This window comes from Vulpes lagopus, chromosome 12 (assembly GCF_018345385.1).
Source record: "Vulpes lagopus strain Blue_001 chromosome 12, ASM1834538v1, whole genome shotgun sequence".
In the NCBI taxonomy this organism is placed as follows: Eukaryota; Metazoa; Chordata; class Mammalia; order Carnivora; family Canidae; genus Vulpes; species Vulpes lagopus.
In genome coordinates this window covers 70,172,706-70,316,884 of record NC_054835.1, presented here as the reverse complement: position 1 = coordinate 70,316,884, position 144,179 = coordinate 70,172,706, and the positions used below count along the sequence as shown (strand labels likewise).

At 36.9% G+C, this 144,179-nt stretch overlaps 2 protein-coding genes and 1 pseudogene across 11 annotated transcripts in view; all 3 read right to left on the bottom strand.

The window, feature by feature from the left end:
• CEP135 (centrosomal protein 135) overlaps positions 1–50,792 on the bottom strand; it is a 76,236-nt gene extending 25,444 nt beyond the window's left edge. The window contains exons 1-15 of one of the 3 annotated variants that reach the window (XR_005983276.1): positions 50,226–50,576; positions 46,908–47,065; positions 45,237–45,427; positions 43,732–43,899; positions 42,401–42,542; positions 40,019–40,103; positions 36,783–36,911; positions 35,000–35,215; positions 33,067–33,132; positions 29,662–29,800; positions 24,742–24,965; positions 19,600–19,752; positions 18,523–18,675; positions 14,606–14,683; positions 6,165–6,316 (exon numbers count right to left, since the gene is read on the bottom strand). Coding sequence is in view for 2 of the 3 variants with exons in the window: in XM_041726999.1 (XP_041582933.1) it covers positions 6,165–6,316; positions 14,606–14,683; positions 18,523–18,675; positions 19,600–19,752; positions 24,742–24,965; positions 29,662–29,800; positions 33,067–33,132; positions 35,000–35,215; positions 36,783–36,911; positions 40,019–40,103; positions 42,401–42,542; positions 43,732–43,899; positions 45,237–45,427; positions 46,908–47,020 (2,009 nt within the window). In the remaining variant the exon portion in view is untranslated. Of the gene's footprint in view, positions 1–6,164; positions 6,317–14,605; positions 14,684–18,522; positions 18,676–19,599; positions 19,753–24,741; positions 24,966–29,661; positions 29,801–33,066; positions 33,133–34,999; positions 35,216–36,782; positions 36,912–40,018; positions 40,104–42,400; positions 42,543–43,731; positions 43,900–45,236; positions 45,428–46,907; positions 47,066–50,225; positions 50,577–50,608 lie in introns of those variants that run through there. The other 2 variants (XM_041726999.1, XM_041726998.1) reach the window with 2 other exon arrangements.
• Positions 50,793–77,206: 26,414 nt separating this feature from the next.
• EXOC1 (exocyst complex component 1) lies at positions 77,207–137,512 on the bottom strand. Of its 8 annotated transcripts, none has more exons than XM_041725773.1 (21): positions 137,387–137,512; positions 132,273–132,406; positions 126,360–126,490; positions 123,404–123,563; positions 120,118–120,138; positions 118,460–118,647; positions 116,391–116,618; positions 116,056–116,188; positions 115,296–115,405; positions 114,492–114,545; positions 108,379–108,528; positions 102,649–102,754; positions 101,713–101,736; positions 96,253–96,416; positions 95,564–95,671; positions 94,051–94,127; positions 93,310–93,538; positions 86,227–86,410; positions 83,403–83,602; positions 79,881–80,075; positions 77,207–78,269 (listed from the first exon to the last, which is right to left on the bottom strand). In XM_041725773.1, exons 2-21 carry the CDS (start codon positions 132,394–132,396, stop codon positions 78,117–78,119), a joined length of 2,739 nt encoding a protein of 912 aa, XP_041581707.1. In that variant the 5' UTR covers positions 132,397–132,406; positions 137,387–137,512; the 3' UTR covers positions 77,207–78,116. The 8 variants fall into 8 exon arrangements, with proteins under 8 accessions (XP_041581707.1, XP_041581705.1, XP_041581708.1 ...); XM_041725771.1 differs by lacking the exon at positions 101,713–101,736 and adding an exon at positions 97,688–97,732; XM_041725774.1 differs by lacking the exon at positions 101,713–101,736.
• LOC121473420 lies at positions 109,906–112,431 on the bottom strand (annotated as a pseudogene).
• Positions 137,513–144,179: the final 6,667 nt, after the last annotated feature.

Here is a 144,179-nt window from a genome sequence, read left to right as displayed (position 1 = left end):
CCTTATTTGGAGAAATGCCTATTCAAGTCCTTTGTCCATTTAGACAGGTTGCTTGTCTTGTTACTGTTCAGTTATAAGAGTTCTTCATACATTTTGGACACTAGACGCTTATCAGTGTTATGATTTGAAAATATTTTCTCCTGGGACACCTGGGTGGCTCAGCAGTTGAGCATCTGCCTTTGGCTCAGGGTGTGATCCTGGAGTCCTGGGATCGAGTCCCACATCGGGCTCCCTGCTTGGAGCCTGCTTCTCCCTCTGCCTGTGTCTCTGCCTCTCTCTCTCTCTGTCTCTATGAATAGATAAATAAAATCTTTAAATAATAAAATAAAATAAAGATTTTATTTACTTATTCATAAGAGACACAGAAAGAGGCAGAGACACAGGCAGAGGGAGAAGCAGGCATCATACAGAGAGCCTGATGTGGGACTAGATCCAGGGCCTCCAGGATCACGCCCTGGGCTGCAGGCGGTGCTAAACCACTGCGCCACCGGGGCCTGCCTGTAAATAAAATCTTTAAATAAAAAAAATTTTCTCCCATTCTGCAAGTTGTCACTTTCTTGATAAAGTATTTTTTTTAATTTTTATTATTTTTTAAAGATTTTATTTATTCATGAGAGACACAGAGAGAGAGAGAGAGAGGTATGGGCAAGGGCAGATGCTCAACCACTGAGCCACTCAGGGATCCCATAAAGTCTTTTGATACACAAAGTTTTCTATTTTGCTGGAAGTCTAATTTAACTACTTTTTCTTTTGTTGCTCATTCTTACTGGTGTCCTAAGAATCCATTGCCAAACCCAAAGTCATTAAGATTTACTCCTATGTTTTCTTCAAGAGTTTTATGGTTTTAGGTCTTCTATTTAGGTCACTGATCCATTTTGAGTTAATTTTTTAATTAGAGTGAGGTACGGGTCCAGTTTCATTCTTTGGCATGTGGATATCCGGCTATTCTAGCACCATTTATTGATGAGACTATTCTTTCTCTATTGAATGCTCTTGGCGCCCTTGTTGAAATCAACTGGCCATAGATACATGGGTTTATTTCCGGACTTTCAGTTTTATCCAATTGGGCCATATATCTATCTTTATGCCAGTTACGACATTGTTTTGAATGCTGTACCTTAAAAACAAAAAGATTTTATTTATTTGAGAGAGAGAGTATGTGGAGAGAGACAGCAGGAGAAGAGGGAGAGGAGAAGCAGACACCCCCACTGAGCAGGGAGCCCAATGCAGGGCTCCATCCCAGGAGTCTGGGATCATGATCCGAGCTTAAGGCAAATGCTTAACAGACTGAGCCACCCAGGCACCCTGCTTTTTTTCTTTTTGGTATACAGTATTATATCAGCTTTAGGTGTACAACATAGTGATTTGACTTTTTATATGTTACAAAATAACCACCACAGAAGATCTAGTTACCACCTGTCACCAAAGTGATTACAATACTACTGGTTATATTCTCTCCGCTGTACTTTACATCCCTGTGACTTCTCTTTCTTTGTCTTTGTCACTTAATGTAATAGCTTCTAGGTCCATCCATGTTTTCACAGATTGTCACAAAATGACAAGAGCTCATGCTTTTTTATGGTAATATGCCACTGTATATGTATATACTATATCTTTTTTTTTTTTTTTTACATTTTTTTCATCCACTTATCAATGGATGCTTGAGTTGCTTCCCTATCTTGGCTCTTGTAAATGCTGCAGTAAACATAAGAGTGTATATATCTTTTTGAATTAGTGTTTTAATTTTCTTTGAAAAATCACTGGATCATATGGTACTTTTTTTTTTTTCATATGGTACTTTTTTTTTTGAAGACCCACCACACTGTTTTCCACAGTTGCTGCACCAATTTACATATCCACCAACAGTGAATGAGGCTTCTTTTTTCTCCATATCCTCACCAACACTTGTTACTTATTGTCTTTTTGATAGCTTTAGGTGATATCTCACTGTGCTTTTGATTTGTACTTCCTGATGATTAGTGATGTTGAACATCTTTTCATGTGTTTCTTGGCCATCTAAACATCTATGGAAAAATGTCTATTCACATCCCCCACCCATTTTTTAATTGATTATTTTTTTGGTGTTCAGTTGTATGAGTTCTTTATATATTTTGGATATTAACCTCTAATGAGATACATGATTTGCAAATATTGTTCCCAATATTGGGAGAAGTGCAGAAATAAGCCCATGTCTCTATGTAGGCTGCCTTTTCATTTTGTTGATGGTTTTCTTTACTGGGCAAAGGCGTTTGTCTGATATAGTTCCAATTGTTTATTTTTGCTTTTATTGCCCTTGCCTTAGAAAGATCCAAAAAAAATATTGGACCAATAACCAAGAGTTTACTGCCTGTTTTCTTTTTAAGAGTTTTATAATTTCAGATCTTACATTTAGGGCTCTAATTCATTTTGAGTTTATTTTTTGTATATGGTATAAGAAAGTGGTCCAGTTTCCCCAACACCATTTATTGAAGAAGCAATCTTTTCTCCATTGTGTATTATGGCCTCCTTTGCCACAAACTAATGGATCATATAAGAGTGCATTTATTTCCAGTCTTTCTGTTCTGTTCCATTGATTAGAATGTGTTTTTGTGTGCCAGTACCATACTGTTTGGATTACTCTGGCTTTGTAGTAGTTTGAAATCTGGGAGCATGATACCACCAGCTTCCATCTTTCTCAAAATTGCTTTGGCTACTTGGAGGGTTTTTGGTTCTGTCTAAATTTTAAGATTTTTCATTCTAGTTCTGTAAAAAATGTTTGTGGTATTTTGATTAGGATGCACTGAATCTGTAGACTGATTTGGGTAGTATAAACATTTTAACAATATTCTTCAAATCCATGTACACAGTCTTTCTTTCCATTTATTTCTGTCATCTTCAATTACTTTCATCAAAGTCTCATAATATTCAGATTACAGGTCTTTTACCTCCTTGGTTAAATTTATTCCTAGGTATTTTATTCTTTTGGATGCAACTAAAAAAGGAATTTTCTTAACATCACCTTCTGCTCATTCAGTATTAAGTGTACAGTAACCCAAAAGATTTCTATATATTAACTTTGTATACTGCAACATTACTGAGTTCATTTATTAGTTTTAATAGTTTTTTGGTTTCTGTAAGGTTTTTTTTTTTTTCATGAGAGACACAGAGAGAGAGGCAGAGACATGGGTAGAGGGAGAAGCAGGTTCCTCTAGGGGACCCCAACATAGGACTTGATCCTGGGACTCCAGGAACATGCCCTGAGCCAAAGGTAGATGCTCAACCACTGAACGGCCCAGGTGCCCTTCCCCAGGTTATACAAGGTAAACAAAAAAGTCCTCATAATCCTTTCCTATAATACAGTGTCTATGAGAGAAACAGTACACGGGGTTAACCAAAGAAAAGAATATTATAACAACAACAAAAAAAGTGAAAGGAGCTGTATGCTAGGGGATCCAAGGGCACTTGAAAGCTCCTCCATGTAAAACTGAGAAGGAGGGCACCCAGGTGGCTCAGTGGTTGAGCGTCTGCCTTTGGCTCAGGTTGTGATCCAGGGGTCCCGGGATCGAGTCTTGCATTAGGCTCCCTGCAGGGGATTAAAAAAAATAAAAACAAAAACTGAGAGGGTCTCCTGTGAGAAAAGGAAATGGGGGAGTTTTGGCTACAGTGTAAAGGAAAAGCAAAATGGATTAAATGCCAGTTCCTGACAGCTCAACACAAGAGGAAAACAGGTAGACTAATAATTCTGGCTGACAGAAATACATCGCAGAATCTATACTTTGGAGCTGAGTAAAGACATAAACCAGACGAAGATAGGCTGATCCCTTCAGCTGGCTTTCCAGAGGATGTATGTAGCACTCACAAAAAAGAAAAAAAAAAAGCAGCTTTCACCTTAGTTCTAACTAAAGTCAAACTTATGAAGATTTGTAGTCAGAGCAACAAAAGGCAAAAATTGGAGATACTCTATGTGAGTTCCTAATATAGTATTCCTTAATTATCAGACAATGATCTCTTGATTTTAATTCGTTAAAGTTGTTTGATAATCACACATCTCCTTATGAACAGATGTTGGTCTTTCTTTTCCTAATTATTCCTTGGATTTTCAATCCTACTGTTTATTATATATTTTGCAATTCTCATTGTTTGTATATTAGGTCTGTGTCTTTCATCATTTCCTTTTATTCTTTTGGGTTCTGAATTCTAGATGAATTACTTGAGTTTGTTTTCTATTTCACGAACCTAGTTTTCAGAAATATCCATTCCACTATTCACTAGCACTTTTAATTTATCAATCTTTTTCTTTTCTATTTTTTTAAAAAAGATTTTTATTTATTCATGAAAGAGACAGAGAGAGAAGCAGAGACATAGGCAGAGGGAGAAACAGGCTCCCCGCAGGGAGCCCGAAGTGGGACTCGATCCCAGACCCCGGGATCATGCCCTGAGCCAAAGGCTGACCGCTCAACCACTGAGCCACCCAGGTGTCCCACTTTCTTTTTCAAAAAATTCTACCTATTTCAGGGGTGCCTGGGTGGCTAAGTTGGTTAAGCATCTACTTTTGCTCAGATCATGATCCCAGGGTCCTGATATCAAGCCTGGAGTCCGGCTCTCTGCTCAGTGGAGAACTTGCTTCTCCCTCTCCCTCTGCACCCCTCCACAGCCCCAGCTCATGTGCCGTCTATCACTACTTCAAATAAAGTAAATCTTCTAGAAAAAGATTCTACCTATTTGAGAGAGAAAGATCAAGAAAGAGCATGAGCAGTGGGGAGGGAAAGAGGAAGAGGGAGAAGCAGGCTTCCTGCTCAGCAGGGTGCAGGGCAATCCCAGGAGCCCAGGATCATGGCCTGAGCTGAAGGCAGACACTTAACTGACTGAACCACCCAGGTGCCCCTATCAATCTTCTATTTTTTTCCCATCTTCTTTCTAATCATCATTACTACAATCCTTTCTAATCTCAAGTTGTTATTATCTCAGGAGTGATTTAGTTTCACATATGCAATGTCATGTTGGCATCTGAAAATCTTTTTCTGATCATTACTGCAAATGTAATTTAGAGAGGAATATCTCCTCTGATTCTTCAGAGTGATCTTCTTCTGATCTTAAGTCTTTTTACTTATTACAGCTACCCAGCCCAGAAAAAAACTTTGTTGACTTTTTGTTTCCTTCAATGTTCTGTGTTTTATTTTTTCTTTTTTTAAAAGATTTCATTCATTCATTCATTCATTCATTCATTCATTCATTCATAGAGACACAGAGAGAGAGAGAGGCAGAGACACAGGCAGAGGGAGAAGCAGGCTCCATGCAGGGAACCTGACGTGGGACTCGATCCCGGGTCTCCAGGATCACACCCCGGGCTGCAGGCAGCGCCAAACCACTGCGCCACTGGGGCTGCCCAATGTTCTGTGTTTTAAATTTACTAATGGCTAAACAAAGACCCAATCTCCTAAGGCAAACACATTCTGCATTACTCTATCATTCTGATATAAATCATCCACTCCTTTTGATTTTATGAAGAAATGTTTCCTAAATCTAGCTGTTTCCAGTCCAGACACATGGTCTCCATCGTTTGCCATCAGTCTCTTATGACTCCAAATACATCTTCCTAATTTTTGCCAGAGTTTACTTCGTAAAAGGCACACTAATAAGCACTAACATCACCCCTTGGGTTAAAATTTGTTTGTTCTCCATATTTATAAAGTAAAATCCACACACTCTTGGTTATCACACAATGTCCTTCATAACCTGACTCTAACCTATAGATATAGCCTATTTTTCCATACTGACCTTCTTAACTTTCAGATGCATTGCATTTTAGATTCCGTATATGCATATTCTTATTTTATATTCTTTGAAAGAAGAAAGACAAGGACAATGGCAAGCAAAAAAATCCTGTAATTTTCAGCAACCCTACAGTAGTAGGGAGTATAAATAATAGGAGGTAGCTAAGGGGAATTTTTGAAGGAAATAAGTATAAAAATCTGTGAGAGTTTTTAAAAATAGAGATACTCAAAACCTACCCAGGTTGGCTCAGTGAATCTACCCTTAAACTCATACTTTTCAAAATCTCCACAGGTGATCCTGCTGCAAGGTCAACTGCTCAAAGGCCCAGTCCAAAATGCCACCACTAAGAACCTTCCATAGCCACTAATTTGTTCCCAGAAGTCAAATAACAAAACTTTCAATAAACTTACCTAAGAGAGTTCATCTCTGTCTTCTGATGAGATGAGTCACCAGCCACATGGCTAAGTTTTTGAGCTTGGAGTTTTGCTTTGTTCTCTAATGACTCTACTGTTTCTTTCATTATTAACATTTTAGATTTTAAATCACATCTTTCATCTTCAAGCTATAATTTAAATTAAAAAAATTAATAGATGTTTCAGTTCTGTCTTCCTAAGTACTCCTTAATAATATTTCTGGAGGAAAACTAAGGAAATAAATTAGATTTATTTAACCATACTTTATTTTTATTTATTTATTTGTTTTTAAAGATTTTATTTATTTATTCATGAGAGACAGAGAGAGAGAGAGAGGCGCAGAGACAGGCAGAGGGAGAAGCAGGCTCCATGCAGGGAACCTGACGTGGGACTCGATCCCCGGTCTCCAGGATCACGACCTGGACTGAAGGTGGCGCTAAACCGCTGAGCCACCTGGGCTGCCCTTAACCATACTTTAAAAGTCATGTGTACAACTTTAGGTTCTAGATGTCAGAATGGGCATACACATTTACCTCTCCTTTTCAATATCAGTGAAATGAAAAAAAAAAGATACAAAATAAAAGAGCAAGAAAGGAAGACTATATCCATAACAACAATGAAAAAGCAAGGGAAACCATTACCAAATAGAGCAAACATTTTGAGGAATGTCTAAAAAACAGTAAGTACACAGGGCTAGATTGAAGAAAAATCAGAACAGAAAATACTATAACCCAAACACAAAACAGGCAAGATTTAGATGAAGAAACTGTAAAATTTTCCTGAAGGACATAAAACACAAACTGATTTAATGTAAAGACACAACATGTTTCTGAATGGAAACACAATATTGGGAATATATTAAAAGTTAATGAGATAACTGTAAATTCAGTGAAATTTCGGTAAGAATCCTAACAGAACCTTTTTCAAAATAAGGAAGGTAGCTTAGATTTCATTCTGAAGTTCATTTAGGAAAAAAGTTAAGAGAATAGGAAAATTTGTGGGGGATTTATGAGATACCAGAATAAATTAAAAGCTACTATTAAACACTGTGGATTTCACACAAATGAGCAAATATATGTTTATGTGCACAGATGTAAATTTAGAAAAGGCAGCATTTTAAGATAAGCGGGAAAAGAAAATGCTCTTTAAAAACAGAGTTGGGGGATCCCTGGGTGGCGCAGCGGTTTGGCGCCTGCCTTTGGCCCAGGGCGCGATCCTGGAGACCCGGGATCGAATCCCACGTCGGGCTCCCGGTGCATGGAGCCTGCTTCTCCCTCTGCCTATGTCTCTGCCTCTCTCTCATCTTTCTCTGTGACTATCATAAATAAATAAATTAAAAAAATTAAAAAAAATTAAAAAAAAAACAGAGTTGGGACAGCCACTCATTGAAGAAAAAAATAGATTTTTATATACAAAAATAAATTCTATTTTTTTAATATATTTTTTTAAAGATTTTATTTATTTATTCATGAGAGACACAGAGAGAGAGAGAGAGAGAGAGAGGGACAGAGACACAGGCAGAGGGAGAAGTAGGCTCCATGCAGGGAGCCTGACGTGGGACTTGATCCAGGGTCTTCAGGATCACACCCTCGGCTGCAGGCGGCGCTAAACCGCTGCGCCACGGGGCTGCCCCAAAAATAAATTCTAAATGGAATAATGATCTATATATAAAACTCAAAACCAAGAAATATTTGTGTTAAATAGAAATCTTCCAGTTAAAACTGTAGAATGACCGCGCACATTTGATCTCCCCTCACTTTGGAAATGACAGTAAAGGAATAGAAAGTTACATACTCACAAGACATAGAGAACAAGAAAATCAGTAGTGGATACTGACGTCAATAACTTGTGGAAGACAAAGAGGAGATCGAATAGTGACTGAAAAGTGGAAGAAAGATACAACCTAAAGCAAAGTCTCTGAACCTAAGAACTACTGATACTTGGGGCAAGAAAATCTATACTGGGACTGTCATACCCTAGAGAGCTCCTACCTCTTTGTAGAAAGTTCTTTTAGAAACCAAAAATATAACTAAATTTTAAAATAAATCAATAGAAGAGTTAGTAGATAAAGTTGATGAAATCTCAAAGAAAGAACAAAAAGTCAGAGAAAATAAGGGAGAAAGGAAAATAACTTTACTTAGATCTCCTTAGGAGGTCCAAAACCAACTAATAAAAGTTCCAGAGGGGTGCCTGGCCTGTTCAGTAGGTTCAGCATGTGACTCTTGATTTCTGGGTCATGAGTTCAAGCCCCATGCCGAGTACAGAGCTTATTTAAAAAAAGAAAAAAAAAGGTTCCAGAGGGAGAAAATAGAATAGTACAGTAAATTACCCAAGAAATTGAAAACAAGAGGTAAGGAGCAAATTCTGTGTTTTCAGAAATAAAAACATGTCATGTCCAAAGGACTATGGTATAGAATAATATCAGATATCTCAAAGGAAGTTAAGAGACAATGGAAAATAATATTCAAAATTTTTACTGAAAATAATTTTCTAATCTAGATTTCCATATACCTAAGCCAAATCGTAAATCAATTATGAAATGTGAATAAAGACATTTTCAGACAAGCAGTGTACCAAAAAAATTTTCTCTCATGTATTCTTTTCCAGGAACCTGTTAGAAAAGATGCTATACAAGGATGAAGGAAAAAAAAAAAACGAAGAATAAAATGTAAGATTCAATACAGAAGAGGAGGACAGAGAAATTCTTAAGAGGAGGACAGTCCACAATTGAGCAAGATAATGGAAAGCTCAAGAAGGGAAGTCTTCAGCAGGAAACAACAAAACTAATAGGTCTGAATTGTTCAAAAACAATTGATAGGTATGTGGTAGAGATGTTGGAGTTCTTGACAAAAATTAGCAACAGGTTTAATGATAACGGAAAAATAACAAAAAGAAAAAAAAGGCAATTATTAACTCCAGGAAAAAGATCCGTAAGAGAAAAGGCAAGAGTAGTACTATCCCATTTGGCCAACCCATGGGCCACAAGAAGTCATAATAATACAGATGGTTACTACTAAAGTAAGTATAATATATAATAAAACTATGTTTGAAGTAATGGGGGAAGAAAAAGGGAAGAGTACTAGCCATCATGTAACATCACAGATACTCACTAAATAACCTTCAATCAACGAAGTTAAGACAAGTCTAAGCAGTTATACCAGCACATTATTTAGAAACAGGGAGGTAAATATCAGGAGGAATTATGATCGTCGTTAGAAGTTTTGGGGATAAAGAGGTAGGAAAGGAAACTTTTTTTTTTGGCACTAAAAATATTTCAAAATAAAAAAGTATATTTCAAAATCCCTTGGGTATATCATGTACAAACAGGAAATCATGTATTGTATAAAGGACAAAAAAAAAATTAAATTATGTATCTACTATCTGCCTTAAAAACATATTACCTGAACCCCGAAACTACTTGTGAGCAGTCTCCAATCATATTCCCCAAACCCTGCCACAGTAACCACTATCAGGAGTCCTTATGTTTCTCATTTCTTACATTTTTATTGGTGTACCATATCTGTATGAATCTTTAAATAACATATATTTTAGGTCTGTGTATTTTTGAACTCTACAAAAGTAGAATCATACTGCCATGCTCTTTAACACTGTATTTATAAGATTCACACACATTGATGTTTGCAGCTACTGTTCACTCATTTTCACTGCTCCATAATACTTCACTGTGTGAATTACTACCACCATTTCTCTATTTTCCTCATAACTGACATCAATATTGTTTCTTGTTTTCTACCAGAGAGTTAAATATATTAAGCTTTGTGAGTACTATGGTCTGCTGCCATCACTCCTTGGTAAAGTAAAGTGAAGTGAAGTGAAGTAAAAGTAAAGTAAAATAAAAATAGCCACAAGCAATGTGTAGAAGATAAACATGGCTGTGTTCCAATAAAAACTTTATTACAAAGACAGACTAGTGGGAATGCTTGGGTGGCTCAGCGGTTTAGTGCCTGCCTTCAGCCTACGGTGTGATCTTGGGGACCTGGGATCCAGTCCCACGTTGGGCTCCCTGCATAGAGCCTGCTTCTCCCTCTGCCTATATCTCTGCCTTTCTCTCTGTCTCTCATGGAGAAATAAAATCTTTTTAAAACAAACAAAACAAAGACAGACTAGAGGTCAGATTTGGTCTGGGGGCCACAGTTTGCTGACCTCCAACCAGGGTTCTCCGCAAGAAATGGATTTCCCGGCTCATAGAACATTGCTAGGCAATGCCAAATTACCCTCCAAAAAGGTACCTGTTTGCTCCCTGACATTTATTTGCTAAATTATGTGTGTTATAACTTAATTTTTTTGTAAGATTTTATTTTTTAAAAAGTAATCTCTACACCCAACGTGGGGCTTGAACTTACAACCCTAACACCAAGAGTTGCATGCTCAAATGACTGAGCCAGCCATGTGCCCCTAACTTTTTAATTTCTGATGCCCTGATATATATAAAATGTTTTTATTATAGTTATAAGTTGTATTTCCTCTATTAGTGATGTAGAACACCTTTTTCGGTTTATTAACCATTTATAATTTCTTCTGCCATGAAGTATCAATTCACATTTTCTGTTACTGTTTTTTGTTTTTTTGGTTTTTTTTGGTTAAATGTATAGCAAATTCTCTTAGTGGCTTGTCTTTTCAATTAATGGCCATTTCATGAACAAGGGAGTTCTTGTCAACAAGGTCCTATTTATCTGTTTTCTTTCATCTGTGTTTAGGAGCTTACATTCTGGCAGCAGACACTTGCTAGCCAAGAGATGTTAGGGAAATTTCCTCTTTAAAATTCTATAAAATGCTGAGAAAGTGCCTGACACACAGTAAATGCTTTATGAATTATTGTTATTATTATTTCCCAAGTCAAAAAGATTTTCTGCTTTTCTTATTTTTTTATTTTATTTTATTTTTTTAATTTTTAAAAAGATTTTATTTTATTTTATTAATGAGAAGCACAGAGAGAGAGAGAGGCAGAGACACAGGAAGAGGGAGAAGCAGGCTCCATGCAGGGAGCCCAACATGGGACTCGATCCTGGGACTCCAGGGCTGAAGGCAGCGCTAAGCCGCTGAGCCACCAGGGCTGCCCTTCGTCTTCTTTTTTAAAGTAGACTCCACATCCAGTGTGGAGCGCAATGCAGGGCATGAACACAAGACCTGTGATCAAGACCTGAGCTGGGATCAAGATTCAGAATCTTAACCAACTGAGCCACCAACACACCTCATCTCCTATATTTTCTTTCAAAAACTGTAGCTATTTCTTGAACATTCAAGGTTGCAAATAACCTTGAACTGATTTTTGGGTATGGTATATTTGATGTATAATCTTTTCTCACCGATCTGAGTCCTTGATAGATAAAGTTTTCATGTATTTGTGGGTTTACTCTTTACTGGATTTTTACCATTTTCCTTTAATCTTTGTGAACTACCACTATGTATTAATTATTAACTGTAAAGTCTTTGCATCCGGTAGGCTAAGTTCTACACCAAGATCTTCTTTAAAATTTCTTTGTGATTCTTAGCTCTGTTTCCATGTAAAATTTATTTATTTATTTTTTTAAAGATTTATTTATTTACTCATGATAGACCTAGATTGAGAGAGAGAGGCAGAGACACAGGCAGAGGAAGAAGCAGGCTCCATGCTGGGAACCCAATGCGGGACTCGATCCCGGGTCTCCAGGACCGCACCCTGGGCCAAAGGCAGGCGCCAAACCGCTGAGCCACCCAGGGATCCCCTCCATGTAAAATTTAAAATCCATTGTCAATTTACAAACACATCTTGGGATTTCATCAGGAACTATATCAATTCTATAGATCAATTTGGGGAGAATTTACATTTTTTTTTATAAATATGATGTCTGTCGCCTTTTTATAAACCTGATATAGCTCTTCACTTATTTAGGTCTTTAATGACTTTCAACAAGGTATTATATTTTCTATAAAGATTCAGCAAATTACTACATAAGTATCTTATCTCTATTAAAATGGTATGGATTTTTCTTTTCTTTTTTCTTCTTTGGGATCTGTCATACTTCCAGGGCATTTTTCATTGTGCATTTCTTTAAAAGACTTTATTTATTCATGAGAGACACACAGAGAGAGGCAGACACAGGCAGAGGGAGAAGAAGACTCCCTGTGTAGAACGTGACGCGGAACTTGATCCCAGGACCCAGGGATCACACCCTGAGCCGAAGGCAGAAGGCAGATGCTCAACTGCTGAGCCACCCAGGAATTCCTCACCGTGCATTTTGAATCAGAGAATTCCTGTGCTATAAAATTATCAGTCATTATCTTTTCAAATACTGCCTCTCTCACACATTCTATTACATTCTCCTAGAATTTTGGCTAAATGTATGTTAGACTTTCTCACTTTATGCTTTGACTTATTTTACATTTGCCATAAGGCTTTGACTTATTTTACATTTGCTATATCCTAGTCTCCTTCCAATGACCTCTAGTTACTTTGTTTTTTTTTAAAGATTTTATTTATTCATGAGAGACACAGAGAAAGAGACCTAGGCAGAGAGAGAGAGAAGCAGGCTTCATGCAGGGAGCCCGATGTGGGACTCGATCCTGGGTCTCCAGGATCACACCCTGGGCTGAAAGAAGATGCTCAACTGCTGAGCCACCCAGGCGTCCCTCTAGTACTTTTTTTTTTTTTTAAGATTTTATTTATTTATTCATGAGAGACACAGAGAGAGAGGCAGAGACACAGGCAGAGGGAGAAGCAGGCCCCATGCAGGGAGCCTGATGTGGGACTTGATCCCGGGACTCCAGGATCACGCCCTGGGCCAAAGGAGGCACACTAAACCGCTGAGCCACCCAGGAATCCCCTCCCTCTAGTACTTTAGATACATTTTTCAGTTAATTCTCACTTTCCACCTCCGGGCAAGCTGGAGTGACAGGGACCCCTCTACTTGAAATAACTAAAAATAGAACAAGATACATGAAACAATGGTTTTCAAGACACTGAGCATCAGGCAGTGATGGACACTGACCCTGAGGGACAAGAAACAAATAAAATGAGCCCTACGATTGCTTCAGCTTACTGCTTCAAGAATTTCTAGGCTGTGGCATAAGGAAAGGAACTCAGGTGAAGCCTGGTGGTTCTCCTAAATTCAGAAGACAACTGAATGTCAGGGGAGGCTAAGGCAGTTAGGCAGATACTGGAGGAGAGCTACACAGACAGATCTCCAGAGATCTGTAAAAGGTGTCCTTTAAATGTTCAGTTGAACAGAACACTGAGGAAGTTAACGCCAGAGAAAGAACTAAGAAAAAGTCAAAGTAATTCTTGTTCCCTTCAGTCATTTGAAAACCTTATAATTCATGGGGCAATAGACAGGGTACTCAAAACGGTTTTGTCCTAGTAACGAAACAAAATTAGTCCAGGATTAAATGCTACTTTGATCCCACCTAATGAAGCTTAAAAGCAAAACTGAAAAGACTCAAGCTATTTCCATCTGATCTAATTGTATGCTACAACAAATCTCAAGAGTATTTATAGGAATACAAGTTATCCAGCAACCAAGAAGGTAAAATTCATAATGTCTGACATCTAAAGTTACCAAACATACAAAGAATCAGGAAAATGTAACCCATGATGAGCAGAAAAAAAATCAACTGACCCAAAGTTGATAGAAACAGATGATAGAATTTGTAGACATGGTAAATAAAAACATTTAAGATATAGTAAAGGAAACTAGCCAAAACAAAACACCAAGAAAACAAAGGACTGTGAGAACACATAAACATTTGTTAAAAAAAAATTATATTTTAGAGAGCAATAAGGAATGAAAATGAATTTCATTTTTCCCTCTATGCCTGATCTTTAACAAAACAACAATAATCATAACTAACACCTACTGAGTGCTCTACCACAGGTCAGCGACTCTTCCAAGTTCTTGACGTGTATTAACTCGTTTACTCTTCATAAAAACTTAAGTAAGTACTAGCACCATTCCATTTTACAAGTAAACTGAGGGATGGAAAGTTTGAGTAGCTTGTTTACAGGTAATGGGTGACAAAAAAGTATATGAACCCAAGTAATCAGCCTTCAGAGTATATACTCCTAATCACCGTTACACAGCATCTCTAGCATATTATTTTGGTTTTTTTTTAATTTTTAAATTAGCATAGTATTTTGTAACTTTAAAAATATGTAACAGGGATCCCTGGGTGGCGCAGCGGTTTGGCGCCTGCCTTTGGCCCAGGGCGCGATCCTGGAGACCCGGGATCGAATCCCACATCAGGCTCCCGGTGCATGGAGCCTGCTTCTCCCTCCGCCTGTGTCTCTGCCTCTCTCTCTCTCTCTCTCTCTGTGACTATCATAAATAAATAAAAAAAATTAAAAAAAAAAAAATTTAAAAAAAAAATGTAACATGCTGAAACTGTAATTGAAATAGTTAGCCATACAATATAATTTACCCCAAATCCAGTTTGTTAATTACCTGATGATTAACATGTGTCAAATGTTCAATAGTTTTCTCTAATTTTGATTTTTCAAAAATACTCATTTCCTGGAGATTCTGAAAAAGAATTTTATGGAAGATGTTCATTCACACCAGATAACGAAATTAGCAAAGTAATGCAAGTCTACAGTACAATTCTATTTGTCTTTTTATGACATAGAAAGGTTTTAGAAAGAAAATCATTAGACATTTTATAATAATGATGCTTTTGGTTGAAAAAAAAAAAAAGGACAAGAATTTCTTATCCTTATATACTATCTCCATGTGTGCTTGTAATAGAAGACACAGAATGGCATGTATTTGTTTTTAAAGATTTACATAGACCACTCCAGTAGTACAACTATAAAAGGAAAAAACCAGCAAGTTAAGTATGATCAGGAGTATGCCTTTATGAGACATGTCAGAGGAACAAAGGGCAAAGAAGAAAAGATGAGATCACAAAGATATAGGAAAGAATTCTACAGGGCCATACAAGAGATCAAAATTTCAAGAATAGGCTAGTCAACAGTGTAAAACACAACTACTATTTCTTTGGTCAGGTTACCTTATCCAACTCTTGCTGATGTTAAAGTATAGGATAAATTATATAAGCTGGTGTTCCCTGAGAATTTTTCTAGTGCAGATTCATACTTCTATCAATGTTATTAATTAAAAACAAATAAAGACACCTGATGTTTGGATCATATATCTGGTTGGAAGGGTCACTATGGTGCATGCATTTTTTATTAAATCATTCAATCAGTATTAAGGACATACTGCATACCAAGCACCAAGCACAATGTTAGGAATACACAGTAAGTAAAATGGATAAAGCCTCTGACATTATAGTTACTAAAGCCTAGTAGATAAGACAACCTTAAATAAGATATTATAGTTAAACCATGAATATTTCGCTAGGAAAATTAACTATATGGCAACATATTGAAAGGGAATCTAGAGTCTAGGGTTCATTTCCTGCACGAGGAAATGTTTAACCTGGCTCTAAAGGATGAATAGGAGTTAGCCAGTTGAAAGTACTGTAAGGAGTGAAAGACTTTTCAATAGCCTTTGTAGAAAATTGGGGACTTAGAGTTGAGAAAATGAGGTATGGGAACCGGGAGAGATGAGTTTGGGGAAAAGAAGCTAGACCTCCAAGTAAGCAAAACCCAATCACTGAAGTCTTTGAAAACAGTTCACAGATTTTAAATAAAAAGCGATCTGATCACATTTGTATCTCTGAAAGGTGATTCTGCCTTCAGTGTAAAATACACATTTGGGAGGCTGCTGACATACTAATGCAGCTGGGAGAGAATAATGGCCAGAATGGGATGGAACAGGGGAGTGGAAAGAAGTACACAGATTCAAGAGAAACTAACTGGGGCTCAGGATCCAGACTCCATGTGACTTTATAGTTAAGTCATCTTGGGCAAATCATTTAAACTCGCTGTAACTCAGAGACCACATCTGTAAGCATTAGCTATCTGAAAAGTCAACTGTGAAGATTTACTGAGACAGCTCACGTGAAAAGTCTTAGAACAGAGTTTCCCACGTGAAAAGAACTTAATAAATGTTAATTATTATTTAAGAGGCAGCACACGTAGGACTCGGTAATTGAGAGAAAACTGCTTTACAGGAGAGAGGAGTGAGTGATGATACTTGGTTTGCCAACTGGGTGGGTAGTCAAATAACAGGAAACTATTAGATGCTTAAGGATTGAGATGACTAGTTTTTAAGTAAATCTAGAAAGATTCTGGTAATATGAATATCACTTATTCTGAGCTTTCAGTACCACTGCATTTTAAAATCCTGTTTCTACGTTCCTTGGCCCTTTCAACGAATATGGAAAAGAATAAATCAGTACCTTATGCTAAAAGCTGTCATACTGCATAGAAGTTTTCCATTTGGTAATTTTAACACTTATTTTTATAAGAAAGCACATTCTGCAAGGCAGTATTCCAAAAGATCTCAATTAAAAGTATTTTGTTGGGATAAAATTTTAACTGAAAATGTATGACATAAAGACTACCTTATAATGCTTAAATGTTCTTATTGCTAACCTGAGCTGCTAATTTCCAAGCATTAATTCAATAGTATTTACTGGAAGTAAACTGAGAATCCATAAAAGTAACAATAACAGCTAATGTTGCGTTGTTATCATGTTACAAGAACTGTTTAATGTTTTATGTACATTCACAAATTTTTTTGATTTTATAAAAGAAAATGTAAAATATTGCCCCTAAATAGGACACAAAAACACAAGCAACAAAAAATATATATAAACTGGACTTTATCAAAATTAAAAACTCTTCTCATTAAGAAAATGAAAAGGCAAACCACAGAATGGGAGAAAGTATTTGTAAATCATGTAACTGATAAGGAGCTCGTACCAAGACACAGAATACTTGGACAGTTCAATAACAAAGAGAAAATAATCCAATGGATTCTGTTGACATTTGAATAGGCATTTCTCCAAAGATATACAAATGGGCAAATAAGCACATGAAAAGATGCTCAATGTCATTAGCCACTAAGGAAATGCAAATCAAGACCACAATGGATAGTACCTCACATTTACCAGCATGATGGTAATAAAGAAGGCATAATAACAAGTGTTGGTGAGGATGCAGAGAAATTAGAACTTTTATTATTATTTTTTAAAGATTTTATTTATTCATGAGAGCCAGGGAGAAAGAGAGAGAGAGAGAGAGAGAGAGAGAGAGAGAGAGAAAGACCCAGAACATAGGCGGAGGGAAAAGCAGGCTCCCTGCAAGCAGCCTGATCCGGGATCCCAGGATCACACCCTGAGCCAAAGGCAGTCGCTCAACAGCTGAGCCACCCAGGCATCCCAAATTAGAACTTTTAAATACTGCTGGTGAAATATAAATGGTACAGCTGCTTTGGAAAATAGACTGGCAGTTACTCAAATGGTTGTGGTTATCATATGACCCTAGGTATATACTCAAGATAATGAAAACCTACATCAACAAATGGTTGTACACGAATGCTCAAAGCATCATTATTATAATAGTCAAGAAGCAGAAACCACATCAATGAAAATTAAAATGTCTATCCATACAATGGAGTATTATTCCACAATAAAAAGGAATAAAGTATTGATACATACTACATAGATGAACTTGAAAACATGCAAAGTGAGAGAAGCCAGAGATAAAAAAAAAAAAACACATAGAAAAGGATTCAATTCATATGAAATGTTCAGAGTAACCAAATCTACAGAGATGGAAAGTAGCTCAGTGATCACCGAGGCCTGGGGAGGCCAGGGCACAATGGAGAACAGCTGCTAACAGGTTCCAGGGTTTCTTTTCAACGTAATGAAAATGCTCTAAAATTGTGGTGATAGGCTGGCTGAACAAGTCTCTGAATATACTAAAAACCACTGAACTGTATACTTTAAATGGGTGAACTGAATAGTATGTGAATAACTCAGTCAAGTTGTTTTAGATTAAAAAAAAAAAAGGTTAAGGTCCTTCCACATGAGAAAAGAACTTCCTATTGAGATCAGAGGTTCTCTAAACAACCGGATAATAAACATTTTAGGCTTTGTGGGCCAGTTTCTGCTGCAAAAGCTCAGTTCTGCCACTGTGGCACAACAGATGCCACACAGAATACTACGGTACACGAATGAGCTTGGTATTCCAATCACGTTGACCGACGATGATATTTGAATTTCATAGTTCTCATGTCATGAAATACTCTTCTTTTTATAGGTTTTCAATGACTTAAAAATGTAAAAAACATTTTTAGCAGATGGGTCATAAAAAAACATAATGGTCTGGATTTGGTTCATGTGTCATTGTTTGCCAACCACTTGATCTAGCCATACATTCTAAACAATCACTTCAGAGGAAAACTATCTATAAATTACCTTTCAAAAATAAGTTGATCTTATAACTTACCTTTAACTTTTCTTTTAAAGCTTCTTTTTCTGACATAATCCTTCTTAGGTCAGATAATGCAAGTTCTTTTTCCTTTTCCATAAGACTAACGATATTATGGGAGACTGTGGTTTGGGCGGACTCTTGTCTTAGTGCATGTAACTGTTCCTGAGCCTTTAAAGAATTAAAAGATATAAATAAAAACACTTTGGATATACTCCAAAGGGAAAAAAAAAAAAAAACCCCGGCAAACTAACATGCTACCTTTGCTCTCTTCCCAAATCCCAACAAAATGAGGAAAAGGATTAAAATAACGACGACGACGACGAAAACCCCATTATGACAAGGAGATTGAGGGGAAATGCCAGCTACAACATTTCAGAAACTAGACAGCAGATGGACAATAAGTAATTAAGTAAGCAGACCCAAGAAAGCTGAAATCCAAGCCAACAGTGGGGAGAGCCCAGAAATTAATCAATTTGCAACTGCAGATTCCAAAAAAAAAAAAAAAAGCTCCAAAAGTAAAAACAGCTTTTTCAACTTTACCTGTTATCTTTCATGTCCCTCTCCCTCTTTCAAAGTAGAACTTCATGGGAAATTGGCATAGAACAAACTTAAACACTATGGTCTGCACAGACTCACCTTGCTCTCTGATAACTGAGGCTTTGTAACTGGGCCAACCTGTATCAACTCTCTCTTCCTCAGAGTTTTTTTAAATTATGGGCTAAGTCCTTAATATCCTATATACCCAAATCATGGGTGCTACCCACTGTTTGATAGATTCCTAACATGTCTGAATCCCAAGGATAAACTTAGCTCAGAGTCAGGCTAAGACCTGTTCCAGGTAGCTTTAGAAGATTTTCTCTAACAGACTTGACACATAGATAGACTAGAAAAGAGGAAGAATAAATGTGGAAGAGTAATAGAAATCTCTGCTTTGGGAACAGGACAATAATAGAAACTACTACCGTACTTAGATAATTCTAATTATAAAGGAATATCACAAGGTCCATATATTACAGTAATTTAAAAGATTTATACTGCTTCCCTTATAGTTAACTTGTTCTATATAATCTGTCAGCTTAACCAGTTTCTTACTTCATTATATAAGACACTTAGTTTATCTCTTTCTGCTGTCAATAGCTTAACATTGGACTGTATATCTTCCATATGTTTTTCAAATCTTTCCAGCATGCGCTGAAGTTCATCTCTTTCTCTTGTAATCAGATGAATTTCTGAGTTATAATCACCCTGAAACATAATTTAAAAACAAGTTATTATTTGTTATAATTATCACCCATATGGTCATCACAGGATGTTGGTAATGACAGTGACTGAATGTTAACAGACAAAAAAGAACACAATTTTTTATCTATAATGGGAGCAGAAGATGAGAGTGCAGGCAGTATTGGGGCAAATTTCCTGGCCTTCAAATGCCCAGGAAGGGACCCCGCTACCAATGATACTACTTGATCAGATCCTGTCATACACTTCAACTGTCATTCTCCTGGATTTGTTTCTAATGGTAGTAACTAAAGTGTACTTCCCAGAGGAAAAGCATCAGCAGCATCTAGGAATTTGTTAGACATGCAAGTTTGTGGGCCCACCCCAGACATACTAAATCGGAAACTGTGGGCATAGGGCTAGTAACTACAGTTTATCAAGCCCTCCCCGTGATTCTCATGCATGCTAATTGTTGGGAACCCCTAGTTTACAGCTCTCTCTAGGGGAAGGACTAGGAGGGCATGTGCATGTCTGCTCACTCTATGCAAGTAACTATTATGGTCTAGCATATTCCTCAGTGTTTTCTAACCAAATCTAAGATCAATTTCCCAGCCACACCAACCTCCACAACCATCCCAGCTCCAACCTATGTGAAGTCTATTTTTGCAATGAGATAAATATTTCTACCAGGCAATATACATTAAGGATGTTCACCAAATAAGCAAATACTTTCAACATTTCTAAAACAGGATGATGCCTATTATTTCAGTCCCATTCAAAAGATCCACTATCTTCATGACTATTGTGGAAAATAAAGGTGATAAATGTAGACTTGGCATCTAAGGTATATATACATAAATACATTTTATATAAATATATATATAATATATATATATATATATTTTTTTTTTAAAGGCAGAGTGAGAGTGTGAGGACGGGAGGAGCAGAGGGAGTGGGAGAATCTTAAGTAGGCTCCATGCCCAGCCAAGCTTGACTACGGTGCTTGATCTCATGATCCTGAGGAGATGTAAGATATCTTAATATTAAAGTACTAAATGCAGATGCCCCAGGTAGAAATAATCTGATAATCTGGTACACTGGAAAGCATTTTATATACGTTACTCACTATCTCCTGTGCACATAACTATATCCAATGTAGACGTGGTATGTGTGAGGTACTCCTAAACTGCCACTTAGAAGTTAAGTTATTCACTTGTTAAACAGGGTTAAACAGGACAAAATCAGGGTATAATGGACAAGATTAATTACCTGGATACATTAAAGGATAAAATATTTTACAGGACAAAAGCATATTAAGGTTTAAGGACTTAATTAAGGCTTAGGTAACTAAAAGAAAATCTGTAACCTAACGATACATAAAAATATCTTATAAAAAGGAGGTGGTTTGCATAGATTTTAGAAAAGGAGACTCCGTGAATAAAGATTTGACAGTCCTGCAGATGTGGTCATTTTTTTTTTTTTTTTTTTTTTTTTTAAGATGTGGTCATTGAGTACTGGAATGAAGTAGAGCTGAGCCTTGTCCTGTCCCACTGCATTGGCATCACAGATGGGGCCATGGTTGATAAAATTCAGCAGCCAGGAAAAAAGTCCAGAAGTAGTGAGGGGCTCACCCTGCACATCTCCCTGAGCTCTAAGCTTGGCAGAAGTGTCACTGCTTATCCAGCTTCTCCCCTAGAGCTAAGCTGAGGATCTGGATGAGTGGGAGTGAGGAGTCTGGTTGTAAATAAAGTTAGGACATTAAAAAAAAAAAGAGTTGACAGTCTATTTTCATTACTGTTTAGGTCTCAGCTTAAATGTCACTTTCTCTAAGGAGTCTTCTGACTCTTCAACACTTATATAAATGAGCTTATAAAGTTAACATGATTGTGTGTTTACTATATGTCTTTACCACTAAAATGTAAGCTCAATGAGTGTCACAGTAGGTATCTGGTCTGACTACATCTTGAGCACCTAGCATGGTACCTAAAACATGAATTCTCCAAAATCACTTACTGGTCTTCCTAAGCAGGGACTCTTGGTCTTTTCTAAATATATCATGATTGACATAAATATGCAGATACTTATACTTGTATTCATATGTAATTGTTAATAATTCTTTTACCACTCCATTGTCCCTCATACATACACACAAGCTCATGCACATATATACACAATACTAAAGGTTATAAGCATACAGACTATGTCTTCTTTATCTCACGTCCAATGCCACATTCAGAGCACGACTCAACACGTACCTGTTGAACTGAACCTAACTTTCTACCTAGACCTGATGTGCTTTGAACCAGCAAATAAACAATAAAGAATACGATATTTATAAGGAACTAGCTGTTATGCTGGGACCTTATTATCTCTAATCTTTGAAAACAGGGATTTCGTGAAGTAACTTGTCCAAGATCATAAAAGCAATTTGTAGAGTGGGAACTTCTATCAGGTCTCCAACTCCAAAGCCCTATTACACTATACTTGAAACTCACAATGGAAACCATAGTGAGTACAAGTACAAGGAGAAAGGAGGCAGTGCTCACCCCACAGACAGCAGAGAACCAACAGGTGTATTTTTGACAAAGATCACTGACACTAAAAATGTCAGTATTTTTTTCTGAGTTATTGCAATCCTAAGAAACTGTGTCTAGCCGTTTGCAATAAAGCAGGAGCTGAAAACCCATAGAGTGTACCAAATCCAGCTTCATAGGGGTCTTTGTTGTGTGCTATATGGTTTCTAAACATGTTTAAAATACCCAAGTTTAGGCGAGGATGCATTCTCTAGTGCCCCGAACTCACAACAGTCTACACTCCACCACTTTCACTCATGTACACACCTACTATTCCCTACCATTCCTGGAACTTATTATTGGAATTCTAAAATGCTCTGAGCATCCTATCTTTCTAAACTTTAGAAAATGAATTCTTTATCTGTATCAGGTATCATTAGAACATTTTAAGAAAATACCTAAGTTGAAGGGGGATAAAAATCTCTTCTAATTTTACCAGTACCTTAAAAAAATCTCGTTTTTTAACTGTGAATCCATATGGAGAAGTTAAGTCAAATATTTAGGTTAAAAGTTTTGAGATATTTGCCTACTCAGTTTTTATTTAATAAATACTTGATCAAGCAACCTTTTATGGAAGATGCTCCTATGCAATGAAGGTGATCAATTCACTAACATTTTCTGAGTCCTAAGTATATATGCTTAAAAAACAACTCAGTAACACATAAATTAACTTATACAGTATTTTCCCAACAATTCATTCTGCTTATAACAGTTAACATAGCATTGTGTTTTTACTAACACTTATAAATCAAATTCACCCATTAGCCAATGAGGTTAAAAAAAGTCTAATCAGAAAACTCCAAACCATTTTACAATGGACATGGGATCTTCAAGAAATGATGCAACTGATAAATTCAGTCAAGTCTGAAATTTTTATTTTTTTTTAATTTTTTTTAATTTTTTAAAATTTATTTATGATAGTCATACAGAGAGACAGAGAGAGGCAGAGACACAGGCAGAGGGAGAAGCAGGCTCCATGCACCGGGAGCCCGACGTGGGATTCGATCCCGGGTCTCCAGGATCGCGCCCTGGGCCAAAGGCAGGCGCCAAACCGCTGCGCCACCCAGGGATCCCAAGTCTGAAATTTTTAAACCTAGTATCTTCATGTATATGTCACAGCGACTTGATAGTTTTAAACATTTTACATGTTCTGAGTTTTAATTTTACTCCCAACTTCCCCTAATTTTATCCAGTGTGTGGATAATGTTAAAGTCATAAGCCTCATAAGCCAGGATTCCTATAGCTCTAAAGCTTTAAAAAAAGAAAAAGAAAAAAAGAAAAAAAAAAAAAAAAAAAAAAAAGAAAAAGAAAAAGAAAAACCTTAATGAAGAATTCAAATGATATTCAGAAAACACTGAAAATAATTAGGACCGAAAACAGAGATACATGATTTTAATCTCTCATGAAACATGGTTAACTTTACCTAATACACATCTTTAGACTACCAACTTGTCAATGTGGTTGTAGTAGACAAATGGGATGGTCTGCCCTGCACTCACTTCCATAATCTATCTTCTCCTGTTGCATGGTTAACATGGTGTGCGCAATGTGACCCGCCCTTCTGACTGGTCCAAGCCTGGGAATGGCATGTCTGCCATGTGGACAAAGCCACTCTGCTTTGAGAGAGAAATGCAGCTGATTTCCAAAATAATGGACTGAAAGAAAGGAAACATCCAGTAGCATGAATTACTGGTTCTAGTTTCTGGAAGCCCAGATGTCCCTGTACTTACCCTATACACCTAAGCTATTCAATCTTTCCTTAATTTCCAAAAATCAGTATGTTACACTTTGTTAAGTAGTTTTCCTAATAAATGCAGTGTTTCTATAGTATAGGTGATGTAAGAAAACAAATACCAAATTAAGAAAAACTTTTTTTTTTAAGAGAAAGAAAGTGAGAGAGTGCACGCGACAGAATGAGCGAGTGACAGGGAGGGGCAGAGAGAAAGAAAGAATCTTAAGCAGGCTCCATGCTTAACATGTTAAGCATGACTGACTCAAGGTTCAATTTCACAACTCTGAGATCATGACCTGAGCTAGAATCAAGAGTCTGTGGAAACTTAACCGAATGAACCACTCAGGTGCACACAACTCCCCACACTTTTAAGTAGGCTCCATGTCCAGCATAGAGCCCAATGTAGGGCTTGAAATCATGACCCTGGGATCAAGACCTGAGCTGAGATCAAGAGTTAGATGTTTAACCGATTGAGCCACCCAGGTGCCCCAAGAAAAACTTTTAAAAAACAAGTATGAATAAAGTTATATTTAATACAATAACACCGAAAGAGTTTGTTCATAAAGATACACTCCTGATTATCAATCATCCTTAAAGAGGATGATCCTTACCTTTTCTAGTGTTTTAAATATTGGAATTTTTTCACGAGTAGAATAATTTGTAGAGCAAAATCTTCGCTGTATTATATGGATTGTATAGGATGATCCTTACCTTTTCTAGTGTTTTAAATATTGGAATTTTTTCACGAGTAGAATAATTTGTAGAGCAAGATCTTCGCTGTATTATATGTTGGAGTCTTTCTAGCTCTTTCTTATAAAAATCTCGTTCTTCCTCTATACCTTTCAGAAATGTATCTAAACGAGAGGGTGACTTGTCTCGACGTTTTATTCCATGTTCTAGCCTCATCCTTTCAACTTCCAGAGTAAGTTCTCTTTCTGTAAGTAAATTAAATGTTAAAAGTGTTGCATATAAATTGTATGATTAGCCAAAACATTATATTAGTAAGTTTTAGAATACAAACTACTGAAAATCATTAACTTTTGTATATCACCTATCACTGGCTGATATCAAAGAAGCAAATATTGAGAAAAATGAGGAAAAAGAGCACAAACAACATTAAAAGTTTAAATAAAATCTAGTAAGTCAAAGTCATCCTACTTTTGTCTTATTACAGGGATGGGTACCATTTAGTACTATAGAGTGATGTAATAAACTACCATTTGGTACTTTCTGGTGACCTGAAAATGCATTAAAGGAAATTTTATCTACAAGCAATTAATCATAATATGCATGATTTTTAACAGGAAGCTTGAATTTAATACAATACTACACAAGAGATCAAAACAATTCATCTTTCTCCAAATAAGCAAAACTACTAACTTTTACCACAACAGTTACCTTTTCATGAGTCAAAAGTAGCCTAATACTGGTAATTTCACATAGTTCAATCTAATTTAACTCTGAAACATATGATTTTCAAGACATATTCTCATTCACTCTCCTCTCTTCTTTTATTCATTCGACAGGTATTTATGGAGCATCTACTCTATGCCCGGCACTAGCTAAGGATACAAGTATGAAAAATATAGCCAAGATCAAACAATTATTCTAAGTGTGTAGTAAGATGAAATCTACAAAAGAATAGCATGTAATGCAATCCAGAGGATGAAATGGCAAGTTCATCCCAAGGAGTGACTAGAGAGGTAAGAAGTAGGAGAGGGGGAAGGAATGGGCAATTGGGTTAAATGCTAAGAAGTCAAATAAATTAATGAAGAAAAGTGTCCACTGCATTTAGCATAACGGGAATGAAGGAAGCCTTTCCAAGAGCACCCCGGGTAGTGGGTGGGAACAGAAGCCAACTGGAGTCCTTGAGGAGCTAACAGGTAGTGCTACTGGGCAGATACAGCAAGTGTGGATCACCTTTCAAGATGTTAAAGATGCAAAAAGGAGAAAAGGGTGTCTGGAGGGGAGTAGGTCACAGTTTTTGTTATAGATCGGGAAAAGGGTAAGTATGTTTTCTTGTTAATTTCAGTTAGTTCGCATACACTGTAATATTAATTTCATGTGTACAGTAATTTACCACTTACATACATCACCCAGTGCTCATCAAGACAAGTGCACTCCTTAATCCCTAACCCCTATTTCCCCCATCAACCTACCCACCTCCCCTCTGGCAACCACCAGTTTCAGTTTGTTCTCTAAAGTTAAGAGTCTGTTTCCTTTTTCTTTTTCTTATTCTACTTTTAAGTAATCTCTATACCCACTGTAGGGCTCAAACTCACAACTCTGATATCAAGTCACATATTACATTCTTTTGATGGAGCCAGCCAGGCGCCCCAAGTCTGTTTCTTGGTTTGCCTCTTTTTTCCCCTTTGCTCATTTGTTTTCTTAAATTCTACATGAGTGAAATCACATGGTATTTGTCTTTCTCTATTTCACTTAGCATAATACTCTCAAATTCCATCCATGTTGTTGCAAATGGCACGGTTTCATGCTTTTTTTGTGGTGATATTCCATTATATGTATATATACCACCTCTTCCTTATCCACTCTTCAGTTGATGGACACTTGGGCTATTTCCATAATTTGGCCATTGTAGATAATGGTGCAGTAAACATCGGGGTGCATATATCCCTTTGAATTAGTATTTTTGTGTTCTCTGGGTAAATACCTAAGAAGTGTGATTGCTGAATTATAGGGTAGTTCTATTTTCAACTTTTTGAGGAAGCTCCACATGGTTTTCCACAGTGGCTGCTTCAGTTTACATTCTCATCAACAGTACAGGAGGGTTCCCCTTTCTCCAAATCCTCACCAACACCTGTTGTTTTTTGTGTTACTGATTTTAGCAATTCTGACACATGTGAGGTGATATCTCACTATAGTTTGGATTTGAATTTTCCTGATGGTAAGTGATGATGAGCAGCTTTTCTTTTTTTTTTCAGCTACAGATTTTTATTATGAGCAGCTTTTTTGTTTGTTTGTTTGTTTTTAAATTTTATTTATTTATTCACAGACATAGAGAGAGAGAGGCAGAGACACAGGCAGAAGGAGAAGCAGGCTCCATGCAGGGAACCCGATGCGGGACTCGATCCCGGGTCTCCACGATCACACCCCAAGCTGCAGGCGGCGCCAAACCGCTGCGCCACCAGGGCTGCCCTATGTGCAGCTTTTCATGTGTCTGTTGGCCATCTCTTTGTCTTCTTTGGAAACATATCTATTCATGTCTTCTATTCATTTTTTAACTGCATTGTTTGTTTTTTGGTGTTGAGTTTTATAAGTTCTTTTTAAATTTTGGATACTGATCCTTTATCAGATGTATCATTTACAAATATCTTCTCCCATTCTATAGGTTGCCTTTTAGTTTTGTTGACCATTTCCTTGGCTGCGCAAAAGCCTTTTATTTTGATGTCCCAAAAGCTCATTTTTGCTTTTGTTTTCCTTGCCTTAGGAGACATATCAGGGTATGTTTAAATGCCTGGGGAACCCCGAGTGGCTCAGTCGTTTAGCGCTGCCTTTGGCCTGGGGTGTGATCCTGGAGACCTGGGATCGAGTCCCGCATCGGGCTCCCTGCATGGAACCTGCTTCTCTTTCTGTGTCTCTGCCTCTCTCTCTGTTTCTCTCATGAATAAATAAATAAAATCTTAAAAATAAACAAATAAATGCCAATGGACAGGGATGCCTGGGTGGCTCAGTGGTTGAGCATCTGCCTTCGGCTCAGGGCATGATCCTGGGGTCTTGGGATTGAGTCCTGCATTGTGTTCCCCACAGGGAGCCAACTTTCCCTCTGCCTATGTCTCTGCCTCTCTGTTTGTCTCTCATGAATAAATAAAATCTTTTAAAAAAATGCCAATGGACAAAAACAGTACAGGCTAAAGTTATGGAAAAAAGATAATATGCAAGGTTTTAAAATTAGAGAGGGTAGGATCCAGAGAACAGATGGAAGCAGTGGCCTTTCCTAAGAGGGACACACTTCCACAGTAACAGGAGGGAAGATAAAAATGGACAGTTTAAGATCTTGGGACAGGAAACTGACAGAAGGCCTCCCTGATGGCTTCCATGCTCTTAGGGAACCTGAAGATCGCCCACTCAGAATGGGAAGTGGAATGAGATTCCTAAGTTTACTGAGAATGGAAAACATGTGAAATGTTCCCTGCAGAGAGTAGGAGATCAAGTGGTAAGAAACAGAGAGTAAGATTTCCATACATTATCAAGAGTGCTGCTCAAGTTCAGGACTATCTAATTTATAGTGCTACTGGGCAGCCCTGGTGGCTCAGCGGTTTAGCGCCGCCTTCGGTCCAGGGCGTGATCCTGGAAACCTGGGATCCAGTCCCATGTCAGGCTTCCTGCATGGAGCCTGCTTCTCCCTCTTTCTCTCATGAATAAATGAATAAAATCTTAAAAAAAAATTTATAGTGCTACTGATGTGTTGGGTGCACACACAGCCAGTACTTAGCTGCTCATGTGTAAACGTGTAAAAGGTAAATATTTTGGTTGACTTGTGGTAGGATTTTTGGCAGGCTGGTACTTTTGCAGCACAGAGAAGTAGGGAATTTCAGACATGAAGGATCATGCAGAAATGACAGGTTACAGCAAGGTATGAAAGGAAGTAAACTGCAAACTTACATACATAGGTCAAAGCAGTTTAACGTATTAACCCATTTAATCCTCAGAACAATCTTTTGGGTAGTTGCCATCGGTAACCCTTGGGACAGCATAGAGAGGTTAAGTAATACACTCAAGAAATACAGCCAGTAAGTGGAGAAGAGGTCAAACAGATTATCCACATGGATGCTGAAGAGCCTAGGATATAGCCTCTTTGTAATATAATACACTGGCTTTTCTTTTACTTCTGAAGACACGTGGGAATTTGACAGCACCAGGCTCTTACCATTCCTTCTGCCTGGAAAAAACTGCCCCAAATCTTTATTTGGCTGGTGTCTTGTCTCTGAAACCTCAGGTCAGTCAATTCTAGCACATCTTCCCCCATTTTAATACCTCTTATCATCTAAAATTGGTTTGTTCACTTATGTGTTGCTAATTTGTCCAACTAGAACAAAGGCTCCACAAGAGCAGGGGCCCTGTGTATTTTGTTTACCATCATATTCTCCAGTACCCAAAACAGAGCCTGGCATACAACAGGCTCATAAACGTTTGTCGAATGGATGGATGAGTGGATAAATTCTTACATGTTTCTTAAACTAACTCATTCAGGGTTGGTACCTGGCAGAAAGTTGCCCTATGAAGAGAGAAAAAGAGAGAGAGAAGGAGAAAGAGAATGAGAATGTGTTCTTTCAGGTGATGCAAGTGCTTCAATTTCCGTACTTCAATTTTTCACAATTTTAGTTTTCCTCTGAATCTTAAATAATTACATTATCTGCCTCAAAAAAGGATATACTTCTGTTGGAAAATATTCAAACAGGGTTCCCTGTACCAACTAGTCAAAATATGAAAGAATCCTGTAAGGTCATTGAGGGAGAGAGGTTTTCCATTCCAAACCTAGTATGGTTTCTGGTATATAACAAGCACTCCACAAATATTTATTGAATAAATGAATGAAAGATTACTAAGAAAAATAATAAGTCAGGTGGAAATCACATTCACTTTTTAAGTTATCAACATTTTGTATTTTACCTGTAACTGCAAAACTTTCCATTTTTTTGTTAAGTCTTTGCTTTTCTTGTTCAAGCTGATGAACGACAGTTTCCAGGTCTGATTTTATAAGTAGTTCATCACTCAGTCTCTCCTTTTCTTTATGGCATAAGTTTAATTCCTACAAATTTTAATACTATAATTAGGATTTCAAACAACTTTATAAAATATTATAAAGCTTAAAATATATATTTTGGTAAGTACATTTAATTAAGAATGATTCATATATACACAGACACACACTTTTAGTTAGTCAAATATATAATTTCAACTAAAGTTAATTATCAACTGTGGCTAAAAGGACCGTAAAACCCAAACATCAACAGTGCTCCTTTCTGAATAGAATTATTAGATTTTATTCTCTAATTTGTTTAGCATATTGTCCTACTTTTTTTTTTTTTTTAAATTTTTAATTTTATTTATTTATGATAGTCATACAGAGAGAAAGAGAGAGAGGCAGAGACACAGGCAGAGGGAGAAGCAGGCTCCATGCGCCGGGAGCCTGATGTGGGATTCGATCCCGGGTCTCCAGGATCGCGCCCTGGGCCAAAGGCAAGCGCCAAACCGCTGCGCCACCCAGGGATCCCTTGTCCTACTTTTTATTTATTTATTTTTTTTATTATTATTATTTTTTATTTATGATAGTCACAGAGAGAGAGAGGCAGAGACACAGGCGGAGGGAGAAGCAGGCTCCATGCACCGGGAGCCCGACGTGGGACTCGATCCCGGGTCTCCAGGATCGCGCCCTGGGCCAAAGGCAGGCGCCAAACCGCTGCGCCACCCAGGGATCCCTTTGTCCTACTTTTTAAAACGAATATGTACTTGTGCAATAAAAAGTTTTAAAGCTTTCTTACTTTTAAAGGAAGGCAGAATGAAGACATAGTGCTTAAGACTACCGTAGGTATCAGTAACTATGCTGGTTATTCTTGCAGGCTCAACTGCACAATGGGGATAAGAGCATTATTGGACACCAAGGATTCACTGGTGAGTATGAAACTGGTGAGTATGAAACTAAGGATATGAAGCATTCTGCACAGTATCTAGCACACGGCAAGTGCTCAATAAATGTAAGCTATTAATATCATTTATCTTAAAAATACATAATACAGCATAAATGGGAAAAAATAAGAAAGGTCAGAAAGTATCTTACTGTCAGCCAATTCTACTGAAACTTGGCAAGACAAGCATTATGAATCACACTCAACTGTTTAGAGTGTACATACAATGGCAGTGAACAAAAATCCCTGCCCTCACAGAGTTTACGTTGTTAGTAAAAATAACATCAAAACATCTACTTTCTGTTTATTGACCTCATGGAAGAATTTCACAAGACTGATGCGATTCAAGAGTAGACCCCATCCAAAAGAAAAAAAGAGAGGACAATATTTTGCAGGTTTAGTTGATTCAGTTATTCAATATTGAATTGAATAGCTGCAGGTGAATAAAAGGGAAACCACTGTGATTCACAGTGAGCATATAAAAATCAGCAAGTACTCAAGCACCTACAATGTACCAGCATATCACAATGGATGCATTTTTTAAAAATATTTTATTTATTCATTTGAGACACACAGAGAGAGAGAGGCCGAGACACAGGCAGAGGGAGAAGCAGGCTCCATGCTGGGAGCCCGATATGGGACTCGATCCTGGGTCTCCAGGATCATGCTCTGGGCTGAAGGTGGTGTTAAACTGCTGAGCCACCCGGACTGCCCTGGATGCATTTTTTAATTTTCCTTATGCCACCACAATGTTGCTGATACACTGTTTAAGACTATATATATAATGAAAAAACTTGAAAATTAGTATTAGTCTTAGTTTCTAATATAAGAAACCCATCCAGGGATGCCTGGATGGCTCAGCAGTTGAGTAACTGCCTTCGACTCAGGGTGTGATCCCGGGGTCCTGGGATTGAGTCCCACATCAGGCTCCCTGCATGGATCCTGCCTTTCTCTCTGCCTGTGTCTCTGCCTTCTCTCTCTCTGTGTCTCTCATGAGTAAACAATTTTTTTTTTATAAAAGAAAGAAACCCATCCAATTTAAAAGCTATTAAAAAAAATCCCCAATCATCAAAATTAGAGAGGAAGACAAACCATGAAAGACTCCTAACTCTGGGAAACAAAGGGTTGCAGAAGGGGAGGTAGGTGGGGGGATGGGGTAACTGGGTGACAGGCATTAAGGAGTGAACATGATGTGATGAGTACTGGGTATTATCTTATATATTGGCAAACTGAATTTAAGTAAAAAATTTAAAAAATCCCTAATCACTTTTTAGGTTACCACCCAGGAGTTTCTACCTAGAAGCAAGACATGCTGTCAGTTCTAGACTATAAAACCATATGCTAGATCTAGGCTTATGCTGGGAAGACTACCATTTTTCTCATTTGAAGACTATCAGAGCAAATATTATCTAGGAAAATGGTTTGCAACTACCAAAGCTTATTAAAAGAGGAGTGTTTCTTTTCTTTAAGATTTTATTTTTAAGTAATCTCTATACCCAACATGGGGCTTGAACTCACAACCCTGAGATCAAGAGTTGTGCACTCCAGGGGCACCTGGGTGGCTCAGTTGGTTAAGTGATCAACTCTTGATTTTAGCTTAGGTTATAATTTCAGGGTTGTGAGATCAAGCTTTCTGACAAACTCCTGTGTTCAGCGTGGAGACTGTTTGATATCCTCACCCTCTGCCCCTCCCCGCACTCGTGCACATGTTCTCTAAAATAAATAAAATTAAATCCTAAAAAAAAAAGTTGCATGCTCCAATTGAGCTAGGTACCCTAGACTGAGTGCTTTTAATAAAAGTCAACAACTTCAACAATTATCAATTTCTAGTTTTAATATTAGTAAACTGACAAGTCATGAAGTAATTTAAGAAAATATAAAATTCTTAACAGGTTTTCCAAATTCAAATTGCCATCTACTCTACATGAAATTAAAGAATTATAAAAACATAAGTGAAATTAAATACATTCATACAATGGAATATTACTCAGCCATAAAAAGAAAGTACTTGGATGCATGCTACAACAAGCATGAGATCTGAAAACACTGTGCTAAATGAAAGAAGACAGAAACAAAAGGCCACATATTGTACAATTCCATTTGTACAAACTGTCCAAATATGCAAGTCTATAGAAACAGAATGACTAGCAGTTGTCCGGGGAAAATGGAGAGTGACTTCTAATGGGTATGATGTTTCTTTCTGGGGTGATGAAAATGTTCTGTTACTAGATGATCATAATGGCTGCAGCACTTCATAACTATACCAATACTAATGAATTAAATGCTTAAGAGTGAATATTATAATGTGTAAATTATATCTCAACAAAAAATGTATGCATACAAATCTTCTTATCAAAATTTCTGGCAATTTAACATGACATCTACTTACCAGTTGAAGTTTTGCCATTGTTTCTTCAAGATCCCGCATTTCAGAAAGCTTTCTTTTAATCTCTTTCTAGGAATAAAAAACTTATTAAGTACAGACCTAAAAGTCAAGAATACTTCTCACACTGAGTCACACTGCAAATAAGACCAAGTCATTTTTTTAGTCTTCCTTCTCACCAGTGAGATGGGAGGCTTTAGCTGTTTTAAGCCTCAATTTCAGTAAAGAGGAGACAAAGTCCATGCTTCTCTTTAAAGTCTTGGCATCCTAAATGCTTACAGGGAGCTATTTGTAACATCTGAAACAAGAGGGTCCTCTCATATACACCTGTAGGACCTATATACTTGTAGGACCTTCCTTGAACCTTGATTTGTGGGTTCTTTTTATAGCATGGTCATTTCCGACTTTTTCTATCTTATTTGATTTCCCTCCACCTGCTACTACCAATGTGGAATCTCTATACAGCAAATGAGAGCACTGAATGCCAACATTAAAATATTTTGACCCAACAGGAACCTATTGTGAGCCAAACTGTCATTCTTGAGCACTGCCAATGGGACTTGAGAAGCTATGTTTAGTATGTTGTATGCATGAACATAGAAGATTCAAAATGAAGTGGAAAAAGAGAGGAATAAGATATAGGAGTGTTGCAATGAAACTAGAGCCACAAAAAATTAAAACCACAATAATTATGAAGTTCATTTTCTTTTTAAGCTTATTTTTAAAAATTTACTATTTTTTAAAAGATTTATTTGACAGAGAGAAGAGTGAGCACAAGCAGGGACAGTGGCAAGCAGAGGGAGAGGGGGAACTGCTTAGCAGGGAGCCTGATGCTGGGCTCCAGGCCAGGACTTTGGGATCATGACCTGAGGCAAAGGTAGATGCTCAAGTGACTGAGCCATTCAGGTGCTCCTTAAGTTTTTTTTTTTTTTTTTTTTTTTTTTTTTTTTTTCTGGTAGTCTCTATACTCAACGTGGGGCTCGAAATAATGATCCTGAGATCACATGCACTTCCAATTGAGCTAGGCAGGTATCCCTATATTCTTCATTTTTAAGACTCCACTGACTATTCTCAGTTTCTTGAGATTTAGTAATTTTATAACTTTTTTTCATTTCTATAAAAAATGTCATTGGGATTTGGATAAGGATTGTACTGAAACTGCAGACTGCTTTGAGTACTATGGACATTTAAACAAGTTCTAAATAAATATAGTTTCAATTTATATATTTTTTATTGCAGAGATGTTTGATAGAGTGATCATGAAAAGATCTTCAAGTATAAATATGTTAAAATAGGATAAAACTCTGGAGATTTCAAGAAGAAAAGGGTCATTTACATTCTACTAGCTTTGTTTAAAAGAACAATGTGACAGTTTTAAGAGTATTTACAATAAAATGGAAATTATCTTTCATAACTATTATTTTATTATTTTTTAAAGATTTTATTTTATTTTTTTAAAGATTTTATTTTTTAAGTAATCTCTACACTCAACAGGGGCTTGTACTCACAACCCCAAGATCAAGAGTTGCCTGCTCCTCCCAACACACCAGCCACATGCTCCCTTTCATATCTGTTTAAACTTAAAGATGAAAAATGTTAGCTACCAACTTAAAGATTTTAAGGACATATACTATTGCAGAAAATATTTTTAAAGGGCTCGTGAGCACAGGATGACACAGAGGACATATTTTCAAAGCCCACTCACAATAGAGATAAAAAGGACAGAGACGAAAATCCTGAAGAAAAATAGGGCAAAATCTGGAGAGTTATCCTAAGAAAAGGTGTGCTTCAGAAACACACCCATATTTAGAGAGCATAAACAATATTTCAGAAAAACTTGAATTATGAAACAAACCAAAAGACCAAATCAGATATTAAGGAGGCTTAAACTCACGATGTTCCAGGAGAATTAACAAATACTCCCACGACCCAGACATACCTTTGCTTCCCCAAGTTCTTTATCGGCAGTCTCAAGCACTTCTTCTTTATGTCTTTCTAACTGCTGTGCTAACTGGTCTATTTCAGTTAATTCTTGGCAGAGTTTTTCATTTTTGTTACTTAAATTAACAACTTCAGTAGTCACTGTTTCCTTGGTTTCCATAAGCTCCTGTATATGCTTCTCTAGGTCTTTATTAGCTCGCTGAAGAAAGTCAACCTAAATTGAATTTGTAATTCACAGGTATATGAATTGGAAAATCATCCTAAATACTGAACTTACAAAAATATTTCAAAATACTGTATTTCTTAAAGCACTAAAAATTTAAACAGAGTTATTTTGCATTTATAATCTTACAGTTTTGATTCACAAAACTGACAATGTAAAGTATAATAAAAATATATAGCCACTGGCTTCCAATTTTTAAACATGGATGGAAAAGTAAAACATGTGTGTGAACTTTTTTCCAACAGAGAGTTCTAAAATTACAAGAATATCACTACAATGATAATATCACTCTAGACTGTGCTGTCCAATATAGCAGTCACTAGTATCCACATGTGCATACTGTGGCTTGTCCAAACTGAGATGTCCTATAAATGTAAAATATACACAAGATTTCAAAGACTTGGTGCAAAAAAGAAAGAATGTAAAATATCTCAACATCATTAATTACACATTAAAATTATATTTTGGATACACTGAAGTAAACACATTATTAAAGTTAATTTCATTTGTTTCTTTTTACTTTCTTAATCTAGTTACTAGAAAATTTTATGGTTTTATGTTTTACATTGAAATCTGGGATTCATTTTTTCCCCTTTTTTCTTTCTTAAGTGGGTTCCACAGATGCTTGACCCTGAGATCAAGACCCGAGCTGAGATCAAGAGTCAGTCGAATGCTTAACTGAATGAGCCACCTATGTGCTCCCAGAACATTTTAAATTACATATGTGGCTCATATCGTATTTGTGTTGGAGAGCACCGCTCTAGAGCTACTGCTGATATTCATGACTTACTCAATTCTGGTAACAGCCCAAGCAGCAATGACATGTCTAAATTTTTATAGGTAATGTAACATGTTTTATAGAAGTCTCCTGTTCTTTTACTCCCAAGTCAAATGCAAGGCAAGAGAATCTATTATATGATTACCTTTTTAAAATAATATTTTATTTATTTATTCATGAGAGACACAGAAAGGCACAGGCAAATGCAGGGAGCCTGACATTGGACTAAATTCCAGGTCTCCAGGATCACACCCTGGGTTGAAGGTGGCCTAAACGGCTGAGCCCTTTGGGCTGCCCGTATGTTTAGTTTTTCTATTTCTTTTTAAAAATCTTTTTAAAAAATAAAAAAATATAAAATAATAAAAAAAATAAAAATCTTTTTTTACATTATAAAACAAATAAATTTTTGAAAATAAAGAAAATAAAAAAGAATACCTCATGACCCAAAGATAAACTGTTTACTTTGCTGTATTCTCTTCTAGTGTTTTCTCTCTCCAAGTTCATATGCACATTTCCAAAAGCAAACTGAAGATCACACTGTGTCTATAGTTTATTCTCCTCTTTTAAATATTTAACATTACAGTGTATATATTTTTCTGCCTCATTAACTATTCTTTAAAAACATGATTTTTCAATAGTTGCATCCTATTTCTGGATACTTTGGCTCTATCAAATTTTTCCCACTGTAAATAATACACTAGTGAACAACTCTGTCACTTTTACAAATCCATGATACTTAAGGATTTTATACACCCAGTGAAATAATTATAAAGTCATTACCTGAATATTTAAATGAGCAATAAGCTTCTCATTGCTTTTATTTCTAGTCTCCAAAGAGAGAATATCAGGGGAGCGGCCCCTGTCCAATGCAACTGATAGTCGTTCTATCTCTCGTTCTCTTAGCTCAATCTGAAGACATAAAATCATGTGATCATCTTTAAAAATCTGCTTTGAACTGAAATAATTAACACTGGACACTTATTTGGATATACTTCTATTTCTTATGTTTTATAAGTATACAAGAGATTAACATTCATGTATGTACCAATCTCTATATGGAATTATGAAATGCATATACACAGAGCAAAAATAAACACAGAAAATATCAAAATAAGAATGTCAACAAGGCTTTTGTAAGTATTTCTACTGAAAATATTATTCCCAATTAATTTTAGATTTTGCCCCCCTCCTCCAAGATTAGGCAATGTTTATATAAAAATAAACTATTAGGTATCAGAACTGAGGTCTAATCTACTTCAGTGCCTGGTGGAATAAATGTAGAGTAAATGAATGAATGTAGGACACAAAGAATTGCTACTGAAACTCAATATAGAAAAGGACAGGCAGTTGGGGTGAATTTAATAATTATCTAAAAACAACACACATAAAATCACAGAGATCACTATCAACCATGAATTCACACTTATTCACCTGCATGAAAGGTATATGAAAGGAAAAAGGTATATGGCACCAAAGTAGTTAAGGGAATAAACTGATTTACTCTCCATGATATATTCATATGCCTATAGAAATTAGTGAAGGCTTGATCAAAAATGAAAAAGGTTATATATGATGCTATGAAGAGAAGAAAGGAGAACAGTGACACAGAAGCATAATGCCACGTGGTATGATTGAAGGAGCAGAAATGGCTAAGACTGGACTGTAACACACAAGGGAACTTATTTATGGTGAGATCTGAGGAATCAGGCTGAAGTTAATTATCATAAGCTCTGAATACTTTGCCAAGGAGAAAGATTGCTCTGGACTAAAAGATGAATAAGAATAAAACCAGGGGAAGGGAGATCTACTGGAGAAATTTATGAGAGATGAATAAGGCATAAAATAAAACAGCGAGATAGACTAGAGCCGAAAAAGTAAGTTTACAAAGTACTTGAAAATGACAGAACTTGGTGAGTAGTAAGTGAGTGGTATGTGAAGGGAAGAGAATGAGATTTACAAAGATCACAGAATGTTGGCTTGGACAGATGGTGATGCTACCAAAGTAGAGAATACAGGAGGGAAAACAGATTTGAGGGAGAAGATAACAAGTTCAGTACTAGGCATATGGTACGAAGAGGTTTCATTCAAGTGGAAATGCCCAGTGTGAAATTGGATATATGGGTCTGGAGCTCTACAGAAATTTGAGCCAGAAACACTGGGAAGTCATCAACATACAGGGAATATTTTAAACCAAGAGAGAGATGAGACCTTCTGAGAAAATATACTGGGAAAGGAGAAGGGTCAAAGACAGGATCCTGAAAAACAGTAATATTTCGGGAAACAGGCACAGGAAAAAAAAAGCAAAAAAGAAATGGTAAGACTTTTTTTAAAAAAGGGAAAACAAAGAAAATGAAGTCATGAAAGTATTTAAAAGAGAAATTATCAGATATGTTGAATACTACAGAGGGATTGAGAAAATAAAGACTAAAAGTATCCTTTTGGATCTAGCAATTAATGTCACCGGTGTCATTAACTAGACCAATTTATGTAATGGGAGGCAGAAGCCAGAATGCAATAGGACAGCAGGAGATAAAGACGTGAGACAGAAGAGTAAGAATAAGATACTCTTGAGAAGTCTGCCTGAGAGAGGAGAAGACATCGGCAAGAGAGAAAGGTGGTTAAAGGAGATCTTTCTAGGGGGTATTAGTAATGACCATAATAGCACATCCTTCTAGGATTGTTAGGGAGATTAAAAGCATTACTAGTTGTAAAGTGGCCATATTGTTAAAGAAAGAATAACCGATTAAAGCCAAAAAAAAAAAAAAAGAGAGGAAATGGAGCCAAGAGCAGAGGTAGAAAGAGCAAGCCTTAAACAGGAAGAATGCCACACTACCCATTAAGTCTAGAGAGTTCAGTGTGAACACTGCTAATTTTAAGGTAGAAATAAAGCTGAGACAAGGTGGTATCTTGAGAAGGAGGGTGTTTATTATAGGCTTGGGAAAGAGCTGGAGGAGAACAGCAGTGTTTGGAATAAAGACTGAGAAAAACAGAACAAACTTGAGCAAAAAAAAAAAAAAAAAGGTATCAGAGTACATTCAACTAAGACTGATAACCTGATAACCACAATAAATTGATAGTTTCAATCACAACGGTCAGGCTATTTTCTCCAAATACCTCATCTACCTCACAGAGATAGTAAAGATTGGTCAGCTTATGTTTATAAAGTACTTGGAAAAAAATATGGTGAAAGTGTGATTATAAATTGAAAAATATAAACAATATTCAACTTCTGCATATTTGATATTTTCCATCTCTCTCCATATAGTTAAGTTTTTTGGTTGACATGATCACAATTCCTTTTTACTCCAAATTTAACGGAATAATCTTCAAAGTACTTTACAAACTTAACAGTTATACTAACACATAAGTTACATCTATATTTGTATGTGCAAATCACTTCACTCCAAAAAAATAGTCATGTGCAGAAAATGAAAAACATGTTACCCAATTTAAGCTTCAGTAAGCATATTAAGAAAGAAAGCCTGTAATTATATAAATACAATTTAGCCAAAACAACAATAGAGGGTATGATTATGATCTAACCTACATACATTAATTCCCCTGCTTCTTCAGAAAACCATTTTACTAGGTCTTGTTGTGGTACACAACAAATATGGTACCACAGAAGAGTGACTATCAAAAAAGACGTTCCAAATGACAAAATCTATAGTAAGAGTAAAAAAATTATTTAAGATACCCCTACAAAGCATACTTCAGTAAAATATCTCCCAAGATGGAAACAAGTAATATGGTTTACAATACTAGAGGAGATAGCTGATTCACCTAAAGAAACCCCCAAAAACTATTATAACCAAGGGACTGCACTGTTAACTCTGAAGCTATCTAAACCACTCCAGCTATTATCTCTATTAACAAATTGGTGGAAAAGATAAAAGCTGAATAAAAATTCAGTATCAGTTATCCCAAATATAACCCAACTTTATTTACAACCACAGCATATCCATCTCAACAATGTAACCATGCATCCTTACTATGGAAGTAAATAAAAATCCTACCTGCTCGTTATAATCCCTCAGTCCACTTTCCATCATTGTTAACTTTTCTTGTAACTGGTGGACTTCCTGTTGAAGTTCTTGAATTCTGAAATACATTTATAATTAATGCCAATATACTTTTATTAAGAAATAAAAAAAAACCCAAAACCCCAAGAAATGAAACTAGATATATTCTCCTATAAATTTTCTACTTTCTATTTCTCAATAAGTTATGAAATATTGTGCCAAAGGGTTCCAAACCACAGCATAAATAGAGTACAATATCTTGGAGATTTAATTTTACAAGAATAGATTAAAAAAACTGAGTGGGAAATAATTTTTTTTTTAAGATTTATTTATTTATTTATTTATGATAGACATAGAGAGAGAAAGAGATGCAGAGACACAGGAGGAGGGAGAAGCAGGCTCCATGCCGGGAGCCCGATGCGGGACTCGATCCCGGGACTCCAGGACCGCGCCCTGGGCCAAAAGCAAGCGCTAAACCGCTGAGCCAACCAGGGATCCCCTAGTGGGAAATAATTTGAAACTCAGATAACATTAGGCCTTCTATTACATTTTGATCCTTAAAACTCTTTGAGGTACTGCTGCTAAATCTTAGGTTCAGGAAACTGGAGCATCTAGCCCAAAATGCACATCATTAAGTGAAATAAGGGACTAAAGTATATTTTCTGACCCTAAATGACCCTGTACTTTCTAACGAACTACTCTGCAATTGTGGAGAGAAGAAAAATATTGAGAAATACTACAATTTACCAATTAACTACAGCAAAAACCTACTCCTTTCTGGAACTCATTAATTGTAACAAAATCAAGATTTGTTCAAATTATCTGAATTCTACAACTGCCCACGTGTATCTGTACTACATCAAACTTTGCCAAACATTAACATACATAGGATATAACCACTTTCATAGTGGAAAAATAAAGCCAGAAGCCAGGTCTGCTTTTAAAAGAGATTTTCCATGAAGTAGAGTAAGTGAGGCTGGACACACCTTGCCCTTGCTGTTAATGGTACCAATATTTTTACTAGCCTAGGTTTAGGAGAAAAGTTGTATGCAACTACACTCATATGTATGCACACAGATTACCCAGAATGCAAACAAAATGTATGTGTGAAAGAAAGCAAACAAGATCATCAAGTGACCAATGCCACCTATGATGGTTTGATAGAAATGAAAGATGTTAAGGAGAAAGATAAACATAGAAAATGACATATATGGAGACCAAAAGCCTCCTTATATAATATACTAACACACTGCTAAGAAGTCCTAGATTACAACGGTAACAGAAGAAAAAACCCCACAAAATATTTCACAATTGGGATCCCTGGGTGGCGCAGCGGTTTGGTGCCTGCCTTTGGCCCAGGGCGCGATCCTGGAGACCCGGGATCGAATCCCACGTCGGGCTCCCGGTGAATGGAGCCTGCTTCTCCCTCTGCCTGTGTCTCTGCCTCTCTCTCTCTCTGTGACTATCATAAGTAAATAAAAAAAAAAAAAAAAAAATTAAAAAAAAATTTTTCACAATTAAGGTCAGGTAACTGTATAAACATAGTTATGTAATACTGTGTGACAATAACTAAGAGATCCTAATCAGTACCTCAACCAATGTTCCTTTAGATTATGAAATTAATAAAGCAGCAAAACTCTTCATGTTCTCTGCATGATCTACAAAATGAAAGATTATCTGCACTAACCAATTTTACTACCATAGTACATATTTTACAATGTTTCTCCAGCTATGACCACAGAAGTTGACATGAGTGTTCTCTTGCTCCTTTGAACCTCTTCTAATTCTCTTAATGGCATTCTATTTCTTATCTTAACTATTTGAATAAAAGCTTCTCAAGAGCAGCAATACCATCTTACTCATCTTTCTATCCCCAGAACACTTACATAGTGCCTTTCCCAGAGACCTTAACAAAGTTTTAATTAAAACAGAATTTATATCTGATTCCAGTTTAAGGAAAAACAAACACACAGAGCTAGAGAATCATGAAGCAAGAATTTCAAAGCCGGTTACAAATCTATTCATGTTCACTGGCATTAGACATAATATGAAGTAAGAGAGTCCTGCAAAAGACAAATTAGGTGATAAAATTATATATTAAAGCAACTCTACTAAACAGGTCCTAGATGGCCCTAAATTATTTTAAAGCAAATATGGACAGAAACATCAGATTTATGATCTACCTGAGATCAAAATTTCAAAACAAGTAAAAACATTCTATATTCAGGATATATTCAGAAAGGATTTCCTGAGTGTTCATGCAAAGTTCTGTGCTAGGCCCTGGAGATAAAACAGCTAAGAAGATGGAAGCCCTAGTATCAAGAAACAGAGTTAATCAGTAATTAACCGAAACCAACAATAAATGATTTGATCCACCTGTTATCAGCCACTTGCAGGAGGTCTGCAATGTAAGGGTCATCTGGCTGAGGAACTGGATATGAACTGACTTCAGAGGGAGGGACTGGTTCGTCAATCTGCATACGCTGGCGCCTGAAAGCAATACTTCTTTTCTTGCCACCTAAAACACAAATGTGTTCTGTTTTATTTTATTTTTTTTTAAAGATTTTATTTATTTATTCATAGGCACAGAGAGAGAGGGGCAGAGACGCAGACAAAGGGAGAAGCAGGCTCTATGCAGGGAGCCCGATGTGGGACTCGATCCCGAGTCTCCAGGATCACACCTCAGGCTGCAGGCGGCGCCAAACCGCTGCACCACCGGGGCTGCCCCACAAATGTGTTTTAAAAACTTTTAAAAGAAACAAAACACTGTCTTAGAATTAAACAGTCCAGTAGGCTAGACTTTTTGTTATAAAGAGTGTCTCTAGCTCATGTTCAGAATATCACATGAAGACTTCATTGGGCTTTACAGTGGCTTTCTGATTTTGGTAGTCCATTGAAGAATGGATTTTTGAAAGCTGCTGTATACTGCTAATGACTGCCTGCCATGTCCTCCCTGAAATACCACGATTGTTTATGACAAGTATCTTTAATAAAGCTGAATACAGTTTGGTTTGGAAAAAAAATACTAAAAATAATAACAATTTTATTTTTATTTTATTTTTTTAAAAAGATTTTAGTTTATTTATTTATTAGAGACGCAGAGAGAGACGAGAGAGAGAAAGAGAGAGAGAGGGAGAGACAGGCAGAGGGAGAAGCACGCTCCATGCAGGGAGCCTGATGTGGGACTCAATCCCGGGACTCTGGTATTATGCCCTGGGCTGAAGGCGGCACTAAACCGCTAAGCCACCGGGGCTGCCCCAACAATTTTAAAAAGAAGTTAAAATAATGATTAAGGAAATAAAACTCTGAGCATTGAAGTTAGTCAGACTACTTGTATCTAAAAAAACTACTATTATATAACATTCCTAAGCACACGTATAAAATATAACCTGGATCTTTAGAGATAAATTTAAAAGTTTATGTGACAATCCAAAATCATCTAGTCTTCAGTCAACAGTTTTAATATCTTTTTTTTTTAAGATTTTATTTATTTACTCATAGGCACAGAGAGAGGGGCAGAGACACAGACAGAGGGAGAAGCAGGCTCTATGCAGGGAGCCCGATGTGGGACTCGATCCCGGGTCTCCAGGATCACACCCCAGGCTGCAGGCAGTGCCAAACTGTTACGCCACTGGGGCTGCCCAACAGTTTTAATATCTTTAAAAGATTAGGTGTGTATAATTTGTTTTGAGAAGGAGCAGACTCACCCGGAGTTTGTACTACAGCATGCAAATTCTTTTCTTGAAGTTGTTGAATTCTTTCATTCTTAGCTTTGCTCTCTTTCTCCAAAAGTTTGAGTTTATGAACATATTGGTTATTTAGAAATTTCAGATCAGCTGTTTCACGTGCACACTTCTTCACCGTAGTTTTCAACTCTTAAAATGAAAAAGATTCAGACTATTTTACAGATCAAGAAATCTATGAAGTCCTTCCATTTCACAAAGATTCAAAAAGTCACATTAATTTGAAAGGCTCCATCTGATTCTTACCCAAGATTTGTTTGAAAGGCTATTACCTTTTCTAGCACTGTTAACAAAACTACAAGTAAGTCACTAAACAAAAAAGGGAATTAGTTTTCCTCTGCTATACGGCTTAATATAAATTATGGTTTTTGATCTAATGTAGTAAACTGGGCATGAAACTGAAGGATTATGAATTCATGCCGGGTATTAGGCAGGGCTTTGTACTGAATTTAAGAAGAAGTTATAGTAAGATAGCCATTCAATTATCCTCTGTAGTCCTCACCTTTGAAGGTGTAATCAGCACCTTTGAAATCATTCTATTCACTCTTCTAGTTCGAAGACGAAGTATTAAAGAATCAGAATGATACGAGGCTTTCACCTCATTTTAGTCTTCTTAGGGAGAAACGAAAGTCGTTTCAAGGACATTTAATTTCAGCATTTAATATTTCCTACAGCAATATTTTTTATTGATTAAAAAAATTTACTGAGTATAGTTGACACGTTACATTAGTTCCGGGTGTACAACATTCTGATTCAGCTTCTCTGTAAGTTATGCTATGCACACCACAAGTGTAACTACTCGCTATCATTGTGCAGTGCTATTACAATATCGTTGACTATGCTGTGCTTCTTTCTATAGCCATTTTAATTCTAAAAATTTTATTTATTTATTTTTAAATATTTTTATTTATTCATGAAAAGCACACAGAGAGAGAGGCAGAGACACAGGCAGAGGGAGAAGCAGGCTCCCTGCAGAGAGCCCGATGCAGGACTTGATCCCAGGACTCCAGGATCACGTCCTGAGCCGAAGGCAGGTGCCAAACCGCTGAGCCACCCAGGGATCCCTAATTCTAAAAATTTAATTCATGTATAGTGAGGATGATTATAGCTATGAAACGCGAACGTATTTTACTTGTTGGGAACTCTTCAGTGCACTCTACATTACTTCAAGTCTGTTATCAGGAAGGCTCTCACATTTCTACATGAGTCTTCCCTACATAAAAAACAAAAAGGGCAAAAACACAGCATTTTAAAAATCACAAAACTATACTTTTTTATTTTTAAAGATTTTATTTTATTTACTCATGAGAGACACAGAAAGAGAGAGGCAGAGACATAGGCAGAGGGAGAAGCAGGCTCCTCACTGGGAGCCTGATGAGGGACTGGATCCCAGAACCCTGGGGATCATGCCCTGAGCTGAAGGCAGAGGCTCAACCGTTGAGCCACCCAGGCGTCCCACAAATCTGTACCTTTAATGTGTTGGCTTGACTGTTCTCTCAGTTTCATTAATTCCAGGTATAATTCATTATTTTCCTTGATCAATCTTGCATTTTCAAGTTTATAAGGTTCCAAAACAAAATCAAAATTGGCACTTTCTTTTTCAGCTTTCACAGTAGATAATTTTGATTTCCGAAGACTTTCTGTTGTATGAACTAGGTCACTGAAATTAAAGAATAGAAAACATAAATACAAGGAAACAGTCCATTAACTTTTAATAGCTAAGAATATATTTCAAAAGAAGACTTAAATGTTAACATTAAGTGAGATCAAATCTAAAAACAAACAAAAATACAAGAAATCTTTCAAGGTACCAGACGCTCAAAAATTTCTCAAAATAAGATTAAAAGTTATAAAACATACACGTAACTATGTGTATGTTTCAATCTCTCCTCTCATTCATCCCCCATGTCCAATTAGTCACGTGATCCTGTGGAATCAGGTGCATTATCTGCACATTCAGCAAAGATTTATTGAGTGCCTGTTATCTGCTAAGTACTAGTCTATAAGAACTGGTTCCTTTCGTCTCAGAACACATACCAGTAGAATATTCATTCCACTAGTATTTACTGAGCAGGTAATACTGCTTTTTGCTTTTGACAGTTTGTCAAAAGTTATATTATGTGATAAACTCAATAACTATTTCAGTGCCAAATATGTTTTCAGCCTGTACTAGGTATAGCAAAGATGAAGTCAATCTCTAGTCTTATGGAGTTTGCATTCTAAAGGAAAAACGAAAACAAGTTTCCAACAATGATAAGTGGTGAAGGTAACATGTCGCAGATGTGACAATCCTGCAGGCCATACAGATAAACAAGCATAGGGCAGGAGGGAGAGGACAGAGGGACTTACCTGGCAGACAGAATAGCACATGGATTGCCCAGTAGGGAGAGCCCGGTAGGGAGAGCCCGGTAGGGAGTGTTTATGTTTAGGGAGCTCCAAGTGGTTAAATACATGGCAGATGAAGCTGTAGGAGTATAAGTTCACTGCGGGAAAAGTCTGCCAGTTTCTTAGAAGGTTAGACATACTTCACCCACCCTACAACACTGAATTGTAGAGCTAGAACTAGATCATGAAGGGTTCTGGAGGCCATAATAAAGACCACCAAATATCTTTCTTCCATTCTCTTCTTACCATAATCATAGCTTGTAGTCCTAATGCAAAAGCTTTCTCAGCATTTCCCTTTTCCAGTCTCAAAGAAAGAACAGAAAATGGAAAAGAAATCACATAGAATCTTCTAGTTAAAGTAACATATAACTGCTAAAGTATGACCAACCATATATTAGAGAACCTTTATCAAATCACAGTAATTTAAAACTAATAAGGCAGACATAGAACTCCCAATGATATCAGAAAATCACATTAAAAAATTGTAATTCTATTCAGAGAGAACTCTCAGAAACATTTGCTCTGAATAGTATAGTGTGAAAGGTGACCCTTAGAGGTCTGCAATGCAGAGGCCCTGAACTGATGTTATATATGGGAGTAGGATCTAAGAATAGATGAGCTTCAGATGACTGAAGGACTTAAAAAAAAAAAAAAAAAAAACCTACCCATTTCTTTACTGTAACATGAAGTTTAATAGAAACTAGATAAATGGGATAAAGGATCACACAGGTTTAGAACTGTATTTTCATCTTTACCTGAAAAGTTTTTCTACCAATGGTAAACACTCCACTGTCAGAGTCTGGCGGTATCCCAACTGATCCAATCTTTTTCTAATATTAATATACTTTCTTTCTGCAGCTGTAGTCATCTTGTCTTCCAAAACTAGTTTTATTCACTACCTAAAATTAAAGTCCTAAAAAGAAGAGAGTAAAACATTATTCTATTATTATGGCTATCATTACTATTTCATGAAAAGAAAAGAGTCTTTCAATATGAAGCAACTATTTTTGGTTTTTCTTCGGGTAGGCAGCCCTCTAGAATATTTAGACTGATTTAAATGCAGTGCTTATGATAGTCATGTTGCTGTAGTAAAAGAAGTATCTCCTGATAAACCTACATTGAATAGTTAAAAAAAAAAAAAAAAAAAAGAGAAAACAAAGAATATTTTCCTAAGCCTGAGATAGGCAGAGAATCTTTAGAGAAGTCTCTTTTGGAAGCACTTAAATATAAAAGAAAAACCTGATAAATTTTTGGACTTCATCAAATTAAAAACATCTGCTCATCAACATATTCCACTAAGAAACAAAAAGACATTGAAGGGGTGGGAGAAAATATTCATAGTATCTGACAAAGGATTTGTATATGGAATACACAAAGAACACTTATAGTTCAATAATAATAAACACAATCTGGTAAGAAAATGGGTAAAGTCTTGAACAGGCACCTTGCAAAGATAACTGAATGGGAATAATCATATAAAAAGGTGCTTATCACCATTAGTTATATGGGAAATATGAATTAAAACCACAAGGAGACACAATTTCATCCATACCAAAATGACTAAAATTAAAAAGTGCACGACCAAATGTTATCAAGGATTTGGAGCAACTAGAACCTTCACATTGCTGACAGGAGCGTAAAATCATGGTGGAAAAGGTCTGGCAGTTTCTTATAAAGTTAAACTTCTACCCCAGAACTCTATAATTCTATTTCTTCAAAGAAATGAAAATAAGCATCCACAAAGAGACTCTATAAGAATGTTCATAACAGCTTTATTCATAATAGCCCCAGATTGGAAACAACATACTATCCATCAACAGTAGACAAATAAATAAACTACGAGATATTTATACAATATAATACTATTCAGGAATAAAAGAGAAGGAAATACTGATATATGTCAACCACATGAATTAACTTGGAAAACACTACTTGAGCAATAGAGGCCAGACATACATACTGTATGATTCTATTTACATCAAATTCAGGAATGGTTGGGACACCTGGGTGGCTCAGCGGTTGAGCTTCTGCCTTTGACTCAGGGCGTGATCCTGGAGTCCCGGGATCGAGTCTCACATCGGGCTCCCTGCATGGAGCCTGCTTCTCCCTCTGCCTATGTCTGTCCTCTCTCTCTGTGTCTCTCATGAATAAAATAACTAAAAATCTTAAAAAAAAAAAAATTCAGGAACTGGCAAAATGAAACTATGTAGCCAGAAACCAGAATAGCTGTGGCCTGGGTCAATGGGAGTGGATACTGACTGGAAGGGTTATGAGCGAACTTTCTGGGGTGATGAAAATATTATGTTAATTGGAGTACTGGTTACACAAATGTATTTACCAAAGGTCTTCATATAGTACATTTGAGATCTGTGCATTTTGTCATGTAAATTTTAATGAAAAAAAAAGACACAAACACATATGAATCTCTACACACAGTTCATCAGTCTTTTTCAATATTTTCAATATCTATGAATGTGTTCTCTATTAATGTACCCTAAGATATAGTTATTAAAAAATTGCTTGTTTAGGGATCCCTGTGTGGCTCAGCGGTTTAGCGTCTGCCTTCAGCCCAGGTCCTGGGATCGAGTCCCTCATTGGGCTCCCTGCATGGGGCCTGCTTCTCCCTCTGCGTGTGTGTCTCTGCCTCTCTCATGAATAAATAAATAAAAATCTTTTAAAAAAAAATTGCTTGTTTAGAACCTTTGCCAGGTAAGTATAGTTCTAGTATTCATATTTCTAAGACAAACAGAATATTGCTTTAACATCTCTATTGTTTTTCACAACTTATAAAACATGAATGCATGTGAATACATGCAAAACTGATCCTCACAAGGGAGACATGGTGTACTAGACATCCTTTCACATCAAATGTGAGGAAATGCTGCCTCTGGAGAGCAACTTTGCCCAACCACTGGGCCACAAAGAAGGTAAGCATTCAGGTCTCCTGAGTCCTGATCCAGCACCCTGGTTTCTGTACCAAGCTGCAATGGCCTCTTGGCCTTTTGGCTAAGATCAAGCATAGTTATCTGTACCAAGCTGCAGCAACGTGCCACGTCAGTTCTAATCTACTCCTTTCAACAGATCTTTCTCTCTCCACACTCTTGGCTAACCTTTCCTTTTAGGGGCGTCCCCATGGACTTTCTAGGTTCCTTTCACAAGAGTGACTGGACTGATGATGCAAGGCGTTTTGGATACACTCCTGGAGACATGGGCCCGTACACCTGTCAAGAACTAGCAGGGCCTCCCCACTCAGACATTTCTCCCCTTTGTCTGGTACCAACTTTTGTTTACCGAGAATTAAGACTTCCTCCTTTGGCTGAGACGGTCAATGAAGACGAATCAAAAAAAAAAAAAAAAAAAAAAAAAACCAACAAAAAACAAACACCCAAACACAGGACGGATGGAAAAGATTAAAATCCATCCCTCTCCCCCGGAAGAACGAAAAGCATCCTCATCAGTGAGCGGCACCTACGTCACCCAAACACTGTGGCTACACTGAAAGTTTCCAGCACAGCATAAAAGGGTAGGTCTGGGGCAGCCCGGGGCGGGGCTCTGCGGATGAGCGCCTGCCTGCAGCCCAGGGCGTGACCCTGGAGACCCAGGATCGAGTCCCGCGTCGGGCTCCCTGCATGGAGCCTGCTTCTCCCTCCGCCTGTGTCTGTGCCTCTCTCTCTCTCTCTCTGTGTCTCTCATGAATAAGTAAACAAAATAATAATTTTTTAAAAGGGGTAAGTTTGGAGGTCCCCCCTCCCCGCGTACGTGTTTAGAACTCCTCACTCGCTTAATACTGAGGGAAGGGGTGACTGAAAGCCAGTACAACTTTTTTAAACATTTTATATGTTCGTGAGACACACACACACACACACACACACGAGGGGCAGAGACGCAGGCAGAGGGAGAAGCAGGCTCCACGCGGGAGCCCGACGCGGGACTCGATCCCCGGTCCCCAGGTCACGCCCTGGGCCGGAGGCGGCGCTAGGCCGCGGGACCACCCGGGCGGCCGAAGCCCCGACGTCTCATTCTTACAAGTGTATCCTGTACGCACTGGGGTCGAAAGAAAACAAAACACCAACCTTAACTGAGGCTGCCTCGTGTTTTTCCACGCTGGACTTAAAAGAGGCGAGACTGGGAGGCGGGGTGCCCACGGAGGCGCAGGCAAAGGTCACCAAGCGGCTCCCGCCCTGCGCTTTGCGGCGCCGCGGTTCACTCACAGGCCCGGCCCCGCGGCGGCAGGCACCTGAACCCTTCCGTCAGCCCGTCAGCCGCGGCCGGCCGCAGGCACACGCCGCACCGACGCCCGCGGGGGGCGGCGCGGGAGGGAGCGGGCGGCTCGCGGCGTCGCCGCCAAGGCCGGGCCCCACTTCCTCCCGCGGCCGCGCGGCCGCCCTCCCGGCAGCACCCGGGCCCGGCCCGCGGGGACCTGCCGGGGCCCTCCCGCCGCCACAGCCGCACTCACCCGCAGCTCCCGCCGCCGCTCCTTCCGCCCGCGGCCGCATCGCCCCTCGGGGCTCGCCCCCGCCCCGCGGCTGGTTCCTTCCGCCCCGCACTTCAGCTGCGGCGCTGGGACAGTTTGAAAATGGCGCGGAGTCGGCGCCGCGGTTGCCCCGGTAACGGGAGCGGCGGGCGCTGCGCGGCGGCGATGGCGGCGCTGGGCCCCAGTGCCCGGAAACGCAACGGCTGGCGGGCGCGCGGCCACGGCGCCCCCTGGCGGCCGGCGCGCCCCGCCTCACCGAGGAGCCCGAGGACGCCTGCAATGCTCCTCCCGTGGGCCGGAGTCGTGGGCGGGCGGCGCAGCGCGGGCTTGAGACGCTGCCCAGGCCTTGGTCCCCGCGACGGATAAGCGTCCCCCGCCAGGTGCACGCCGGCGCACGGCCAGGTGGGCTGACCGCCGGGTGGGCTGACCACGCCGGGTGCACGCCGCCTGACCACGAAAAGTCCAACCCGAAAGTCACGTTTCTTTGCAACTTTCCCTGACAACCGCCCAATAAAACTATTGCTGCCACACCCATCTCCCTGTACAGCTGTGTAGACACTTAGACTTATTTATTTTAAAGACTTTATGTATTTATTCATGAGAGACACAGAGGGAGAAGCAGGCTCCATGCCAGGAGCCCAACGTGGGACTCATTCCTGGGTCTCCAGGGTCACGCCCTGGGCCAAAGGCAGGCGCTAAACCGCTGAGCCACCCACCCGGGCTGCCCGACACTTAGATTTATTATACTCATACCATCATGAGCATCATATTAAATTTTGATTGCATGAGTTATAGTTTTATTCCATCAAAACATAATTGGAGCTCCTGGGTGGCTCAGTGGTTGAGTGCCTTTGGCTCAGGTCATGATCCCCAGGTCCTGGGATCCCCGCAGGGAGCCTGCTTCTCCCTCTGCCGATGTCTCGGTCTCTCTCTGTCTTATGGATAAATAAAAAAATAAATAATCCTTAAAAAAAACAAACAAAAAAGCAGCACCAACATAGTTGTATGTCTCTCCCTGCCTCCCCCAACTGTGAATTTTTTGAATCAGAGATTATTATATTCAGTTATGTTTCTCTAGCACCTACCACAATTAACATTTTGTGAAGGGAATTAAATTGAAATAAACTGGTTGTAGAGAGCTTGCTCCCCTAAAGAAAACACATAGGTCAAATCCTACAATTCCGTGTTTCCCCTGAAGATTTCTGGATAATTGGAGAGAAGCTTGATTCCTTTCCATTCACTACTCTCCCAAGTAGGCCCTACAGTCAGAAAAGGCACCTCATTTTTATATGTCATATAACTTCTCTGTGGGTTGTGAATAACTTTGTGCCCATTCATATACTGCTAACGTTTCCATTGCGTGTACCTTGTCTGTTTTCCTACGTGTCCTAATGAGTTGTTTTATGGAATTTCTAAGAACAGGGACTTAGGCACCGTAGATGGCTTTCATAGTCTTGTTGTATATATACAACATATACATATACGTATATTGTATATGTTCAATATACAATAAACCCATTTTTTTGCTGAAAAACAAACATCTCTTTTGGAAATAGGGAGACATAAATAAGCTAATAATATAGCTATTTTGCTGTGCAACAGCCATTCCAGTCCAGAAGACTCCTTCCTTGGCATCCCTTTGCCCCCCAAACATAGTACTTTGAAATATAAAAATCAAAATCAAAGAAATTAAAAAAGGTGAGTGAAACACTGATGTTACGGGCCTGTTTTGCTCCAGGGGACATGAAAGACCAGAGCCAGACTCACTGCTGGACTCCAGGGCCTCAGGTCAAGGTCACTGCACACACATACATATCTCTTAGATGGCTCCCATTTAGCCCACCACACTCCCTTCATTCCTAACATTTAATGTGGGTGCTCAGGAGAACAGAACGATCACGCATATGTGATGGAATCACTGTAAAAGCCCTGAACGACAGGATCCAGATTTCCAGATTGGTGAACACATCGTGCATCAAAGTGTTGGGAAGGTGGCATGCCTGGAAGGCTTTGGAAGTTCCATGCCCCTCCCCCTTCCTTGCCGCCAGGTGGGCTGGTGTTCATCTCTTCTACTTGGCTGTTCCTGAGTTATATCCTTTATAATAAGCTGGTAATAGTAAGTAAAGTGTCTTTCTGAGTTCTGTAAGCCATTCTAAAAATCATCTAACCCGAGAGAGGTCATGGTCCATCAGAAGTACAGGAGGCCTGGGACTTGTGAATTGCATCTGAAGTAGGAACAGTCTTATAGAGTCTTTTTTCTTTTTTTTAAGATTTGTTTATTTATTTCAGAGACAGTGCATGTGCACAAGTGCACAGGTGGGGGAGGGGCAGAGGAAGAGCATCTTCAAGTCCCCATCCCCCACTTGATCCCAGGACCCATGAGATCTTTACCTGAGTAGAAACCAAGAGTCAGTCGCCCAACCAACTGAACCACATAGGCACCCATTCTTGTACAGTCTTAACTTGTGGAATCTGCAGTAACTCTGGGTGGTTAGAGTCAGAACTCAGTTGAATTCTGGAACACTTGGAAAAGTGGTTTTGGAAAAGATACTGTATTTGGTGTCAGGAGGCAAAAAACCTTTCATCTGATGTCAAAAGTGTTGTGAATAGGGATCCCTGGGTGGCGCAGCGGTTTGGCGCCTGCCTTTGGCCCAGGGCGCGATCCTGGAGACCCGGGATCGAATCCCACATCAGGCTCCCGGTGCATGGAGCCTGCTTCTCCCTCCGCCTGTGTCTCTGCCTCTCTCTCTCTCTGTGACTATCATAAATAAATAAAAAATTTAAAAAAAAAAGTGTTGTGAATAAAAATAACTCACAGGAAACAGCTAGGTATGTACAGATAATGTTTAGGAGAAACTTAACAGAGATAAATTGAGGTGTCTTCAGGTTTCTTCTCTGTATTTTCAAAACATATTCAGTGTATCTGGATATCATTAACTCTTCCGAGACTACAGATTATCCCATTTATCTGTGACTATTGATTATCCCATTTCCCCTGTTACACTATGAGCTCCTTATACTACACAGATCTTTGTCCTCAAAACCAAGCAGAGTGACTGGCCCTTAATAAAAGATCAGGAAGTGTGAATTGAATTGAACAGAACTGAATGAAGTGGATCTTCTGACACTGAGTCCAATATAACACAGTTGCCTCCCTTCAGTGACTGGCCCAGAGATAGGACTAAAATGTCAGCGTGAATTCACGTCCTTTTATTTGAGCAGCAGGGACTCAGTTTCCCTATTACCACAGGTGTGTGGTTTGGCTGGCAACCTGATTTTTACTGGCAGATAAGGATAATGGTTACAGTAGTTCCCGTCTGTCTGGAGCCTTGCAGTGGAGCCTCTGAAGTGACTTGGCTACAAAAAATACTCAAGCTTTGTAAGTAATCAGATGTTATGAGAAGCTATTCTTTAGCAGCAGAGACACTAGAAAATTATTTCCAAGAAAGCGTCCTTTTAAAAGCACAATGCTAAATCATTTTAATGACATAGCAGTTTCTTTTGTGCATCCTCAAAGACATCAGAACTTTTCATTGCATAATGCTAGTGCAAGGGATTATGCCCTTTAATCAGCATTTGGAGTCAGTAAGAATAGAGATAAAATAGAGGCTCTGTATGAATGAAAAGACTGAAAAAAAGAAAAGGAAAAGACTGATAAATACTAATATATATTTTTAAAAACTTTTTTTTTTTGCACATGAAAATTTCTATGGTCAGAAGACAAAGGATAGCTGGGGAAAATACTTACAACTATTATCATAGACCTAATATATAAAAAACTCCTGTAACAGCAGTAAAATTACTAGGAAATATTAGAACATAGTAAGAAAATAATTTTAATATGAGCAAAGGTATGAACATGTAATTCATCCCATGGCTCTTTACCAGCATGAACAGGGACTCAAACTCACTGAAAATAAGAGGCATGTAAATGAAAACTAATGGAGGTGTGAAGGATGAGGAGGTAGTCAAGTAAAAGGTAGAAAAAGACAATAAGCAAAGATTTGAATAAATTAATATTAGTCATTATGTATTGAGTACATGTTAGGTTATATTCTAAGTGCTGTGCATGCTTTATAGCATTCAATCACCGTAATAACCCTATGAAATAGGAGGTTTTGATATCTCCATTATACTGATGAGATTAATTTGCCAAGAGTCACAAAGTAAGTGATAAGAGTGTTGGCTTCAAGTCTGGAAGTTAAAATAATTCTATCAAGGGAAGGAACTCCATAGGATGATGGTCAAAAAAGAGGATATTCAGATGATGATCAATTAAGCTTTTGGAGGAATAGAGTTGCCAGGGTCCCGAAAGATTAATTAGACCAGCCTCCCACATAAACTCAGATTTCTGTGCAATCTCTCTAACAGATGGCCACCCCAGCTACCCTGTAGCTACTTCCAACAACAAGAGAACTCACTGCTTTTCAAAGCGGCTCATTGCATTGCTAAAAGCTTTGTTGGAAAAATTCTTTATATGAAGCCAAAATCTGCTTTTCCTTGAGCATGAGCAATTTTTTCTGAGCAATTAAAAGAAAGTGAATCTTCTCCCTCATATATATAATGACCCTTCAGAATGCCCCAGATCCTTCAAACTTTGCTCACCTGACATGGTCTCCAAACCTATAACTTAACTAATGTCTGGAGTAGAAACACTCTAGTTTCTCTGTTTTCTTATCAAATTTATACCCAGAAATTATTGTATCAGATTAGGGCCGAGGACTGGGATATATTTGTTTCTGTTGACATATCTAGCACAGCACATTCAGTGTGTATCAACACAATCTAGTATCACATTAGCCTTTTTATAACTGAGTCACATATTCACCAGTAAAGAACCATACACAAGCTTCTTTCTATGATTGATTCAATATTTAATACCTATATTTACTTATATTATCTTGAAGGCAAATATGAGTCTTTGGAGCAGAGATCAAAATTATTATTACTTACATCAATAACTATGGGTTCCCTTACCCCTCTCCCCCCAGAGAGATAAGATGAAAGCCAGATGTTACCCAGTATGTCTGGGTTCTACACTGCGGGAGAGTAAGCCTCTCTAAATTAAGGATTTGAGAGCTTTTTTTTTTTTTTAAGATTTTATTTATTTATTCATGAGAGAGGCAGAGACACAGGCAGAGGGAGAAGCAGACTCCATGCAGGCAGCCCAATGTGAGACTTGATCCTGGGACTCCAGGATCACGCCCTGGGCAGAAGGCAGGCGCTAAACCGCTGAGCCACCCAGGGATCCCCCAGGGTGATCCCACATCTCTCCAGGATGTGAGAGTTTATATATGACAGGGACAGCTCTCACCCTTCCCCTCCGAGAAAGGGAGAGAAATGTTTGCTGCCTGTGGTATACTCATTCTCCTTGGAAAGGAAAGGGAAAGGTCCTGGGTTCTTACTTTTGGGAATGTAAATATGTTTGACCTTTGAACCAAATGGAGAGTTGCGGTGTGGATCCCCTGCACAGTTGAAAATCAACATATAACTTTTGACTGCCTTAATACTAGTAGCCTACCGTTGACCAGAAGCATTACTGATAACATAAAATCTATTAACACATATTTTGCATGTTATATGTATTATATATTGTATTCTTACAACAAAATTAGCTAGAGAAAATATTAAGAAAATTGTAAGAGAAAATACATTTACAGTGCATTTACAGTACAGTATTGAATAAATATCTGCATGTAAGTCAACCTGCGTAGTTCAAATCCATATTGTCCAAGGATGAACTGTGAATGTCTCCAGGAGAGTAGATAAGCCTCTCCTGGTCTATACCTCCTAGATGTCCCCCTGATTTCAGGTTGTGCCCCACTTTGAAAGGTAAATACATATGTCTAGGAGGTAAATCTCTCCATTCTCTCACTATATTTTAACTTCATAGCCATAGGCATATTTTAACTTCTAAGGCTTGCTCTTTAATCCAGGTTCTTGGTGAAACTTGCTCAGGAGTCCTAACTCTGCAGAAACATGAAAGTACCTACTTGTTGACTTGACTGCATTTGCATCTTTTCCCTAGGCTTACACTGGCTCTCTCATCCTCTCTCAGAACTTACACAATTTCTAGAGATTCAGCCTGTGTCTTGGTCGACATGTATTTGGCTATAAGTACCAGAATGCCTGACTAATAATTGGTTAAGTAATCAAAGCATTTCGTGGTCTCACTTGACAGGATACCTGACAGTAGCAGGTTCTAGATTGGTGTGCAGTTCAGCGATGCCATCAAGGGATCTGATCACTTCTCATCCAACCACATTCTCTCTTCTCAGTGGATGGCTTTTATCCTCAGGCCTTTTGCCTCATCGTTTCGTGGAATGGCTGCCACAACTAAGAAAGAGGTCTGCAAGCAAAACACCCAAATACAAGAAGTGAGGGGAGAAGACTAGGATTGCATGATGTGGAAAAAAAAAACGGGGGATTTTTGCCTCAAAGGCCTCTTTCTCATCAGGGAGAAAAATGTCGCCCAGAGTCCCCTAGTAGAGTTCCCCTGGTTGGCCAGAACTGGGTTCCATGTCCATCTCAAAAGTAAAGAAGGCCTGAATCAGTTATGATTCATTCCCAAATTACTGTTTTATTAGTGGTGTAACGGATTGTTAAAAGTGATCCAGGAATTTTTGGAGAGCTTATGTCTTCATCTCAAATCAAGAGAGATTTCATCCTGCCAGTGAAAGCTTTTCTGACCACAAGGGAGATGTGATCCTGGCATTAGTAGCTGCTTCTAGAAGCTTTGCCTACAGTGTCTTCCTTTAGCCTTTCCAAACAATTTTTGTCAGCCTCCTATAACTTGGTTGTAAGGCCCCTTCTGTTTAAATAACCTAAAGGGATGTCTGTGGTCTGTAACTAAACCCTAACAGGAAAGGGGTCTGTCTAGAAATGTCTACAGGAAGGAAAGCTGCAGATAGTCCCAGTAGCAGGGCAGAGAAGGAGTTTTGTTAAAGTTTTGTTTACATCTGAGAACTAGATATTTTAATTACCAACCATGGAGTTATTCTACTTCAGAGACACCAAAAAAGTCATGGGTTATACTGGAGTTATTTCTAGGGGCGAGAGGAAGAGCTGCATGTGAGGAAATAAAATGTATGCTTTGAGCCATTCTGAGCCAACCATATGGACCATCTAAACTTCGAACATATACTTTGGCTTCTTTTTTCTTTCTCAGGGTTAGGGAAAACCATCTGAAGAGGAAGATTCTGATACACAGACCCTGCCTCACCTCGCTCTTCCTAACTCCTTGAAATTGGATGATACAAACAGAAGTTTCAGACATATCCTCTACAGAGACTTAAAGGCCTCTGAAAGATGGTGCAGATGTATAAAAATGTTCAAGAAGAGTTGGAGAAATCGATGGATGCCAAATACGTAGTGGGGTATTATAAGAAGCTGGTGGTATTTCAAGAAATACCCTTAATTTTCCAGTTGATGAAATGTGAAGTCAAAATCAGTCATGCTCCCTACACTAGCACTCAGTGCATGAGGTTTCACTAGAAAGACCAAATCAGGGGCTGGATGCTCTATGGGTCTGATCCAATACAGCAATTAGTTTTGCTGTGTAGAGCTCCCATTGCACCCTATGCTTCTTTTCATAGCATTTAATATTCTGTATTGTAATTGATTTTTAAATTTATTTAGCAGGATTGTGAACTTAACTCACACCTCATCTCCAAAATACAGAGAAGTTGTAGTCCCTTTGTTAATGAATCCAGCCTTCTTCCTCCATCCTCACCTGCTGGTGAGGAATAAAAACAATGAGCATTTATATCCTGCCTGATTTAAATTTAATCTGATCCAATAATTTAAACACTCCCTTTAAAAGGTGTTATTAGTCTGTTTTAGAGAATAAGTTTAGTTTGTTAGATTTCTCACCCTTTAAGTTCCAAGATGCTAACTGCATGTATGCATGTGGGGAGATGTGGAGTCACCTGACCTTGTGGCTGAGGGGAAGACTGTGGTCCTTGGGAACCTCTTCTACTCTTGTCCACTTGATTGCTCTTTGCATTGTATAGGTGACTCTAAAGTTAAATCTCATGACTTTACTCTGCCTGGCCGTACTGGCCCTACTTGGGCTGACATGAGGCAGCCTGCAATGAGGTCTAGTCTCAGAGTCTCAGGGAAAGAGGGAGAAGGATCTCTCAGGTGTCTGACTGCTGTGTTTCTGTCTTACTCTCTTTATCCCAGAATTCTGGGGCTGAAGAGGAATGGCTTCATCCCCACTTCCTTGGTAACACACTCTCCTTCTACCACTGGGTAGTTAGAGTTCCTCAACTGGGTGTCTTCTCTACTCAAGGAAAGAAATGTAATCTGAATCAAGTAATTCAGACCTGGTTTCTAATGGATGTGGAATGAAGCTTAATAAAAGATTTTAGGCAATCCCTCCGATTCAATAACCTATCTTTTGAGGCAGTTGTTTGGCTGCACAATCTTATTTGAAGGTCAAAAGCTGAATAGTAATTTGATCTTTCTCTTCGTATTATGTAAATTGTTTAAAACAGTGCCTGGCACCCAGTAAGCAATCAGTGTTCTCATTCTATAACAAATCTCTTAAAATCCTTCTGAGATTGGTTGGTGTCTTGTGTAAACCAGGAAAAATATGTGCTAGGAAAAGCAAAAGAGAAAAATCATGCTGATAATTTCTATGATATTTACCTTATTAACTAACATATACATTTTACCATATTTAAAATTATCAACCAGTATATTCTTATAGAGGAATTCACACAATATAGTTGTGAAAAGTCCCCAACAAACTTCTAATATTTTCCCTGACCTGGCCCTTGTTTTACTCTTTTCCCTAAAGATCATGACTGTAAGCTGTCTGGTTGAATCTTTTTCACTTGTCCATTTTCCGTATTACACTATGGGCATTTTGAGCTTGTCTCTATAACACCAGACATCACCAGTAAATGCTTGATGAATGAAAAAATAATTGAATAATGAATTGTCAATAATATAGATTACATAAAATATCTTTAAGAAAAAATTTACTGTTACATAAAATTGTAAAGATGCTTAGTCATTTTTTTGAGCTTTCTTGATAGGATTACATCTAATTAAAATAGAACATAGCTTAATTTATTTACAGTGTTCTTTAAATGCATCCTCTTATGCTTATTTTACTGAATAATGAAGATTGGATGATGACAAGACATTTTATCAAGGCTTTTGTGCTTTTATGTGAATATTTGATATGATAGCAATAATGTCCAAAGCTTTCATGCTTATTTTATTTTTGATGTGTCCTAGAGTATAGCCAATACAGCCTCTGCTATCTAATGTGTTAAGATAAAATGGAATGTGCTGGTGATTGGAGTCATTGGTGTTTTAAAAGGGAGTGATATGATTCTTAAATTAAAAAAGAAATAATTTTGGCAGTCTGATTAAAATAGGGAAGAGACAGCAATCTGATGAATAGATTATTTGTGCATGAATAAGAAACAAGACACAGTTTATGCTTTATTTCCAGAAATGATATTAGGGTTCTTCCCCAGGTCATTTTGGAGGATTCCAAACCAATTTCTTGGAAGACCAGTTGAGGATAGAAGCCCTTCTTCCCTGCTGTGTCCCACATGGGTAGATGGCAGACATCTCTGTCCTTGCATGGTCATGGAAGCACATGTGAAGATAGATGGACCTGGGATGGAATTGTTTCATCATTTCTTAGCAGCATGGCCTTAGGAAAACTGTTTGACCTCACTAAGTGAGCTTGTTATAAGAATTAAACTAACACATTCCTACCGTAGTGTTTCACACAGTGTGCTCAAAGTTAACTACAAACTACTGGCCATCTAGAAAATAGGGCTCTCTTTCTAACCAAGATGTGTTTGGGTTGCCACTGCAAGGAGCAAACCTCCACTTTCTGCATCCACATCTATAGTCATCTGAACCCGTACCTGTCTCCTCCCCATCTCAGAGTAGGGAGGCTATTTGGTAGCAGTGGTGGAAGCCATAGATTGCTGTTGTAGTGATGTGATCTTGAAGCTGAAAGTCACTGGTGGCCCTCTGACTTCTGGCCCCTGAACCTTCCATTGTTTATAAGCACATAATTTCATGAACTAAATTCCTTTCTTTTTGAAATACCTGGAATGTATTTTTATTTCCTGCACTGAACTCTGATGGGTACACAAACTCAAGATCATTTTAATAAAGTCCCAGCTTTGAACCAGCTGGGTTCCTGTCTGGGACATTATTCTTCCTTTCTTCAAAATCAAGCTTCTGCAAAGAGTAGTCCTTCTATATTGTAAACCTGTCCTTTATCTCCTATTTGTACTCAATTCTACCACAATCAGGCTTCCTCTCTGTTACTAAAGTACTGAAATGCTTTGACCAAGGTCAGCAATGACCTACCAAATGCCAAATTGAGTAGACTTTTTTCAGTCCTTGTCTTATTAACCATCATTAGACACTACCCTATTGGACACAGTTGATCATAACTTTCTTTCTGAAAATTGTTCCTCTCTTGATTCTTGTGACACACATCTCTTGACCTTCCCTCACCACTTTGGTCAGCTTCTATTGTGAGCTCCTTTTCTTTCCTAATCCCATTAAATGTTGGTGTTTCCTAGGGTTCTGGCCTCAGGACTCTTCCCTTTTTGCTCACTACACTGGGGTTCTGTGAATTCAGCTATTATTCCCATGGTAATGACTCAAATCTCCACCTCTCCTCTGTGTATAATCCCTGCATGTTCTGGGCACTGTAGACAATCCCCTCTCCCTCTGCCTCCAGACACACTGAATTCTGAAAACACCTTGCCTGAGGCTTTCATTCTCCCATGACTTTATTATATGGCTTCCCCTCATCCTTGTTATATTTTTCTTCTATTTAATTTTCCTGAAATATAAACACATTTGCTTGTTAGACAATGGTTTCTTAGATACAACACCAAAAACACAAGTAACAAAAGAAAAAAAAAGATGAATTGCATTAAAAGAAAATATTTTGTGTTATGAACAACATCACCAATGAAGTGAAAAAACAACCTGAAGAATGGGAGAAAAGTTTTGCATATAATATATCTGATATGGGACTTACATTCAAGATGTGTAAAGAGCCATTATGACTTAAAAAGATAAACTAAACTAAAAATAGGCAAAAGTTTGGGATAGATATTTCTCTGAAGAAGATATACAAATGGCCAGTAAGTACCTCAACATCATTATCTATCAGGAATGGATAAACATCCATATAGACTTATAATGAAATACAACCTCATATTCACCAGGATGGGTATAATCCAAAAGACAGATAATAAATGTTGACAGGGGCATGAAAAAATTGGAACCTCATACATTGCTGGTGGGAATGTAAAACAGTTTAGTTGCTTTGGAAAACAGTTTGATAGTTCCTCAAAAGGTTAAACATAGAGTATGAACCAAAATTACACTACTGGGTATAAAAACACTAATTCAAAGGGATACATGCACTGCTATGTTTATAGCAGCATTATCTATGGAAGCAGCCCAAGTATCTACTGATAGAAGAATGGATAAAGAAAATGTGTTATATAAATACAATGGGATATTATTCAGCCATAAAAAAGAAAAAATCTTGCCATTTGCAGTGACATGGATGGAGCTACAGAGTATAATGCTAAGCGAAATAACTCAGAGAAAGACACATACCATAGGATTTCACTTACATGTGGAATTTAAGAAACAATTCAAACAAGCAAAGGGAAAATAATAAAAGAGAAGCAAATCAAGAAACAGACTCTTAGTTGTAGATAACAAACTGATGGTTACCAGAGGGGAGACAGGCAAAGACCCTCCTCTCAGTGGGGAATGTGGGTGGGAGATAGAAAATAAATGAATAAACAAGTAAGTGAATAGTTTAACTTCAGGTTATGACAGGTAACTAAGAAAATGAGATGGGGCAATGTGACAGTGAATAATGGGCAGAGGAGTGCTGGCCGGGAAGGCCTGTCTGAGGAGTAGGCATATGATCTGAAACCTGAATGTCAAGGAAGCAGGCTTATAAAGATCTGGGGTTGGAGTGTTTTAGGGGGAAAAAAAAGTCTAGTTTAAGCAGCTCATGGAACAGTAAAAAAAGTGTGACTAGAGTACAGGAAATGAGAGAGAGAGAAAGGAGACGAGTTCAGAGGGGTAGCTGGGAATCCAGACTACACAGGGCCTTATAGACCATTCAAGGAGTTTGAATTTTACTGAGAGCACAGGAGCCGTTGAAAAGTGTAGCAGATTGAATTTTCCAAAGACAGCTGCGCCGGTATAAATCTCATTCACACATTCCTCATAAAGTGACTGCAACTCTCCCATTGCGAGGTGGGGTTTATGTCACCTCAACTTGAGTCTAGCATGGGGTTTACCACTTTTCTGACCAATAGAGTATGATAGGAGTGAAACCATGTAGGTTGTAAAAAATAGTTTTACTCTGTCTCTTTGTCTCTTTCTCTCTCTCTCTGGACATTTTCCCTTGGAACCTAGCTACCATACTGTGATGAAATGCAAACTCGTTTTCACAGAGAGATCACCTGGAAGGGTTCTTGTGGAGAGGTACTGAGGTTCCCAGCCAACAGTTAGCACCAGCCACCCAGTCAAATGAGAGGGCGAGTCCTCAAATGATTCCAGCCCCCACCTCTCAGTGCAGCAGCTAAGCTTCCAGACATCATGGAGCAGAGACAAGTCATCTCTGCTGTGCTCTGTCTGAATTCCTCACAGAATTCACGAGCATAAAAAAGTGTTTTTTCCCCAACAGTTAGGTTGTTTGTTACATAGCTATCGCAACTGGGATAAAAGGTACAAGTGAGGAAATCTGTGTGATTTGTTCACGTTTTAAAATGTAATTTAGGTTTCTGTGAGTAGAACGAATTATACAGAGTAGAAGCAAAAAAACTTATGAAGAAAGACTCCCTAAATGTGTCCCAGCTAGAATCAGTTATTTCATCTCCACCTACTTCTAGCATGTCACCTATGCATGCATTTTATTCATTGGCCTACATCTCCCTCAAGGACCTGAAAGTTTAGTAGTTTTTCTCTTTAGGAAAGCTAAAGTAATTTTTGTTGGAAAATCCTGAAATATTTTCTAATGGAAAGAAATATTTTTTTTTAATTTTTTATTTATTTATGATAGTCACACACAGAGAGAGAGATAGAGAGGCAGAGACACAGGCAGAGGGAGAAGCAGGCTCCATGCACCGGGAGCCGGACGTGGGATTCCATCCCGGGTCTCCAGGATCATGACCCGGGCCAAAGGCAGGCGCCAAACCGCTGCGCCACCCAGGGATCCCTAATGGAAAGAAATATTAAAATAGTTGCCTTCTTAGTCTTGTTTGGAGTATAGAAGGAACATAGGCTTTACAAAGCAGGGAAAACATCAAATGAATAAAAAATCAACTTCTTAATCTTCTAGATTGTTTGAATTAAGATATTTTACTCCCTGTGCCTCTCTATGGCGGATGGTGACAATAATGCTTATCTCACAGGTTACTAAAGGCTGATGAAACAACGTTAGCAAGTTATTAGAGACTTTTAATACTGGATAATGGCTTCCCAGTCAAAGACCTTGTGAAACTCCCTCTAGCCTGAAATAATATGTGCATGTGTGGAGCGAAGTAGGTGGGTAGTGGGAAAAAGGAACGGATCCTTTTTATGTGTTGTCATTTTCTTGGACCAATTATGTTGCTCCATTTCATCCATTCACTCAGGAGAGCTGAGTTTGATTTCTCAACCATTGCCAAGAAATACATGATTGATTCATTTCTTCCTAAAATCGAGTGCTTATTAGCATTGTGCTAAACATTTTACAAATGTTATTTGATTTAATCCTTACAGTGAACTTGTGAGAGGAGTACTACTATTTGCATTTTACAAATAAAGCATACTGAGGCAAGAAGAGGCTAACTCACTCGAACACGATCATATAACCAAACAGAGCCAGGATTTGAGCTCAATTCTCTCAGGCTTCAGGATCTGAGCCCTTAGCTCAATGCTATACTATCATTGATCTTCATGGATGTTGTCCAATGGGTAGGTGGCAGTAACTCAATGACATCTGTCCCATTTCCTTTACAAAATCTTCCTTGCTTGGACTTTATCAGACTACAGATGTATCTAGCTCCTCTGAATTATTACAACACTTACTGTCTGTATCATTCACTTGGCTTCTGTCACTTATTGTCTTATACAGTGTTTTTGATTTTGTGTATATATGTGTTTTATCTGCTTCAGCTGGGGATCTTTGATTGCAAGCTATAGAAACTAACAGGAGTGCTCCCTACCATGACCTGCCCTCAATACGGGAAGAATATTGGCTGATTCGCAGAATCAAAGGAAAACAGAACCACCTTAACCTTGGGAGAAAGAAAAACCAGAACTCTGGGGATTTTTAGAAACGTTTACATATGGCCTCTTTGATATGACAATTGGAACATTTAACTCCAAGGGCCTTCCTTCTACCCAGGTGTCATTCTCAAGATTCAGATTCCTGGCAGAGACAGAATCTGGTTGAACCAACAAAACAAGTACAGTCATCTGCGTAATCCTTCTAGAGCACAGCGACTGTGATGGATAGGACCAGGATCCAGATGATTCTACCGTAATATGGAATGAGCAATAGTTGAATTTGTTTCTAAAGTTTCTTGATAAATTGTGTACCCCCTGATGAAGAGTAATAGGATTTTTCAAGCAGAGGGATTTGGAGAAGAAGCAGAGAAATGACCATTCTTATTAGGATGGAGAGGCACATCACTTCAGTCTTCATTAGTAACTGAGTATTGATTATACTCTCATTAACTGTCCCCCCCCTTCCTTCTATTTACAGACCTGTTCACTGTGACAAATTTTATGGTTTGGTCAATCTTACATCAGACTATACCTACCTCCTGAATAAAAAAATATGGAAATGAATTATTATGAACACAAGTTGGAAGTAGTACATTCATAGCTATAGTTAATTCAAAGTAAATTTGGTTTATAAAATTCCAAGTTATAATAAGTAAATTTTAATACACACCACTTAAAGATTTTTTTTCAAATTAAATTTCATGACCTACAAACTTTCTTATGAAATCACATAATGTTTTGGATTAAATGTTGTATTATTCCACTTAGAAATCCTTTTAGAAAGTTCTCTTTCTCTAAGTGCTATAATATCGACTGGTCAGTGTTGGCTCAAAGTAGTTGCAGAGAATCAATATTGGCTTAGTTACAACTTGGCAAAGCCTGGGAGGTAACCGAATAAGAGCTATTGGACTAGAAAAACCATCCAAAGATAAAAGCCTTTAAAAAAATTATGGCAAATGCAAGACATGTTAAATTCTAACAAAATAATGTAAAATTTCTTCCACAAGAACTCTCAAGCCTTTTTGCACATATCGTTATTAAAATCATCTGCAAAAGACAAAAGGATCATGATTGTGCTCAAGACCCCCAAATGTTAAATCACTTGCCTAGAGTCACCCAGTAATTAGTGTGAAAGTTTGGGCAAGAATTTTTTCATCCTATGTTTGAGCTCTTATGCAATGAATGTTGAATAGAAAACTCTAATGATTAATAGTAACATACAGATGACCATTAAAGAAATTAAACCCAATCCCCCCAAATTGCAGATAATTGCACCTATACTTTCTACTCTTCTCTATATGTTATTTTTACATTTTTGCTATTCATGCACACATATCATTCTGTGATCTACATTTTTCTTTGATTCCTCAGTATAATCTTCCTATCTTTCTCCTCATTTTGGACACAAGAAACCAACCTAATACCTCTCACTTCAGAATGCTCATGTGGACATTTGCATATTAATCCAGTAAGACTTAGTTCATCCTCCCTTCCCAGACAAAGGCATATCTTCTGTTCTCTACTTAGCCCTAAAGTACTAAGTGGGCACATGACTTGAAAATTAATGTGCCAGTTCATCTGGTGCAAAAAGAATAACTTGATACTCCTCTTGGTTAGTAAAATCAAGGTTACAAAAACATTCATGAAATGAAATACTGGTCTTCTAATTGGCAATAGAGTGTCTGCTACCACATTTCATCTTCTCATTTTAATTGCAAATGAATAGAGCCAGACTACAGACGTTTGAATATGTTTTTCTTTGCATATAGTGCTTCCAGAAAACAAACAAATCACTATTCTGTTATAAATCGCATACTCAGAGAGGTATGTGAAAATTCTAAAGTATAAATTGTGAATAGCAGGATGTTGAATTAGGATTACTGTACCTGGGAAAGTTCTGAGGTAGTATTTAATGATCAAATGCATTACTGAATATCATTTGGAATGGGTATGCTTTTCTTTTTTTAATTTAATGGAAAAGGAGGAAACTTCTGGTACAGAGCATGCATGTAACAGCAATGGCTATCATTGATTGAGTGTAGTGCCAGGTACTGTGCTAAGTGCTTTCCGCATATTATTTTATTTAATTCTCATGATGAAATGATAGAGTAGGCACCATTATTTTTATAGAAGAGGGAACAAACCTTAGAGAGATATGAAACTAGTAACAGGTAAATAGGGCTGGGACTTAAACCTTATGGGGCTGTCTGATTGCAAAGCTCATGCCCTTAACTGTTATGCATCTTATTTTGACAAATGAATGCATTTTATGAATGAAAGAATGAACAACAGTTATATTATAAGGAGGAATAGAAAGGTAATTAAATGCAAGTCACAGAATAACTGTGGCTTAACCAAGGAAGACATTGAATCATTTCATGTAACAAGAAAGTTGGGGAGATTTGGAGTTAAGCAGACTCTTGCTTTTTTTTCTTAGGATTTTATTTTATTTTTTTAAAAAGATTTTATTTATTCATTCATGAGAGACACACAGAGAGCCAGAGACACAGGCAGAGGGAGAAGCAGGCTCCATGCAGAGAGCCCGATGTGGGACTCGATCCCGGGTCTCCGGGATCATGCCCTGGGCTGAAGGCAAGTGCTAACCACTGAGCCACCAGGCTGCCCTAGGATTTTATTTATTTACATATTTGCAAGAGAAAGAGACAGAGACAGAGAGACAGAGACAGAGACAGAGAAAGAGAGTGAGGAGCGGTAGGGGCAGAGAGAGAGCAACAAGTAGACTCCATGCCAAGCACAGAGCCCTATGCGGAGCTCGATCCCATGACCCTGAGATCATGACTTGAGCCCAAACCAACAGAGGCTCAACTGACTAAGCCACTGAGGCACCCCCAGATTCTTGCTTTTTGTGCTCTGTCATCTGAGTGTGTCAGCCATGCCTCTTCATGACTGTAGCTCTAATGATCTCACATCATGACATACTAAGACAGAAGATGTAAAAGGAAAAATCCTGTATATCTTATACATTGCTTATCAAGGTAAAAATCTTTTAAAGGACTTCTTAGCAGATTTTCTTTTCTACTTCAGCGACCAGAACTGGGCATAACCTCTAAACCAAACATAGGCAAAGGAGAACAGGATTGTCATGGTTACCTTGGACCAGTGCAATGCTGGCTGCCCATTATAATCATCCAGGAGATTCGTAAAAAACCTAGGCCCCACCTTTGGAAATTCTTACTTGTCTGGCATGGGGTATCAGTTTTAAACATTTCCCCAGTAATTTTAATAAAAAGCAAGTTGGGATCCAATGGTTTATGCCAATCTTGATTTTTTGCCTTTGTTTGGTATGTTCCTACCCTGTAAAAAGTAGAGCTCTGTTAGCAAGGACACGTAGGAAGACCCCACAGCCCACAGTGGCTATCTGAGGAATTTACAGAAGTAGGTCTAGAAAACTCTCCTCCTGAAGAGAGCTTATGTGAATTCTATAGAAGGTATCGTTCATTTAGGTTGTTAAAAAATAAATCACAGGCCCCCAGATGGTGTCACAAACCAGCAAACTGAGACAGTATCTAAATTCAGTTTTAACACCCTTTCTCCCCTTGTACCAGGGATATAAACTTTAACCAGCCAGGAATTTTCTGGTCAGCACTAAAAAGGAATCCGTCACGTGGACCCTCTTTGGCCCCAAAAGGGAGATGAGGTAATCTACCTACTAAAACTCTTTTGTCCTCAAATGAAGGTAACTTCACATGAAATAATCCTTTTTCCCCCCATTTGTGACCTCCTTGTCTTGCCTTTAAAAACCTTTCCCTTTCTGTAGCCCTTTGGAGCTACCCCCACTACTTCTTAGATAGGATGCTGTATGATTCATGAATGATTTAATAAAGCTAATTAGATCTCTAAATTTACTTGATTTGATTTTGTTTTTTAACAGGTCCTCCATGAATTAAATTCAACTTATCAAGCATTTGTTAAATTTATACTACTATATTTGCAAGACCCTATGTATTTAAAGTAAAAGCTGAGTAAAGCACAATTTTTCTATGTCTTGTGAGTCAATAATAATTCCTTCACTCAGTATCTCAAATGGGTATTATTCTTTTTTTTTAAAGCTTTTTAAAAAATTTTTATTTATGATAGTCACACACACAAGAGAGAAAGAGAGGCAGAGACACAGGCAGAGGGAGAAGCAGGCTCCATGCACCGGGAGCCCGACGTGGGATTCGATCCCGGGTCTCCAGGATTGCGCCCTGGGCCAAAGGCAGGCGCCAAACCGCTGCGCCACCCAGGGATCCCCCTCAAATGGGTATTAATCTTCAACATCTAGTTAGTGAGAACTTAGGGCAAGGTGGTGTATTCGGCATTGAGCTCACTCACTGAACAAAGCAGGCAGTCTCTGCCCTAGTGGGACTGACATTTAAGAGTATGGTTGTGCTCTTTATATTGAAGAGAATAGTAAAGAAATATGAGTGACAGTTTCCTCCCTCCATTAATTAACAATTCAGGCTTTACCTATTCACTTTTTACTTTTTAAGCTCTGTGTTTAAGTACTTACATGTGGTAGATGGATACTTGTAAACAAAACGGTCTTGATCCTTGTCATAAAGCTTGTGGTCTAAGCAGGGGAAACAAGATAGAAGAAGTAAAAAGACAGATAGATTTTAAATTACAGTAAGTGCCATGAAGAAAAGAATAGGCTCTTCTCAGAGAATTACAGGGCAGTGTAATTTAAATTAAAGAAGATCAGGAAAGAAAAAAAAGAAGATCAGGGAAGAAAAAAAAGAAGATCAGGAAAGACTTTAAATAGAGGCAAGTATAAAATTCCAATTAGGGCACATCCCTTCACTTTTTAAATTTCTTCTCCACTACTCTTTCCTCTAGCCAACTGGGCAACTATTTAACTTCTAGAAAGACCCACCATCTTGCATAGACAAGCTAAATTAATTGAGATGCTGATCTCAGAGAAGCTACTTTCTTAAGGTTGTTGGACAAGCAATTTGCTCATAGATGTATGGTTGCTTTGTCTTGCTTGCTGTATTTGCCATTGCCTTGAAGTAACTGCTTTCCCCATCTTCTCATATTTTCTTTTTAAAAAGATTTTCGTTTATTTATTCATGGGAGACACAAGAGAGAGGCAGACACATAGGCAGAGAGAGAAGCAGGCTCCATGCAGGGAGCCTGATGTGGGTACTTGATCCTGGGACTCTAGGACCATGCCTTGGGCTGAACAACCACTGAGCCATCCAAGCATCCTTTTTTCATATTTTCTTCTCCTTCTTTCCATCTACCTCACTGCCATTTGACTGCTCCCCTGTCCTCGTAAAAGCATGAATTAGTCCTAAATTGCACTCAGTACTATACTCGCTTAGGCATTTAGGTATTATAGCACAGTGTCACCAAATTTAGCAACCTGAGAACTCTTTTAAAACCATGGCCTTAGGGCAGCCCGGGTGGCTTAGCGGTTTGGCGCCACCTTTGGTCCAGGGCGGGATTCTGGAGACCCAGGATGGAGTCCCAGTCGGGCTCCCTGCATGGAGCCTGCTTCTCCCTCTGCCTGTGTCTCTGCCTCTCTCTCTCTCTCTCTCTCTGTATCTCTAATAAATAAATAAAATCTTTTAAAAAAAATAAAGACCTCCTTCTTTAATAAAAAAAAAAAAAAACCAAAACAAACAAAAAAACACATGGCCTTAATGTTAGCTATCTCCCAAGGAAGAAAAGCACAAATAATCTTGTTTTGTTCAGCGGGTATCCACGGTATAACTCTACATTGTAAAGCTTAGTAGTTCAAACTGTGGCGTATAGAACAGCAGCATTGATGTTACTTGGGATCCTGTTAGAATTGCAGAATCTTATTTTGAGGGGAGTGGGTATTAGATTTAAGTAAATTCTACTCCTGAATTGAAAACAAAACCAATGTTACACTACATGGTAACTAGAATTTAAATAAAAATTTGAAAGAAAAAAGCAGAATCTCGGACCACACAAAACCTGTTGAGTCATATGTATATTAAAGTTTGAAAAGCGAAGATGCAGAGGATCCCAAAGCAGATGAACTCCAGGATTCATAATCTTACTTCCTGGACACCACTCTATTACATATTCAACCCGGTATTGATATTTTTACTTTCTCAGTTCTTTTTAACCTATAGTCATTCTTTAAATGATCATTTTCAGTATTTTATTTAGGAGTTCAGTGTTCCTTTCTGTCTCTCTCTTCTAACAAAGAGTAGTATAGATCTTTAAGGTCCAGAAAACTATGGCTGGTGGGAGTCATCCATGGCTTTTGCCTGCCAGTTGGAGATATTAGACAGTGTTTGGCCCTTAGATGTGATGTATTTTTGTATCTGTATCATTCCTGTTCATAGTAGAGAAAAAGAAAGTCCAGAACTTTGAGAGGGAGTTGGGTGTCATATGGAGTATCAATTCTGTTAATACTTGCCTTGGACCTTGATCAAGTCACTGGGTTTCCTTTGGCTCCAAATCGTTACCTATAAATGTTCAGGTTTTATTGTATATCAATAAAGATGGACAACATACAAATCTGATTTAAAGTGTTTAAGTTAAAAAACTAAAGTTTTTAAGTTAAATGTTTGAACTGACAAAAGATTTATAAGGTATATATGTAAGGAATGAAGAATCATGATACAATAAAATCCATGTACCACTGCCCAGTTTAAGAACATTATGATATGCCTTTAGAATCCTAAGCATACCTGCCAGATACCAATCCTTCCCTTCCTGTCCCTCAGTCATCTCTCCAGAATTTTGCCATTTCCCCCCTTTCTTTAATTTTACCATATTTCTGACTCTAAACAATATAGTGTTTAATTTTGAAGGCTTTTGAATTTTATATTAATAGAATTATATTGTATGCATTCTTCTGTGACTCACTTTTTTCATCTGACATTATTTTCCTGGTGCTTATGTACACAGTTGTGTGGAGCTAAGATTCACTCATTTGCACTGCCACATTGGCATTTCATTGAATGAATATACTTTAATTCTACTGTTGATGGACATTTGGGTTGTTTGTAGTTTTTCTGCTACTACGAACAGTGTTGTTAAGGTGTCTGTTAAGACTGTACTAATGCCCAAGTAAGTGAGTTTTTTGATCGCAGTGATTCTCAATACTCACTGAGTACCAGAATCACTGGGATGCTTTTAAATGATACAGGTGCCTAGGTTTCACACTGAATTGAAATGTAATATCTGGAGCTGGGGCCCAGACATCGGTATTTTACAAGCATACCATAGTAGTTAGGGGTGAGATCTATTACTGTGGAGCACCGGCTTGGGAATGAAGTGCTGAGTCATAAGTTACACGCATCTTTAACTTTACTAGATAGTGTCAAATTGTTGAAGTGATTGTACTTTCCCATGGAAATAAAACCAAACTGAAACAATTGTGACTTTGACTGGGATTGGACTGAATTTTTTACCCCCAAGTATTTTAGGACTTACCTACCTTTCCATTATTTTTAGCTTAATTCCATTCTGTTCTGAGGGCAGACACTATGTCATTTCTATTTTTTTTTTTTAATTTATCAAGGCATACTTTAGGGTGCAGAATGTGGTCTATCTTGGTGAATGTTCCATATGATCTTGAGAAAAATGTGCATTTTGCTGTTGCTGAAGTGGTTTAAAGATGTCCATTATATCCAATTGATTGATGATGTTGAGTTCAGTTATGACTTTGTTTTTCTGCCTGTTGGATCTGTCCATTTCTAATAGTGGTGTGTTTAAGTCTCCAACAATAATAGTGGAGTCATCTATTTCTCCTTGCAGTTCTCTCACTTTTTGCCTCATGGATTTTAATGCTTTGTTGTTTTTTTTTTTTCATAACCTCCTTTGAGCTTTATTTATTTATTTTTTTAATAAATTAATTTTTTTTTAATAAATTAATTTTTATTGGTGTTCAATTTACCAACATACAGAAAAACACCCAGTGCTCATCCCGTCAAGTGTCCCCCTCAGTGCCCGTCACCCATTCCCCCCCACCCCCCACCCTCCTCCCCTTCCACCACCCCTAGTTCGTTTCCCAGAGTTAGGAGTCTTTATGTTCTGTCTCCCCTCCTGATATTTCCCACACATTTCTTCTCCCTTCCCTTATATTCCCTTTCACTATTATTTATATTCCCCAAATGAATGAGAACATACACTGTTTGTCCTTCTCCGATTGACTTACTGCACTCAGCATAATACCCTCCAGTTCCATCCACGTCGAATTGCTTTGTTGTTATATGTATACATGTTAAGGATTTTTAGGTCTTGTTGGAGAATTGACTTGTCATTATAAAATGCCCTTTATCCCTGATAACTTTCCTTACTCTGCAGTTTGTTGTCTGAAATTAATATATTTACTTCTGCTTTGATTAATGTTAGCATGATGTATCTCTCATCTATTTACTTTTCAAAGATTTTATTTTTTTAAAAGGTTTTTAAATTTATTCTTTAGAGAGAGAGAGAGAGAGAGAGAGAGCATGAATGGGAGGAGAGTCAGAGGGAGAGGTAGTAGCAGGCTCCCCACCAAGCAGGGAGCTTGACTCAGGGCTTGACCCCAGGACCCCGGGACCATGACCCAAACCTAAGGTAGACACCTAACTGACTGAACCAACCAGGAACCTCTAATGATTTTAAGTAGTCTCTACACCCAACATGGGGCTTGAACTCACAACCCCAAGACCAAGAGTCACATGCTCCACCAACTGAGCCAGCCAGGTGCTTCTTTTGTCCACTTACTTTTAATCTATATATGTCTTTATATTTAAAGTGGATTTCTTGTAGACCACACATATAGGCATACCTTGGGAACATTGCAGGTTTTGTTTCAGATCACTGTAATAAAACAAATATCACAATAAAGTGAGTCAAATGAATTTTTGGCTTCCCAGTGTATGTAAAAGTGATGTTTATACTCTATTGTAGTTTTAAGTGTGCAATAACATTATGTCTAGAAAAATAATGTATATACCTTCAAGAATACTTTATTGCTAAAAGATGCTAACCATTATCTGAGCTTTCAGTGAGTTATAATCACTGATCCCAGTTCATCATAACAAACACAATAATGAAAAAGATTGAAATATTCCAAGTTATTGTGACACAGAGACATGCCTTCATTCGTTTCACTTATACATTAAGCATACACACACACACACACACACACACACACACACACACACATAAATAATTGAATACATTGTTGCTATTATTTTGAACAAACTGTTACATCAGTTAAGAACAAGAAAAAATAAGCTTTTATTTTACCTTCATGCATTCCTCCTCTGGTGTTTTCTTTTCTTTTCTTTTTTTTTTTTTAAAGATTTATTTATTTATTCATTCAGGGAGAGCAAGAGAGAGGCAGAGACACAGAGGGAGAAGCAGGCTCCGTGCAGGAAGCCTGATGTGGGACTTGATCCCGGGTCTCCAGGATCACACCCCAGGCCGCAGGCAGCACTAAACCGCTGCGCCACCAGGGCTACCCAGTTCTTCCTTTCTTTATGTAGATTTTTGAATTTCTCACCTATACTGTGTTCCTTCTAAAAAAGTTTTTTTTTTTTAAGATTTATTATTTGAGAAAGAGTGAGTACATGAGTTGGAGGGCAAGAAGAGGGATAGAATCTTAAGCAGACTCTGCACAGAGTGCAGAGTCTCATGTGGGCCTCAATCTGAAAACCCTGAGATCACATGACCTGAGCTGAAATCAAGAGCTAAGCCACCCACATACCTCAAGTTCTTTTAATATTTGCTGCAAGACAAGTCTACTGGCAACAAATTCCAATTTTTGCTCATCAGAGAGAGTCTATCTTGCCTTCACTTTTGAAGGATAATTTCACAGGGTATAGAATTTTAGGTTGGTGGGTTTTTTTTTTCTCTCAATACTTTAAATATTTCACTCCACTCTCTTCTTGCTTGTCTGGTTTCTGAGAAATTGAATGCCATTTTTATCCTTATTCCTCTAGAAGTGAAGTCTTTTTTCTTTTTACTCTGGCTTATTTCAGGGTTTTAAAAAAATCTTTCATTTTCTGAGGTTTGAAAATGATTATGTGTAGATATGGCTTTTGGGGCATTCATCCCGCTTGTTTTCTGGAACAGCTTCCTGGATCTGTGGTTTGGTGTCAGACTAACTCAGGGAATTTCTCAATTGTTATTTTTAAAAAATATTTCTTCTGTTCCTTTCTTTATTCTCTTTACGGTATTCCCATTACATGCATTTTATACCCTTTGTACTTGTCCCAGTCCTTAGATATATATATATTTTTTCCCCTTCTAGTCTTTGTTCTCTTTTGTTTTTGGTTTTGGAGATTTCTATTAAGATATCCTCAAACTCAGAGATTCTTTCCTCAGCTGTGTCCTCAGAAGCCCATTAAGGGCATTCACTGTCTGTTACAGGGTTTCGATCACTATGATTTCCTCTGGGTTTTTAAAAAGAATTTCCATCTTTGCTTATGTTGTCCATCTGTTCTTGCCTGCACTCTACTTTATCCATGAGAGCACTTATCATATTAATTATAGTTATTTTAAATTGCTGCTCTGATAATTCCAAAAATTCTGTCATATCTGAGTTTTGTTCTGATGTTTGCTATGTCTCTTTAAATTTTTTTTTTTTTTGGGGGGGGTACCTGAGTGAATCAGTGGTTGAGTGTCTGCCTTTGGCTCAGGGTGTGATCCCAGAGTCCTGGGATCAAGTCCCTCATCAGGCTCCCTGCAGGGAGACTGCTTCTCCCTCTGCCTGTATCTCTGCTTTTCTCTGTATCTTTTTGTGAATAAATAAATAAAATCTTTGAAAAGAATTTTTTTTTGCCTTTAATATGTCTTATGATTTTTTTTCCTTGCTAGCCAGATGTGCTAGGTAAAAGAAACTGCTGTAAATAGGCTTCTAGTAATGTGGTGGTGGGATTATTTCTCACTTACCTACACTCAGCCTCAAGCAATTTGTCAATTATAGTTTAGTTTTCCCTATCTGGACACTGGTTTCTGTGTACGTTTCAGCTTGTGGGTTTCTGCTCTAGTAAGTTGTGATTCTCTGTATTCTCCAGTTGCATCTCTCCAATTGTGGCAGTGGTTTGCCCTGTGGCCTCACTTCTTTCATAAATCTAAGAAAAGTTGATTTTTTCAGTTTGTTCAGCTTTTTTGTTAGAATGGAGAGGGGACTTCCAAGTTTCTTGGAAGTGGTACTGGAAATTGGAAATCTGTACTGAATCTCTAAATTTGAGAATTACTGCCATGTCTACTGTGTTAGCATAAAATAGTCCTCCACTTATTTAGACTTTCTTTAATATCTTTCAATAGTTTGTAACTTTCTTCCTAAAGGTCTTATAAATCTTGTATTATTATTTTTAAAAAGATTTTATTCACATGAGAGACACAGAGAGAAGGCAGAGACACAGGCAGAGGGAGAAGCAGGCTCCATGCAGGGAGCCCGATGTGGGACTCGATCCCAGGACCTGGGGATCACGCCCTGAGCCGAAGGCAGGCGCTCAACCACTGAGCCACCCAGGCATCCCTACATCTTGTATTATTAGCTCAGGCTACCATAATAAAATACTATAGATTGAGTGAGTTAACTAACAGAAATTTATTTTCTCAGTTTTGGAGGCAGAAAAGTCCAAGATCAGGGCGTCAGCATGGTTGAATTCTAGTGAGTTCTCTCTCTGGCCTGTAAATGGCTGACTTTTTGCTGTGTTTTTACATGGCAAAGAGCATGGTGTTTTCTTAAAAGGGCACCAGTTTTGTTGGACCAGGGCAATATCCTTATAATCTCATTAAACCTCAATCACTCCCTTATAGGCCTTATTTCTAATACAGTTGCACTATTGTGGGAGAAGACTAGGGGCTCCACATATGAATTTTCATAAGGCACAATTCAGTCCATAGTACAATGCTTTCTTAGATTTAGATCTAAATACTAAATATTTTTGATATTTTTCTTATACTTTTTTAAAAAAGATTTTATTTCCTTATTCGAGAGAGACACACACACACACACACACACACACACACACACAGAGAGAGAGAGAGACAGAGAGAGAGAGAGAGAGAGAGAGAGGCAGAGACACAGGCAGAGGGAGAAACAGGCTCCATGCAGGAAGCCTGACGTGGGACTCGATCCTGGGACTCCAGGATCACACCCTGGACCGAAGGCGGTGCTAAACCGCTGAGCCACCTGGGATGTCCCTCTTATTATACTTGTAAGTGTTTTGTGGTAAATGAACATGTAATTTTTGTATGTTGATCTTGTAAAAATTTGCTTTTATACAAAAAACCAGCAAATAACAGATCTGAGAATGATATCATATTTTAACTTTTCTGAAAAAATTATTTTTTTTGGAAAATTTCTTTATTTCAGATTTTTTGCCACACAGAATCACATAATTCTCAAAATCCAAGTTTACAAGTGATCATCACAAGATCCCTTATCCATATACACACTAATTAGACAGAGGGAAAAAAATTCTGTACAATATTTTAGTAGTTACATGATTTGTAAGCAATAGTGAATTAATGGCAATGGAAGAACTCCTAATGCCTTACACATAGGATAACCATTCTCAAATACAAGAAACTAGGCAATAAAGAAAACTTTCTGTTCAGTTATAGAAAAATGTTTAAAGGCATTTTATGATGAGAGAAATGTTTCAAGTTAGTACACAACCTATTGGGCAACTAAAACTGCTAAATAAGTTGGTACTTTTGCTCTTGAATATTTGTAGTATGGTATTACCCATTTATCTGACATTTAATAATGCATAAAGTTTCAAGTCTGGGTTCTCAAAAAGTTACTTGAAAATTTCGAATAACGTCTGGTGTACTCAGAGTGCTTTTTTCATTTATCTTTTCTTCTTTCAGAAGTTTTTTTAATTTTTAAAAATTTAAATGACACATTTATTGGAACTGTACCTTTTCTACCACAATGAATTAAATAAACTTGTCAAAAGTATGGTTCTGTCACTTTCAGGGACACTTAATTTGCTGTTCTTCCTTTCACATGCCCCTGTTAGCACACATATCCAAGTGACCACCTGCAACAGGTAGGTCTCATGTTATTAGTTACACAAATAAGGAAAGTTGTATATAACCATTCCTCCTGCCTAATCTGTTGAGTTAAAGCAACAGGGGCTCCCTAGCACCTAAATCTTTGCTTTTCTTTTCATATATATGTATATGAAAAGAAGATATAAATATACATATACATAAAATAGTAGACACTTCTTTCATTTATCTCTTCTTTTTAGTGGGACTGTGCAATGCTGGAACAATAATCTAGAATGTCCTGAATAGTGAATTCCATTGTAACGCCAGAACCAGGGTAACAGCGAGCTATCAAACCTTCAAAGTGTTTGTATTGGCGTATAAATTCATCTTGCATAGAGTGCCACACCACCTATTACAAAAATGAAAACAAAGTCATTAAATTACCAATGGAAATATATAATCAAGTATGTAGAAATAATGTCAGGACATATTCTAAGAATTTAGCAGAGTGTCATGGGTAAGAACATGCATCTTTGCTCCTTCTACATACAAGATATGTGATCTTGAATATGTTACATCACTGCTCTGGGTCTCAAGTTCCTCCTCTGTAAACCAGGGTAGTAACAATAATGCCTTCCTCATAAGTTTCTTGTGAGGATTAAAGGAGTGCATGTATGTAAGGTGCTTAGAACATTTGACATAGTAAGCACTCATTACATTTTAGCTATTATTTTATCTATTACAATATCCAATACAGATGTGTATATGCACAACTATGCATGGAACTAAGACTAGCAATTAAATGAAATCCAACAGTTAATCCTTAAATTTCATTTCAGATAAAAGTTTAAAAATTTATCTCAAATTGATGATACAAAACATAGCTTGAAGCCATGAAGGAAATTAAGATGAAATAGATGGATTATATACAATCTAAGGATTTATGGTTTAGCAGTAGAAACTACTATGTAAATAAACTATCAGGACAGAATCTGATATATACGTTGACATATTAGCTAATAACAACAGGTGACATTTTTTGATACTTACTTTTTATCAGCACAGTACAAAACAAAGTGCTTTATATATGCATTATCCTATTTAAGTCTCATGACTACCTGGTGAGGGTGGGTGCTATGACCATCATCACTACCCGATAGATGAGGGAATGTATTCTAGGATTTTTCCTTGTAAACGCTAAATCCCATAAATCCTAAATTCCTGTCACTGTAAGTCTACTTACTAAATAATATACTTTTTGCCTTACATCTTTAGCCTTTGGTATTTCTTCTACCTGCTGCTCCTATTATCTGTAACTATCTGACTTTCACAGGCGAACACAAATGCAATAGCCCTCATAAAGGCTTTGATGATGTTGAAGCCAGAATTATTCTCACTCATCTCTGGGCCTTTCAGTATGGCTCAGTTTGGGATTTAAATCTGACTCTACCATCCATTAACTATGGGTTCTTGGTCATGTTACTCCACTTCTCCAAGCTTTAATTTTCTCATCTATAAAATGGCAATGACAATAATAGTAGTATCCACTATATGAAAGAGGTATCATTTCCACTTTTCAAATACGAAAACTGAGGCTCAGAGAGGTTAAATGACTTGCCCAAAGTCATACAGCTTAACCTGGAGCCAAATTATGAACCTGTTTCTAACTGGTTCCCATGCTTAAATCATTCCACTGTACTATACTCTATTCCATTCAGTTACTCTCAACTGTAAAAAACAAACAAAAAGCCTAAAAAAAACCCTGCCTTACTCCCAAACAAAAGAAAAACTAATGCCTCAAAACAATAAAGCAGAAATATAAAATAAGCAGGAATAGCCATATATACTTATAAATATTATTCCTTTGTTCCTTACAACTCATTAATCTGGTCTGTACTTTATGGAAATTTCCTCCTGCACTACAATTAGAAAATCTGTAGCCTTTCTAGAGGACTCTTTTGGAGAAAAGCAATATACATAAAGCTGTACACTCTAGGGTGGTTAACAGAACTAAGCATACCTGAAGTAAGTTTTCCTCTTCACATAAATGTTTATCAACCTTCTTGTAGAGGTTATCTAGACCTTTTTTCACTTCCTTTCCAGGATACTCTTTAATGACTTTACGAAGTTCTTGTTTGTTAAACGCAAGTTGATAGCTTACTTCCTCCTCTCTTATACCCTGTGCTACTCGAGCTTCAACGCCTTCAAAGAAGTGCTTCAAGGAAATAAAAAAGAAAATGTGGTATACATATACAATGGAATATTATTCAGCCATAAAAAAGTAATCCTGCCATTTGCAACAATGTGGATGAAGCTAGAGAGTATTATGCTAAAGGAAGTAAGTCAGAGAAACTTCCATATGTAGAACTTAAGAAACAAAACAAATGAACATGGCAGGGGGGAAAGAGAAGCAAACCGTGAGAGACTCTTAACTACAGAGAACACACTGAGGGTGGCTGGAGGGGAGCTAGGTGGGGGATGGGGTAAATGGGTGACATGTATTAAGCAGGGTACTTGCTGTGATGTGCACTGTTGTACGTAAGTAATGAATTATTAAATTCTACACCTGAAACCAATATTACACTCTATGTCAACTGGAATTTAAATAAAAACTTGAAACTACAAAGAAGAAAAGAAACTAAAATAAATAGATAAAAATAAAACTTAATAAAAAGAAATACTGGTTAAGCCTTGCTTTTATTATCATTTAAATAAATTTTAAAAACCATACTTAAAAGTAGTATTTATTCACAGTGTAAAACTCAGAAAACATATAAAAGTATAAAGGATAAAATAACAATCAGCTATTATTCCACTCAGAGATAATCAGTGTTAACATTTTAGATTTCCTTCTATGTCTTTTTTTTTAAACACTCTATTTTTTTAAAGTAGTCTCTACATACAATTAGGGCTTGAACTCACAACCCCAAGATCAAGAGTTGAATGCTCTACCAACTGAAGCAGCCAGGTGCCCCTCCTTCTAGTCTTTTGATGTGAATACATAAATGAAATTATAATATATGTTGTATTTTCCATGTAATATTTATGTTTTTTCCAAAGTATAAATTTTAATGGCTGCATAATATTTCATCTAATGGCTGAACTATAATTTTTTTGAACTACAATTTATACATCCATTTCTTCATTATGGAATATTTAACATTTTTCACTTTTTTTCAGAGTTGGCAAAATCTACTCAGATTAAATTTATTGTAAACACAGTTGTCAAAAATATCTTTCATACATAACTATTTACCCACATTACTGATTACTTTTTAGCATGAATTTCTGTAATTCCTCAGTTGAGAAGTATAATTTCAAGTATTCTGAAAGTTCTTCATATACATAAATTGCTTCTCAGGAAAGTTCAATCAATTTATATTTCTGTCAACAGTTTATGAGACTACTGTTTACCATATTATCATCAGCATTATCACAATTTAAAGAAATCACTGCAGCTTGATGAGTGAAAAAGATTTATTTGTTGTTTTATTTCACAATTCTTTGGCTATAAATGTAGTTAACCAGCTTTCATATATTTCATAGTATAGGAGTATACTCATATATTCATAGTATATTCAGAACCTTTATCCATTTATGGGGGTCTTAGTAGTTTTCGTATAGATTTTAACAAGGTATTCTATATTTTATATTCCTGACTACTAGATTGTTACAAATATTCATCTCAGGTTGTCTTTAAAATGTATTTGTTTTTTAAATATGCAGTTTCATTGATTGGCATGCCTTTATCTGACCACTATACAGTATAATCTAATACTGAAGAGCTTACACTCTCTCATTACTTTTCTCTAAAATTTTCTTGACAATTACTGTTTGTTCTTCATTAAATTATCATCATTATGTTTTTGCTAATAATTGTTTTGACAATTATTTAAAGTCCTGGTACTTTAAAATTTTGTTTCTACATGCACTTTTAATTAGTTATTATGACATACAGGAAATAAATTGGTTCTTTATATATTTATTTTGAATCCTGCTACTTTATCATAGGTCAGTAATTTCAACCTATCATATACAGGTAATTTTAATTTTGACTCTCCTTTCATTTTTTTAGAGAGAGAGGAGACAGAGAACAGGCCTGTGTATGTGAGCAGGGAGGGGAGGGGCAGAGGGAAAGAGAGAGAGTATCTTTTTTTTTTTTTTTTTTTGAGAGAGAGAATCTTAAGTAGGCTATACTCGCAGCACAGAGCCTGATATAAGGGCGTGATCTCATGACCTTGAGATGATCTGAGCTAAAGTCAAGAGTCAGATGCCTACCTAACTGAGCCATCCAGGTGTCCCACTGATTCTCCTTTATATATCTTTTATTTATGTTCAGGTCTTACTGCATTGACTAGAGCTTCCATAACAATGTTAAATATTAAAAGGATCCAGCAATGTTTCTGCTTTAAATTTGGTTTTACAGGGAATGCCTCTGATGTTGCAGTTAAATATCATGCAGGATTTAGATTCCTTTTACCCTAAAGGAATATCTAAATTCTTAAGCTTTAGAAAGAATTGGTTCTGTATTTGATTAAATATCTTTTAAGTGTTTGTTGCTGGGATCCCTGGGTGGCGCAGCGGTTTGGCGCCTGCCTTTGGCCCAGGGCGCGATCCTGGAGACCCAGGATCGAATCCCACATCGGGCTCCCGGTGCATGGAGCCTGCTTCTGTCTCTGCCTCTCTCTCTCTCTCTCTCTCTCTCTGTGACTATCATAAATAAATAAAAATTAAAAAAAAAAAGTGTTTGTTGCTGACAACAGATAAATATATATATGTATATGTATGTATATATATATATATTTATATATATATATATACGCATTTTAAAGATTTCATTCATTCATTCATTTATAGAGCATGCAAGGGGGGGAGGGGCAGAGGGAGAGAATACTCAAGCAGATTTCTGCTGAGTGCAGAGCCTGATGTGGAGCTTGGTCTCACAAACCCTGAGCTTGGTTTCAACCTGAGCTGAAACCAAGAGTCAGAGGCTGAACTGACTGAGCCAGTAAGGTGCCCCCAAAACATCCATAATTTCAACAATCAAATATGCTCTGAGGAATGACTCAGTTCAAGAAAGGAAGGGAAAGAAAAAGGCAATGAAAAAAACAATTTTTGGTTTTCCTTTTCTCTTGATTAAGTTTTTGAAATCTTCATCTGAGCTAAGGTTAAAGATCAGCCATTTGAGAGGTATGAAATACGAGCATCTGTATAATGCCTAATCTAGGTTCATCCCCCAGCTTTCCTACTTGCCCATTATTATAACTTCAAGCAAGTTTATTTACTTTCAGTTTCTTCATACGTAAAATGGGTTGATACTACATTATCATATGTCATTGTTTACAAGAATTAAAAGAAATAACGTATAAAGCATCTAGCAGCATCTTAGTACACTGGAACCTTTGATACCTGGGTCCCTTCCTTATCCTTCACATCAATACATGACCAAATTTAGGATGAATGTCTAATTGTGTTTTTATATGTAAATATATGTATAGAGGTTCAAAATCAGGAATATAATACTGAATGAAAATATACTTACATTTAGTTTTTCAAGAGGTTGTCCTAAAGAGTAAATGACGTAAGACTGAAGGTGATCTGTGTATTTTTGTTTGGCTTCTTTTTTTTCAGCTTCTAGACATGAGATTTTCAAACGAGAAAGTGTTGCAAAAATATGGTGAAAATTTTCCATCATAACTACATCCCTGGGGGTCTTCTGGCTTTCATTTGCTACTTTCTCCACTGAAATCAAAAAAGAAAAAAAAATCCTGACATGTATATTAGCTATAAAAATATTTACATGATTCTTTCATTTGTAAGTTTAAGACGGAACACATTTGTGGACCTAATAAAACATATGGAAGGGTCTTCATATGTACCTAGCCCTAATAAAAAAATCACTCTGAAATAGTCATACATATATATATGGAAGTGTTATATATAATAAAAGTGGCTTTTCAAATCAGTGGAGAAATGATGAATTACTCAAAATGTGTAAGGACAACTAGCTGGACTTTTTGAATACACTAATAAATCTGGATTCCTATTTCTCATTTTCAGCCAAACAAATTCTAAATTGCTCAAGTAATTACATACGAAATAAGCAAATAAATATAATCATAAGTATTAAGGCAAATAAAGCTAATTAAAAAAATGATTTTGTGATAGCATGACATTTTTACAAATGGTCCAAAACTTAGAAATCATAAAAGGAAAGCTGGATAAATCTGACATGAAAATTTAAAGCTCCTGCATGATAAAAAAAATACCAACAAAATCAATTTTAGTCTATTAGGCTGACAAAGAATAAAAACTGATAATACTTACTGATATTCAGCATTAATGAGATGTGATGAAAACTTTCACCAACTGCTAGAATACTAAACTGGTATAACCTCTCTGTGAGGCAGTTTGGCAAATGCCTTGAGATATATGCAAACCTTCTGACCTGGTAATTCCATTTCTAGTAATTTACTCCAAGGAAATTACTCGACAAGAATCCAAAAATATATGCAAAAAACTGGAAACAAACTAAATGCCTATTAATAGATTTGATAAATGATATATGAAATACTATGTAATCATTAAAAATGATTATAGCTGCAATATAAATTGACAAGGAAAGGCATTAGAATTATAGAGGAGCAGATTCCAAAACAGAGTGCAAGGTATGATAAGAACTTTCATATTCAAGAACACACACACATACACACAATAAGCACATATACACAAAGAAGAAATACTGAAAAGTTTAGAATGGCAAAAATTAAATGTTATCTTTGCCTGATGAAATTACAAATTATCTTTATTTTCTTCTTCATTTTTAAAATCTGTTTTTTGATTTCAGGGGGTATATAATGAGCATATATTACTTTACAGTCAGATGAAGCAAATCTACTTTGAAATAAATTTTTCTTTCTTTTTTTTTAAGTAGGCTCCATACCCAGCATGGAGCCCAGTGCAGGGTTTGAACTCATGCCCCTAAAATACAGACCTGAGCTGAGATTGAGAGTGATGCTTAACCAACTGAGCCACCCACATGTCCCAAAGCTACTTTGAATTTTAAAAGAAATATCAACCATACAGTCAATCATGTAATTTATCTATTTTTCCTCTAGATCTGCTTCCATTGAAAATGTTATATGTAATTGGTAAGATGATTCCAATTTCTGTCAATTATTTTAGCTTTTAAAATTCATGAATAGGGATCCCTGGGTGGCGCAGCGGTTTGGCGCCTGCCTTTGGCCCAGGGCGCGATCCTGGAGACCCGGGATCGAATCCCACGTCGGGCTCCCAGTGCATGGAGCCTGCTTCTCCCTCTGCCTGTGTCTCTGCCTCTCTCTCTATCTCTCTGTGACTATCATAAATAAATAAAAATTAAAAAAAAATAAAATTCATGAATATATGCAGTCAGATCATTTATTTCAAACTAAGTGGCACATCATATTCTTTCTGTAACTTACTTGTGGGATCTGACACAGAAGACAGTATTTTAGCACTAACCTATCTTCTGTGTGAAAATCTCATGTCTAGAACCTTTCATATCTCAGATATGAAAACTGAGGCCTAAAGAAGCAAACTGATTTGCTTAAGGTTACATACACATCACTGTCTATCATCACCAGAAGACTCTTGATAAAATGCAAATGTAAAATCTCATTCTTTTAAGTTTAAAAATTTTTTATTCGGGATCCCTGGGTGGCTCAGTGGTTTTGCGCCTGCCTTTCGCCCAGGGCGCGATCCTGGAAACCGGGATCGAGTCCTGTGTTGGGCTCCCGGCATGGAGCCTGTTTCTCCCTCTGCCTGTGTCTCTGCCTCTCTCTCTCTCTCTCTCTTTCTATCATAAATCAATCAATCAATCAATAAATCTTTAAAAAAATTTTTTTTGTTTGATAAACTCAAACCAATATATATTCCTTAGTAGGAAAGTTGAACTTTTTTCATGTGTTTTCTTTCTTTTCTATTATTTTATTCATTGTCATTATTTGATTATATAGGACTTCCTTATATCTTAACCAATTACCTGAGATATATTAAATGTGTAATAAGTATTTCATTTTGTCAAAAACATTGAAAAAATTTTTTTAAAAAGGTCAATTTTTGTGATTAAAAAAGGAATTCCAATTTTGCATAGTGATAATCCCAAATGAACCTTAAGACAGAAGTGGTTCCTGATGAATATGAATAGGTTTTATGTACTGCTTATTTTTCAGGTTCAAGAAATATCTACTTTCAGAAAACTTAAAAAAGACGACAGAATATGGAAAATAAACATATCTATAAAATAATACACATATCCTCCAACTTGAGTTACCATAAATACTGAAAACAATGAAAAAATTCTTTAGAACATAACAAAAGCTTACCATTAACAAATACTCCTCTGATAAGTTTAGTATATGCTTTATCTAGATCTCCACGACGTTCAGCATTTTTAAAAATCGATTCTGCGAGTCCAGCAAATTCTTCAAATTCAGCAACAAATGGAAGAATTCCTACTTTACTCTTCTTTGAGATTTTTACTTCTTCCATTTGCCTTATTTGGTTACTCTACAGTTAGGCAGAAAGCAAGGGGGAGAAATAGCCAAGCAACTTATAAGTAATATAATCATAAGCAAACATATACATCATAGAGGCAGGACATAATTTAGTACCTCAAACATTTTGGATGTTTACTAATTATAGATTAATATAATAGGGATAACTAAGAAACACTATTTTTATATATTAAAAAGTACATATATATTTTTTGTTGTTAGGGAAGGAGAGACAGAGAGAGAAAGAGGGTGAGGGGCAGAGAGAGACAGAGAGAGAGAATCTTAAGCATGTAGCCCAATGTGGGGCTCGAACTCACAACCCTGAGATCATGACTTGAGCTGAAATCAAGAGTCAGAAGCTTTAACCAACTGGCGAGTGCTTCAAAAGTACATATATTTTAAGAAAATAAAGTCGAGGAAAAAAGCTAAATTATTTAAAACAAGCTACAATCAAGTTTTTGTTCAAAGCGAAAACAAGCTATAGTTCTATTATTCATGAAAGAGAAGTATAAGGCAATTGTTCATTTTAAGGCAGAGTAGATACCAGAGCATGCACAGGATTTCTCTAGGTTATTTCTAATTGGTGGCCATGTGGCCAAGTTTGGAATCATAGTCATTTCCAATTTTCATTAGCCTAAAATCTGTGCTTGGAAAGACCAGTTCTTTAATTTCTGGATATAAAAACAGAGAGGGAGAACAGGCATTTCTACAATGGGTATACACTATATAGTTTGCCATGTATCTATTAGTTACGTTTTCTACTTACTCTACTTATTTCAGCACAGTGCTTGTGGATGATGGTGACAAAATACAAAAGGGATGTCTCATATAGACAAAACCTAGATATTTGGGTCCAAAAAGATTCATGAATTCAATTATGGTTCTGTGTACTTCTCACAGGACCTAGGTTAGAATTACACTGCCAAATACTACTAAACATTTTTACTTCTATCTAGAATTTCATAAATGATTTTGAGGATGTAACTTGAAAATCATGACATGTGGCTTAAAAAAAAAGTAGTGATTTGTAGGCTACAGGCATTAGTATAGCAAGTCCCATGGAGTAGTGTCAACCATTTGATACTATCTTAACTATTACAGCACACCCCTGTTATTGCAATTCACTTTATTACAGTTCACAGATACTGCATTAAAAGAATTAAAAAAAAATTCTTATCAATTGAAGGTCTGTGGCCATCCTGCACTGGCAAGTCCATGTGACACTGTGGTAACTGTTTGGCAATATATCAAACTTTTCCATTATTATTTGTTATGGCGATCTGTGACCAGTGATTTGTTTGGGGTGCCACAAACTGTGCCCATATAAGATGGCAAACTTAATCAATAAATGTGTGTATTCAGACAGCTCCATCAATCAGCCATTCCCCCAGCTCTCTCCCTCTGCTTAGGTCCAGAAACAGTTTTATTCCCTGAAATACAGTATTGGCATGAGGCCAATTAATAGCCCTACAATGGGGGATCCCTGGGTGGCGCAGCGGTTTGGCGCCTGCCTTTGGCCCAGGGCGCGATCCTGAAGACCCGGGGTCGAATCCCACGTCGGGCTCCCGGTGCATGGAGCCTGCTTCTCCCTCTGCCTATGTCTCTGCCTCTCTCTCTCTCTCTCTGTGACTATCATAAATAAATAAAAATTTATAAAAAAAAAAATAATAGCCCTACAATGGCCTCTAAGTGCTCAAGTGAAAGAAAGGGTCTCATGCCTCTTACTTTAAATCAATAGCTAAAAAATGATTAAGCTTAGTGAGGAAGGCGTGTGAAAAGCTGGCAGGCCAAAAGCTAGGCCTCTTGTGCCAAACAGTCAAGTTGTGAATGCACAAGAAACTTTTTAAAGGAAATTAAAACTCCAGTGAACACGCAAATGATAAGAAAGCAAAACAGTCTTCTTGCTCATATGGAGAAAGTTTTGAGGTCAGGATAGAAGACCAAACCAGCCCATACTACTCCCGTAAGCCAAAAAGCCCAATCCAGAGCAAGGCCCTCTTTTCCATGAAGGCTGAGAGAAGGGAAGGAAGGTGCAGAGGAAAAGTCTGACGCTAGCAAAGGTTGGTTCATGGGGTTTAAGAAGCCATCTCCATAACATAAAGTGCAAGGTGAAGGAGCAAGTGCTGATGGTGAAGCTGCAGCAAGCTACTCAGATCTAGTTAAGATAATTAATCAAGATGACTACACTAAGCAACAGATTTTCAATATAGACAAAACAGCCATATTTTGGGGGAAGATGCCATCTAGGATTTTCAAAGCTAGAGATGTCAATGCCTGGCTTCAAAGCTTCAGGGGACACACTGACTCATTTGTTATGGGCTAATGTAGCTGGTGACTTTAAGTTGAAGCCAATGCTCATTAACTATTCCCCAAATCCTAGGGCCCTTAAGAATTATGCTAAATTTACTCTGCTTGTGCTCTATAAATAGAACAACAAAATCTGGATGGCAGCTCAGCTGTTGATAACATGATTTATTGACTGTTTCAAGCCCACTGGTGAGACCTACTATTCAGAAAAAAAGATTTAAAAATATTACTGCTCATTGACAATGTACCTGGCTACCCAAGAGCTCTGATGGGGATGGACAATGAGATTTAATGTTGTTTACATGTTTGCTAACACAACATCCATTCTGCAGCCCATGGATCAAGGAGTCTTTTCAACTTTCAAGTTTTATTATTTAAGAAAAATATTTTGTAAGGCTAAGCTGTCATAAGTAGTGATTCCTCTGATGGATCTGGGCAAAATAAAGTAAAAACCTTCTGGAAAGCATTTCACCATTCTAGATGCCATTAAGAACATTTGTGTTTCATGAGAAGAGGTCAAAGTATCAACATGAACAGGTTTCTAAGCCTCATGGAGGACTTTGAGGGGTTCAAGACTTCAGTAGAGGTAGTAACTGCAGATGTAGTGGAACTAGAATTAGGAGGGGAGCCTGAACATGGGACTGGAATTGCTGCAACCTCATGATATAACTTTAATAGATGAGGAGTTGCTTCTTATGGATGAGTCAGGAAAGTAGTTTCCTTTTTATTAATTAATTAATTAATTAATTAATTAATTAGAGAGGCAGAGACATAGGCAGAGGGAAAAGTAGGCTCCCTGTGGGGAGCCTGATGCAGGACTCAATTCCAGGACTCCAGGATCATGACCTGAGCCAAAGGCAGATGCTCAACCACTGAGCCACCCATATGCTCAAGAAAGTGGTTTCTTGAGAGGGAACCTATTCTTAGTGAAGAGGCTGTGAAGACTGTTGAAATGACAAGAGATTTAGAATATTACATAAATTTAGTTGACAAAGCAGTGGCAGGGTGTGAGAGGATTATCCCCAATTCTGAGAGAAGTTCTGCTGTGGGCAAAATGTTATCAAATATCTTTGCATGCTACAGAGAAACTGTTTCTGAAAAGAAGAGTTGATTTATGGGGCAAACATCATTATTGTCTTATTTTAAGAAATTGCCACAGCCAACCCAACCTTCAGCAACCACCTCCCCGATCAGCCAGCAGCCATTAACATGGAGTGAAGACCTTCCATCGGCAAAAAGATTATGACCCACTGAAAGCTCAAATGATGCTTAGCATTTCTTGGCAATAAAGTATTTCTAAATTCAGTTATGTACATTGTTTTTTAGACATAATGCTACTGAACACCAATAGACTACAGTATAATATAAACATAACTTTTATATGTACTGAGAGACCAAAAAATTCATCTGAATTAACTTCATTTCAATAACTCCTTGCTTTATTGTGATCCTTGCTTTATTGTGATCCTTGCTTTATTGCAGTAGTGTGGACCAAGTGAACCTGAAGAATACTATGAGGTGTTCCACTGCATCAGTATTGGTAATTGTGAGAAGTAAAAATGGATGCAGTAATAGAGGGTAGTGTAAGACTGTAGGTGCTGGAAACAGACTGGGTATGAATACTAATTCCATCACTCTTTACTGTTGACCTGGGAAAAATAACACAACCCCTCAGAATCTATCTTATGTAGAGGAGAGGAAGTTGTGAAGATCAGATGAGGTTAATATGTGCAAGGTGCTTAGAACAGTGCCTGGTATACAGTAAGCACTAATTTATGAATGCTGGTCTATGGCTGTTATTAAGCTACATGAGGATTTTTCTTCAGTGCGCCATTTAAATGCACAGGATATAATTATAGCCTGAATATACTTAAACATTAACAGGAAATATCCTAAATGAAAAAAAAAAATAATCCTAAATGATGCTTGGTTGTAATTGGTAGAAGAAAAAAACAATGCATTTATTTAAGAAATGAGCCATGAGTGTGCTTGGGTGGCTCAAGTCAGTTAGCCATTGGCTTCTTGGTTTTGGCTCAGGTCATGATCTCAGGGTCATAAGACTGAGTCCTGTGTTGGGCTCTGTGCTAGGCTTAGAGCCTGCTTAACATTCTCTCCCTCTCTCTCTCTCTCCCTCTGCCCCTTCCTCTCAACTCACACACGTGTGTGTATGCTCTTTCTCTCAAAAGAAAAGCCATCAATGAACTAAATCTTATAAAAGCAAAATTTCTCTCAAGCTCAATGTATGCATTATTTGCAGCAGATTACTCGACATAGAGGTTATTCAGTGATTAAGACTACAAGTTGGATGCAAGGCACACATCACTATATTACTTATCCATCCCTTATCCATGGCAATTTAACCAAATCATATCATTCTCAAAGGTTTAAGAGCACAAATTCATATCACTATAGTGTGAAGAATTTTGGAAATAAATTAAATGCAGATTAGAATATATGGGCCCAACTTGGTAGTACTTGATTTCTTAATTTTTTTTTTTTAAGATTTATTTATTTGATAGAGAAAGAGCACAAGCAGGGGGAGCAGTAGGGAGAGGGAGAGGGAGAAGCAGGCTCCCTGCTGAGCAAGGAGCGCCATGTGCGGCTCCATCCCAGGACTCTGGGATCAGGACAGGAGCTGAAGGCAGACTCAACAGACTGAGCCACCCAGGCACCCGTCACTTTCTAACTAGCTCTAGCACAATTTACGCTAGCTTCCTTAGTCTTGTTGTGTTCTTTGAAGAACAGCAGATACTCTGAGCTTGGCCACTAGGTGAAAGAACCAAACTCAGGTGCTATCTGTTCCATTTGCTACAGCCATCTGACATTCATGCTTTTGGGTCAATACAAACAAGCCCATTCACTACCTTTTCAAGGCATGCCTTAGATCCTAGTCTTGTCCCAAATACCAAAATGTACTGAGTACACACTATCACCAGAAGCTGTGAGAAGACAGGAGTTAAAATAGGACACAGAGAGATGTCCCTTTAGTGACAAAAGAAAAATACTTTAGATTTTATGAGAAAATACTGAGTTTATACCTTTGTCTAAGTTAATTTTACTTTGTTTTTCCACTGTTCTGTCTTGAATAACATGAACATTCTTTAATAAACTATTATTACTTGCCACCACGGCGGCAGCAGCACCACCATTATGAGCTATCACTAAGGCCTTACTTCTATGCAAGGCAGTGTGTGCTAATAAGCACTTTATTTGAACCCACATCTACCTCTACCTGATACTACATCCTATACTTTCAACAATTATGTTGTGTTGGATTGACAGGTATTATATAAAGTTATATTTTACTAATAAAAGCAACAAAGCCTTCATAGTCTGGAAATGTACAGTGTCTCATGATTTAGTGTTCGTACTGGGTCACATGGGACTCATTATCTTAGCCTTTGGCCACTCTTCATTCTCCCTTTGGTTCTCAGCTTGCAGTCAGATCCTCTAGGTTTAGTATCACCAACGGAGAAGGTGGGAGAGGGAAGAGGATAAGGGTCAAATTTCATAGTATTTCAAATACCAAGAGAAATCATGTGGTAAGGAGAGGACTAACAAGTCTATTGAGGTGACATTTAGGTTTCTATAGGTAACGTAGATTGCCTTTATACTCTAAAAACTCAATAAATATTTTCCAAAAGTATAAAAATGATGTGGATTTTAACTGCCCTTAATATTTTTATCTCCTATTATTTTATGGATATTCAAGAGCTGGATATAACTTGGAAGTTACATAGTAGAAATATTCAGATGATAGACATCCACTTTTACACACTAACTAGGAGCTTTGATTTTAGAACCTGGCCCAGCCCAAATCATATCTACAAGCTTACCAAAACCTAGTGAACAAAAATAAAGTTGTTAATGATTTTTCTTTCTTATTAGAAGGAAGAACATAATGATTGCTGGAAGTTATTATATGAAAAATGTACTCTCTATTTTTTTAAAAAGAATTAAAAAAAAAAAGATTTATTTATTTATTTGGGAGGGTGAAGGAGGGCACTGAGCCCAGAGCTCAATGTAGGGCTCCATCTCAGGACCCTGAGATCACAAACTGAGTGGAAACCAAGAGTCAGATGCTTAACCAACTGCACCACCCAGGTGTCCCAAAGAACAATGGATGCTTAAAACAAAGCAATATAATTATTAATTAATGCTATTAAGTGAGTAAACTAAAACAACTAATTAAGTCAATAATTTAAACAATTAAAATAATCCAATTATTAATTTTCCTATTAGAACATATTTAAAAAAGAACAACAATAAATCCAAATGATAGTTTCAATTGTTTTATGTGATCTATGATCACTAATCAGTTAACTGAGATTTCAGTCACCTAGTAGACCTCTCAAGCAGCTGCTACCTCAGTGCCACTTACTCCAGAACTTGCCAAGATTCATACAAAGTACAGAAGGGGAAATGGCTGCCACTGTAGCACCCAACTAACTCTGTTCACATAAATTGCAGCCAACACTCTGCTTCAGGACTCTGATGGAAATAGTAGATCCTCCAATGAAAAACTGGAAATCTCTTGATTTAAATACATTTACCTATTTTTTGCAATGATTAGAATTCTAAGTGATTAAAAAAAAACAAACTTACAATGCATTTGTCAAAGTTCCTTTTGACAGTCACCAAAACATTTCCTAATGTCGTACTCAGAAAAGAAGCAGGGTCTACATTTTGTGCGGTCCACACATGATGACTCATCTTGACAAGCATGTAAAGGGAGTTAAAACTATCAATTTTATCTCCTAATGCAATTAGGTTGTTCAGTTCTGGCTCAATGCAGCGAAATATTTTAATCATCATTTGACGGATCATATCTTTCCTGTTCAGAAAACACACAAAGTATAGGAATTTATTACAGGTTTCTGTAACTTTAATCTTTATTTTTAACTTTAATCTACAGTATATACACAAAATAACTAAAATTTTATATCTTAATTAAAAATGTCCATTCATGATGAACAATTTCATCATACAGCAGTTTCCAACATAAAAATATTTTTTGAAGTTTTATTACTCAAAATATAACTATATCATGTGTAAAGCTGGATCCTGAAATGTGCTTTGTAATTTCTGAGAAATATCCTGCAATTCAAATGCTACTTCTTACCAGCAAACATTAAAATTGATTGCATTTTTGTGTGTGTGTGTGTGTGTGATCACTACAGCAAAAAAGAGCTAAAGGGTCAGACGAATTTCAACTCAGACCTTTAAGGCACTGGGCAGACATGTCAGTGTTCTGAGTGTTGTAAAATACCAGAATCATCTGGCTCCTCAGTGAACAGTACTCCTTCTTCCCTTCAAAATAAACAACGGATAGTAACAAATACATACTCAGATGAAACAGGCAGTGGCACACCAGCATTATGTTGCCGGGAAAATGGTCCTCCATCGAGGTCCTCTGCTTCAGTCTGCAAAAATTATTCAGGTACTTTACATAATAAAAGACCAACAATTTGACTAGTTTATATAGCAAAAGCCTGCTCAGTCTTAAAATTCCTAGGAGAGAATAGATTATGAAAAATAATGATTTTTAAAGGTAGTATTACTGATAAAACTATATAATTTAGTATGTTGTTTAAGAATGTTTATAAAATGTTTTGTTCTTAGATTTTATCTGAGAATTATTGTGGGCTGAGAAGATAGGCTTGTATGTCCCATGAAGGGAAAGTGTAGACAGAGAAATTACAGAAGGCTCTGAGGGGCTGTGGGAATGGGGGGAAGGTAGCTCAAAAAAACCCAGAAACAACTTTTAAGAGAGAATTTTAAAAATTAAAGAAATCTCATTAATCATTCAAATAAAACTCTGGCATTAAAAAAAAATGCTATTAAAAACCTTTAGAGGGGCACCTGGGTGGCTCAACTGGTTAAGCCTCTACCTTTGCCTCAGGTCATGATCCCGGGGTCCTGGGATGGAGCCCCACAAGGCAAGGGGCTCCCTGCTCAGTGGGGAGCCTGTTTCTCCCTCTCCCTCTGCCTGTGCTCCCCCTGCTTGTGCTCTCTGTTAAATAAATAAATAAAGTCCTAAAAGAATTCTTAGGCTAACAAGCCAACTTACTACCACCATCATCTATAACAGCAAATTCATTTTATGATTGCTTTTTATATGTTGACTCAGTTTTTTTAAGATGACCTTATATTTTTTTCAAGTAAGCTTTACACTCAACATGGGGCTCAAACTCATAGCCCCAAGATCAAGAGACATAATGCTCTATCAACTGAGCCAGCCAGGCATCCCAAGATGACTTTAATTTAAAAAATCACTTTATTTGCATTGTGCTTTTAAGTTTTTCAAAATATTGCAGCAGTCTCTCATTTCTTACATTTGTGCCACCTGAGAGGCATGCTGAATAGGGATTATTATATTCATTGTACAGATAAAGAAAACTAGGGATTAAATAATTGGTTTAAAGTCTCATAGCTAGTTAGTAACAAAGACATAGGAAAGATTCAGATTTGGGGCTTGTTTCTTTCTTCAATTCTTCTTCTTTTTTTTTTTTTTTTGCTAGACCATGGTATATACACTGAAATATCTTTTTTTTTTTTGGCAATTATATTTTTTCTTTATGCTAAAATTGCTTTTTGAATAATATTTATTACAAAGTAAATTCAAACATTTTCCCCTCACTAATTTAGAGGACAGTCTAGAGTATTAAATCTGATGCTCAAACTCTAACTATCACTGTTTTTTTATTATCTTCTGGTATGATAAAAACTACTGAAAAAATCCTTACACTGTGAATTTTTTATTTTTTCTCTTCTGATATTGAAATTGTGACAATAAATTAATTAGGCTAATTATACTACAGATCATAAATATTAGCCAATAAATAAATGTGAGCCATACCATAGTTCCAGGCATACTTTGATGTTGCTGTAGTTTGAAAAATTTACTTATGAAGTCCTGTTCTGCCAGACACAAGGGCTCTAGTTCACTTAGTACCTGTTCAAAGATCTGAAGAAAACAAAAATGAACTGCATCAAATGCTTAAAAAACTGCCACATTTAATTCACTTTTCTGTAGGGACCATAGATGCTTTATCTATAATCTCAATAGAATCCCAAAAGCAACTACTCCAAGATTGATAGGATGATGCAGAAGTATCAAGGCTTAACAGGGCCAGGCATACCTAAAATAAAACTTACAATAATGATTCACTTGAAATCTGCAAAGAGGAACACAGAGATAAACTTTTTAAACTTAATGCATTGCAGAGAACAGTTTAGCTTCATAAAAACTGTTATTTCCTCTTTTCTTTGTAGTTGGCTCAAAGAACTTAGAGATGCAAGCACTTAATTATTTATTTTTTCATGTAATGATTTATAATAAATTCTAATAAAGCTGTTATATCAATGAATTGATAACACACAATTCAGTTGCCATCTGACTAGTATTTTTTTCAGATTCAGAATTCAAAAGTAAGATATGGTTAATTCAGAGTCAACAAAGCCCAAATCCTCAAACATACTTAAAGCAATAACTGCTGTTAGAAAACGAATGTTAATATTTAAGACATATTTGTTCCTTTATTTTACCTTATCAAATTTGGTCCTGTCGGCAACATCGAGATCAGAGGCAGACATGTTTCCCATATCCAACAAAGAAGATGACTGAGATCTGCGATTCCCTGAACTCTGAACGCTGAGTTTATTTAGACTAGAAGTAGATCCAGTTAATTTCCCAGAACTTCCATGAAGACCTAAGAAATAATAGAACTTTGAAAGTTGTGACCTTCATGGACAAAAGACCCATAGCGTAAATGAGGGCTGTCTTCTACTGTCTTCGTCTTCAGTGCTCATATCAGTCATTGCACAAGTCTACTGCATGGGGTGGGGGTGGGGGGGCTGTAGAGTGTCCTGCTCTCTCATCAGCATTTGTGCCCTCATCTTCAGCATACTGTAAAGAATAGTGAAAACTACACAGATCTACAGAATAGGACTAAAGGGGTCTCATAATCTATACCTGGCCCTGGCCCAGTACCATCAAAGTCACCTGATATTTCCAGACTAAAGTAGATGGAAGATTTCCTTCCTACTCAAAAGACATAAATACAGATGAAGGCCAATGACTCCTTAGTGTACTAGCTAATGTGACTTCTTAAATTTTTTAATGACTTTTTTTAATTTCTGAAGAAAACAGCCATATTCCAATATTACTTGCCTCCACATTAAGTGAAAATATTGGGTTGAACCATACAAAACTGCTAGTACTCGATCATTCTTGCCCTACAAAAAGTCAATTACTATGATTCAACTTAACACATTCCAGAACCCCGAAACTCCACTTTGTTACTGCTCTGTTCAGTAAACGAACTGATTAACTACAGTTCTTTAAAAACTAAACAAAATGAAGAGAAAAACACCCTTAAAACTTGTTATATTCAAAATACAACTAAAATATGATAAATACATCCTGAATTATATATTATGAGACATCTTTGAGGAAAAATGGAAGAATGTGGCTGAATATTCTACATACATCAAGGAATTAAAAGGCTTCCATTTTTACAAGAGAATGTAATATTTTTATTCAGAATTAAATATAAACAATTCTTTTAATCTTCTAAGATATTTCTCAGTTAATCTATATTATTTGTTGATGGTCAGAAGAGACATGAAGATCTAATAAGGTCAATTAAAGATAAACTTTGATTTCATTATACAAAATCTGACCATAGCTATAAGAATTCTTACAGTTTCTTTTTTTTTCAAAGAATTTTTTGTAGTATCTAAACACAGCCTGAAAACAGAAGTTTAACGGTTAAGCCTTTTCATAAATTTCTGACTACCTACCATATATTTCTAATTACATTTCTTGAATATAGCCATACCACTAGCATCATGTTGGTTTTCTTTCATTGAACCTGTCAATCAATATTTTTGGTGTAACTTTTTTCAAGACAAAAACTAATTTCTAGACATTAAACAAACATGCATTGAGAATACCTACTAATACACTAAGCATACTCACTCTCTGTTTCCTGTTTGACAGCACTTTCTTTTCGAGGCAGTGTAGCTGTGATGGATTAGGTTGCAAGCATCAAAGACAAAGACAAGTTAATAAACTGCAATTTGCACAAACCATGCACAAGAGGAAGTTAAAGCTCTAGTTTAAAAGACACATGCAAAGAACCATGAGCATCAAGTAACAAGAGGTGCAACATATGTTTAGTTGGTCTGCTACTGTTTGACAAATTCTGAGAGAAAAAACTTTACTAGTCTACTAAAAAATTCAGGTAAAAATATTTATATCTGTCCGCCCTTTTCCCAATATTTTTAAATGATTTTTTTAAGTTTATGAAGCTAGTGTACCTAAAATTTAAAAGACTACATTTTTAAGTCTTGTTTTTTGAAAAAAAAAAATCAAAACAGTTCAAGTAAAAGTGTTTTTAAAATTTTTAAAAAGTCATTTTATTTTATTTTATTTCAGTCATAATAGGTGTACTCTTTAATTCCCATCCCCTATTTCACCCACCTCCTCACCTCTCCACTAGGAACCATCAGTTTGTTCTCTATAGTTAAGAGTCTGTTTCTTGATTTGTCTCTCTCTCTTTTTTTTTTCCTTTGCTCATTTGTTTCCTAAATTTCACATATGAGTGAGATTATATGGTCAAGTAAAAGCTTAATAAAGTGAGAATTTATTAGAACGAAGTTGTAGACTTAGACATTAAGTACATCAACAATCTCACGTCCTGAGAACTCCTGAGAGGAGTCTCCATTGTACTGAACAATATTATATGACATCTGATAAAAAATGAGTGGGACTTTATGATCATTTCAAAATATCAAGCAGAACTACTTAGTAACTGGCTTTATGAACATTTACAATGCAAAGTATATAACAAAATACTAATTATCAGGAGATGGGTAGATGGAAGGGTAAGGCCAAAGGAACAGGCCTAATATAGGAATCTGAGCAATTTTAGGGTCATTTGGTATTTTTTTATTCTAAAACTTCTCTATAATATTTATTAGATCTATTGTAGAGATCATCTTATGAAACATTCTAAACTCAAATCAGAAGTTAATGTGAAAGCCAAAGAAATTATAGAATGAAAGAGAAAATTAAAGAATATAACTATAACCTGGAAATATTTTAAAAATAGAGAACGTGTCAACTGTCAAAATCCCTGCCAAACTTCAAGGAATAGCCCAAGTAAAAGCTGCTAACTTGTCATGCCACGGATATGTATATCTTTGCAGCCCTTGCTATATTAAGCTCAAGAGAGCCTGAAACGCCAAGGCTAGACATTAAAGTGGTAAGAAGGGATTGCACTAGAGCTACTAGCTGGTCAATTTGAATAGTACCTCCTGGTGGCCTTAAGGTGTCACTAGACTAAGTTCACCAGTTTCAGAGCATGACACTTTATACACTTTTTTTTTTTGGTATCTAATAAAGAATACAGTTACTAAAATAGTGCCAATTAATTATAATTTGGAGCTCAGCAAAGCTATATTATTTATCAGCAACAATATTCAGCTTATCTTTTTTTTTTTTTTAAGTAGGCTCCATGCTGGGTGTGGAGCCCAATGCCTGAACTCGCGACCTTGAGATCAAGACCTGAGCTGATATCAAGAGCAGGATTCCCAACCTATTGAGCCACCCAGGTGCCTCTTCGGGTAACCTTTTAAATATCTTTAAATAATCTCCACTAGACTGTAAACTTTATGAGGATAGGGTCTTTGCTTATTGCTTCATTCTCAATACTTAGCAGTGCTTATTATATAATAGGTAATTAATATTTATTAAATGAATCTTTTAGCCAGCACTGAATTCAGTCTTGTACTCAAGATTCCTTTTGGAATCAACAAGATTCTTAGTTTAGTGGAGAAATACAAAATGAAAAATAATTTTGACGTACCACTTTTAAGATTTTGGAAAACTACAAGGGAGGCAGTAATTACATAAATGCATATGTTAAGGGACTGAAATAGTATGTGTATGGTGTCTTAGCTATAGAAAGAAAAAAATTGGTGATTTAAAAAATAATTTCTAAATTTCCTTTGCCTGCCATCTCATTAAGTACATTTGGAGAATACAAGGAGAAAAAAACCCCCACCAAAATATCAAACATGGTGGGGGGGGGGAGGGCTTGCCTCTGAATTTATAAAAGCAAACCTGTAATTAAAGAAGGCAATTATGTACATAAAGACCTTATCACAAAGAAAAGATATTTGCTGGTATTTTAATTTTTTATTTTTATTTTTATTTATGATAGTCACAGAGAGAGAGAGAGAGAGGCAGAGACATAGGCAGAGGGAGAAGCAGGCTCCATGCACCAGGAGCCCGACGTGGGATTCGATTCTGGGTCTCCAGGATCGCGCCCTGGGCCAAAGGCAGGCGCCAAACTGCTGCGCCACCCAGGGATCCCATTTGCTGGTATTTTAACAGTATTCTGAATTACTGGAAGTAAAGTGATAGTCAAGAGTGGATCAAAGAGTATTCCCCTGAATCTCTATGACTATGCTGACTATACATTTCTTTTTATTTATTTTATTTTTTTAAAAGATTTATTTACTTATTTATTCATGATAGACATAGAGAGAGAGAGAGAAAGAGGCAGAGACATAGGAGGAGGGAGAAACAGGCTCCATGCCAGGAGCCCGATGCGGGACTCGATCCCGGGACCCCAGGATCACGCCCTGGGCCAAAGGCAGGCGCTAAACCGCTGAGCCACCCAGGGATCCCCCTACATTTCCTTTTATAACGTGCTTTTAATCTGACTTTCTATTCTTATTAGCATCTCTGTCCCAGGATTTTTAGAGCAAATAAAAACCAAAAAAATTTAAATTTTATTTACAATTATTTCATTTTGGTTGACAGACAAGTTAACTTTCCAAAATTTCAGGTTTCTATTTTAATTATAATGTCTATTAAAAATTAATTTAAACACAATTTGAATAATTGAAAAGAGATTTAAAAATTTTTTCATTCTACCATATTTAGAATTTGAGTCATGTGTATTTAACTTGTCCTCTGAATTGTTTATTATTTAGTTTTTCTTCTCTTGTAGCTGATGATATCAAAATAACTGAAACTATGATTTTCTAGTGCCACCACGCATCACAAATTACTCTCTTACTATTTGATACATAAGAAGAAATGTGATTTTAATGCTATTTTAAAACTATAAAAGTGCCTTCTAAACTTCTTCTTTTTTTTTTTTGCCTTCTAAACTTCTAATTTAAAAATATTTTAAATGAGATAATTTAAAAACTTCTCAAGGGGAAGAAAAGGAAAATTTAATTTTCAGGTTAATGCAATGATACCATTAAGATACGATTATACTTGTTTTATTTTTTTAAAATATATTTTTTAAAAATTTATTTATGATAGAGAGAGAGAGAGAGAGAGAGGCAGAGACATAGGCAGAGGGAGAAGCAGGCTCCATGCACCGGGAGCCCGACGTGGGATTCAATCCCGGGTCTCCAGGATCACGCCCTGGGCCAAAGGCAGGCGCCAAACCGCTGCGCCACCCAGGGATCCCTATTATACTTGTTTTAAATTACATTCTTGTTATGTCATTTATTTCAACTGAACCTTAGGCTTGATAAACTATTATGATACTGGGATTAATAACCTCCTAGGGAAATAATTTTTTGAAAGATGTCCTTTTTACCTCCAGTTTTCATATACTCTAGAAGAGTTCTCTCAAAATAAAATGGTTCACTAACAAGTGATGACAAATATACTAAATGAAAACATTAAACATGTAACTCAATTAATATGCTGCTTACTAAAAAAAAGCATAACATATCCACAGTGAAACATTAACAAGGATATAAACACAGTGCTGTTTAAGAACAATTAACCTTTAGGATGAGTTAGCATTTCTGTTTCCAAAAGCCTATGGTCCTAAGATTATTATCAGTATCTTTACCTAAGTGTTAAAATATTTGTACACAGATTCAAAACATTTCAACAATCTGGACTAGTATAATCAAAATATTAGAGTTGAATTAAAAAACAACAACAATGAATTACTAAATAATTACCCACTAAAGACAGTCTTCTCTGTCCTAAAGGGAAAGAATGGAAAGATGTGCTATCAATTTCAGTCCTGTTTCCTGATTACCAGAAGTTGCTCAGGGCATAGGCTCCTTTCAACAAGCAAATGCTAAACTCATTATTCTAAAGGGGAACTACGCAGACACACTGAGTACACATTGTAGCCATTTAAGGCCAGGTTTTGACTTGAATAGGCACAGAACTCCATCCAAAAGGAACTCCAGAGATGGGTACATGCAAGAGCAGAATGTGGCCTCGACAAATCCCCTTCCTCGCAACTTGATACTTTCACTGGTTATCTTTTCAAATAATGTTTCTGTCCACTTAACACATTTAGAAGCAACAAAAAAATAACATGCTTGAAAAATACCTCTTTGGAAAAATAAGGTATAATCACAGAAATTTGGGTGACGTTTTATAACCCCTTAATGAGGGGAGGAAACACAAACTTTCTTTTTGATTCAAAATAGCCAGTGAGAAGTAAGAAGCCAGGAATCACTTTCATTTCCCTGTAAAGAGCAATGACTTAAGAGATCAATGACTTGCCACCAACTGTTAAAAAAGGCCTTTTAGGAAGTTGGAAACTGAACTCTCAAAGTGTCTCTTAGCCTAATACTTTGTCTACCAGATTGTACTTCGTTTTCTTGTCAACTGCTTTTCCTATGAATAGATCCTTCCATTTATGGGATGAATATACAATTGCCATCAGATTCATATAGTACAGAATTTTAGTAAAAGCTGTATTTACAGATATATTTGTTCTATGAAATACCTATAAATCCAACCAATGCATTAGACTTACTTTTTCATCAATTCTACTGTATCTTCTTCCACCTTGCTCTAAAAAGTCTCAGAATTATTAGTCATAAATAAACCCACTTTTAATGGACTAGAAAACAATGAGCTGAGGTGTCTAAGCTTACCAAACTTCTTGCTTTCTTTAGTTGTGCCAGTCATCTTGATCTTTGCAACTTCAAAGAAATCTTTAATTTCTCTCTCATATAGTCGTGATAAATAATCCATGTAATTCTTAAAATAAAAGTAACAGGTACTTCTTACTAATAAAACAAATGTAACAATTCTGTCCCCCCAAATCCTTCGTGCTTGCTTTAAATTTTGTGGTCTAAACTTCTAATGCATTTCATAGAATATAAAAAGTCGGCTGTTTTCTGTCTTAAAAAAAAATTGAACAGGCATCAAAACAGCAATTTACAAAAATATGAAGCCAAACATAATCACACTTATATTTTCATTTTTATGTATTATCTTTCACATATTTTCGAGTTGCATTCATAATGTACAGGATATCTGGGTCAGAGTAATCAGGTTTCTCCCATTTCACACTTTAATGACTATACAGTGTTATGCTTTGTTGATGTACTGCAATTCAGTAAACCAATCCCCCAGCTCAGGCCACTTAAGTGGTTTCAATGTTTTGCTATGATAGACAATGTTATGATAAGCTTTTCATCTTTTTTTGTTTTTTTTTTTTTAAAGATTTTATTTATTTGAGAGAGAGAGGAGGAGGAGGAGAGGGAGAAGCAGACTTTCCTGCTGAGCAGGGAGCTGGTCTGGAGCAGATCCCAGCACCCTGGGATCACGACCTGAGCCAAAGGCAGACAATTAACAAGCCACCCAGGTGCCCCAAAGCTGTTCATCTTTAATGAATTGTTTCCTGAGAATAATTTCCTAAGGGTGAAAATACTGGGCCAAAGAACATGGCAATCTTTTTAATTATTCCTCCCTACTGCCATGTTGCTTTTAAAAACAATCATACTAACAGACAGTGTCAATGGCAGCAAAGGAGTACATTCAGTTTTAGTGTCCCCTGTCAACTTAGTGTACTAAGGTATATCAAAATAGGTTATTTTCAATAAACTGTCAATAAGCTTAGGGTATTTTAGGTATACCAAAATATATTATTTTCAATAAGAATCTAATTATAACTAATATATTTTATAGCTTTTACAATTATTTTTTAAAAACAAATTTGATTTATTCTAGCTCAAATGGAAACATCTATAATTTAGCATACAAACTCATCATATTTGCTTATTATCACATAAAAATATTTTATGCTCTCAGGAAGGATTTTTCAAAAGTGGGAGAGACCATATATTTTTCCAAGTCCTAAAAGTTAAATGCCATACACAGTTTGACTAAATTTACATAAATCCACAGCAGAAAAACTATACTTGGCTATTCTTTTGAATTTATTATGGACTCTAAGCTTCAGCTTCCTTTATTATTTCAAATTAATACATTCCATTTTAGAGCAGGTTTATGTCACTTTAAATATCAGGTGAACCTTTCAAAAGATATATATTATGTGAATAATTTGTATACTGACTCATAGTTTACTACTGATTTTCTTAGTTTATAGGTATATCCTTATAAAATAGTATTTGGATGAAACATATAAATCCTTGGTGTTTCAATTTGTAGGCCATATATATATATTTCCCACATTGTCTCTGTAAGAAAATATAGTCAAATGGGCAATTCTTTCCCATGAACATTGTATAAGTTTAAAAGCAAATATAAATGAAAATATACCTTAAAATTAATTCCTATTTCATTGGGTTGTCTCATTTTTTCAAGTTTAAATTCTCATAAAAATATTAATCACTGCAAATCAGTAAATAGCTGACAAACAGGAAATCAGCTTCACACAATTTGTGAAATCTTCATCAGTGGTTTCTACTCAAATCATTCAACAATTAACTATCCACGAGTTTAAATATTGTTGTCTCAGGCAGTCTTTTTTACTTTACATGTATGGTCTTACAGAGATCTCTGTATTTTATTTTTACTTTACACAAACAGGTAAATTCCATACAAAATAGAACTGAGGTTGACAGAACATGTCTGAATAATCTTTAAGACTGTCAACCTCAGGAGATTATTAGGAGAGGAAAGCTCATTTCCTTCCCAAGCATGGATGGACCATGTCTATTACTGACTGCCCTACATGGATAACCAGAGCCACAGATAGGGGTTGTAGTCCTGGGCAGGAAGGAATTTTGGCAGCTGAGTTATTTTCCATAAACTCTAATTATGTATACTAAAAATCAGGACTTTGCTTAGATTCAGCCCTAAGCAGAGCTGGGGCAGTGCCCAGTGATTCTTATCCCTTAAAGAACAGGAAACAGGCTTTTCTTTTCTTTCCTGCCAGAGAGCTGTGTACACCCAACCAACTGCAAACAGTGTCTGCATTTAATTATTATTTCTTACTAAAGAAGCTCTGCTTAGTCTGTTTCATTCTTTCTTTCCTTCCTTCTTTCATTCCTCTCTTCCTTCTTCCTTTTTAATAAAATTCCTGTTTTTGAAAACTTCAGCAACCAAATTAGATTATGAGGTGAAACTGTCAAAAGTTCAAACCACAGAATCCAGTAACATTCCTGGGAAAAAAGTCAATTTCATTTAAAAAAGCTCATTAATATTGTCAATCAAAACTATACTGTGAGCAGAGAATGATTCCATAAATCATTGCTAGGTTGGCCATCATCTTGTTTCTTCACTTAAATTACATTCATGAATACTGCATTATATATAAAGATAGGGCAATAATACTCACTGAGAACACAATTAGGCAAAAAGCTTATTGATTACTTTACTTATTTGAATATTCACTAGGGGACAAAGCACTTGTTGGCACAAAACTCTTAAGGAGATATAATAATGTTTAATTATTCAAAATATTAATCCTCCTAAAACTTCAAAAGGCAAAGAACTCCAGTACTGTAAATATTTTTCCTTAAGATATCTCCAAATCAGAATTCTGTTGAATGAAAACAAAACAAAACAAAATATAACACAACAGTAGAGTTGCAGAATACTTAAAAGACTAATTCTGAGGAACAAAAGTAATCTTACCTAAAATAGCTGGCCAGATATGATGTATATAAACACCTAGGGATTCTTATAGTCTTTTTGAAAAGCATTTTTAAAATTATACTTTAAAAATATTATTTATTTTACCAAGGTCTAGGCCCCCTTTTTTATGATCTCAGTTTGGAAGTAAAGGGAGCCAGATCTCACTTTAAGTGAACAAAGGCACTTTTGAAGAAAAAACATATACTGATAAGTAAGAATGTCCTTTTGCCAAACATGTTCATAGTGATACACTGATAGGAATGTACAATCTGCTTTTTTATTACCATCATAGTTCTCATAAATTTCTACCTAATCCTCTGCTTTCTGATGAAGCATGAGCCTAACACTAGAGGAAGTTATAATAATTATTTCAGTAAGTATGAAGATAAAGTGGGTTCATGTATAAACATTAGCTTCCTGAGAGAATAATCTTCATTATAAAATACTCTGAAAGAGAGCATCACTTTTGGAATAAAACTAGGAAAAATTAAAAAAAAAAAAAAACTAGGAAAAATTTTTGCTAGCAAAAATTAAGATGATTTTGCTAAATTCTGATAGGAAATTTTTGGTCATAAGTACATGGGTTGAAGGGAAGAGCTTTTATATTAACAATCTCAATATTCTTGTTCCCATTCCAAGAACTATAACACATCACTATTTCCAATTCCAGAACATCTTTTAAAGTTATATTTTCTGCATAATTAAATTATTACCAATTATTAAAATAACATGCATTATTTAATTTTTAACTCCAAATTAATAAAAACTTAAAAGATTTTACATGTTTTTCAAGGGTATTTCAGATTTTTAAGTAACTGCTCTTATGTCCAATATATAAATATAGCTATTTATATATTTGAATTAGGTAGCAATTCTTTAGCTCTCTAAGTGACATGATCAATTCCAATACTAAAGGTCACAAGAGAAATGCCAGAAAAGTATTGTATCCATGGCTCCCTGCCACAATGGCCATTTATTAGAGCTAAATCAGATCACGTCATTGAACTGCTCAAAGCCCACCAAAACCCCCTCTCCCATCTCCTTCACAGTAAAAGTCACATCCTTACCATGGTATATGGTCCCTTCCCCACTTTTCCTCTCCTACCTTCCTTCTAAGGTCCTGTCCCTGGTCCTCTGTGCTCCAACCACTCTGCCTTCCTTGCTGCTGCTCTCCAGTACAACAGGCATGCTCTTGTTGCATGCTCTCTTGCCAGAGATCACCTGTATTATGCCTGGAAAGCTTTCCCCAAGAAACTCCCACTGCTCATCCTTGTTTTTTGTTTTTTCTTTTTAAGATTTTATTTTTAAGTAATATCTATACCCAACATGAGGCTCAAACTCACAACTCTGAGGTCAAGAGTCAAATGTTCTACCAACCGAGCCAGCCAGACACCCCTTACTCTTGCTCATTTTAAAAATCTATGCTCAGATGTTTTCTACTCATGATGTCTTATTTGAAACTATAGCCTTCCCCCAGTCCCAGCATTCCCTGCTTTATTTTCTCCAAAGCACTCAGCAGAACATTCTAACATACTATACAACTGGCTTTTTGGTCAGTCTTTCTCCACCAAAACAATGCACAAGGCAAGCATTTTGCCCGTTCCTTCAGTGCTGTATCTCTAGCAATTAGAACATAACAGGTTCACTTCATACATGAATGAATGACTTAAAACATAACAGGTGCTCAATTCATATATGAATGAATGACTCATCTTCTCCAATTGCTGATGTTTCTGGCACTGCTCTTCTAGTCTCCAAGCCTACAAAGTTTGGCATTATCTTGTCCCTTCTATCCTTGGAGTCTCTCTTTTGGTTTCTTTTCTTTAAAAAAATTTTTTTTTCTCTCTTTTGGTTTCTATTCTCTGTTCCCACCACTATCTTCCTGGTTCAGAGTTCATTTCATCTGAATTATTATACTAGGCTCTTAATTAATTTGCCTCAATTAGTCTGTTTCCATGTATGAGGAGCAATGCTGTTACATCTCATGGCTCATCTTTTCAACAAAATTTTTCTCTGCTTCCAGAATATGAAATTTCTGCTTCATAGGCTTGCATCCTCATTGTCCTGACAAAAGGGCATATTTTCCCACTGTTTTCTGCATGCCTTGTTCCTCATCCCTGGAATGCTCTTTCTCCTTTTTCTGGTTTATCTAATCCCATTCATTATTCAAAACTTAGTTCAAGTCCAATTTCTGCCATGAAGTTTCCCCCCATGGCTTTAGGACAGAGATTTCTCTTTTTTAAACTGACATGCATTTAAACTAATTTTCAGTTTAGCACTTAATTTTTTGCTGATTATTTTAAGTATAACTGTTCTTCCCAGTCATTATGTAAGGCTCTTTAGAAGTAGGGCTTGTTTGTTAGGCCCTGTGTGCCTGGAATAGTGAAATGCTTAATAAAGAGGCACTCTGCACTGGCTTAATTAAACAGATTATCATATCTTAGAGGGCAAACACCTCACTTATACATCTTCATAGTCTCTAGTTTCTATTGCATATTAAGAAACTCAGGAAATAATTATTGCATTTAATTAAATTGAATGAAGCTTAAGGCCTATCACTGTATTAAACTGAAGTTCAAAATTTAGTTCTTCATTACTGAAGCAAATAAAATAAATGTTGTACCTGGTTAATGAGCACTCAGAAATTCAATTAATTTCTGCTTTGCTAAGAAGGTACTACAGTACTTCAAATGTCACTTGGAGAACTAAATACATGACCTCTCGATTCTAGAAGCTTATGTGCCATATTCAGTGAGTAATTGATATCAAACTCATACCTTTGTTAGTCCCTCGTATTTTCCATAATCTGTACTCTTTAGCCACTCCATCAACTTGGCATATCGAAGCAAGTCTCTATGAAATGGATGATGATTGGGTAAAGCCAGTTCAACAGAGTGCTGAGCAAGAGTTGAACTCTGATCATGACCCTACAGTGAGTAAATAAGTAAATAAACACATTGACAGTAAAAGAAACATGCTGTAATTGAAAACTCTTAACAATGACCAAATACAGTCAAAGAAAAGCAAAAGAAGATAGATAAAAACTGAGTACTTACTTGTCTTCTTTATTATCCTGTATAAATCTACTGAACCCCATCACCATAAAATAATCATAAACATGCAATAACGGCACTCTGATAAATCAACTACTCATTTCATCTTCTAAAGGCACTGACAATGAATGTTTTAATCAAGCTTGTCTCTCCCACACCATATTATTTTACAACTTACTAAGCAAATAAACCTCATGATACAACTGTATTGAGAAACACAGCAAATATAGAAGTCATTCAAAATGTATTGTCTATATCTATGGTATTTCCATTAGTCTACAATATTTAAAATAATAAAGACATATAGGATACAGAATTTTAGAACTGGGAAGCACCGCAGATGACGATATCCAGGGCTTTCCTGGATAATCTTTAATAATAATGTAATTTTAGTTTTTCTAGTCAATTGTTAAATAACTACATATGATTTTATTTTAAAATGCTGACAAAACTTTTATGTAAATAAATAAATTATGAGTCAGTCTCAGATGATGCATCCTGACTTTTGTTTCGAAAAATATAAGTCTGGAAGATCATCTGATCCAATGACCTTATTTTCTAGAAGAAACTGAAACTTAAATGGTTAAGTGATTTATTCAGGTCACTCCGGATGTCAAAACTGGAACCTTAGTCGAGTCTCCCTTCTATTTTCTTTTAAAAACATATCTAATAAAATCATTTAGCTAGACTGAAAAATTGCAAATGCCTACTAATTATTGGTTTCTAAACAAACAAACAAACAAACAAACACAATAAAAATCTTCCCAGCTCTCTTTGGAAACAATTTAGCTCTCTTTCTCTACTACTTGGTCAATATTTGTCATGGAAATCAAAGCCAGTGTCTAAGAGATGAAGATTGAAAGACTAAAGGAGTAGATTCCCTTTGAATGTAAGTTCCCAAGAATAAGGAAGGAAAAAACAAGATAGATTTATTCAATGTCATTCTGACTCAATCTAATTTGCCCAGTCAGAAGTTATTTTTTAGCATTCTATTAAAATGATACAGTGATTGAGTTTTGGGGCTGGTTAACTCATTTTCTAGGAAAGTTACCGAAATCTGATTATATATGTGTTATATTAGCTGACATAAATTAGTTTACAAATATCCTGAATTTAAATTCTTTTATCTATGTTTACTTTTTAAGGATTTTATTTATTTAAAAAGAGAGAGAGAGAGAGAGTGCATGGGGTGATGGGCAGAGGGAGAGGGAGAGAGATAATCTCAAGCACAAATGCTGAGCACAGAGCCCGATGTGGCGCTCTATCTCATGATCCTGAGATGTTGACCTGAGCTGAAATCATGAGTCAGACCTTAACAGATTGAGCCACTCAGGTGCCCCTGAATTTAAATTCTTTTAATTTAAGAGTTTCCTTCCTCTAATTTATATGTTTTACTACATACACAAAATAAGATAGTGGTCATGAATTTTTTAAACAATTTCTTTTTTTTAAACTAAAACAGTTGACAATTTTATTTTCACATTTCACAATACAAACGAAAATTGCCTTTTTTTTTTTTTTGGTCCCACTACTCCCCTGCAAAAACTATTCTTTGATAGGAAGGGGAAGCAAGTCTTCCTTGTCATGCTGTTAGAAAACACCCAGAGTCACAGCACCACGATCTCCTGGTGAAGTAGAACAAGTAATATAAAATGAATAAAAAGAGGTTCCTGTCTCTCCTTATCTGTGTGGTCGAGTCATTCCTGGCCGAATGGGCACCATGATGGGACGGGCAGGAGGTCTCATCACTGGGGCCCAGGCATCATTGGCATGTGGCCTCCCGCAGGTGGCATCATCCCAGGAGGAGGAGGGCCCATCATTGGCATCATGGGAGGGCCCCCCATATGGGGGGCTGGCATCATACCAGGGCAAGGAGGGCCCGGGAGTCTAGGGGGAGGTGGGATCATTGCCCTTGCAGGAGGAGGAACAGAGGATGGAGTAGGAGGAATCTTTCCTTGTTGAAATGCAGTGGTTGTTTTGTCCATTAGGCTCTGAGCCTGCTCTTCCATTTATTTCTGATAGTAGTCTTTTACATTCTCTTTGTGTTTCCTACCACTGCAGTGTGTCTTTCTCACAGATGGAGAGTCATGGGTGAGGTATGTGTCGCAGTAGTCACAATAAAACTTAGGCATGGTGCTCTAACAATTTCTTTTAACCACAGAGTATGCAGAAAAAATTCCTGATCTACAGACATGAAGAATTCTCTAGGAATTACGAAGCAAGAAAGATAGGAGTCTAAGACATGTGAAGTACTAAAACCATCATAATTTGAGTTCCTTCTTCATTAAAGTTTTCAAATCAGCCTGTTGAATTTTCTTCTTCCTGTAAGATTACATCCCCAGTTTAAAATGGAGATAATAAAAAAAATAAGGATCCATTATATAGAAATTCCATATAAAACCATGTAGAACTATCAATATATTTCTAAGATTAAGGATTATTTAAAATTAAGATTACTGATATCACTTGATTAAGATTATTGATATCTACTTAGGAAATTGGGCCAGAGATGATAGAAAAGTATCAGAAAATTAGGCTAACCAATTCAAAATAAGAATCAGGGTGAGGTAACACAAATTCACAGCTATTATACATGTTATATACAAGGTAATCCTTTTCTGCAATTCTAAAATACAAAAAGCTCTAAAAACTCCATTTAAATTTGGTGCCAAATCTATTTTAATGGTAAAACTTGACCTGAACTGACATGAGGCTATTTATAGTGTTTGGAATGACTATTCATATTTTTTTGCTGTAGGAATATTGTGTGCTTAATCACAGGCCATGTTCTAGACTCTCTTGGAGAGAAAGTACTATAGTGTATGCACTATATTACTTTACTAAAGTCTGAAAAATTCTAAAAACATAATTGACCCCAAGAGTTCTGCATAGGGAACATGTATCTGTATGAACATTCTTTTTTGGATGGCTGATTAAATATAAAACAATCACACCTCCCAAAAGAATCATTGTGAACTAAGAGATACAGTTTTGAAAAATGTAACTATTCATATATTTAAAATGCCTGGTCACATGTTTTTCTGTGAAGTAAAGACTAACAATAGATGTGAACAAAATTAACAATTTTTTAAAAAACAGTTATTACCACTAGACTATACTTCATCTCTCATGATAGTTGCCAAAGGCTGATTTTTAAAATTCTTTATTAATATAGTATTAGAGATCTTTTATCATCCCAATCTTTCTCATTAATTTTTTTCAATGTTTCAAGACTCAAAATTATCATTTATGTTCTTCTGCAACTGTTTACTCATGCCATTACGTTTAAGTTATATTATTTAATTGTCAGGAAAGTTCTTCAATTAAAAACCTTCCCCTCCCCCAAAAATGGAAGAACTAATTACTGTTTGTAGAGGATTTTACAGTTTATAAAGCTCTTTCATATATGTTATTATTCAAAAGTTTCTTTTGCAAATAGCATTTTAAGATCACTATCACCTGAAAAACTGCCTTCTTCTCCTATGAAGAACATCATTACCTTCAAATCATTACTATTAAGATATTAAATGTGATTAGTGCTAACAGAAAATTTAGAGAAACTGGTTCTAAAATAACTATAAAAAACAGGAAAATTAAGCATTTAAACTGTTTAATTCAATCACTAATATAGGCTACTGTCACTTCTAGACCTCTCATGTGCACACCTTATTCTTTATATATTAAAAAAAAATAAGACATTGTTTAAAGTTTCTTATTGTATCTAGACTATAGGAAACAACTGAGGGTTGCTGGAGGGACGGTGGGTGGGAGACGGAGTAACTGGGTGATGATGGAATGAGCACTGGGGTTATATGCAACTGATGAATCACTAAATTCAACTTCTGAAACTAATAATACATGTTAATTAAATGGAATTTAAATTAAAAAATAAAATTTCTTATTATAAGTAATAAGTAACAACAATCTACTGAATGTTGTTATGCTTGGCATGCTCTCTCTTTCTATAGGTATAGATTCTAATGTTCACAATAACCTTGCAAAGCACTTTTCTCCTTATTTCAAAAATAGAAAAACTCAGGTGCCTGGGTGGCTCTGTCAAGTGCCCAACTCTTTGGTTTCAGCTGGGATCATGATCTTGCAGTTGTGCAATCAAGTCCCAAGGCAGGCTCTGTGCTCAGCATGGAATCTGCTTCAGATTCTCTCTCCCTCTCACTTCCTGGGCACTTTCTCTTTTTCTCTCATAAATCAATCAATCAATCAATCAATCTTTAAAAAATAGCAAAACTATGATTAACATAATTTAAAAATAATATGGTAGGTTTTGTCCAAATTAATCTAAGAGAGACACATTTTCTATAAACTAAATGCATCATAAATTTTCATTAGTGTATATGTTACTAGAATTTGTGGCACAAAGAGGTTAATTAACATGTTAAAGGTCACCCATCTAGGAGGTAGGAGAGTCAGGGTTTTGATTCCAGGAAGTTTGGCTCCACCGTAGTCCCTAGTACTCTTAACCACTTTAACCAATTTTCCAACAGAAATGATACGCTTATTTCAAATGTTGGGTAAATTCTCAAGATTCTGTATTATGACATGTTTATTTTTATTGTCTTAAAAAAGAAAGCCTGAGCAAAGTTCCAACAAACATCACAAAAATTGATCGTAAATAATCAATTCTTTCTCAGCTTTTAAATACAGATTAACCTATGTTTAGGAAATTGTGAAACATTCTTAAAGAAACAATTTTTGTGAAATGAACTGAATACCGGTAGTATATTTTATAGGCTTTATTTTATGATGTTTCTATAAATATATGTTGAAAGAAAAATTCCCAAACTTAAGCATATAGCAAAACCCCCACAATTTCAGTTTTTTCCAATTGTACTTCTAATTCAGTGCATAATCAGATCTCAGCATATTGCAAGAGACAATGACAGAATTATGAGGTCTCTGCAGAACCCAAGGGGACAATCTCTTTTCTGTACTTGAGACACTCTCTCCTACTTTCTTTAGCACATCCTAGGTTGTTGCAACATTCTGGATTTTAACATGCATCACTCACATTTAACAATACGTATTAGATTTTCAGAACTGGAGGCATTCATAGTAAACAAAGCCATTAGTTTCCAAGGCAAGGAAGCAAAATCATAAATTAACTGCATGTTACAACAAACAATGAAGGGTGCAGAAAGGACTACTGTTTACCTACAGTAACATTCCAACATTTCAATGCCATCTACAAATGTGGATAACTATCAACAATGTCATTTTTTAAAACTACAGAATTGGGCAGACATAGCTATCACTGAAGTACTAATGTAAGAAAAATGTGATTAGTATTACCTATGTGACTTCTAGTTTTACTTTTTTCTTGATATTTTTCAGGTCAAGTGAAACGTAAAGAGAGTCTTCCCCAGTGTCTCCCTCACACCCTCAGCTAAGATGGTCTTCCTTTATGTTCGCACATGTGACCACTATGATAATATTTACCCTTCCTGAGTACATCTACCTCCCTCTCCTAGACTGTGAGGCACTGGAGGACAGGATCAGCTCCTCACCTAGCCTAAGAAAATGGGTGGTATGCATTCCAATCACGTGGTAAAACATTTCTAAATAAATGAAGGTGTGAGTGAAAGAACGACAGGAAGAGAGAGGCAAGCAGAGGACATGAAATGCCTTTTTGGCCAAAATAACCTTTTTGCTATGGGACATTAAAAAACTGCTATAAATATGGTTAACAGGCAGCTTAAGTCAGTAAAGTTATAATCTATAAAGATTCTGCTGCTGTTAAGTTTAGCAAACTTCATAGACCAAAAAAAAAAAAAAAAAAAAAAAAAAATCAGAGAAGCTTGAGCCAAATTTGATGTACTCACAGGCACCGAAAGAAAGTAGGACCTGTTATAGAGTTGAAGGAGGGCCTGAGTAAACTAATTGGAAATAAAATATAGTAAATACAATTGTTTTAGAATACTGCAAAGCGAAAACAAAATAAGAATTCAATGTTTCAGACAGCATTTCTTGATGAACGAAATTTCTCAGGTTTTTTTTGTTCAATAACCTTAATAAGAGATGAAAAGCATAAGAAACCTAATCCTTATGCCAGATGAAAATACCTTCTATTCAAGTCCTGCTAAAGTACTCTTAATATTATTAATATTATTGCCACAACCTAAGCTATCAACCTACTTTTCCATATAAAAACGTAGACAAAGGGTTTATATAAAATTAAATCAAATAGAACTTAACAACTGAGTGATAGTCATTTTTCTCATATGAAAATACATACAACCAATGAAACATTTAAAATACTGAATCAAGTTCTGGTTCTCATCTCGAAATATTGAAAAATAAAATAGGCCAGGTAGCAAATATGTAACAAGTTTGGATGTACTTTTATAAATAAAGAACATATATTTAATAAGTAAGCATAATTATTTGATTTCTTTGATTTCTAGAATCAGACAGTTTTAGCTGCAAGGAACTAGACTAAGGAAGCAGTTGAGGGCCAACACACATCTATGAGTAAATACTTAAAAATCTCAAAACTGGATAAATGTGTGAAGGAATATACTGTGGTCCCAATTAAACACATTACAATTTTTGTGGAAATTTAAGTTTAAAGTAATATATAAAAAAGCTACAGAAACATGCCACTTTTATTAATGAAATAAAATTACCTGCTGAACAAAAACATTGTTGAGGTGACTGGCCAGTCTCCGGGCAAACTGCTCACGCAAATCACTGAAACGCTGCTGCTGCTGTTTGACTGCCAGCAGCATGTCATGGCCTGAAACCAGAACGTTTCTTGACTGATTTAATAGGTAAAAGGATTTCTCTGATCTTCAATGAATACATTTATAATAGTATCCATATTTCATTCAGTTTTGAAGAACCCAAAGTTTTATTGATTTATTCATTTGCTTTATAAAAAAGGTAAGCAAGAGAAGAAAATGGTAGAACACAATGGTTCTCAAAGTGTGGTCCTGCCTCAGCATTATCTGGAAACTGTTGGAAATGTGGATACTAGAGCTTTGGCCCAGACCTACTGAATCTGGAGGTGAGACTCAGCAATATGTGTTTTAACAAACCCTCTCCATGATTCTGAGCAAACTCAAGTTTTTGGAATGCCTGACCTAACAGAACCTCAGCTCTCTGATCTAATCAAAACACTGACTTTGTGCAAGGTCTGTGCATAGTACTAAAGAAAAATCATGGTGTTAACTAGAGTCACTGATGATCAGTCATAGGAACTGAAATGAAAAAGTTCTTAGTGCCAAAAGCAGCATGCTCGGAAAGAAGTGAGACTAGTTTGAGGACCTAATACTACAGTCACCTTAAACCACTTGCCCCACGTTATTTCTTGTTAAAAGCTTTATAACAAATTACAGGCTTAGTCTCAGATCCTTGGTCAGATTTTATCATTTCTAATGAACATACCTGGACGAAGAGCTACATTCATGCACTGCAGAAGGGCATCAGCGGCATTGGTACAGGCTTCAATGCCTCTAGAAGAAGCAAGATCTCCTTCCTGAAGGGCCTTTATATGACCTTTGGCCAGGTCCATGTGGTTCTAGAATATATATAAATACACCATTTGCACATGTGATTTCAGGAAATTTACAAGTAAGATGCTACTCAAGCCTATCATAAGGTCTTTGGAATTATTTCAAATCTTACTCTCATAAGGAAATTAATAAATGTTTACAAAAGGGTTTTATATATTATTAGACTTTTTGGTTTTTGTTGGAGGTGGCAATTTACAAAATACTTACCACGAGAAACTCTATTTCAGAGAGGAGTTTTACATTATTAGTGTTACTAAGATGAATTAGGTGGTTGCTTTCAGAGATCTGATCCATTTGTTCCTTTACACTTTGGAGCATTTCCTCATAACTGCTCAGTTTCAACTCAATCTGATCTACCTCCTTTAGAGCCTCATCCAGCAACTTCATCAGGATGTTCACTTGCTTTTCAGAGGCCATGATTGATTGGATGTTGGCCTACAAAGTGAAAAACAAGAGTAACTCTTCATATTATTTAAATGTATAAAAGAAGCATAAGATGAAATATTGCTAAATCCCTTTGACAGGTGAGTAACAAAGATTGATATGCATCTACATATTTATTTTAGTGTATCACTCTATCTTTATGTTTCCTTTTTACACAGTGTTTCAAGAAGATACACTTGCCTCTCTATCAAGGTTAGGGACCATTTCTTAGTATTTTATGTTTCCCCAGTTTGTACAAGTAGGGTTCTGCCCCACATTGTATCACTGGTGTTGACATATTACCACTTCTGACACCTCCAATTCTACCAGCTATAAAAATTTTCTATACTTACGTTTTTGTAAAAGGCTTAAAAAAAAAAAAGGCATAATCACCTGTGTAATACCTTAGTCAAGAGGGTAGCAGTGATATACCAGTCTTTGAAGGATACACTGAACTAATTCATAACTGTAGTACAATTGGTACTTACAGGATGTGGAAGAGCCATGACCACATGACCACAGACTATATATCCATAAGATAGCTCCTTCTTTTGTGTTCTTTCTCTTCTTTTTCATTTGCAACTACTGTATGTTTTTTCCCAGGCAAAACAGGAACAAACCACCATCCCCTTATCATTATTTTCTAAGTGATTCTGACTATTGATTCTAAATTTCCTGAAATATGGAAGCTGTCAAATCCAAAATAAAACTGGGAAGCAACATGATAACTTGTAACATATATGCAGTATTAATTACAAAAGAAAATATAAACCACTAAGCCACACTAAGAAGGCAGGTAACTGGGTATGAGGAAAAAACTTGGACCAGGAATGAAAAGAATTTCATTGGACAGTTGATGCTATAATTTCACACATATTTTATATGCTATTCAGAATAACTCAACTGTAAGTACAGCCCAATGGTAAGAGTCAGCAGGGCTCAGGGTCATTAAATAGATCTCTTCGGTAGAAGACCTGGGGTTCGACCCTGTCAGGACAATTTCCACCTTAACATCTTGAAGTTTCCTCTAGACTTAGCTTCCAGTGAGTTTTATAAACTTATAAACTTGGACTATTTGTATAATCTCTGGGCCTGAGTTCAACTTCATAAATTCTGTACCTTTCATGTGTAAAATACCAAAATTCTTTAAGTCTTTAAAAATACTTCTCATTCTCTGAAGGTTTTTCTTAAATGCTTACTTTGTCTAAACAAAACAAAAACACCACATGTTCTTGTTACAGATTTTTCTCACATTAGTGGTGTTATTTTTAGCTATGTCTATTAGTTTTTTACTTTCTAAAGATGTGCATTTAGTTTATAGACTCAGAAACTTGTGTACAAATGAAAAAGAGCCATCTAAAACATTTTAGCAGAGGAGCCAAACATCCTTTTCCCATGGCTCCTTGTTTTCACTTATTTTGCTCCTTCTGGGTAAATGATTCACTTACTTCAAACTAATTTTCCTATTTCTAATTTGTACCTATTTTTTTTTTCAAGCCACAAAAATGATGTGAACTTTTGCACTGAACTGTCCTGTGGTATTTCAGGGGCTGAGGGGAAGCAATCCCCAAACTGGTTTCTGGTTGGCTACTTTTCACTTCCATCACTTCGTGTCAAGAACCTCCCCAAGTCCCCCACTGCAGCAAACTGCCTTCACTGACCCGATTAGAAGGAATGGTTCTGTCTTTTGAACAAGAGCAGTGAAAGACACGGCTTCTGGTAATGTGCTTACAGAAAGAGATGGCAAGAATCACATTATAAAGGCTTAGGTGCCGAGGCAATAAAACTTGAATATCACCAGTCTTTTCAATCTACTACGTATGATTCATTCACAGGTTATAAAAAGGTCTTACCCCATCTAGCACCTGCAGCTCTCTGGACAGCCTTTCTGCAAAGGCCTCAGCATTAGAGATTGCACATTCACAGCCTTCCATCATTATTTCAATGTCCTGCTCTTCTCTTGCATTTAACTCTTGGTATACATCTACTACTTCTTCATCACCTCCTGTCACACTCTGATTTTCTCCACTTGGAACAGACTCTTAAAGAGGGTAAAAATTAAAAAGAAAGAAGTAAAAAAGTAGAAAGGACAATAACACGGGACTTATAACTGACTAGTTATAAGTACAGGTCACATTTAGTGGCTGAAAAATAGGAAAGAATGATTCAGAATATAAAAAAAACCCTTATTTTTTGTGAAAAACTTTATATGTTATTATATTTACTGTAACATTTATTATAACAAATACAAAGCATGCAGTCTAATTCACTTATTTATAAGTGTTAAAACAGGCTTTAGACAATTTCCCAAAACATAATTAAACTACAAAAACAAATACAAAAGCAGAAACAAAACAAGGACTATGAATTTAGGACACATAAAAAATAATTTGCTTTCTTTTTTTTTCCCCCAGGTAACATTTTTCTACTGTTCTTTTTTGTCCTACTTTTTTTTTTTTTTAAATAGCTTTTAGTTGAAATGAAAAATGTATTCATAATTTATTTTGGGTATTAAAAATTTTATATGAGTTTTCCATTTCTTTGTTTCAAAAAAATTTCACATGTATTGATAAAATTTCTAAAGATCAGGTATAAAAGTTTTCTTAACAAGTCCATAGCAACAAGAACAACAAAACATGGCTGTTTGAAATTACAAAAAGTTAAATGGTCTTCATGCTTTTTAACAAAAGATCAGTAAGTCAAATGTAAAGTGTCTGCTGGATAAACGCTTCAGTTCAAGTTTTTAAGAAAATACACTTGGCTTGTCGGATTTTACATAAAGCTTGAGGTTAGGAGAGGTAAAGGGGAAAAAAATAATTTTACCCCCTAACTGAAACTCTAGATATAAAGTTATTGATTTTCATAAATTTAATGGGACATGATTTAAATAATAACCTCTGGACACTTTAAATATTCATTATTTTGTATGAAGGTGAAATATTTACATTCAGCATGACTTGACATATTTAATTTGTTCTAGGAATAAAACAAATTGTCAAAGCAATAAATGGTTTATTCTTAAGAATGATAATTAGGCAGATTTAGATAATGTCCCAGGAAGAAAAAGAGGGGATTAAACTTTTGGTATAGTCAATTACAGATTACAATATATAGATAGTTCTTTACACAGACATCATCTAGCTCTCTGTCCTTTGATTGAGTCCATTTTAGCACACTGTGGCAATGTCGATTTGTCATATCTGCCAGTTCATTAGCCACTAGGGGGCAGGGAGTGACCAAATCATCCTGTACAGCTCCTTACACAAGCAGATATTTAAAATAAATAAATATTTCAAATGATCATAACTTCTTCAGAAGTATTTTCTCTTCCATGAAACAGTCCTCTGGAAGTCAATAATGAATCCTACCGTTAATTTTATTACTATATGGATTTTGTGGTAATAAACTTGTCCCTATGCACAATTTCATAAAATATGCAAACAACAGTACATAACAATGGCAAGTAATAAAAAATATATGGAATAGAATAAGAAGAAAAGGTGTTACGCACCTTCTGTAACTTTAGGCAGTTCTGGAGAGTAAAAAGGTATGAAAAAAGCAGAGGAAAGTAAGCAAAGAATATTAGCTGGGTAGAAAAGTATACAGATTTAAAATTTTTAAATACTACCCATATTTCATTTGAACTTCTGGTACATCAAAGTTTAAAAGACAACGTCCAAATCAACTACAAAGTGGAAAGATCCACCGAAACTAAATTTCCAGAGTTAATTCTCTTATTCTTTTTCTGACAATGACTAAAAATATATGTATCTTACTATTTTTACTTTCTTTTAAGAAACAGTACTGACTAGTCCTTGGAGAAAACTGGGAAATAGATCACTTCCTGAGAATTATTTTTAGGTCAGCTGTGACTCATGCATTTAGTCTAGTTATTTTCACTCAAGGCCCCAAAACTTTACCCAGACACTATCTCACAACAGATTAGTCATAAAACACTGTTAGAAAGGACGAGATTAAAACAACTTTAAAAAACACACATGAGGTATCTGTTCCAGCTGGCTTTTAAGGATTCAAGTAAGAGATTTCTTTTTTAAAACCTGGCTATAAGAATGAAAAAGAAAAAGCCAAACAAAAACTTGACTTCACTTCAAATGCTAACAAAATCCTCCTTTAAAAACCTTAAAAACCTTCTGCTGAGAAACCCCACTTACTAGCACACTCAATTGACCCCAATGAAAACCACTAGAGTTGCCACTGTCAGCATTCACAGTGAAGTCTTATTTATCTTAAAAGTAGATGTTGATTAAAAAAAAAGTAGATGGTGATAATTTCTTATTCATTTTTTAACATCACCTAAAGCTTAGACATATTTACTATCTTTTTAAGGTCAATCAACAGCTATGATATCAAAATCCATTAAAACATTAAAATAAGTTTGCAGACATTAATAAAACTATTCTCTGAACTCCACTAAACCGAAGCAACAGTTATTGATATATAGATAATGATTTTCAAAGTGAGATCCTTAAGGATCTTCACAGTATTCCTAAAATTGATCTGAATTAGGGATTACTTTTGTAAACATGAAAATATCTACTTTGCTTTAGGCCTTAAAAAATTAAATGCTTTTTTTAACTAGACACTTATTTCTAAAAAAACAGCAATATTCTTCTCACTGATTACCAGTAATATTTCTTAAGGAGGGAAATCAAGTAGGCTATGTAGTTTTTCTACTCTGTTGACTCAATGAAATTAATTGGTTTAAAACACATCGTAGGCAACAAGCAGCCTCTGGATATATGCAATATTTAAAAACAGAATAGCTGTCATTTCCTCATCAAAATGTTCAACACTGAAATGGTAAAATAAAATAAAAGCCATTCAAAACAAATTAAACCACTATTCAAGGCATGAAAAACTACTATCAATTTCTTAAAGGCCATTCCTTCAACATACTCAATTGCCAAGAGGTCTAAAATGTTAGTGACATGGCAACCCCAAGAGCTCCTACACAAGGGCTTCACTCGGGGGAGGGGCACAGGGCCTGACAGATGTGACTTGCCTCTGCCAGTTTCAAACATCAAATCTGAAACCAATAACGGTTTACTAACTACTAAGTGTTGGGAAGGAATACTATAATTGAGGGAAATATTCACAGGCAAACAGAAAAGGATTAAGTAAAATAGAATAGAAAAAGGACAGAGTCAGGTAGCTAAGTAAATGAATAGCTTGAAGCATCTGAAATGGCCATTCTTATAGGTCAAAATGGTTGAATATTGGCTATTTCAGATGCTTCAACCGAACAAAATGAAGCTCCTATTTTAAAATGCTAATATATGGAATGCCTGGGTGGCTCAACGGTTGAGTGTCTACCTTCAGCTCAGGGCATGGTCCCAGAGCCTAGAGATCGAGTCCCACATCTGGCTCCCCTCGAAGAGCCGGCTTCTCCCTCTGCCTATGTCTCTGCTTCTCTCTGTCTCTCTCATGAATAAATAAATAAGATCTTAAAAAAAAAAAAAGCCAATATGTAACTTAGGACAAATCTAAGTTTTCTTTCTAATATATGTTATTTGGAATAAATCTGTTTTTTTTTAATTAATAAAGAGGAACAATAACTCTTCATCTGCATACTAGCTCTTATTTCAACTGCTTTCTTTGGGACTAAGAATACAACACAAAGTGTATCCACAAGGCATACAGACCATTTTCTTACGATGTTTATGTCTTCATAAAAGAAATTTTAAAAGAATAAAATCCCATTGTATATTTTTAATGAATAACAGTAATTTTCATCTTGTAACACAAAATAATCCATAGTAACATCCCTGAAGGTACACTGATCACAAATATCTTATTTAACTTCATATCTAAAGATTTTATTCTGATAATAGGAGCTAATATTTATTAAGTACTTACTATACACCTGGTATTGTTCTTGTCACATTCATATTTAATTTAATTGTCCTCACAACAACCCTATGGAGTGGATACTACTAATTATCTCTATTTCTGAGATAAAGAAAACTGAAACATAGAATCACTCAAGATCATATAGCTGGTAAGTGACAAAGCCAGGATTTGAACTTAAGCAGTCTGACCTGATGTTCTTAACCACTATACTTACACTCTGTACAAAAATACAACCACAAGGATATTCATGTCAAAATTATTTAAAATAAGCAAAGACAGAAATTTTAAAATAAATGATTAGTTAAATAAATTAAGGTATATTCATATAATGGAATACTATGGTACTGGGCAGCCCCGGTGGCGCAGCGGTTTAGCACCGCCTGCAGCCCAGGGGATGTGATCCTGGAGACTTGGGATCGAGACCCACGTCAGGCTCCCTGCATGGAGCCTGCTTCTCCCTCTGCCTGTGTCTCTGCCTCTCATTCTCTCTCTGTGTCTCTCATGAATAAATAAGTAAAGTCTTAAAAAAAAAAAAAAAAGGAATACTATGGTACCACTAAAAATAATGTTAGGGTAAGTATTTAATAACATGAAAAATGTTCATTATAAGAAAAAGTATGTTAGAAAACAGAATGTGAATTTATTTTTTAAGGGATTTAAATATGCATAGAAAAAAAGACTAGAGGACTATCTAACAAAACATTAACAGCAATCATCCCTGAGGATTAAGTTTATAAGTGATTTTTATTTATTTAATATATAAATTTCTATAACGAACAAGTATCAGTCCTACATTAAGAAAAATTACTTTTCAACTCCTTTGCAATATAAGGTGAATCAGTGTTCTAATCATTTTGAGTAATGTCAAATTATATATTCACTTTAGATATACTTGATTTTACATTAGCATTTTTATTTAACTTTACCTTCCAGGAGCTGTGAACTAACATTGACAAAATCAATTTTCTTCCGGAGATATCGCTGATTCAATTTCCAAATGCATGAAATAAATGCATTCTTTTCAGCAGTGCTGCTGGCAACCCATTTATATATTTTTTCAAAATGTAAATCAAATTCAGGATTTTCCTGAAATAAAAATATACAAAAGATACTGTTTTTGATCTTATCCCTTTTTCATTATTATGAAGTCTATATTTCTATAAAATGAAAAGAAGTTGAAGCTGTTCTTAAAAAAAAAACAACCCACTAAAAATCAGCTAAATGACTTACAGAGAATGGTTCAGAGAATTCAATGTATAGGAAAAACTTTATCTCCCAAAAGAAGCTGGATTAAAAAAAAAAAAAAAACACAATGTTTCAGTAATTTCCTTCCTATGTCCCTTAAGTATATGAGTAGAAGTATAGGATATCTAGGTAAAAGCTTTGTGTCCCAGCTTCCTGGTCTCCAAGATGACAATGGTCTCCAGTTTTCATGTGGACCTAATTTTTCTTTTTAAATTGCCTATGGGGAAAAAAAAAATAAATTGCCTATGGGGTTTTAAAGTTATACATCTTCTTTGATAATGCACTATTATTCATAACTGTGATCTGACACTAACTCCTTAGTAAGCTTCTTATTATAACATATGAGAAAAAAATACAATCTACTTCCTAGTGTAGTTTCCAAGAACAAATGAAGTAAAAGCAGGGACTGATTCTGTTTTCAATTCTGAAATCAGAGAATGATTAAAGGTGCCTCAAAAATAAAAAATGCTGGTTAGCCTCAAAAATAAAAAATGCTTGTCTTTTGAATGACAAAGAAGCTCAACCTGTGGGAGAAGTGCAGTTTGCTGCCTCTTAAGTCACACTGCAGCAGTGATTTCATATCAGGATGATATTTCCCACGTGAATGTAGGATCACTTGACTGCTATCTAAAAAATGAAAACCTATGGATGTATGCTTTTCTTCACATCCAAGGAATTAAAAATAGGTTCAAACATTCTTAATGTTCTACGAAAGGCTAATAATATGTCCAATTAATTCAAAATATCATTTAGGGGGGACAAAATGTAAATGAATGCCTTAAGGGTAAGGGAAATTATATCAGACATTCACTGTAAAGAGCTGGAATAATTTAGGGATCAGGACTTGACCTGGTAAAATAATATTATGGTAGCATGGAACTACTAATTAGCTCAATAAGCAGAACAGAAACATCAAAAGATTAAAAATCTGCATTTACAATAAAGAGGTAATTGCATTATTACTTATAAAAAAACTAAGAGTATTGGCAACTAATCTAAAACTTGATGGGAAATTATCTCTTCCTTGGGAATATTTCCCATAATGCCGTAAAAGAAGCTGAGTGCTCCAGTGGCAACACTCACACAAATCAATGTGTGACACTAAATGGCTAATGTTAGGCTATGTATAAAAATTTTATGTTTTATATCCATATATAGTGTACACACGCCAAGGTGCCTATATAATATGAAAAAAATCCATTAAGAAAGCTAGCAATGAGGCGTCAGCTGTGAGAAAGCATTTAAATAAGCATCAGCAATGTTAGTGAATTATGCAAGTCAATGGGGTTATAAAGTGCATAACTATTGAAGGGAAAAGGCTCTTTAATAAAGACGCATTTCTAAAAAGCCCTTACAGTATTTTTTCTTAAACGGAAACCTACCAAAAAAGTCTCTACTCTTGATCTTTTCCCCTGGTAACAGAATTTATTAAATAATTTATTAAAGTGTTTTGGGTGCTCCTTAGGGATAAATCAACGGCCCAGAATGCCCAGAGAAAGGAATTCTCTACATTTGTTAAAATCTGAATTCTGAATTGCATATTCTAGATGTGCAAAGCTTTCCTAAAGCTGTTTTTGCTTCATTTGAAAATATTTTACTCAACTGCCTGTCATTTTGTCCAGCTTTTAGATCCCCAGAGGTTTGTACCAGGGTCAGGGTAAAGTCAGACTTCTACTTTATTGGATGCTCTACAGAGGTAGCTTTTACTTCTTTGTGCCTTTTAAATAAATGTGTGAGACTTGAAGGGTTAAATCAAAGGGTCCTTGCAGTTAGGTAATGCAAACCTTGCTATCAGCCCTATCACCAATGGGTGTGATGCAAAACATGCCTGTGGAGGAAGGAGAGGGGCAGCGTTAGAGAGGCTAAGGGGAAGGAGCAGCTAATTTCACCAGAGGAGCTCTACTTGATTTCTTTGAAAAAAGGGTATTGCTGTGAAAAAAGCTTTGACTTGTCAGAAATAAACGTGGTCCTTTAACATGATTACTACATTATTCAACCTTCTTCAAGTTGGAGTGTGGTTTCAGTGAAAATTGTAATATTTACATTCTTATATCTTATTCTTTAAGTTCCTTAAAATAAGGTGTGTAACTCACCATCACTTCCTTTACTTGAGCCACAAATATGAAACCATGGCCTCAACAGGCCAGCCTGGTTGCCTTAGCTGATGATTCTACATTAATTTGTGAAGACAAACTAAGGAAGACTCACTTTGGTTAGAGTATTGCACATGATTTTGAACCAGGTTTTACCAAAACAATGAAGGTTAAAAAAAAAAAAAACTACTCATAATACTTTAAAATATGTATAAGGATTTTATACAAAATATACCCAACCTAAATACAGAAATATAGAGTTATTTTGCTCTAATGTACATAACTTGTGCACAAACATAACTATGGCTCAAAACCGCCCCCCAAAACAATGAAACAAACACACATACAGATTTATTTTAGTAGCTTGAGATTAAAGAGTGGGAGAATAGAAGGTTTAATAATACACTTTAGACTAATTCTTGGTTAGTTGGTAAAGCAGAGAATTATAAAATAAAAAGTTTAGATCATCCTAAAAGACATAATATTATGTTATAAAATGAAAGACACTTTCTGGACACAGGTCAAAGAACTAAGAAAAACATACTTTAATAGCATCTTTGGCATCTACCACAGCAAGGTCTCGAAGGAGCCAAGCAATCTGCCTTTTGTAGAAATCTCCTTTATCAGATTTCTTGACTTTGACCATCTTCACCTGCACAGGGCGTTCAGTTGTCACTGTTGAGTAAAACACACTTTCATTAGGAATATTACTCACTTATTCTTCATCCATTCATCCACTCATGGCAAATGTCGTCAGGTGCCTGTACGTGATTTAGAACAGAAGTAGTATTTCCTAATATGTGTTATGATTGAGGAATGCACAGAGCATCAAAGGGAACATCTAAATCAGACAACTGGGTCAGAGGCAGGTTCCTTGAGAAGTAAAACTTCAGACCAGTTCTGAAAGAATTGCATGAGGTAGATGAAAACTACTTTAAAGAATGACTGACTAATGTGAAGCCAAGTGGCTTGAAAGAGCCTAGCACCATCTCAGAGAACAGCGATTAGTAGTGCAATATGAATTGTACATGCCAGAAAGTGGATGGAAATGAAGTTACCAAAAATGATGAAAGTTCAGATCACAAAGGGCCTGTATGCGCTTGTTGGGGGTGCTCTTAGAGGATTTTAATTAGGGAAATGACATGTTCTAATTTGTTTCTAAAAATTACTCTGGCAGCAGAATAGTAGATGGATTGGAGTGAATGCCAGAACATTTAAAATTTTAGATGAAGTGGTTGAATCTCTAAAAAAATAAAAATAAAAAAAAATTTAAAACTTACCAAAACTGACTTAATAGAAAATATGGAAAAATTCTATAACCTATTAAAGAAATTGCATTAGTAAGTGAAAAATCTCTTCCCAAAAACCTAGTCCAATGCAGTTTTACTGGTATGTTTTGCCAAGCTTTCCAAAGAAACATTCCAAACATACATTACTATTCCACTCTACAGAAAACAAGGGAACATTCCCAACTTACTTTATGATTTTGGTTGTAGAGCCAAAGAGAGTGTACAAAAGAAAATTGCAGGACCATGTCACTAATGAACATGGGGGAAACTCTTATAACTACAAATATACAAATAACTACAAACAAACACTGCATTGGCAAACTTAATCCAAGGGCATATACAAAAGATAGTATTCTGAGATGGATATTTTTTTCCACCTTTTCAGATCTATGAAATGAGAATATGTCTTAACAACTGATGCAATACCACAGTATTTTTTTGAGTGGTACATAAAATAATAATATATACTATAATTGATGGCATATGGCACATCATGATTGAGTTGGGTTATTCCAAGAACTCAATTTACAGGGGTGCCTGGGTGGCTCAGCGGTGGTGTGTTTGCCTTTGGCTCAGGTCGGGATCCTGGGGTCCTGGGATCAAGTCCTGCATCAGGCTCCCAGTGGGGAGCCTACTTCTTCCTCTGCCTATGTCTCTGCCTCTCTTTCTGTGTCTCTCATGAATAAATAAAATCTTAAAAAAAAAAAGAACTCAATTTATCATTCTAAAAACCAAGTGCAATCACCACCAACAAATTAAGAAAACTACATGATAATCTCAATGATTTGAAAAAGTATTTGATAAAATTGAACACTCATTCAATGGTAAAAAACCAAAAAGAAAAAAAGTAAAAAGTCAGGAATAGAAGGGAACTTCCTTTAGCATTGTAGAGGATAGCTACAAAAAAACCATTGCCATTAAAAAGTGAAGCCATTCCCTTTGAGATCAACACTATATTGACAGTCCTAGCCAGCAGACTAAAGCAACAAAAACAAATAAAAAATATAAAGACTATAAAGGAAGGAAAAAATATCACTATTTACAAAGAGTCTATGGACAAATTATTAGAATTATTATTATTATTATTTTTTAATTTATTTATGATAGTCACAGAGAGAGAGAGAGAGGCAGAGACACAGGCAGAGGGAGAAGCAGGCTCCATGCACCGGGAGCCTGATGTGGGATTCGATCCCGGGTCTCCAGGATCGCGCCCTGGGCCAAAGGCAGGCGCCAAACCGCTGCGCCACCCAGGGATCCCCAAATTATTAGAATTAATAAGAAAGTTTAGCAAGATTGATATAGAAATGCATATAAAAAACCAATTGTATTTCTAGATTCTAACAAGAAATGATCATTTATGTTCAAAAAACTAAAAGCTTCTGCTCTGCAAAAGACATCAAGAGAATTAGAACACAAGCCAGACTGCAAGAAAATATTTGCCAAAGACACATCTAATGAAGGAATGTTACCTAAAATGTACAAAGGATTTTTTCTAAAAAAATGATTTTATTTATTTATTCATGAGAGAAACACAGAGAGGCAGAGACATAAGCAGGCTCCTTGCAGGGAACATGATGCAGGACTTGATCCTGGACCTAGGATGATGCCCTGAGCCAAAGGCAGTTGCCCAACTGCTGAGCCACCCAGGTGTCCCATACTCTCTCTTTTTTTTTTTTTTTTTTAAGATTTATTTATTTGAGAGAGAGAGAGAGGGAGCATGCATGTAGTGGGGAAGGAGCAGAGAGTCTTAAGCAGACTCCATGATGAACTCAGGGCTCCATCTCACAACTTTAAGATCACAACCTGAGCTAAAACCAAGAGTTGGATGCTTAACTGACTGTGCCATCCAGGTACCCCTATACAAAAGGACTCTTAAAACTCAACAATAAGAAAAAAAAAAAAAACCCTAATTAAAAAATAGCCAAAAATTTTAACAGACATTTCCCAAAGAAAATATATAGATAACAAATAAGATGATTATACACCTATTAGTATGGCCAATTTCCAGGACCTGACAACACCAAATGCTGACAAAAATGTGGAGCAACAGAAACTCTGAAGCATTGCTGGTGGCATTGCAAAATGATACAGCCACTTTGGTAGAAAGTTTGGCAATTTCTTACAAAACTAAACATACTCTTACCATATGATCCAGCAATCACACTCCTTGGTAGTTAGCCAAAGGAGTTGAAAACTTAGCTCCATGCAAAAATCCACACGAGTGCTTATAGTAGTTTTATGCATAATTGTTAAATTGACAATCAAGATATCCTTCACAGCAGGTGAGTAGATAAAATGAGATACCTCTAGGCATGGAATATTATTATTTCATGGCTATCAAGCTATGAAAGGGCATGGAGGAACGTAAATGCAGACTACTAGAAAGAAGCCAATCTGAACAGGCTACAGACATACTGTATGATTCCAACTATGTGACATTCTGGAAAAGGCAGAATCATGCAAGTAAAATGAACAATGGTTGAAAAGAGTAGAGGTTGGAGACAGATTAATAGGCAGAACACACAGGATTTTTAGGGCAGTGAAAATATCCTGTATGATATTACAATGATAGATATATTTCATTATACATTTGTCCAAAACCATACCATGCACAATACTAAGGGTGAACATTAAGGTAAACTAGGGACTTTGGATGATTACTATGTGTCAATATAGGTTCATTCTTGGCAACAAACTGTTGTCATTGTTGCTAGCAATATTGATAAAGGAGGAGGCTACACATACGTGGGGGCAGGGGATATATAGGACATCAGTGTACTTCCCCTACTTTGTTGTAAACCTGAACTGCTATAAAAAAATTAAAGTCTTTAAAATGTATTAATACTAATAATTTATTATTTATTATTGTATCAAAAATTTAGGAATAAATACAACATATGTGTAAAACCTTTGAAACTATGTAACTTATTGAAAGTCTTTAAAATTGTAAAACTTATTGAAGACCTAGATAAATGGAGAACTGCACTATGTCCATGGACAAGAAGACCCAATATCATGAAAATGCAAGTTCTCTTTGAACTGAACGACAATTCAAAACAATCCTAATTAAAATCCCAACAGAATCTGGAACTTGCCAAGTGGATTCTAAAATTTAGGTAGAAGAATAAAGAACCAAAACAAGACAAAATAAAAGCCAGATACAGGAGAACCCAGAAATAGGCATACATACTTCATCACAAGGACACAGGTAAAAACTAAAGTTTTTAAACTAAAGCAAAAACTAAAAGGTGAATGGCAAAAATATAAAATCTTTAGAACATAGTATAGGAGCATACTTTTATTACTCCAGGGAAGTGTGTGTGTGTGTGTGCGTGTGTGTGTGTGTGTATATGTATATATATATATATATATATATATATATATATATATATATATATATTTTTTTTTTTTTTTTTTAAGTAGGCTCCATGCTGGGGCTTGAACTCACAACCCTGTGATGAAAACCTGAGCTGAGATCAGGAGTTGCATGCTCAACCAAGAGGCACCTCTCTATGGAGGTATATCTGTCTTAAATAATATAAAAAAACTGGAAGCCATATAGGATCAGACTGACCAATGTGATTTCATTAAAATTAGAAATTTCATAAAAAGCTCATACACAAGCCACAAACTGGGAGGCATATAAACAATACAGGATTGGTAAATATATAGAACTTGTACAAATCTGTAAAAGAGCAACCAATACAACAGAGAAATAAGCAAAAGGCTTTAAGGCAAATTACTAAGACAAGGTAACCAAATGGCCAGTAAACTCATGAAAAGATGCTCAATTTCATCATTTATAGGAAAATTTAAAACCACAAGGAGATATTATTTTACATATTATTTCCACCAGGTTGGAATCAATTATGTCTGTCAAAACTAAGTGTCAAAACCAAGTTTTTACTAGGATGTAGAAAAAGAACTCAAAACACATACTGCTTGTGGGATTGAAAACTAATGTGAAGGGACGCCTGGGTGGCTCAGCGGTTAACTGCTTTCAGCCCAGGGCATGATCCTGGAGACCCGGGATCGAGTCCCATCTCAGGCTCCCTGTATGGAGCCTGCTTCTCCCTCTCCCTGTGTCTCTGCCTCTCTTTGTGTGTGTGTCTCTCATGAATAAATAAATAAAATCTTTAAAAAAAAAAAGAAAAGAAAACCAACCTGACTACTTTTGAAAATAATTTGGTATTAGTGTTGAACATTTATGCCTATATCCCAGCAATTTCACATTTAGGTATCTACCCTAGAAAATTCTTGCCTAGGGGCCCCTGGGTGGCTCAGTCAGTTAAGTACCTGCCTTTGACTCAGGTCATGATCCCAGGGTCCTGGGATTGGGATCGAGCCCCACATTGAGCTCCCTGCTCAGTGAGGAGCCTGCTTCTCCCTCTGCCTCCCGCCCATGCACGTGTGCGCTCTCTTTAAAATAAACAAATTTTTAAAAATTGAAAAAAGCGAAAATTATTGCCTATATACATGAGACAAAGACAAACATGTTCATAGAAGTGCTGTCTGAACAGTAAAACCTGAAAACAAACCTAATGTTCATCATTAGTAGACTGTGTAATTAAACTGATAACTCTCATAGAGTAGAACACTCCATAGGAGCGAAAATGAAAGAATTATGGTTACATGAAAAAAACAGAAATAAAACTCATGAACATGAACATAATGCTGAGTGGAAAAAGTCACAAAAAGATATATGCACTGTGATTCAATTCCTGTAAATTTCAAAGACATGCGAAACCAAACAATATGTTATTTGAGATTAAATATATATATATAGCAAAATGATAAAGAAAAACAAGGAAAGACTAAACCAAAATTCAGGACACTAGTTACTTCTTAATGAGTGGGGGAAGGGAATGGGCTTAGGAAAGGGTGCACAGGACACTTCACAAACAGTAATAGTAATATTCTTCTTACATTAGGTGGTAAGCACACGAGTGTTTGCTGTATGGTTAGCCTTTACACCTTATATACTCGGTATAGATTCTTTAGTATCTACTCGATATTTAATTAAAGGCAATTTAAAAAATGAATTTGTTGGCCCAACAGTCTTTCCAATTACAGAGACAATGAGAATACTAAAAACGAGGAGGAAATGTCCCCTGGTGAATAAAACACTAAAAGAATGCCAAATGAGCTTTTGCTAACTAAATACCCACCTGTAGCACACAAAAAACAGTTCTTTTTCTTTTTTCCTGCTTTGCAGACATTGACAATACTCAGCAGGCGTTCATCATTTGGTGTAAAAATATCTCTTTGTAACGCATGCTTGATTGCTGTCATTCTTAATCAGCTAAAAAAAAATTGAGAGTATAGATAGTAAGATCATTCTCAATACCATTCTATCTCATATTGTTCCACTTATGATTTAAAAAATGATCTTATTTGTGGCTAATAAGCATAGGAAGAATGATTTCATACATCAACAAACCAACATCATAAAAATAAAAAGCTGTATGCTTGGAAAAGAAATTATAGAGAACCAGCATTATCAAACTCTAAAAATTTTGGAAGTGCCTACCAAATATTAAGGTACAAAAATTTTTTAAGAAAAAAAGCCCCATGCACAATATTTAAATATAAATTTCCTCTATAAGGAGTTCTTTACAACTTAACAATAAAAAAAAAAAACCCAATTAAAAACTGAGCAAAGGATCTGAATAGACATTTCTCCAAAGAAAATATACAAATGGCCAATAAGTACATGAAAAGATGCTCAACATCATTAACCACTAGGGAAATGCAAACCAAAAACAAATGTGATAATTACAACTTTATATAACATATATATATATGGAATTTATATATATTTAGCCATTCACTGGAATGGCTAAAATTAAAAAGACAAGTTTTGGTAAAGATGTGGAGAAAAAGAAACTCCTTTTTTTTTTTTTTAAAGATTCTATTTACTTATTCATGAGAGACAGAGAGAGAGAGAGAGAGAGAGAGAGAGAGAAGAGGAAGAGACACACGCAGAGGGAGAAGCAGGCTCCATGCAGAGAGCCAGATGCGGGACTCGATCCTGGGTGTCCAGGATCATGCCCTGGGCTGAAGGTGGCTCTAAACCGCTGAGCCACCCAGGCTGCCCAAAGAAACTCTTTCATACATTGCTGGTGATTGTAAAAAGCTGCAGCCACTTTGGAAAAACAGTTTGGCAGTTCCTCAAGAAGTTAAATACGAAATTACCATATGATCCACCAATTTTATTACTTGGTATATACTCAAGAGAACCGAAAATACATGTCCACACAAAAACTTGTACATGAAAGTTCATAGCAGCATTATCCCCAATAGCCAAAAGATAGATAGATACAACTCAAATATCCACCAACTAATGAAATGATATAACAAAATGAAGTATATCCACAGAGGAATATTTGTCCATAAAAAGGAATGAAGTACTGATATATGCTACAACACTGAAATTTGAAAACATTATGCTAAGTGAAAGAAGTCAGTTAAAAGACCACATATTCTATGATTTTGTTTACATGAGATGTCCAGAATAGACAAATCTATAAAGACAAAATGATTTGTGGTTGCTAGGGGTTAGGGGAAAGAAGGAAGGGGGGTGGCTATTAATGGGTATGGAGTTTCTTTTGAGGTGCTGAAAATGCCCTTGAATTAGATAGTAGGACAGCCCTGGTGGCTCAGCGGGTTAGCACCGCCTTCACTTCAGCTTCCTGATCCTGGAGACCCGGGATTGAGTCCCACGTCGGGCTCCCTGCATGGAGCCTGTGTCTCTGCCTGTGTGTGTGTGTGTGTGTGTGTGTGTGTCTCATTAATAAATAAATAAAATCTTAAAAAAAAAAGAATTAGATAGTAGTGATGGTTGTAAAACTTTGTGAATATATTAAAAATTGAATTATACACTTGAGAAGGTGAGTTTTATAGTATACGAATTATATCTCAATAAAGCTATTATAAAGAAAGGTTTCTCACTAAATTCAATGTCTTTCTTCAAATGTCAACTTAAATATTTTTAAAAATCTCTTTTCAACTTTATTTTTAAGTGTACGTATATATAATGTATATATATATACACACACAAACACATTACTATTTTCCAATGTGAACTTGCTTAGGAAATTAACTTCTAATACTGTTTCTAGGGAAAATGAAGGAATTATGAATTTTAAAAGACATAGAATGAATTTTTATAACACAATGACAATTTTGGAAACTAGGTATCTCCTATGTCTTACTCAATCTGTGAAACTTCAATTTCTGCCCCAGTTTGAAAAACTGCTTTTCTCACAAGAAATCACATCTTCCCACTTCCATTCCTTTTTCTCACCTCATCTTGGCCTTCAGTGTTCTGACCTCCCCCTCCTTCCTGTTCTCATCCTTTCTCTGGCCTCTCCAGCTTAATTTCTTTTCCAACCTAGCCTGGAGGCAGTTTTCACCCATATTATCTTCTTCAATTATCTTATCTGTTTGTAGATTAGTTTACCATGTTTTATCAATCTCCATGAACTGTATTTTCCTCCACTACTTGTGGGCTACCTACCGTACACCACTTAAGAAGGCCATATACATATGTTCATTGCATTCATTACAAATATCTAAATCTGATCAAAGCTAGACTTTCACTACTGCTCAGTAACCCTTTAACATTTCCTTTGATGACTCCTCTTCCTATTCTCCATCAGTGTATTGCAGATCTTTATCTTCTTCAATCCCCAACTCTAGTGTCAGCAAATGATGTTGTCATCTACCCTGCAGAAGATTAGGAAGCCATGAAGTACGATTTTTCCCCAAATGCTTTTTTCTCCATCTCGTTACATCTTCACCCATTCCAACATCCATTCTACCTATTGTAATATTTTGTGTCTATGTTACTAATCACTTAATATGTTCTAGGGCCTAGACACTGTATTAAAAGCTCTACTCTATCCTATGTCCAAGCTACTCTGGATGATGGCCACTTTACTTTTCTATCTCTGGGCTTTGTTCATGCAATTTCCTTTTCTTGGAATTCTTTTCCCCTTAGGAAATTCCAACTCAATCTTCAAGATCCTGCTAAAATGTCACCTCTTCTGTGAAGTAGTCACACACACAAAAAGAATAATTCTTTTATACTTCTCAAACATTTCCCCTCTACTCTGCTAACAGAGTAGCAAACCATATTTTCTAGTTAGTTGTATTCTCTCCCCCATTAAAAGCAGCTCTTTGTAGGAAAGTACCATATCTTATTCATCTTTGTATTCCTAGAAATTGGCAAAGACATAGCAGGCATTTCAAAATTAAGCAAAATGATAGCAACAAATAACATGATAACTAAAGTTTCCCTGATTCCCCCTTTCCAACTCTCACACCTGTAAGCAAATGTCCAGGTTCAAAATCCATCATATTTGATTCTCCTCTTCCATGTCAACATGAAATCTTAATGCCACATTCTGCTAATTTCCTCTCATCTACCTATAATTTACCTTTCCTTTCTGTTCCCACTGCTAACACACTAATCCAGGTTCACATCAACTATATCCATTTAACACTTCAGTATCTGGTTATCTCTTTGCAAGTTGCCACAATCCCCAAATCCTTGATAAACACATAATATTTAAACATAGCTTTCATCACAATATGTCCCTGCTCCACATTCCCCCAAGGTTTCCAAATACAGATCTTCCAGTCCAAGCCCTCTCCTTGTTGCAGTCTTTACATCTTTGCTTAGTGCTTTTCCATGCAGGGAGTATCATCTACCCAAACCCTAATTACACTTCACAGTTTATGTGGAATTGATTCAATAATGATCTTAATCCAAACTGATCTCTCCTCCTGATTGCTAGAGCAATTTTTGTATTTACTAAACAATCAAGCACTTGCTGTCCAACTGGTTCATGAGATCATAAGCCTGTAGACCTCAAGAATGAGAGAGAGAAAGAGAGACAGAGAGAGAGAGAGAGAAGAGGTTCTCCAGCATTGTTCTGTGTTATTTCTTAGAAGGTACTCAGCAGGGATCCCTGGGTGGCACGGTGGTTTAGCACCTGCCTTTGGCACAGGGTGTGATCCTGGAGACCCGGGATCGAGTCCCACGTCCGGCTCCCTGCATGGAGCCTGCCTCTCTCTACATATATATCATGAATAAATAAATAAAATCTTTAAAAAAAAAAAAGAAGGTACTCAGCAAATACCCCTTGAGATAACCTGAACTGAATAGTAAAAACTGGTCAAATGAATAATAGTGGTCAACGTTGACCACACGGTCCCTCTTGGGTCAAAAGCAACAATGAGTGTTGGGTTAAGTATAAAGCAAAAGAGGACTGGTTATACCTCATAAAGGAGTTAGGCATAATGGAAAGCACGATGCGACCCTTGTTCATTCAGCAAGTACTGATGCCTACTAAGCATCACCCACTGTTCTACATTAGAGGTGAATCGGACAGACATGCTCAGGAAGATAAGATGATCGTGCTTCCGTCGCATTTACGTTCTAAGGGTCCAGCCTTTAGAGCACCTTTGTGTAAGTCAGTGAATAAGTCATCAGCTCCTCTAAAACTATCTTCCAGGTTTAAGAATCCAGGTCTGCCACTGGTTCTCGTTTCCTTAAACTCAGTGGGACCGGGGATTCCCTGGCTGGCTCAGCGGTTTAGCGCCCGCCTTCCGCCCAGGGCGTGACCCCGGAGACCCGGATCGAGTCCCGCGTCGGGCTCCCTGCATGGAGCCTGCCTCTCCCTCTGCCTGTGTCTCTGCCTCTCTCTCTCTCGCTCTCATTCTCATGAGTAAATAAAATCTTAAAAAAAAAAAAAAACAAACCCTCAGTGGGACCATTACACTGCGCGACAAAGAGCTTGTCAATGGGAGTGTCCGCGTGGGTCGGGCCCCGTGTGCTATGGAGGCAACTCGGCAAGCGGAGCATTGTCACGCAGACGAGGAAGCCGTGACACGGATAGGGGAGTGCGCTTCCGAGATCTACAAGAAAATGTGGATTTGGACTATGAAGAAGGCATCGTCACGCCCTCCTCTCCTGGCCCACGCCAGAGAGCAAAAAAAGATCAGGGCCGTTTTGCACAAATGAAATCTTGGTTCTTATGGGTGAAACCGGGAAGGGATGTGTGAGGACTGCTCTCCCAGCCGCCCGGACAGCAAGGAGGTGGTGGATGCTCCTAACGGGCTGTGCGCCTGACCCAGACCGCGGAGAGAGGGGTACCCCACCCGGCCGCGGAGCCAGCAGAGCGGCCGAGGCGCCGCCTCAGACCTCGGCGCCCGCCTGGGTGCTAATGGGTCCGCCGCCGCCGGGACTACGGGGCAGCCACGGCCCAAGGCTTACCGCAAGGCCGGACCGAGCCCGGCTGTGCCGAGGCAGGTCCTCCAAGACAGACACCGGGCAGGGCCGGGGCGGCCACCGCTACAAGGATGAGCCCGTCAACCGAGCCGTTCCGCCACCACTTCCCGTTTCCGGGCACGTGACAACTCCACGCCGGAAGTCGACCCCGTAGAGGAGGAAGGAGGGGCGCTGGTGGGCGGGGCGAGGCGGGCAAGGTCTCGCGAGGGCGGGGCGGGGCGGGGCGGGGGCGTGTCAAGGGCGGGGGGCGGGGTCGCTCTTGCTCGGAGACGGACTTGGCACCTGGGAATACTGGTGCTGGCGCGAGGTTACTTTTTTTTAGAAGAGTCATTTATCCCGATATTTTCTGCAATTTCATTTAAGAAGCGGTCCGATTAGGTGTTTTCTCTTTCTGTGTATGTAAAGCTCTGTTAACTCTAGATCCTTGCTACTTACAGCGTGGGGAGTTTAAAGGACTTAAATCAGAATTTCCGAGGGGTGGGGACCCAGAGTAACCTCAGAATCCTCCGAGAAGAGCCTAACATGCAGCTAGGATTGAGAACTGTTGATGTACGCACCTGGATGGTCAAAGTGTGGTCCTCAGACCAGCTGGTAGGGCATCAGCTATCTGAGGGCTTTTTAGATCCTGCAGCCTCTCCGCAGACCTATTGAATATTCGCATCTATTGAATCTGAATCTGCATCTTAACAAAATGACGTCTACGCACATGTAAGTTTGAGAAGCACCAAAGGTGCCAAGGTTGCTGGTTGCAACCGTATCTGGTTGCAATAATTCGTATTCCATATTCCTGGCACTGGTTTTATGCCAGGCACTTTGATCCAGGTGCAGAGGTGATTCAGACCTAAATCCTACCCTGAAACAGTTCACAGGTTGGTAGGTACAAATATACATAAAATAAGATAACAAAATAAGTGACCAACGAGATGTACAGGTTAGATAAGTGTGCTGGGAATTCGAAGGCATGATTTCTTTGCTCCCGCTCAACACAATCTTTTGTAGGTGTATGCATTCTTTTTTTTTTTTTTTTTTTGGACAAAGTGCAACTTCTATACCAGGCATTGTGTCAGGTGCTGGAGATACAAATGCAAGGATCCCATTGAGAAGAGGGCACACTCTCCTTGGGGGAACAGACTTAAAGACATGGATAAATTACAGTTTGGTGAGGTAATTCCAACAACAAAGGTAGACAAGAGACTACAAAAGAGGAAGTAACTCACTCTATCAGGGATGGGGTCACTGAAAAAGAGAAAAATAAGTTGTGTAAAGTATCCTCTAGTGTCTGAGTATATAATTTGGTACGAAAAACATCAGGGTTAGTTTTTTTTTTTTTTTAGATTTTTTATTTACTTATTCATGAGAGGCACAGAAAGAGGCACAGACACAGGCAGAGGCAGAGGGAGAAGCAGGTACCATGCAGGGAGCCAGATGTGGGACTCGATCCCAGGTCTCCAGGATCAGGCCCTGGGCTGAAGGCAGCACTAAACTGCTGAGCTATCCAGGCTGCCCAAAAATCAGAGTTAGTAAAGACCTATTTGCTACTGAGTTTAATATGCTCTAGTGAATGCTACCTCAAATGCTTTTCAATTTCATTAAATGATTTTCCTTTTAAGAGCAGGATCTATATATAGTACTATCTTTAAAAAGACTCATTTGGCCTTTTGTGCCCAGTACTGTGGACACTATTTATGTGACAATTGCATGTGCTATTTTGTCCTGTTTTTTTTTTTTTTTTTTTTTTTTTTTTTGTAAATTAACAACTGTATGTTTGTGGCCCTCTTCAAGGCTAGGATTAGTGAATTGCATTTTAGAAGTCTGGACTTCTTTCCTGAACTCCAGATTTGTGTATACACCATCTCCCCAACATTTGCATTTGCATGTCTTTTCAGGCATCTCAACTTTTGGTCCAAAAATTATTCTCTCCCCTCTCCCCTCTTGGATTTTCTCCAGTCGAAACTAAAACAAAGGCTTATGTACAGTAGTTTATTTGGGGCTTTGACCCTAAGGAGCAAGAGTAAGAGAGAGAAAGTAAAACAATGAAGAAAGAGAAGCAATATAATGATGTGTTACTGAGTTGGTCATCACCATATTTGAATATTTTCTTGATCTCTTAAGACTTTCTGAGAAGTTTCATGAGATGAGTCTCAAAACTGCCCATTGAAGGTGAGAATGGAGCCCAAAGTGATCAAGTAATAGAATTTCAAGGTCACTGAATTCCATGCTGTGTATTCTGCTGGAAATATCCCTCCACCCAAGGCCTGGAGAAGTATTATTATCTAGCAAAACCTAAATTTGAGAGTCAGGAAACATAAATCTATAAGTGACTCACTGATAAGATGGGCCAATCCTTTTCCAATGCCTGGGTTTCTAGAGCCATGTCTTTAACTGTTTAGGGATACTCTTTATTGGTTGGTTTTGAGCATTTACCACATCTTGTAGGAGAACACCTCAATCCCAAGCAGACATATTAACTGGGTTTGTAGCAAGCCATTCCACTACTTTTATGAACCTGGCTGCCTCTGAACGATGTGTGATATTTCAATATTAGTGGATTCCATGGTGATGTGTATATTGTCACTTTGAGGTTTCTTTGGTTTGGGGCTCTGAAGTGGATTCCTTGGTTGAGATAATGTTGATCAAGAATGTTATAATTCTGGTGATCATGGATGTTGGCAGAGTCACTGTAGGCAAGACAGAAAAACCTAGACAGCTGTAAAGATTTTTATTTCAGGCCACTTTTCTCTCTATATAAAGCAAACAGGAAGAACACTCTTCTAAACTCCACCATCTGGGAAGATTCCCCTTCACCTTTGTTCTTTAGATCCATTCCTGAGTGGAACTGTAGTGCAACAACAGTCCAATTTTGCCTACCTAACAACATAATATTCCATCTATCTCTGAACCAGATTTAAGTTTTTGATTCTTTGTTAGGTGGTCATAGGGACCTCCCAGAAGGCCATAGGAGTGAGTTGATAAACAGATGTCAGTGCTGTAGAAGTGCCAGGGGTTGAATTTACCCAGTCATGTAGTTTGCTTGTGTCTCCTGGATCTGCTCAGGCTCGAGCCCGTACCATTTCCATCCTTCATACATTCCTGCTATATCCATGTGCTTATGACGTGGTAGATCTGATTCTATGCAGACTCTATGAGTCTGCCTTTGACTCAGGTTGTGATCTCGGAGTCCTGGGACTGAGTCCTGCGTCAGGCTCCCCATAGGGAGCCTGCTTCTCTCTCTGCCTCTCAGTGTGTCTCATGAATAAATAAATAAAATCTTTGAAAAAAATACCTTTAGTTTTTCCAGTGACTGGTTCTCTGGCCTTGCAGAACATGAAGGACCTGTACTGCAACTCTTTTATCAGGGACTTTCCAGAAATTTCAAAGTGTTTTTTTTTTTAATCTATCATAGATCCCTCTAGCATCATTAGATCTGCTCAAACAAATGACCTGAGCGTTAATTGACTTGCATCATAGCCCTCGTGGCAGTATATCCAAGTGATGGGCACTTTAGTTTTACAAGTTCATTCTAACATCCTTACTTCTGAGAAACATTCTAGTGGTGGTTCTTTAGTCTCATGATCAATTCATTCTAACATTTCTATTTCTGTCTTCTGATTCCTTTCTCAATATTCATTCAAAATTGTTCAAACATCTCATTTAGCACAGGCCATCATCATATCCAAGCTTTATGAAGACATCAAGGTTGTGTGTTAGAACTGACTCCATGTGTCTTTGCCAAAACATTAAATCCAGAATCACAGATGAATGGCCCTATGATATAAATTCTCCCCTATTCAGCCTTACAACCTTTGGTTTAACACTCTAAATATTCACTCTCACAGATATTCCCCTGGTTCAAAATAGTATCTTGTAGCAGTCCTGCAATTCTTTAAGAGTTAGTCTATACCAGTTCTATATCTAGGGGGACATTTGGTAATGTCTGGAGACATTTTTGGTTATTAGACATTATTAGAAGGGTTCTGCTAGAATCTACAATCACAGGACAATCCTCCATAGCAAAGAATTATCTAGCCCAAATGTCACAAGGGCTGAGATTGAGAAATCCTGGTCTACTTATCCTTAGAGCAGGGATTGCAATCCCCTATATAGATTGTAACTGAGGTCTGACCATTGTTACTGGCTTGAGGTAATGAGAGCAATAGGGGTGGATATTGAGGGAAATAAGATTAGGAAGCACTTGCCTCAGATATATTTGCAGAATTTCTGGACAAGGAGAGACTGTTTTCCTTTATCAGGAGGAAAGAGACTATCGGCATAGAAGATGAAAAAAATCTGAAGATTTAGGAGTATAAGGCATGTCCATACAAATGTCCCCATTCTCGATCTCAGGGTTCCATTATTTTCCTATTAGGACCCTGGCTTTGAGGCAGGTAATGTTTCAAGGCTGTGCATTCAGACTTCTTTGTAGCTCTACCACACTTATGATTATATGTTGGAGCTGATTTTTAGTACAGTCTGCTCTGTGGCTACACTGCCCTAGAGGATTTATGGCTTTCACAGTGTACCATGATTAACTGAATACAGCCTGTCAATTTCTTTTTCTTAACGATCCCAAAATCAGTTAACAGTATCAGGCCATTTTATAATTATTATTGCTTTCACAATGCTGAAGTACCATGTGTACCATGTAATCCAGTGCTTCATCTTCTGTCTGCCCCTTATTCCAATCTATTCGAGTTGGTTAGAGTTGAGAGTCTTGGTAATTGTAATGTCACTATATGCCAGGGGTTATCACCACTTGCAATTTACCATCACCCACTTACCACCAGCAGGGGTCCTTATCGTCTTGTGATCAGTGTTATAGGATCAGTCTCTAAAATCCCATATTGAAGGTTTCCTTTCTAGAGCCAGGTTTAGTGCCCAGGGTTCCCCTGAAAGCAGAGCCCAAAAGGAGGTCTTACATGCTTGTAGTTTATTTGAGAATATGAGTTCAGGGAACAGAATGAGGGCACAGAGGAAATAAAATAGAGAAGGAAGAAAAAACAGTACAACTGTACATTATTGAGGTGACCTATGCCATGGGCAACTTTGAACGATCTTATGGTACCTTCTGCGAAGCCTAATGGAATATCTTGAAGAATTCTTCATTGGAATGAAGGAGAAAGAGGAAAGCATGTATCCATCACTTCCTGTCTCCCATTGGTCAAGACTGAGCTACATGCTTCCAGTCACCTGTGGCAGTGGAGGGCTGGTTTCTGCAGGTATGCCATGCTATAGGCAGGGAGTGAAAGAGAAAAGGTGCGGCTATATTGCTGTTGAGAGAAGCTGGTGATGCCTGCACAGAATTGGTCACTGCCTAACACTTAGAAGAGGAAGAGAAGTTGGAAGTATTTAAAATGATGTGTATAAAGTTTCTAAACACAGCTTCTCCCTTGGTTTTGTCTATTTGGGTTAATGGTATCTCTCTCTTCTCTTTCTCTTATAGTCCATATCCAATCTTTCAAGAATTCTTATTGGCTCTACCTTCAGAGTACATCCAGAATCTGATCACTTTTCACCATCTCCATGTCTCCTCTTTCCTTTATTATTGCCAGTATCATGTCTCTCCTGAATTGCTGCTGCCCAAATAGTCTCTTACAGCTTCCTCTGCTCTGTTTCTACTCTTATCTCCTGATAGTCCATTCTTAACACAGCCTCCAGAGTGATTCTTTTTAAAACATGACTCAAATTATGTTACCCTCTGCCCAGATTCATCCAGTAGCTCCAGAGTAAAAAGCAAAGTTCATACAATGACCTACAAGGCTCCTTTCTCCACCCACCAAGATTTCATCTTCCACTACCCTGCTTGATCACTTTAGTCTAGTTCCTCAGACCTTCTTGTTGTTCCATGAAAAGTCCAAGTAAACTGGACCTTTGGGTATGCCTTTTCCTATGTTTGGGATAATTTTCCATTAAATATCTGCATGGCTTACTGCTGCATCCTTTTCAAGTCTTTGCTCAAATATTACCTAAGTGAGGGTTTCCATGATAACCCTATTTGAAATAATGTTATAGGATGTGCCTAGCTGGCTCAGTCAGTAGAGCATGTGACTCTTAATCTTGGGGTTGTGAATTCAAGCCCCACATTGGATGTAGAGATTACTTTAAAAAGATAAGTAAAATAAATAAAATAATAAAATAAAATAGTGTCCCAACCTAGCATTCTTTATCTTCCATTTTTGCTTCATTTTTCTTTCCATGGTTCTTATTACACCCTGGAATACTGACATTACGTCCTGACAGATATGTTATTGGTTTACTTGCTCTTTCTCTTTCTCTGGAATGAAGCTTTATGAGGGGAAGTACTTTTTATCTGTTTGGTTGTGAACCAAATATATCCCCAGTTCCTGAAACTCATACCAATGCACTTATTATGTTCTATATACTATTCTTTTTTTTTTAATTTTTTATTTATTTATGATAGTCACACAGAGATAGAGAGAGAGGCAGAGACACAGGCAGAGGGAGAAGCAGGCTCCATGCACCGGGAGCCCGACGTGGGACTCGATCCCGGGTCTCCAGGATCGCGCCCTGGGCCAAAGGCAGGCGCCAAACCACTGCGCCACCCAGGGATCCCTCTATATACTATTCTAAGCACACTACATGTCATAACTAATTTAGTCTTCACAATGATCCTGTGAAGTAAGAATCTTTATTATCCTCACTTTAAAGACTAGAAAATGAAGGGACAGATTAATTATTTAGCCAGAGGACAGAGAGTAAGCACATAGTAGTATTTTAATGAATACTTCTTTATGTCACTAAAGTCCTCTGCAACATAAAA

Excerpts from the sequence above, each read along its gene's own strand:
- EXOC1 (XM_041725771.1), bottom strand. The coding sequence starts at position 132,396 with ATGACAGCAATCAAGCATGCGTTACAAAGAGATATTTTTACACCAAAT. Across the intron at positions 116,189-116,390 it reads CTGAAATAGAGTTTCTCGTG|AACCACATGGACCTGGCCAA; the intron begins GTAAGTATTTTG and ends TATATATTCTAG. Across the intron at positions 86,411-93,309 it reads GGAACTTTGACAAATGCATT|AGTAACCAAATAAGGCAAAT; the intron begins GTAAGTTTGTTT and ends GCCTAACTGTAG.